Below are 144,179 nucleotides of genomic sequence, written 5' to 3' on the forward strand. Positions count from 1 at the left end.
CTGATTAGACCTCCTTTACTAGAGTGGAGGATGGCCGAGCATGGTGGTGTGGCTACACCCCATTTTGAATATCTGGAAGCTCTGAATAGGTTGTGTGTTTGCCCAGGGGGTGTGGCCTTGTGGATTATGCCTCCCTTGCTTAACCTTGTACCCGCTTCCCTCATTTTACAATGTCCATGTGGGCAATTGCAGAGCCACCTGTCCTGACGTTATTTTCTGCAAAATATGAGCAAATTAGCTCTGTGTTATAGAACTTCAGGATTGCACAATTCGTATTCTGGGTATTGATTTCAAGTGTTGAATGGATAAATACAGCAAGTTGAATCCAAGGCCAATCCAGTATTTAAAGTCAGTGCAGTTGGACATAGTAATACAATATTATTGATCAGTCTTTTGAGGTCTATTTACATTACTATCTGGTGGACAAAGCACTGGGCAACACACCATTAAAGGTTGTACAACTGCTTGCTGGCACATACCTATGCAGATTAGATTGGCTAATAGAGCAGTCCACATCCAAACTGTCTTGCAGTGCACTCTATTTACACCTCTGGATCACTCTAAATAATCAGAATCTGATTCAACTGGATTTGATCTGGTCGAATGGAATTTTTGAGTATGCCTTTATTCCATTAGCTACTGACTGAATGCTCTTTATAAAGGAAATATGAGACTTTAAATTAATGATTTTTTAAGGCTACTCCAGTAATAATATGGACCATATTCAATCAGATGCGATAAAGCGAAAAGTTTACGTCAGTGAACTTTCAGCACAGTTTGGGGCTTTTGGTGCAATATTTTTGCATTTTTTGTCTATGCGCCCTCCTGTTTATTGCAATATCTTAATACAAAAGACGCAATGCGGCATTCACCCAAAAACAACCAGCAGTGTAACCTGCGAAAAGTACAGCAGATTTTGGGGAAATCTGTCTGTATCCTATAAAAAATACCAAGAAACCAGCGCTAATGATGATGGACGGTGATCTTAAGTAACACAATAAATATTTATTATATAAACACATGCATTAAAAAACAAATTAAATGAAAAATGCCACACATAGTATGAGTAATTGGACAAGTGACCAGCACTGTCAAAACATGATGCCCATGTGGGATATTTCTAATGGATATCTGATCAAATGTTCCAGCACTCTCAGTCCAAAGTTTCAATAAAGGAAAAGATAGCAGCAATGTCAGTTATAACTCTGTTCCTGTATATACTGTTGGACAGATAATAAAGGACCTAGGACTCCTTCCACTTTATCCAGGATATGGAGATATCAAGCAGCCATACACTATTCAAGTGCAATAGTTTTCAACACAGTCTCTAGCACAACAGTGCAATTAGAATAAGCAACAGTGCAATTAGAATCCATCTTAAGTACATCCTGATATGACCTTTCCTGATTATCTGGATATCCACGCTTTTTAAAGGTGTCAATCATGTCGAAAGCCTGTCTAGAGAATGTCTCCACATTATCACAGTTACGGTGTAGGCGCATAAACTGGCCTTTCGGTATGTTGTATTTCCAAAGTGCACAATGTGCACTCTAGAAATGAAGATATGCATTCGTATTTACTGGTTTTGTAAAATTAGATGTTGTAATTATATCATCCACTGTTTCGAGGGTTATATCTATAAAATCTATCTGGCTCCTATGGTAGGTGTAAGTGAAGTGAAGATTATAAGAATTAGTGTTTAAGAAAGAAACAAAAGAAATAGCTGACGATAGATCCCCATCCCAAATAAAAAATAGATCATCTATATAATGGCCATAGAAAACCAGGTTCGCCGCCCAGTCACCTCTCCATATATGGGTCTCCTCAAGGTCTCCCATATAGAGGTTAGCATAACTGGGCGCAAACCTGGTTCCCATGGCCGTTCCCATCACCTGGAGATAATAAGTGTCAAGAAAAAGAAAATAATTGTGAGAAAGTATAAAAAGAAATAAGTGTTTTAGTTTTAACTTTAATTCTAGTTCTATTTAGTTTTTTATAAATATGTATGATGGACAGTGTTTTCTTTATGTTTTGGCCACTACATGTGTTTTTAATCAACTAATTACCTATGGGTATTTAACCACCCTCAAAATATGAATCAGCACACATACTCCTGAGGAAGCTAGGTGCCTCTTGCCTAGTGAAACGTGTTGAGGTGGTTACTCTGAGAATCCTGATGACATTGGACCCTACTTTGGAACCCCACAATCCTTTGACTGAGTGCAGCGCCAAAACCCAATAAGGTGGATTAATAACAGCTTATTCTAATTGCACTGTTGTGCTAGAGACTGTGTTGAAACCTATTGCACTTGAATAGTGTATGGCTGCTTGATATCTCCATATCCTGGATAAAGTGGAAGGAGTCTTAGGTCCTTTATTATCTGTCCAACAGTATATACAGGGACAGCATTATAACTGACATTGCTGCTATCTTTTCCTTTATTGAAACTTAGGACTGAGAGTGCTGGAACATTTGATCAGATATCCATTAGAAATATCCCACATGGGAATCATGTTTTGACAGTGCTGGTCACTTGTCCAATTACTCATACTATGTGTGGCATTTTTCATTTAATTGTTTTTTTTATGCATGTGTTTATGTAATAAATGTTTATTGTGTTACTTAAGATCACCGTCCATCTTCATTAGCGCTGGTTTCTTTGTATTGTTTATTGTGTATTTTAGGGTGTGACTACCCCTTTACCAGCATCTCTTGTGTCAGCGCATCCCTAATTATCTATTCTTGTACCCTATAAAAAGGCTAACTAACATAGGAAATCACTTTAGATGTGTATTAGTGGACATAATAAAAGTATTTTGGGTTCTTAAATTGTGTCAAATGACTGTTATATGCATTTTTGTGTAACAGTGGAAACATGATGGCCAAAATAAATGCTGCAGTTAAAATAGGGGTATATTAATATTAAGGTGCAAGTATATTTTTGTGGTAATAAAGAGCACTTTAAAAAAATGCTAAAAATACACCTTGTACAGCAACCATGCAATGTTTAAAACACATGTCCCATCCATAGAGCCCCCCCAAAGAAAAAAAATACTAGACCCACAACTTTAAACCCATTTTCCAGCACTTTTAAATTATTCACCCCAAAAATGACATGTCATATTTGCCCAAATTAAGCTATTTAAAAAAATTATTTTTTACTAATTTGTCATTAGGGGGGATGTCCATAGGGTTCTGAACCAAGGCCCCACATTTTTAGTTCAAAATAGGGGTTTTGCAGAACTTTTCACCTGCTCTGAGATGGTGAAATTTTTTTACCAGTTTTTGTCAATGGAGATTTTGCACATGTGAAAAGTTTGGCAATAGGATTGCATGATACACATTTTGTGCAAAAACTTCGCATTGGCGTGAGCATCTGGGGTAAGAAGGGCATGGTCACGTGATGTATGACGCATCCATTTGGGAGCTTTGAATTGTAGTATAAGATAGGAAGAAAACACACTATCCTAGGTCATGTGATCTTAGTTTACATCACATGACCAGGAAGGAAGCCATATCATGATGATATTCTAAGGTAATTCATTTGTCATAAATAATAAAAATCCTATACGGATTATTTAATAGTTGAGAGATAAGATGTCTGCCTTCTATTTATGATCCTATAAAAATATTTTTTATGTTATTTCTTGATGGAATGGATTGAGTCACGCAGGTGCTTGATTAGTAGCCATATTGGTTAGGGTTTAAAAAACATTTTAGGGATAGACACCATTTACCTTTGACAAAGCTGTGGGACACACAGCGAAATGCATCAGAGCCTGCTATACACTGTTTTCCATTGCACTGGGGTTTTAGAACTTTTATTACCTGGGCCAAGCCCTGGAACTTTCCTTTGGATTATATGTGGGGGTTGCTTCCTAATATACTTCTACCATCACAGATAAACACAAGTCCACCAAGGGATCCAATCGTTCTACATGACCTTACTCTGCTGATAAGGAACCCCCCAGCTTTTGAACTGCACGGTAGTAATTATATGGCTGAAATGATTTGTGTCTTTCAGTAGAACTTGGGACATTCCATCAATTATTGGTCAGCTCCAGGAGGCTATAATAGGATCAGGTAATATTTTTGCACTAGTGCACTTTTTTGGACAATTAAGTGCTAATTCCCAGTTGCTGAAAAGTGACCCAATTTGTTTTTATATTAATTGTCTATATTGAGAACTTTGGCTACATATTGGTGTATATTGATTTTATATGTTTTATTTATTTTGGTCTATTAAATATTATCTATAATACATTCCATCATTTTTTTTATAGTTTTCATTAAGATTGAGCGCTGTTATTCTCTGCACATGCAAATGGACGTCTGCTGCCCGGCCTCCCATCTGGAAAAGAAAGAAGAGCAGAAGACTGGCAAGTATTGCAGGAAGAAATAGGGGCACTCTTGCAAGTAATCACCAGCAGAAGGCAACCATGGACTGCTGTAGGACAATGTTCTGTCATACAGGTAAGTATACTGTATCTAGTTATCTATTAATATACATTACACCAGACTTCTCACTACTTTTACACTATATTATACACTGAAGGTAGGTAGCCTGTCACTTTTCAGGAGGTGTGGAACTATAATTCAGCAGGTCATACTGGGACTTCTAGTACCATAATGACTGAATCCAAGTTGATCATGTAAGTACTAAGTAGCAACCTGGCAAGTGACACATGAGTGCTTTAGTGTCTGAGTATGCCAAACCATGTCAATGCAGTACTTACATAAACTGTATGAAATTAGTGAAATTTGAATATGCTGTGTGCAGTGGGCCTGATTCAGAGCCACTCACAAAAAGCAAGAGCTCGCTCTAAATCAGGGCGTGTGTGTTTTTTTTGTTGTGGCCTCTTGGCCTCTCGCATAGCTGTGGGTTACCACCCACAACTTATGCGAGCGGCCATGATGATGGTCGCGATGGTCAAGACCATCGCGACCATCGGGCTTGCGACGAGACCCTTGTGGTAGGGTCTCATGGCCGCAAGCCCCAGAGAGATTTCAGCTCTAACAGAGCCGGAATCTCTCTACTGATATCACTCGTGATGTCAGTGGGACTGCCCCCAAATGGCAGGCGTTCTCACGGGAACGCCTCTGTTTGGGCAGCCACCCCCCCCGGCCCGCCCACCAAAGGGGGCGAGCTGTCACTCAACATCGACAGCTCACCCCCTTTGGTGCGAGACCCGGAGTGACGGATTGCCCGTCGCTAGCCGGGTCTCGCGCATGCGCACGACGGAGCCGGCTCCGTCGTGCGCATGTGCTGTGGGCCACTATCGACCCGGTTGCGAGCGCTCAGTGCTTGCGACCGGGTCTGAATCAGGCCCAGAATCCATAAAGCTTATCAGAACTCATATTCCAGAAACTGTGCTTATACAGTTGCTGGTGGGTACGTATCATGTTCCAGGGGCCTACAATAGGTGCATTCCTAAGTAACTGTATGTTAGAGCTTGTAGTGACAGAACCCCAATGTGTGAGAGGGGAATTACATGCAGGCCCATCACACATATGTCAATTTGTATCTGAGTGGCTATTCTATCTGTGAGGGACTTAAAATGCTGAATAATACTCCAATCAACTGTCACGCTCTGGCAATTAAAAACCACTTTCTTACCTCTCCAGTGGCTGTCCATGCTAGCGCTGAGGTCCGCTCGTGCTGTGCATCACTCTCTGCTGGTGCTGAGGTCTGTCTGTGCTTCTCCTGCCCCATCAGTGTCCTGTCACTGAGCATGGAGATGGCTCTACGCAGCCCCTTGCTCACAGCATGTCTTCCAAGCATGATGGCACACAAACTGCATGCCAGAGTTCCCTCCTAAACCACAGTATGGGCGCAGCCATGTTGGACTCTGTCACCTGACGCTTTTCCTCCAATCAGAGCACTGTTTCCAGACCAGCTGATCGCAGCATCCAATCCCTGGGGATCCTCCCCTACAAAATCCATTTTCTGACTGGCCTCTGTTGACAGTACAATGTCGCTTCTTGCTGAAGTAACAGCTCTGTGCTGAGCTCCCAGTCCATTATATCCAGTTCCCAGCATGCACATGCAGCTTGTGGGCCATCATGCTTGGAATACACGCTATGAGCAAGGGGCAGCAGAGAGCAATCTCCAGGCCCAAATCTGATAAACAAGTCTCTTATACCATCTTGCACTCCAGTCTGGTTTTACCACTGAGACTTATTCTTACGGCCGTCATTGGGTCCAGCTGATACCTCCAATCATTGGTCCCATCTGATACCTCTGATAAATCCAGAACAGGATCCTCAACAGTCTAGCATTGGGTAATGATCATGTTATGTGTGTCAGACCTCCTGATCGAGATATCTCTTTAAGGTGTATCAGCTGATAGACAGAGAAATAACACACAGACCAAACTCTGTCAGTGTTAAAGCATCTTTGTTGTATTATTCAAAAGGTGCATAAATCTTATAGCATTTCTTACAAGGAGGTATGCATAGTATCAGTAAGTACAAACATCTATTGTTCTCCAAGGTTAGTAAGGGGAGTCTTTAGGATGGGAGTTATGGGAGACAGGCATAACAGTTTAGAATACATATTCTATTCATAAGCTTATCTTTTTAGACACCATCTGCTGAACTCAAGGTTTTCTGGAACTCAGAGGCTAGCAAAAATCATTCTCTACTGTTCGGCTATTAAAGTTGTAAATATCTTAAAGTTTCACTCCATCCGATACCTCCAATCATCGGTCCCATATGATGCCTACAATCATCGGTCTCATCTAATATCTCCAATCATCGACTCCATCTGTCATCTCCAAACATCAATCCCAAACCTATCATGTGCATCCATTCATCAACATCGTACCCATATCAATTAAGTTCTTCAATTCATCAACATCGGCCCCAAACCGATCAAGTTCATCAATTCATCAACATCAGACTCATATCAATTAACTTTTTCTATTCATCTACATTGGTCCCAAACCGTTCAAGTTCATTAATTCATCAACATCGGTCCCAAACCGATCAAGGTCTTCAGTTCATCAACATCGGTCTCAAACCGTTCCAGCTCTGAATTCAGCATCATTGGTCCCAATTCCTGCCCATTCCTTCAGTATTGATCCAGTCCCATTCCAACCTGCTGTTCAATAAAGACATTCTATTTCTGTTCTCGCATTCGGGCTCATCATCCACTGCTGTATCTCTACCTCCTCACATCAATAAATGAGGAAGTCCTGGCTCAAGCCACCTAAGTTCATTCATGCCTCTCAAATCTCCTCTTCAGTCTCCCACACCTGTTCCAACCCAAATCAATCCTCAGGCATGACATCAACAAATTCTGACCTCGGAACTCCTTTGATCGTAAACTTACGAAGATGTAGAGTCCTACTTTGATTGAGACTGCAGCTTCCATTAAACTATATAATATTATACCATACATATGAAAAACACTACACACTACACTAATTTATCCACTACAATAGATACTTGTCCCATGGCAATGTAAAGGCCGGCATACACTGTGTGAAGGGGCATAGATTGGTATTACATACCTCCCAACATGACCCATTCCAGGAGGGACAAAATGATCTGTTCCTGGACATCCCTTTTAATTTATGATCACCATCACCTATGTTGAACTATTTAATTGATGAGAAAGGTGTTTCAAAACAGGTGATGGCAATCATATATTAAGAGGGAAGTCCAGGAACAGAGGATTTTGTCCACACTGGAATTGATCATGTTGGGAGGTATGGTATAAGAAAGGGTTACAGTGTTTTTTTTTAATGAGTGGATGTATATCATTTTGCAGTAATTATATGCTGGTCATTGGTATTGTACGATGCTTGCTGTCAACATGCTATTTTACCTGACTAACTGAATAAACATATTTGCTGGCTAAACACATTTACTCCTACAATATCACATAAGTTTTCGATTAATCTGCAGTATACCATGCACTACCACCTATACTACATTATACACTCTATGCAACACCAGAAATAGGCAACCTGTAGCTGTTCCATTATTGCCCATAGCTTGTAACCAGCCCGTCATACACTATACATTTGTCTCTTCTCTCTATATTGTTCAGATCCTGTACCGGGTATTGGTGAGAAAAGACCCCGTCAGCTCAAATGTGAGGTGTTAATGTGGTAAACAGCATTCCTACTCAATGATATGACCTCAGGACTTATAAAACTGTTATTTAACACATACATTTTTAGTCCTAGTTATGGCTAATAAGTGTCTTATTGAAGACTAGCTGGGAAACCCAAGTTGCCTGGGTTGAAGAATTGACCTTGAAGTACATCTGCAGCCTTCAATTTTTACATTGCAGACCAACATTGGATACCATGACATATGTGCTTGGAGGAAATTAGTAACTGTCAGTGCAGGTGTAGTATGACAGTTGATCCTCAGACTCACTGCCTTTCAGTTGGAGCTCTGCCTGCCCTCCCTCCCCCCTTCCCACTGGTACATATCAGCCTGTGGCTTCAGATCAGTGCAGTTTTAAGCACTGGAAGACATCCTAAGTGAACTTGCTTAAACAAAAATGTCATATCAGAGACTCCATGACCTATTTGGTGGGCACCATGTAGACCTCATGGCCCTGACAAACTGCAAACATAGCCAAAAACCTGATCTTGGTCAAACTACACCACCATGCCAAATTTGGTGGAGCTAGATACAAAACTCTGGCCGTGCATAAAGGACAAACAGACAGAGACACACTCTCCCGCTTATTATATAGAAAATTGCAGGACAATTTAGGTCATGTATTATACAGATCACAGAAATCTGGTATAAATTTCAATCTGTGTATTCTTTACATATATGGTACCCTATGATATAAAATTTAGGTTTATGAGAGGACTCTGGGCCTAATTCAGACCCGCTCGCGAGCGCTGAGTGCACGCAAGCGGGCCGATGCTGGCCCAGTGCGCATGCGCACGATGGAAGCGGCTCCGTCGTGCGCATGCGCAAGACCCGGATAGCGGGTCTCGCCACAAGGGGGCGTGCTGTCGATGGTGAGTGACAGCACACCCCCTTTGGTGGGTGTGCTGGGGGCGTGGCTGCCCAGACGGAGGCGTTCCCATGGGAACACCAACCATCTTTGGCCGGCCCCACTGACATCACAAGTGATGTCAGTGGGAGTGCTCTCAGCTCTGATAGAGCTGAAAGCACTCCAGGGCTTGCGGCAACGAGACCCTACCACAAGGGTCTCATTGCAAGCCCAATGGTCACGATGGTCTTGACCATCGCGACCATCTTCCTGGCCGCTCGCTATAGCTGTGGGTGGTCACCCACAGCTATATACGAGTGGCCAGAAGGCCGCTCTAAAAAGGAAGAAGGACGGCCCTGATTCAGAGCGAGCGCTCTGTCAGAGCATCCGGCTCTGAATCAGGGCCTCTGTACAAAGTTATGTCTCATATATTTATTTTTCACAGTAGTAGGTGCATTATATTTTGTAATACACCATTTTAGTTTGAAAAACAATAATATGCATTTACACCAGAACATTTAAACATACATTGCTATACTGTAGACTCACATTGACATCCACACTGCATTTAGGGGCAACCTTTCCTGTGAACCACAGCAACTAATAAGCAATGGGTTTTCATCTGTCCAGTGTTATCTGTCCAAAGATAGACAGTGAAAGCAAGCATCTGATTGGATGCTATGGATTTGTGTTAATTTTCAACTGAATGCAGAATTAATTAGCAATACTGGCTGTAATGTAGTGAGGGTATAGAGGGGTTAGTGAAGAAATGTAGGGTATAGAAGCTTCTGTAATGTAGTGGCTGGTGTAGAGGGGTCAGTATTGTAGTGTAGGGCAGAGGTTCCCAAACTTTGACATTACAGTCCAGGTTTTAAGGCTATCCAAGCTTGAATCCAGATGGTCAAATCAAATTGACTGAAATACTAATTAAGTCACTTGTGCACGACCATGGATATCCTTAAAACATGGACTGTAATGTCGGAGTATGGGAACCTCTGGTGTAGGGTATAGAAGGGTCAGTAATGTAATGTAGGATATAGAGGAGTCAGTGTAAATACAAATCCCAAGTACTTAGTATACTACTATAGAATTAAGATGCAAAGGCAAAGGTCAGAGGTCTGATACAAGTGACCTGCGCCATGCCTTGTACCACGTTATGCTTAAACTTAGACATGGTAATTTTTCATATGGTGGGAGGGCGCCAAAGGAAATGTTCGCCCCGGGCTCTGCTTGTTCTAGAACTGGCCCTGTATATCTGTCAGTCTGGATCAGGTTATACTAAACACCAAACATTCATCTAATTGCTCGTTTAACATAAATGGTTTGTTAGTGCAACGTTTTGCTTACTTAGATTATGTTCACTATATACCTTTATCAAGTTCACCACAGCATGTTTTTTATATTTACAGCTTTCTTTTTACTTACTAAAATAACCTATTTTTACTACTCACCTGAAATTAGCAACAGCATCCATTTCACTCCCTCTCTCCGCTCGTCTCCCCTGTTCTGCTCCTGTGATCTGTTTACATTTATAAACAGCCTCACACCAACATCTCACATCACAAATCATATAAACCACACCACCATCTGCTTTCTCTCTTCCTTCTAATGCTTTTAGCAGCAGGGGACATTTCCCTTAAATCTGATCCTCTCTTTATCTCATATGTTCCTCATCTATTTTCTGCCAGACCAAGAAACCCCAATAACCTTATTAACATCTCCTGTCAGCCTTCATTGCTGCCCCTTTTAAGTGTGCACTCTGGAGCTTACAGTCAGTGTTAAACACTGTAAACTTAACTAGAGCCATGATCTGTTATTTTCCAAATCTTTAAACCTGTTGGCTCTCACTGAAACCTGATTCACTGACACTGACAGAGCCTTCAGTCATATTCTCAAGTCTGGGAACAAGAAGAGTGGTTGGCATACTTCCTTGCACTTTTCATTTTATCCTACCAGTCCCATTTTACCTTTCCATCCTTTGAAGTATACACCCTTTAAAGACAAGGCATATCAATGAATGGTTTATTATATGATTTTAAACCACCTTTAGTAACATACAGTATGGTTTTTAAACATACCTCATTATTTATCAATCTGCAGCAATTGACATGCGGTTAAGAACAAATCGTATGTAGTTTATGGAAAACTGAACATCATGAAAAAAACTTTCGCTCCTGATTTTAGCCTCTGTGTTGGTGGCGATAATTAATGGTTACCCAGTGTTGCAATTCAATTGTTCTTGGCACCCATTATCGCCGTCTTCACATTCTTTAATAGACCAGGTATAGCCAAGTAAATCGGCTAAACCCGTCTAAAGTCCTGGTTAGAGAGTCCTAACTGTGGTTAGGGCACCCTAACAACGGGTTTATCGCACATTTTTTGCTTGCACCCTCTTGAAGATGTGAGCAGAAATTCCGGCGGCTATTGTGCCCAAATAGATTTACAATTGAATTGCTCTGTCGGGTGCCCTAAGAAAAAGGCCGCCCTCTAAACAATTGAATCGCACCCCCTGAGTCACTTTGTTTCACATGGAGTGCCACAATTTGTGGTATTGAATTTCCTCCCACTACACAATGGGAGCTTTGAAGAGAACCAGACCATTTATTTGTTAAGGAGAGTGCCACTGATGCTTCATTTTACATATATACAGCATATATATATATATATATATATATATACACAGTATATATTGTGATAGAAGCACTGGAGAAGTATGGAATGGCTTCTATGTGTGTCCCAGGTTCCTGTCCTATGTGTTTTAGCCCCCAGGAGAAGTCTATTTTACAAACAGGTTTGAGTGTCGGCTTTTGGTAAAAGCTGGAGAATGGGTCCTGGGGGTGTGGATGTGAGATAGAAGGGAGGGCTCCATCCACAGGGCCGTTTCAGGTATTAGGCCTTTCAGCCTGAGAGAAGGCTAATGAGTGATTACACCTGGAAGTGGCTCATAAGAGCTGTGTAATGTCTTGGTGCAGTGTCTCACACCTGGGAGAGCAGGCTGCATGTTAGCTTGTTCTGAGACACTGTTTGATACAAACCTGAAGATACTGTGGACGTGAACTTGTTTTGTGTTCTGTTAGTAAGGGAACCTACTGTCTAGTTAGAGCCCAGACGGGCTAGGGTTTATGTTTTGTTTTATTTGATTATAGGTGTTGCACAATAAAAACTGGTGCCAACCAGCTTGCACAAAAACCCACAACTGGAGTGCTGTTTCCTGGCTGCTGTGTGTAAGGAGGTGTCCATCTACCCCAGGAGAGGGACCCTTACCCCGATCATATCACAATATATATATATTTTTATCAATTAGCAAAATATAAAGTGAATGAACAGAAGAGAAATCTAAATCAAATCAATATTTGGTGTGAACACCCTTTGCAAACTTTTTAGTTTAAGGACACTGCATAAAATCAAAGAGAATAACAAAAAATAAAAGTCACAAAAGAAGGACGATTCATAAGAATCAATCAAATCCACAATGCGAACTTAAGGCGCACATCCACTAGCAGATATTAATGGACGACTGAATGATAACAACATTGTTATCATTCAGTCGTCCATTAATCATGCATGAATCGGGCACTAAATTGTCGGAAACGACCAGCGATGCGTGCTCCCGCTGGTCATTTCCGACATCCATCATCACCTGAACATGCCGGTCAATCTGCCGATAACGACAGATTGACCATGTGCAGGGATGACAGAGGGTGCCTACACTGAACGACTAATCATTCAGTGTACGCACTGCAGGGGATGGGGAACGATGTCGTAATCGTACTGTCTTCCCTGGGTCGCGTAGTGGATATGCACCTTTAGTAACAAAGGGCCTGATTCAGACCCACTCGCGAGCGGCTGTCCGCTCGCAAGTGGGTCGATGTTATGGACTGAGCATGTGCACGACGGAGGGAGCTCCGTCGTGCGCATGCGCCAGACGCGACGAGCGAAGGAAAGTCCTTCGCTCGTTGTGTCCGATCAAAGGGGGCGTGCTGTCAATGTTGATTGACAGCACGCCCCCTTTGGTGGGCGTGCCGGGGGCGTGCCTCCCTGACGGGGGCGTTCCCACGGGAACGCCTCCCGTCAGAAGCCGGCCCACTGACATCACTAGTGATGTCAGTGGGAGTGATTTTGGCTCTGATAGAGCCAAAATCACTCCGGAGCTTGCCGTTGAAAACCTCAACCGCAGGCTCCGGCTCGCAAATTCGATGGTCGCGATGGTCTCGACCATCGCGACCATCACAATGCACGCTCGTATAGCCTGTGGGTGGTGACCCACAGCTATACGAGCGTCCAGGAGGACGCTCCATGAAAATGGAGCCCGGCCCTCATTCAGAGCGTGCGCTCTGCTCAGAGCGTACGGCTCTGAATGAGGGCCAAAGTACACTGATTTTAACAGTATTCTTACAATACTACAAACAGGAAAAATCTTTGTAACAAAAGTGAAAGTAATAATAATGCATCAATAAATATTAGAGAAGTGCGCCGACCCTCGTGTTTTGGTTTTTGGTTTTGGATCTGGATCTGCCCTAGTTTTGGATCTGGATTGGTTTTGCCAAAACCTCACCTCCATGTTTTGTTTTCGTGTTTTGGTTTTGGATCTGGATTTTTTCTTAAACACATAAATCATAAACACAGCTAAAATCACATAAAATGGACCTGTTTTTGTTCCTACAGTATAATTAACCTCAATAACATTTATTTCCAGTAATTTCCAATCAATTTTTACTACCTCACAATATTATTTGCTTCATCTAGTTAAGGCCAAAAGGTTGCATCCAGCTAGCTGGCTAACTAAGCTAGGTGACACAGTGGGCGGCACTAACATGTGGCAGTTCAGTTTCTAATTTCCAACACAGATACAGTTTGTTATACAGTGTGGGTTGGATATACCAATAGTGCACTTACTGTGACAGCAGTGTCGGCAGAGCGGGGTTGCTGACTGTGTCCTCAGTACATGGAATGGCAGTGCTGCAGTGCTGGCAGTGTCCTCAGTGAAGGGTACCGGTGATGTCGGCAGTGCGGGGGTGCCAGCGGTGTCTTTAGTGCAGGTTTGCTGGCTGTGTCGGCAGTGCGGGGGTGCCAGCGGTGTCTTTAGTGCATGTTTGCTGGCTGGGTTGACAGTGCGGGGGTGCCAGTGGTGTCTTAGTGCAGGTTTTCTGGCTATGTCGGCAGTGCGGGGGTGCCAGCGGTGTCTTTAGTGCAGGTTTTCTGGCTGTGTCGGCAGTGCAGGGGTGCCAACGGTGTCTTTAGTGCAAGTTTGCTGGCTGGGTTGACAGTGCGGGAGTGTCAGTGGTGTCTTTAGTGCATGTTTGCTTGCTGTTTCGACAGTGCGGGGGTGCCAACAGTGTCTTAGTGCAGGTTTGCTGGCTGTGTCGGCAGTGCGGGGGTGCCAGCGGTGTCCTCATTGCAGGTTTGCTGACTGTGTTGGCAGTGTGGGGGTTGCTGGCGGTGTCCTCAGTACATGGAATGGCAGTGTTCTCAGTGAAGTGTACCGGCGGTGTCGGCAGAGCGGGGGTGCCAGCAGTGTCCTCATTGCAGGTTTGCTGACTGTGTCGGCAGTGCAGGGGTGTTCTCAAAGCAAGGTGCCGGCGGTGTCGGCAGAGCGGGGGTGCCAGCGGTGTCCTCGGTGCAGGTTTGCTGACTGTGTCGGCAGTGCAGGGGTGCTGGTGGTGTTCTCACTGTGGGAGTATCGGCAGTGTCGGCTATGTGGGGGTCGCTGACGGTGTCCTCAGTATGTTGGGCAGCAGTACAGGAGTGTCGGCAGTGGGGATGCTGCCAGTGGGGGTGCCGGCGGTGTCGACAGCGGAGGGTGCTGGTAGTGTCAGGAGGTGGGGGATGGCGGGCTCCATCTGTTTTTACTCCTTTCTAGTGTTTTGAATGGACTTAACACTGATTGGCTGAGAGCCGTGACAGACGGCTCTCTCAGCCAATCAGCGTTAAGCCCGCTGAAAACAAAACCTTGCGACTCGACAGAGGGGTCGCGAGGTTTTGCCTCGGGTCAGGGATCCAGGGCAGGCAGGGAGATCCGATCTGCGCTCGGATCGCCCCGGATCCCCGAAATTCGGGTGGGTTCGCTCATCTCTAATAAATATACATAAACATACCTAGAAGAATTGAGGTTGTTTTGAAAGCAAATGGTGGTCACACCAAATATTGATTTGATTTTAATTTCTCTTTATTCCATTTGCATTTCATTAAATGATAAAAATAAACTATTAACACTTCTATTTTTGAAAGCAATCTTATACCCATTTTCCACCAAAAACCCGGGTCCGACATGGGTTTTCGGACATGGTTCCAACCAAGGTCAGACCCAGTTTACACTGCACCTTCGATCTGGGTTATTCCCAGGTCAACCCTGTTCACACTGAACTCGGGTCTGCCCTGATACACTTGTGAGGTCATAAAAAGTGGAAGGTGACTGCTCCACAACCACCAATCAGCTCATTACACTAACAGATATAATGGCTGATCAATTTATCAGCCAATATATCTGCTGCCCCTCGGCCAGTGTGTACCCGCGATATGTCTGTGAATGACGACGTTCACAGACATATTGCATTGGCTGTGCTGCACGACCAATGGACAGATATGTCAGCAGACATATCTGTCCATCGGCAAGTGTGTACGGGCGGTCTGCAGACCGCCCGTACACATGCAGTGGCAGCCGCAGGGAGGGTGGTGGACATGCCCCTGACCCGTGGGACCTGCCCCCTCCTGCACACTGAACACAGATGATGGTTGTTCAGTGTGTATGAACAACCATCATCTGCAGATCACTTGGTCTGCAGATATATCTGTTCAGTGTGTACCCAGCATTAGATTCCTCTGTCACTTGACCCAGTTTATTTTTCTGAGACCCTTTTCCACTAAGCCTCGACCCGGGTAGACCTAGCAATAACCCGGGTTACTGCAGCAGTGGAATACATATATATATATATATATATATATATATATTATATATATATATATATATATATAAAAGAACACAGCATCCGGCTCTCCCAGTAAGGAAAAAACTTGGCCAGGTGCCCGCATATTATAATGACATATTCATCCACCAGACGCGGCGCTTGTGGTACTTGATATCAATGTGAATCCATAAGTGATACACAGCAACGTTTCAGTGCCTCTAAACCGGCACCCCTGAGGACAATGCCGGTTTAGAGGCACTGAAACGTTGCTGTGTATCACTTATGGATTCAAATTGATATCAAGTACCACGAGTGCCGCGTCTGGTGGATGAGTGTGTGTATATATAATATATATATATATATATATATATATATATATATACTATTTTTTATTCTCCTTGAGGGAAAGACATGTGAGAAATGAGGAAACCTATTTAGTAATGAAATAGGACCCATGATCACAAATCTCCCTAAAATAAGTGTAATGCAAATCTTTAACCCATTAGATAAGCTGGCTGGGAATGCAAAAGCTCTTTGTACTCTTTTGTTTACATGAGCTTTTAGTACAGCACAGAACCTTGGTAATGTCACAAGTTATTGTGATGATAGGACGACAGAAACGAGGCAATCAGTAAATACACGGCATTTGCTCTTTATATATATTACTAATAAGGGCAGCAAAGTGGCCTTGTTTTTAATTTATTATTGCACATAATGATTTCAGGTTCATGTGAGCAATTATTAATGCTCAAACTGTAGGCGCTGAAGGCCCGAAGACTAACAGAAGGTCTATAAGCCAGCAGAAGCATTAATCACTATATTATCCCTAGTTCTGGAGGATTATTACAATTCTAAGCTAAATATGTTTTAATTAGTCTTTAAGTTTTTAGTGTTATGTTTTTGCTCAAGTTGGATTTCCCAAGTAATTAATGCTCTCATTTAAACCAGGCAAAGAGCTCCGTATCCATATTCAAAAACACTTAGGTTTGTAATTGATGGTAAGAACCTCATTGCCGTCCTATATATGCTGATATAAAAACCCCCAAGAGCTAATCATGTTACGCTTATTATAAATAAGTTCGCTCTGCTCAAAGAGCTTCCTATAAATTAAAAGCACATAAACTATATTTCATGTGAGGTTGTGGTAAGTATAATAGTTAGATATATATGTTTCCTTCAGAGAGCTACATCACTATTTGGCACAGCATTTAAAGAGTGTGCATGCAATTACAAGAATGGACTTTACAAAGGATTGTGAGCTATTGTACATGCACACTGATGGGTAATTGATTTCATTTTTAAAATGTGAGAGCACACATATAGGGCTGTATTGTTATTGTGTATAGGTATTATACACAATAACAGCAATTGCACATCAATACACAAAGCCAATCAATCCATAGAAATTACACTGGTGGGGGAGGAATGGGGAAACTGTATGTAGACGTCTCTCTTTTCATCTATTTATAAGCAGCTAGTAGCATGGATGCCAGCCGCACAGCTACTCCCATAGACACATGAGCATATATTTTAGCATTATAGACCCTCACGCTGCCTGACGCTCGCGGCCCCACGTTACTTTGAGTGACAGCAGCCTCCCTTCCTCCCCTCCCTGCTACCATAGGGCCACTCCCCTCCCGCCTCCTCATTGGCTGGCTGCAGCTCCGAGCAGCCCGGGTGGAAGGCTTCCCCGAGAACGACAAGGGGAGGGTGGCGATTGGTTCCTGACTTTAGCGACGTCATGACACCACGTTGGGACAGCGGCGCGGCGATTGGTTGCAACGCGCATGGTCGGGGCGGGTGCTGGGCTCTGGTTAGCTGGAGGAGTGTGAAACCGCGTGTAACCAGTTGTGGAGAGAGACGAGGGCGGCCCGAGACGTCTGTGTCCCGCGAGCGGAGGATCCCGTACAGCCGCTTCTAGGTGACAGTCACCAAAGTCAAACTTTGCTGGGAACATCAGACCTTGCAGAGAGGAGCGGATCCCCGGGGAGCGATCGGGAGCGCCCGGGGTGCTGTCTCCTTGTTCTCTGCAGACAAAGGACGCCCAAGAGAAAGGAGGCGGCGGCGGCGGCGGCAGGATGCTGGGCGGCTCTGCATAGTGTCTCCGTCTTCCAGTGCCCCCGTCCGTAGGGGCCCTTCTGTGCATATTGGGGCCCTTACGCTCTCACTCTCATTTGGAGTTTATAAAAGTCGTCGAGAATTGAGCTGCAAAGGGGCAAAACGGCGGCCGGGAGAGCCATGTTTCCCCAGAGCAGACACCCGGTGAGTTGTGACTGGTGGAGTCATCTTATCATGTTACCTTATTATGCAACCTTGTCATGTGTCAACTGTCCCGGGGCCGCCGGCTGGCAGTGCCCGCACCGTGTGGCACAAATGATCCCATGGGCACTTGCTATGGGTACATCGCTCTCTGCCTATGATAATGTCTAGTCTTGGATTCTATTGTGCATATCAGGCCTGTAGTTGGTGTGAACCATTTTCTCTTCCAGCCAGTGGGTTAACATAAATCTCATGCCCACATGTCTGCCATCTGTTCTGTCCTCCCAAGATGTTGGGAGGAGGGGGTTGGGGGGGGGAGGTGGGGACTACTAATGTATGCCACATACTACTAATGTATGCCACATACCACCCACCAATTTTCATTCTTGTTCTTCATATGTTTAGAATTCTCTTGGTTTTGAACTTTTATACCATTTGTTTAATTCGGTGGTTGTTGTGTTGCTGTTTTGTGGTTGCCAATTAGCCCTGAATTCCTGTTTAGCACAAATGCCCAGGGGTTTTGTTCTCTCAGAAGATGAGGAATAAATGAATAGGCCCTGTCCCCACGTGGGGAGAGCACAGCCCCATGTCTGTCTGCTGCCCCCTAGGTAGTTTGTTTAGATGTGTTTATGGCTTCATTCATCGCAGTCATTCTTGACCATTTTTAAATGAGAATTCCATAATTCAAAACGCAGACTGTTCTACAGTAATGTTACAATATTAATGTGTGAAATAGGTTGAAATGTATTGCTGCTGCAGTTGGATTTTTTTCCCCCCTGCAAAGTGCTTTAATGTGTGGGTTTTTCAATCAATGTCTGAGGAAGTTATAATGGTGGTGAAATTTTCTTAATAGTACTTTTTTCCTTTTCTTGTACAGAGGTATTTGATTTCGCTATTGAATGTATTGTTTGCTAATGTGTTTGATGTGCTTTAACATATATATTATGTATTAATGTGACGGGTTTTGTATGACAAGTTTGTAAGATGTTCATAATGACATGGAGGCTTTATATTATTATAGAGGCTTGGCAAGTTCCATTTAAAACCATGCATTGACATATTTCTTTTGCAGTTTTAACCCTCTTTTGCAAACAGTCCTTTAGATAGAAAGTAGTGAAGGTTTACGTTGTCGATAATCAAGATCAGGCCTTAAAATACGTTTTTTGTTATACATTCCCAAGGGGTACATAGGTTGTACAACTTGTCATATACACATATTTACTCTTTGCTCAGTAGCCTGTTCCAGAAGTCAAACTTGTCACACAACATTAATATAATAGTCAGTTTTCTAAGAGTCATTAGGGGGTGTGTATGCACCTATTTATATCATGCAGGTAAGGCCTGCTGTCTGTACTGGTACTTGGTTATGCAGTTTAGTTTTTTCTTTAAAGAATTTATCTGCATCTGTGAGGTCTGCAGTGGAATTTGAAACAATGTGTGTCACACCTATTCCTCCTCTATTCATGAAGAGAACAATATTGGCTGTGTATGCTAGTAATTTATTCTTTTTGGTGCTGGATGAGTTAATAGGCATTACTGCTTTGCTTGGCAAGCCAAATGGAAACATTTCTTGGTGGCTTCTATAAGACTGTTGTGGGAATAAGACTGCAGGGTATTATGTCTGCTTTGCCTTGAGTATCTTTCAAGTGGAAGCTGTATTGAAGTTTTTGTTTTTAATATTTAATTTCAATGCTGTCTTTTGGTCCTCCAGACGCCGCATCAGGCCGCAGGCCAGCCATTTAAATTCACCATCCCAGAATCTTTGGACCGGATTAAGGAAGAATTTCAGTTTCTCCAAGCTCAGTATCACAGGTGAGCGTTTCCCAAAAGATAGCTGGTTCCCCCTCCCCCACTGTGGTGTAGGTAGTATGTACTGTTTTGAGGCCAATCCAATGTGATGGTCTATCAAAGCTAGGCTAACAAAAACAATTACCACCATGTGTAAGGGTGGGTACACACCTGAACGATATCGGCCCGATTTGGCTAAATCTGAACGACAAATCGGGCATATTGTGCAGTGTGTATGCCCGATTTGCGCGCTCCTGCGGTCGCATGCAATATCGTGTGATTGGCCGTACTGCACAGTCAATCTCACAATATCGCATATGAGGCTGTACATATTAATGATGCACGGAACAGTGATTGTTCTGTCGTTCAGTAAATCTTTTAAGTGTGTACCGGCAATCATGCAATGTCCAGGGTGAAGCCAAAATCGCCCTAAATATCTGCACGATTGCTGGATGTTTAGGTGCGTACCCATCCTTGGTTGCATTGAAAAAGTTTGAAATTTATATGTACATATTTTGGAAAACTTCTAAAGAGAAATTTTAGGACTCGTCAGCAATACTGTGTTTAGCATGGTCCTGACATTGAATGTAACAAATTCCAATATCATTTGTTTGCTAAGTATTGCTTGTGTGGGTAACTAGTCTTTTATTATTATTCTACTTTAAGCAAATGTTTGTCAGTAGTATGATGCAACACAAGCTCCTCCTGTTATGATGTCATTTAGGCACACTGTGCATATTTACATTCATAGCAGTTTTGAATTCTGTGCCATGTATTTTGTCATTGAATAGGTTCTACATCACTTCTCATAGGGTATATTTTTTGTTACATATGCCTAATAATGTATTTGACAAATACAATCGGTTTGAGACAATTATCTTTCACTTGTTCAGTAGATGTAAATTTGTACTGCATTTTTGTGCATTTCCAGTAGGTGGTGTTGCTTATCACTTTTCTTCTATACAATTGTTTCCAGAATGGTTTGTCCCATTCAAATAAACTCCCCCCTGTCCCCCCTTCTGTATGTGTTTTCTACCTGCCTGAGAACTGCCAATATTTGCTCTTCATTTTGTAACGAAATCTTGAGTTGAAAACACCAGATGAGTCAATGCTGTTTGCCTACTTTGTTTAAATAGTAAATTAGTTACTGTCTGTAAAACTGTCAGTTACACACTCAAACTAAAAAGATGAAAGCTGTAGTATATGGTGGCTTCGTATAGAATATGCTTAAGCTGGGTACACACTAGACGATATGTCGCCTGATCCCGCGGATCGGAGCAACATTTCGGATGCATCATCTAGTGTTTACCCATGATATGTACGCTCCCGCAGGTTGATAGCAACACCCCCCGTCGGCCCTACTGCAGGGCTGCCGGGGGATGTCACTAACCATGCCGTGCTGCAGAATGCACTTGCTGGGTCCCGTCGTCCGCGACGTAGGGCAGGGCTGATGTGTACCCAGCCTCAGCAGTGGTGATCTACCCTTCTTATTCATTCATGTTTTTAGCATCCATTCTTCTCTTCTATCTGTGGAGTTAGTAGAAGAAAAAATATGTAATTGAACTTTTATTATGGTTCAAGTACAACAAAAGGTGAAAACCTTGTTGTTTTGAAAAATGTTTTTCACTTTAAGGGGTTGATTAAGTTAGTCCTGTAAGTAAGTGCGCTTATATGTGGCACTAAAGGTAGCCCCGGACTCTGTTTTTTGTTTGCTGCCCTGCATACAAAAATACGCAGGTCTGGGGTGAGTAGATGGGCCGTGTCGGCATTTCCACACTATTGCAAAAGCACATCGCTCTGCTTACACCTAACTGAATTGATCCCTAAATGTAAAACTTACTAAATTTCCATCTTTTCCGGTAATAGTACATTGTTTGGGGTCCCTCCCCTGCGACCCCAAGCATTCACTGAGTTTAGCATGGTCCTGACATTTAAAGCTGGGATCTCTTCTGATCACATTCAAGGAGATACTAAGGAGCATCACTCAGGTTTTCAGTTGGATATACTGCTTCTGTTATGAACGGGTTGGGTACGCAATCACTGCAGTCAGAATCCTGGCACTGGAATCGCGAATGTTGGACATCCCGACACAAGTAGGTAAGTAATCTAATTCTTTCCCTAACCCTCCCTCTAATGCCTAACCCTATTACTTTCGTCTGAATCGCAGCAGCGGTATTGTGTGCGACGGGATGCCAACTGCATCCCCTATTAACTGTCCATCAACACCATTTGTGATTGTCAGCGGTTATTATTTATTACCATCTTTTAATTTTAAGGGATCAACTGTGATTTACAATGAAACTTGACACAAGTACAGTCAATAATAAATGGATCATGACCCTGCTGGTGGAAGTATCCCATCAGCGTAAAGTTATTGAGAAGGGAGAGAATTAAGTCAAATATAAATGCTCCTTTGTTGAATAGTTCTTTATACGATGTCGCTGCAGTAAAAGGTGTGATAAACAGAACTAACCAAGACTGCTGCCCTCGTGTCTAATTCACAGCAATGTTGCACTAAATCTGTTTTCATTAAAAATAAGAAAAATATCTGCCCCCACCTAGATATTTCACATGACATTTTTTCCCTAATTCTAAATATGCAGAATTGGCAGTAGGCCCATTATTACACAATAATTCAAGGTCAACAGTGGTACTTTCAAACCACTTCTGTCAACTAAAACAGTTCTGTTTGTCTTGTTCATGTTACCGTAACTGTATCCTGTCAGTTGTGATCATTATGGAACACTGCATGTCACAGACTGCACCTTAACAAGGACTACTTCACTAGCCTCTCCAACAACCCTCCCCCATGTTAACATTGAGATTGTGTACTTACTCTGTCTTTCTAGTTTGGTCTCTTGTGTATCTTACCAGTAGTAATGGGCACATGAGAAATAATTTAAGAGCCCTTGTTTGCTTTGTCTACATCTTTTAGATTTCGGGAACATTCAGAAAGAAACAATTTGTTTCCCTTCCCAACTGTGTGGCTAAGGGCCATAAAACAAGCAATATTCGTACTAATTACAAATCTCGTGTTTTTCAGCCTTAAGTTGGAATGTGAAAAATTGGCAAGTGAGAAAACAGAGATGCAGAGGCATTACGTTATGGTACGTAGGACTCCTATTGGGTTTAGCTACCCTTTATGCAGAAATGCTGTGTTTGTTTTATGAACAATCCTTTGTTTTACTTGCAGTATTATGAGATGTCTTACGGACTGAACATTGAAATGCACAAACAGGTAGGTTGTACATTTTTTATTTTTTTATTTAAAGAATTTAAGAAATGTGGTTGTGGAACAAAATGACAATTGTGTATAACTCATGGCTGTTTGGAGGGACATGGTTTAGGTTTCAGTACAAATTACTTCTAATATGCTGATAAAAATAAAAACATTAGATACTATGTTTTATAAAGTACATATGCTGGCTATCCTATCTATCCCTCATTCTGCTACAGACAAACTCCAAATCTGTGGGGGCGATTTAATTGTTTTTTGCACCCGAACGCCCGTCTAAAGCAAAAGAAAATCGGGAGGTGATACTCAATTATTTTGGGTGCACATGCCTTTTTGTGCATGTCGCGTCCAAATAGACCAGATTTAGTTACATAAAACGGCTAAACCCATCTAAAGTCTTGGTTAGCATGCCCAAACAGCATTATGGGTGCCCAAAACCAAAACTTTTAGCAAGTTTGTGCTCACCACTTCAAGAGGGTGCAAGCAAGAATGTGTCCACCCCCGGCATTCGCACCCGAATGGAGCAACAATTGAATTGCTCCGTCGGGTGCCCATTAGTGTCTGGTGATAACAATTCAGTCACCCCCTATTTGTCACCTGACTGTCAATCATTTTGCCACACAAGTGTGTTAGTTGCTAGAACAAGGAGATTAATCTGACTGGGGTATAGCATGAGGCGACCCAGGACAACTCAAACAGTTTTTGACAAAATAGTTGCTCTGCCTGACTTAAAACAACGACTTTCAGTTTATTCTTGATGCAGATGTGATCCTGTGGATGCCAGTATAGCGCAGCATTGGACTGAGTGCTGGCTTTTGCATGTTTATCACTCACTTGGTTAGTGATCAGAAGCTGACTATCTTCTGATAACTTGTGGAAATCTTTGCACTTAAATATTAGACTTGTGACCTGTCGTGGCTTCACATGGGAGCAATTTTGAATTTGTCTAAAGACTTTTTAACTGAGGTCTTATCTTACCTTGTAGACAACCTTAGTCATTTTTCCACCTGACTTAAACACGAAAAGATTTAGTTTTGACGAGACGCTCAAAAGGTGCCACGTAAAGTCTCCACTTAGGTCACCCCCAGCCACGTTAAGTGTCTGTCCCTGTGCTTTATTTATGGTCATGCCAAAGCAGACTCTTACCGGGAATTGGACTCGCTTCAAATTCTAGAATAGTTTTTCACGTAAATTAAATAGGAACGGTAAAAAAAGAGAAACTGAAATTTTGTGTCCGTAATCAGGGCTTGCATAAATTTTTCTGGAGAAAACGGCTAATACGTATCAATCTGTACATAGTATAAAATAAAGTCCATCGTTGTAATATATCTTTAACGTTTAGGCAGCGTAAGCCATGAAATCGCTCGGTCGTCCCTTTTTTGCATTGACTTGCTTCATTAAAATAGTCACTGCTCAGCTCCCTTTTGTCATACATTAATGTTTTATACCTAAACCTTTCTCCACAAATGCTCTATAGAATAGTGAAAACTGCATCAAAATCCGTCCAGTGGTTCTCGAGATTAGCCAGAACAAACAGACAGACTCCTACCAGGGACTTTATTTTATACTCTGTATAAATAAGTCATTTGTATTGAATATTTAAAGTTTGAGCATTGGTCTGTGTGTTCCCATATAATTCTCACTTATGACCATGTTAATGGTGAATAAGAAGTAGTGAACTGGAACAAGGCACAAAGGGCCTCATAAAAACTAAACAGATAAACTAAATGATTGCTCAACCCAGAGGACCCTCAATTGAGCTTATATTGTCTGCCAAAGAAAGCATTAATGGCAGGGTGTGAATATTCAGCAAAAATGCTGACGCTCTTTTTCATCGAGATGATGGCACAATAAGTCTTTAAGAAATCGATTGCCTCTTAAAAAAGATTATCATTAGATGAAGTTGCACAGTTGGACACATTTCAAAGTGTAACAATACACTTCTTGCTTGATGTATATGTGCTATTCCGTCTAAAATTCTTGTTTCATTAAATTAAAGAGCATGGCTGACCGATCAGGGCGCAGCAGAGAAATTGATTAGTTCAGGCTTCAGGTCTCGAATATATTCAAAGACCTTTAGCAAGCAATTGTTAGGAGCTGAAATTCAGCGGGGAATTTCTTAGCCCATGTGTGGCAGTAGAATAGACATTAGCATTCACATGCGTGCTGGAAGTGTTTCCAAGAAAGGGCTTGTGTGTTGTCGGAGATCACGTGGGTCATTGAGAAATAATTGGCGGTCCTGTGCAGTTTGCTTTCCTCCTGTACACTTTGTGTAACACTTGTTTGTGCGTACTTCATATAGTAATTTAAATATCCAATTTATTTGTATGCAGTGCAGCATGTTTGCATATAGATTCCATACACTGCATCCTTTTAAATATCTATTTGCATGCTGACTTGCTAGTAATGGCAGTTTTTACCTCTGCCCTTCAAAAAATAAAAAAAAACACAAATGGAATGTTTTCTTGGGTCTTAGCCATTAATAATTCTAAGGAGACATTTGGTAGCTAGTAATCATAATTCTTATTAAAAACTGGTGACATGTAGACCCCAGGGTGCAGGCAGGCTCAAATTGATGCTTTTTGCTGACGGATCACCAGCATGGCCTAAGTGCTCATTATGTTGTAGAGAGGGCCTTTGGAGCGCTCATTACGTTTGACAGGAATTCTCTCTAGGGGGAAACTGGGCATTAGCTAGACTCCTGACAGGCTGAAATTATTCCTGCTTTATGGCTTATAACCAAATGGTAGCAAGGAATCATCTAGGGACACAAAAATGTCATTTCTGACAACATCTTTGTTACTGGGAGTTAGGAAGAGTGGGTGGGTGGAATTCCATAGAGGCAGCTTTAACGTTCTTAGGGCCTGTCTGATGTGTGGATGCCACACATACACTTTGCGGCAGTGTCTGGCTACTGTTGCCTAATTCACAGCTAATGATATGTAGTATAAATGTGTGCCATGTGTTTTTTTTTTTTTTTTTTTTTTTTTTGTATAAAGTATTTGAATATACTGTGTAATGCAGGTGCATGGTGTAGTGTGAAATGTAGATTTCTCAGTTTGCAAGTTTATTTTGCATATTGTACTTTATTTCTGTGTATATTTTTCCTGCAGCACTATAGAGTGATTGTTTCTCGTCAGTAACTTCCCCATCTGTAATATCTTGAAAGACCAGCTTTATTGTAAAAGGGCATATTCCCCCCTCCCCAGTGGCAAATAGCCTCAGGGAGATTAATCATTGCTGACCCTATTGAGAAGACCATAAAATTGTCCATAGTAACAGTACTTCCTATTGTTGAAGTGACAGTTTGGGTGTTTCTTTCTATGGGTGAATTGAAATAATCTTTATGACCTGGCCTGCAGTGAAAGTCTTGCAATGTTAACCCTTTAGCCACCTGTTGGTATTTTGTGTTTTTAGCTGCATGTGTAGACTAGACTAGTGACAAGTAACCGAATACACTTCATATATGTGGGATTTTAAGTTCAAAGGGCCACACTTTGCCCTCAGGGTGCAGGTTTTTAGAAGTGGAGAACTACACATCCCAGAATGCCCTGCCACAGTTTTGCTATTTGGCCATGCTAAAAATGTTGCAATGCATGCTGGGATTTGTAGTTCAATAAATAGCTGGTGGGCCGATTATTGCCCACCCCTGCTCTAGAGGTACTAGTTAAATGATAAGTAGAATCTGGTTGCTATGGGCAGCATCTCCACTTCTAAAAACCTGCACTTTAGTAAATATACCGCTTAGTAAATTGAATACTATACATTTAATCACAGAATAAGATACCGATCTGTAATAGCCTAGCATCACACATTATAATGTAATACAAGCTATAGCAAATATGATTTAATCATGTATTTGCTGCATGCACCATTTTTGCGTTCTGTTGTAGTCCACGTTCTTGTACATCTATGAGCCAAAAGCCACATAGAGGTACAAAGTGTCACATTTCTAAACTAAGCATTAAATGGTCTGGCTGCATATGAAGTATAGCTGTAGTTTTGGTTTGTAACTAAACAGTTGTTAGGAGGTAGGGACCCCAACAAAGTACTCTTGTTGGTAAGGGAAGAGTATTTATAACTGGATCAGTTTAAAATACAAACCCATGAATGTCCTGTGAGTTACCAGCTTCTCATTCATAGGGACTACACATTTGGGAGGATTTTTATTGATATACACTAGTTCAGAAGTTAAAATGATGATCAAAGGGGTTATTGATAAATACAGGCACAATATGGAAGGAATGCATTAGAAGGTAGGCCATTGGGATTTTCAGTTAATGGATTAAAGAAAACAAGCCTGTTGCCAATACTGCTTGTTTTGCAGTTTGCAAGGTCAGTGCTAATATGGATTTTTAAATTAGAAAGAATGACCCCTTCATTATATTTGCTGGATCATTTACTTGATGGATATACAGAAGTTAAAGAACTGTTTGTTTGTTTTTTTTCTTGGTCTGCTGCATTATAGAGCTCAGTATTTCCAGGAGATTCAGATTTTCTGATTATTAGCAATGAAAGAATTTTTCACCTGTAATTACGGAGTCTTTTTAATGACAGGCATTATAGCACCTACTGTGACATTTTGTGAAGCGTATTTGTGTGTGTACTTGTGGCAGCTCCCTCCCATCTGGTTATACATACTTTCCCTGTTCTCTTCTCTCCCGATGCGGTGTGCACGGTGCGTGCAATGGGGCGCACGCCATGCACGTTATGGTTTCTCATGCACGCACCACAGCAGCAACCCTGATCTAAATTAGTCATCACAAATTAAATATTGTGCATAATTTTCCAGAGAATATATTTTATTCATATCCCTGTCCCATTAAAGCATGGGTCGGCAATAAGTGACTCTCCAGCTGCTGTTGAACTACACATCCCAGCATGCACTGCAACAATTGTAGCATGGCCAAATAGCAAAACTGTGGCAGGGCATGCAGGGGTGTGTAGTTCTACAACAGCTGGGGGGCTGCTTATTGCCCATCCCTGCATTAGAGCTTACAGTCTAAATTCCCTACCAGGAAAGCCTATACACTAGGATTCATTTTTACCAGAAGCCAAATAACCTACCAGTAGGTTTTTGGTTTGTGGAAGGAAGCTTTAGTACACATAAGGAGAACATATATATTCCACACACATACTGCACTGGCATTAAACTAGTGACCCAGGTGTGGCTTTGTACTGAGGAACAAAAACCGGAAATAGGAGGAGATTATGCAATGCCACCCAGATAAGGTCCTGTTTGGATTTGGTCCCAATGCTGTGAAGCAGAAGTGCTAAACACACTGTAACCATGTTGCTTCATGGTCCATTTTAGAACAGTTTTTTGTTTATTTGTTTTTCTTTGATTTTTGCATATATTGAAGATTGATGGTTCACTGTATCTTTATACAAGTATTGGACTGCTCACTTATTGAGAAGTATAGACTGGTTATTTAAGTGAAACTTTCCTTACCTGGTTCAAATTTATTGAGGCCAGGCCTGGACAAACAATAGCTCTCCCAGTCCCAGCATACTCAAGCTATTAGCTGTATGGCAATGGTTGCTGTGGAAGAACAGGTTGTCCAGGTCTATTTAATGGGAACCAATACATACATGCATTATCATCTGGTTATTTGGCACCATGCCACTAATTCTGCAGGCTGCCTGTTGATCTGATAGTGTAGTAATATGAATCTAACCTGTCTCCTTCTCTGGCTGTATATGATTTCTCTAACGGAAGTCAAGCTGATGCTGCCAGGATGCCTTAGTGGTATCATAACTGTTGCCTTATCTTTAGTTAGGTGTGGTGGTGGTTTTCTTCCTCTAGCTGCGGATGGTTGAAACCAATATGCTTCTGTATATGCCTTGTGCAATGTTATAAAAGGTCACACGTGAATACATTAAAGTATTAAGAGGATTATTTCTAGGCACAGTAATTCCATAGATGTAATAGATACTGAACAAAGTTTTAATTGATAACTTTAATGTCTGCTTGGAGCTGGTCCAACGCAAATTAGTATTCAGTGCAATGTTCTGGTTGAAGGTTCATTTATTGCTTATTTCAGTTGAAAAAGGGGGTCAGTAATGGTTGTGTTTTATTTTCTCCACCAAATCACCTGTGGAAGTCTCTTTGGTCAGCAATTTATTGGTATTTGCTCTGCTTAAGTCATGCTAGTGTCACAGAGCTAATTGTAAGCTATAATGTATTTGTGTTTTGGCTGATTTACCTGATCCAAAGGTTCACACTGTGGTTTCTCTGGCTCAGTTAGTAAAAGTATATAAAGAACTGGTAGGAAACCTAAATTAACTTTAAAAAAAAAAAAATGTCTACATAAAAATTTATTCCAACGTCAGAGCGAATATTTCTTCTCCCTCTGTGGAAACGGTGAAATACCTCAGACTTGTTAGACACTCGAGTTATCCTGTTTCAAACTATGGCTGAAAGTTCTGACATGCTGAAGATGTAAAAGAGGGAAGCACTTGAGATCTTGACAAGGGTCTTATACTGCCAATTGGCTTTATGTCAGCATCATTTGCAGCTGCAAGTGAGCTGGACAGCTATTATGTCTGCTCAAGAAATTCTATGAGTTTATTTTTTAAATATAGATATTTATAAAAAAAATATTTTTTTTTATATGGCACCGCAAGGGATCCGCAGGGCGTTATAGTACATAAACAGTATGAACAAAACCAGAATAAAATTACATAAATTACAGAAGGGCATGAACAAAGTTTATAAACTTTGCTGCAACAGCAGTCATAGTACCCAAATGAGCAACAGGGTGGCCAAACACAAAGCTTTGGTGGTGGTGTTGGCAGTGAGAAGTAGATGAAGGTATAAGTGAGGGAAGTATAATCACTTGAGGGAGCCCAGGAGAGAGAAGCACGTTGTGACTCCTGGGGTGTTGCCTTTATATGTGAGAGTGACACACGTTACATAGTTTCAGTACTTAGGACTTGTGCATGTGAACGAATTGTGATGCACCTATGTAACGTGGTTTACTTACTATTATTACTTATATTTATTATACAGGCCCAGCACATTACACAGTGCTCCACATACAGAAGGGGACAAAAAGCTTGAGAAATGTCCCTATGAGGGCACCCTGACACCATCTCAGTCATCATGTCCCCCGGTGCCATGACTGTAGGATGAAATTGCTTTCGGGGTGGGTGCGATCATTGCCCTCCACGTACCTGGTGAGCCCAGATGGGAGCAACCTCCCTCCGCAGATATCAGCTCTGCTTGTAATGTGATTCACCCCCACCCCCTTCCTCCCTCCCTTTCTCTCCACATGCCAGGTGAGCCAAAATAGATGGAATCTCCTAGTCATTGAATAAAAGTAATAATAACTCACCATCATCGTATGCAATCAATTCTAATCGCTCGGCATTGACTGTTGTGTGTGTGTGTGTGTGTATATATGTATATGTATATGTGTGTATATATGTATATGTGTGTGTATATATATATATATATATATATATATATATATATATATATATATGTATGTATGTATATATATATATATATATATATATATATATATATATATATAAATAAAAAATTTTTTTCCAAGGCATGAAGTGAGCCCAAATATTTTTGATGCTAGAAGTCAAGTGGGGGAGTTAGTGTGTGTTTCGTACCTTCATTGTTGTCTTTAGTCTGACTGTGACTTCACTGTATCAGCACATAAAATGAAGGACACAAATATATGTATAGAGGGCTCAATTTGAGAAGATAATGGTTCTCAATACCAAATGCTCTTTGAAAACCATCCCCTGCAGTTTATCATATCCCAGTTAAAATGGCAGTAAAGAGGAGATGAATGTGGCTACTTTCCTAAGCCTTTTACTCAGGAGACCTGTAAATTTGATTGGCTGCTACAATTCTTGCAGAATCATTCGATTTGAGAGCAATAGAGAGATAAGATATCCAATTACCCAAATGATTTGCAGGGTTAGCCAATGTTGTCATGGAGACATGAGTTGGAACAAATTAAATTTAGAGCAATAAAATAATTTTAAAGCTCATTTGGGATCAGAGAAATTTGGCAGTGGCATATACCTGAATTGATTCTTAGCTTGACATGCTTTTTGACATTGATATACTATAGGGACTCTGGCTTCCAAATCAATCAGATTTTATTCTTTAATGCATTGTTCCTGACAAATTTATTATTGCATATTTTATTTCATGGACTTTCATCTGCTGTTTTTTTTTTTTTTTTTTTCTGGCTTTCTTTTTGGGTTTGTCAAATAAAACACAGTTTAGTTGTGATCTTTGATATGTAAGAAGTACTATGTGTTCCTCCCCCTTAAAGACTCTTAAAATGCTGCATTATATTTAGTCATGCATTGTATTAACTGATTTAGAATGGGTGAGAGTCTGCATTGCTGTGTTTTGTGTGGTTTCTTCTTAACCAATCAATGAATGGATTCCTGGTTTACATAATGAGTGGCAAGCATTTAAGAGCGGCATGGATTTAAAATAAGGAGAAATGCTCATCACTGAGAGCATATCCCCCTTTCCATATGTCTGCTGTTAGACAGATGGAGATGAAAATTGCTCTGAGGTCAATAAGCCATTTGCAGCGTTCTCACTGCCTTCGATTTTTCTCTCATCCGCCACACAGATTATCTCAAATGATTCAGTAATGACAAAAAGTGCAACATTGACCTTTATTCCTTTGTGGTTTACAATGTTGCATGGTATAAGTGGCAGGAAGTCCATTTTTCTGTCTAGAAGGACTTTTGAGTTATTGAGCCAGGCCTTTTAACCCCATTCCAGTAACAGACGGCCTGTTGTGACTTAAGATTTTTTGAGAAAAGACTAATAATGGTGTAAAATTAAATTTTTAGTTTAAAAATAAAAATCAGGATGCACATGGCAATATTCTTACATTGATATGGCTTGGGGGTTATGTAGTGGTTAGCAACTTATGCATGTTTGATTAATAATTTGATGCACTATAAAAATGCCATGTAACATAATTCATTTTAGATGGTTTTAAAAGTTGTAGGGATTTGAGGTTGGTTCTACAATACTAGTTATTGTGTTTTTTTTTTTTTTTTACTTGGGTACTTAACTCCCCCACAAATATTTTTATGTATTCCAAAGTCACATGGAGAGTTTCTTTATACTCTACCCTCGTTTTTTGTGAGATTTGTTTGTTATAGCTTGGAACACTTGTTTAAAGTACCAGCTGTTATACTCTTACCCACAGGTTTCTTTTGTCAATTATATGTTTTGTTTTAATGTGGTGTTGAGATTAATGATATGCTGCACTTTTGTAGCCCCTGGAATGCAAAATTGCCTTTGTTCTATATCCATGTCACTCTGCGTGACTATTGGATATACTATTAACCTGATATATTAAGTGTTAAAATAGCTGGTAGATGAAGTGCATTTCCTGAGTAAACCATAGTTGGGGAAATAAAATATGTGCTTAGTACAAGTCATATCTGCTATCATACAGAGAAATGTCTTGTCTTTGCTTCTATTTGGATCCTGGCACCAATATTTGTAGATAAACCAGCTCTTATTATATAGTCAGGATTAAACATGGCTACGGTGTTTGAATTACTATACACTGTATTTATGGCATCAAATAAGCACTTTCTGGCTTTTATTAGGTAGCTCAGGATTAAATGTTAAATGTGAATCTTTTAAATTGCGTAGCTTGGTTCCTAAAATACATTTTCATTCAGCAAATAAGAATGAAGTTGGGAAGTACTCTGCCCCATGCAAATAAATGTGGAATGGTTTATCTCCCTGCACAGGTAATAAAACAGTTTAATGATCTCCTAAGCCAAATGAATGACAGAAGTTGAACAACCTTTATCATATGTATCTATAAATGGCAGAAATAGGCCATTGCATTGCTTTTGTCAGTGTACTAAATATGCCTCATTGATATAGATATCAAATTAAAATTTGAGCATATAAACTAAGCAACAGGTAGAACATTTCACCCATTGTTTTCCAAGAACACTTGCCAAAAATACCAAATGGGCTTGCCTCAATCGCTGCTTCGTTTTACAGAATACAGCTTAGGTTCATCCTGTTTGATTTGAATGATCCTTAAGATAGGGCAGCTCTTGAATGGAGGGCACAGCTAAAAGCTTGTCTTTTGCAAGTAAAACCAAACCCTCATTCAGTTAGCAAGAACCAATGACCGAAGTTGTGTTGCTGCTCTTTGATAGGCTGTACACTTGAGCCTGCTATTAAAAATGAACACACTCAAGAGACTCAGCATTAAGAACATAAACAATTAAGAGCTCTTGAGATGTTCTGAGAGCTGCCATACAGATACAAGAGCTTTGCCTGACATTGTAGGCTGTGGTTTATGGTGCCAAAGAAGTTGGACAACTCTTACAATTCTGTCTGCCAGAGCTGCTTTAAGCGAGAAGCATTTGGTTTATTTCTGCTTATCTTGATTTGCAGGGCTGTACATGCATATTTGTTTTGTACTATGACCACAAATCACTCTGAATGCAACAAGGAAATACATAATAATTGATGTCCTTGAACTACTTGGGACATTTTATGAAATTGATCACTTAAGGAAATATTGCAAATACAAATATTTCCTACAATCTTTCATATTTAATTTTCCACTCTGTCATAACTACTGTATACACTTTGTATTAATTGCTTGAACATGGCCAGTCTGTCCGAACCGGGTGTCTTTTTGCATTGACCACATCTCTTTGGCCTAGCATAAAAAGCTCTCATATGCTACTACCCTACATGTATTAACAATGTTTCTAGGTCTTCTATAAATCTTGAATGCTAAAGTGGACACATTTGCCCATAGAAACCAAATGAGATTCTAGGCATAATTTATTTAGTCTAGTCTAGAAACTGGTTGCTTTGGGGAACACCTGCTTTTTCCTCTGCTTGTAAATTTTAGTACAGGCCTGGCCAACCTGTGGCTCTCCAGCTGTTGGGATACTACAAGTCCCAGCATGCCCTGTCACAGTTTTGCTATTAGGGAATGCTAAAACTGTGTGGCAAAACATGCTGGGATGTGTAGTTTCACAACAGCTGAAGAACCACAGGTTGGCCAGGCCTGTTTTAGTACATCTACCCACTAAATGGCTATCTGCATTATGTTTGATTAGCATGTTTTGAAAGTTCTGCCAGTGAAGTACAGTAATGTATGTTTTTTGAGAGTGGTAGGTGAACTACTGTTTTATGTAACAATATTGCTTACATGCCTTGTTTTTTCTTTTCTCCCACTGCAGACAGAAATTGCCAAGAGACTAAACACTATTTGTGCACAAGTCATCCCATTTCTTTCTCAGGAAGTAAGTCAAATGCCGGCTTGTATAGTGAAATTATGCTACTTCTGTTTGCAAATTAGTTGGCTTTTACAATGTTAATTTTATTGCTTTGCCTAAGTGTGAAGAGCATCTGTTCTAGTTAACATGAAGCCCCCTGCTATTTAGTTAATAAATTGCAGGGCAATCTCCAAGAATGGCAGTTGCTTGTTTAATATGCAAGCTCTAAAATACTATTTATTAAATAAAGAATGAGCTATTTAAAAAAAAAAATGTACTTAATTTCTAAAAATGATCAGTGTACCTATTCCAAACTTCTTAAAGGATGGTAAATCTAAACTACAACTAGAGTTGATATGAAAGGACCAGTTGTGATATTCACAAACTCATGTAAGATTTTGACATTTTGCCTAACTTTCCTGCCTCACTTCTGTTATCGACTAATATAGACTTAGGGTGGGGTACACACCTGAATGACTTGTAATTTGGACCGATTTTACATCCAATTCCCCTTGAGGCTAGAATATACGATATTGAGCATACACACTGTCCAATATCGCATACGACCAAATGCTATATAGTTTACGATTTATCGCTGCTCCCGTGCACACTACAACGATCAGTGGCAAAATGTGACGTCATAAATGCCCAAATCAAACCGATATCATCTGGTCGTTCGGTTGGCCGTACACACCAGACGATTGGCACCTAATCGCATGCGATATCTTCAGGTTGGCCGTGCAGCACGGTCGACCAGAAAACATCGCATTCGACCCGTGGGAGCGCACAATAGTGCGTACACACTAGTCGATATACATGATTTGTCGCGCAGATACAGCAAATCATGCCGATATCAGCCAAGTGTGTAGCCGGCCTAATTGTCTGACTGTAATACCTTTCAGAAATCTTACTGACAGGGAGTCGGGTATGCACAAGAGGAAATGCCTCGCTATAATAAAACCCTCATTTTAAATGTTCACTGGTTATTAAATCTGAAGAATTTATTAATTGTACATGTGTAACGTGAATGCTTTTACTATATTTTATTTGATGTTAGTCTTCTTTTAAAAAAAAACAAAAAAAAAAAAAAAACCTGTGAACCTAAAATACAAATTGTACCACATAAAAGCTAATAAAAGTTATAAATTTGAATGATATTTTGTGACTTAATCAGAACTGATGATTTTTTATTTTTGCTTTTAATATCACACCTCCACCTAGCATTACTGTGCTATTGGTGCCATAGAAGCTTTTCTTTAATATATTGCATTGATCAGATCTAGCAAGATCTAGACAGACATCTACAGGTGTCTGTGCTATTAAACTAATGATACATTGGATGAATGGTCATTAGTACTATTTTACACATCTCTGCATACTGCTCCTTAAGTTTATCTAATTTCCTTTGTGTTTGAGAAACCTGTTACTCTAGCTGTTAGCATGGGAATATATCCATTTGGTGCACTTTGTATTTTTATATGTGCTTCTAACATTATACTAATTTCACACTGTTTATTGTTGGCTATGTTTAATTCAAAACTGCTACAGATATGTCCTCTTGCATCTTCGCTGATCGTACTGCAAACATGCGCATGCATCGTCCCATGGAGTTAACCACGGCTGCGTGCGCTGTGTTCACACCATGCAGCTCTATGAAGTCACAGGTTCGAACGCAGGACTCGTACCCGTTCGAGGGTGTACGGACCGCGCCATGAGTGGCGCGATTTGCCGCACAAGTGGCTAAGATGCAAGAGTACATATGTATACTAGCTTTTTCTGCTTTCCTGCGTCACTTTTAATGTCTGTGACAAAAGGCAGCCCCTTGAAATTACGAGAAAGTGATATTTTGTAAACTAGTCTGAAAGCCTAAAAGGGTGTCCATTTTTGGACAACCCATCTCATTAAAACATGCCCGGCCCCCATATGCCAGGATGCCTTGTTGATGCTGGGTGTAGTCTATTACAGTGGCTCTCTTCGCCAGATAAGAGGAGGGAAATTTGTGCCATAATCAGTAGCACCCTTGTATTAATATTTTAACCTCTCCAATGTTTTGGCCCCTAAATTGGAATGCCCTGATAAAATCAGGATATTTGGAAGGTATGTTTACAGGGATTTTTTTGTTTTGTTTTTGTTTTAATTCACATTTGTCCCTTGAATGGGAAAAGTGTGGTCTGCTCCGAGGCTTAAAATAGCCCAAAGTTACATTAATTTAAAAATAATTTTTTGCTATTGTTTCTATATTTGTGACAGTAGTTAGTAATATATTTAAAGTTGTGGATGCTGTGCAGTACACAGCATGCTTTACACCAGGGCAATAGTAGGGTAGTGTCTAGATGCCCTTCACGGAGAGGACCCTGATGTCCAACAGCATTCCTGACCATCTATGTGGATATAGAGCGTGTATATAATCTATTGGCGAACGAAGCGAGCCCGTGAGAGGACAAGTTTCATCTTTAGGTGGATTTTATGGGCATGGAATCGCACTTCCGCCCTCACTCACATCACTTCCAGGTCCTTAGCATGAAGGGGAAATGAGCTCTACCGTAATAGTAGGCAGGTTGGGAGGATGGGATGGCATGTTTTATTGAGAGGGTTTGTTCAATGGTGAACAGCTCCCTTTGTAAGATTGCTAAACCTAAAATACAAAGTGCTGCCTTTTAAAAATGTTAGTGTTGACATTCACAAATATACATGAAAGGAATTTGGAAGATATGGAATTGAGCTTATAAAACTTCTATATATATTTCTGAATGTAATTAGCTGCTCTTATTTCTATAAGGCAACTTGTATTTTACGCTTTTTTTTTTTTTTTAATTAAAAACCCCTCCAAAATATTTAAATATTTCTTTTCACCTACAGCATCAACAACAGGTAGCTCAAGCCGTAGAGCGAGCCAAACAAGTGACAATGGCAGAGCTGAATGCCATCATCGGGGTACGTGGCCTTCCAGGTCTACCTCCTACCGTGTGTATATCCAGCTTTATTTACTTGTCTTTTAAATCATATGCATAAGCGTTTTGTGTTGCTGCAAATATACAGCCGACAAAATGTGCTCTTTCATAACTTTGTTGGGTTAGTGGAATAGCCTGGTAGGGACATGCTTGTGTTCATAAAAATAATATACATTAAATCTATAATTTTCTGTGGAAGGAAACGGCCACAAGGCTAGTTTATGCAGTTTCCATAGTGGAGTATGGAAGTCAAATTTACCATCTGTTTGAAGTATGTAAAGATTATTATTCTGAAGCACGAGGTGTCAATTATGGCTTTTTTGTTTGTCATGTTACTGCCAGTCTATTCCACTGTAAAATGTGAGTTTCATGTACAGTATTGAAGACTTTATATTACCTGACATTCTTGATTTGGGTTCCAACTATTACCTTGTTCTAAACCCCTAACACTTAAGAACTCCTAAGGGATTTTAGGTCTATGCGGCTTTACCTGATGTCGACAGTGTATTTGCTTATATTTTTTGGCTTGTGGTCCGTTTATAAGGTATTGTGTGCAGTGGACATTTTAATATGTTTTTATTTATGGCTTGTAATGTTGCTATCTTGTCCCATGTTTGATACTGGCCCAGTATGTAAACTGAAGTATGCACCATTGCAGGAACTCAGCGCGCTGGTTACTGTGTACTCATAATTTTGGTTTTGGCTGAATAATACAAATGAAAAAAACAATACAAGAATAAATAATTGCTGCTCCGTACTTCTGACATCATTTATAAATAAAAATTATTTATAGATAAAAATCCAAAGCTAGTCTTATAAGTATTTTTGGTTTATAGTATATTTTATAAGCATATTCTATTTTTGGCGAATGTAGTGTATGTAAGTTGTGTTTGTAGGCCTATAATGGAAGTGGAGGACCCACTGGATAGAAGTATATTTGCTTAGAGCCATCCAGAAGTTTGGTTAAACATTAGCATATGTTCTGATACTATGTGAAGTGTTGAAGAGGCTAGGAGGAGATGTCCCTAACCTTCTAAAGAGAACGGGTCAGATTCTACCTATCGATTGGGTAACTTCTCCACTTTTCTTTGGAAAATTTGATGCATCGCCCATCATCGTCTTTACAATTTTGTTGTGTTTCTTCAATTGTGGCATTTTGCTGATATTATGTATGGTCAATGGGACTTTTGGGGATGATGTACTAAGCCTTGGAGAGAGAGAAAGTACCAACCAATTAGCACCTAAATGTCACTTTTCAGGCTGTGTTTAAAGAATGACAGGCAGGAGCTGATTGGTTGGTACTTTATCTCCATCCAAGGCTTAGTACATAGACCCCTGATCCTGTGACATTGGTAACGCTGCAATAAATACTCTTCTGGGAAGGGGTTTTATCTTTCTAAACTAGTGATGATATTTTTTTTATTTCATTAACACGATCATTTAGGAATCCGTGAAATATACTACAGCATCCATCTGAAATATTTATATTGAAACTCCCCTTTACAAATGGGTGGCACAGTCCACAGTGTTTGTATAAACCCCCTCTCTCACTAAAATGGTATAGTTCCTTCTCAGTGGTGATGGACATTGATGAATTGGTCCCTTAGGGCTTGCTCAACCATTTCTATTTCTCAAATTCAGTATTGGATTGATGTTCTCTGAGAGCAGCTTGTCAGTGCTTTCAACAACGTATTTAATTGCCTGACATAATGTGTTGCAGGTTTTAGTAGATTTCTTACTTTTTTTTTTTTTTCTCTTCCTTAATCTGTTTATGGGTTAATGCTACCTCCCTATGACTGTCAATCACAGGTTTTGTTGCGCAATAATGAATTCAGTGAACCATGCATTCCTCACTCTGTGTGAATTCAATTATTCCCGCCACATCAAGTCTAGAGTGTTTCTACTAGTTTTTTGGCCTCCCAGAGCAAGCAGAAAGTAGCCGAAACAAGAAGCTGTCGCTTCTGATTTTATTCATGCGAGCGGCTTGAGCTGATTCAAATTACTCATTTATCAATTTATGTTAATTGCTTGTGAGAAGATGCCCTGCTGGTCTTTATGGTTACTTCAGACACTTTGTAATGATAATTAGACATGCTGCTGTATGGATTAACAGTGCCATAGTCCAGTGACGTCTGCAGACAATGGGACCAGTTAATCCATCTGTGCTTAAAATTACATCCCAACTGGAGATGGAGGGAAAAAAAAAAAGACATAAAAACGCGGGAGGATTACTGCTGATAAAAGAATGAGTCTCAGCTTGAAAACTCTCCTTTCATCAGTTTCTCAATTGCAGATCTGCAGTTGGTTTGTCTGTGGTAAGCCATTGGCAGTCAATTAGGTGAAATAAACTGGGAGGGTGACCTTCATTTCCTTTTAATAGCTTTTTCCTCCCTGAAATGGGAAGCTTCAGTGGATTTTCAGCTTACGTTTTATTCAAGCCGCTTTATTATACTTGACAGCTTAGCCTTGCATAAACATTCCCTCCCCTAACCTCCTTCACTCTACCTCCCTCCCCTTAAATGCTGCTTCATTTACATCCCCCCCCCCCCCTCCATCCAAATGGCACAGTTGTTTCACATGAACTGCTATTGAACCAGATTTAAATCAATATGTGTAATCCAATCAATATTTTATAAAGATTTCCCCGGTTTAATCCTTTTCATAAACACTTCTATGTTTTACTGTATACATGTTTCACACAGGCTGGTGTATTTTTCAATTGTTCTTTAGTTTGCTTTGTATGGTGATTGCATATGTAAAATTTTTTGTCTTGTGTGATCAATAATTAACTGGAGCAACGCAATAAGTCTGCTTTTCTGACTTGCTTGAAAGACTCCTGCAAAATCAATGGAGCATAACATTCAGTTGACAATCTAAGGACCTTTGCTCCCCTTCATTGAAAATGCAGTGTGTCAACCTGTCTACCCGAACGTGGGAGGAGGCATGAGGAGCTTCTGTCTGTTGCTGCAAGCAGCAGCTGCACTGAAAGTATGCACTGCCCAAGTTGATAGCAGCTGTCAGTATTGTTGAGCAGGCCGACTTAGTAGGCAGAACAATAGGGAGTAGGGGGGCATGTTCCAAGGGAGCAGCGTCTTTCACACCAAGTAAAGAAATAGTAATTTAACGGTTTAGACACCTATTATGAGTATGAGAGATCACAAGCTTTATCATGCAAATAAGCCAGACATCATTTTCCCTCCTGCGTTATTCGTTTTCACAGCAGTAACTAATTTGTGAGAAAAAAATAAATAAAATTATATATTATATTAGTGTATATTTTTCCTGAATCTGTATATAGATATTTTTAATATCTTGTGCAAGCCTAAAATGTGACACACGTGTGTGTATATGTATATATAAATGTGTGTGTAATATATATATTTGACAGTTTGAGTTGGTTGATGGGGTGTGTGTGTGTGTGTGTGTGTGTGTGTGTGTGTGTGTGTGTGTGTGTATATATATATATGTGTGCTCTTGTGGCTTGTCCTATTAAATGGCACAGTGCATAGTAAATGGTTTGTATAGGTTTTCTGGCAGCGTTTGCTACATATGCTGTGATCTTTTATTACATAATGTTTTATGATGGTTGAGCATTCTGTCAAGAGTCGAACTGCGTGCTCTGAGCCAGCACTGTCGGATTGAGTTGTCTGCCTCCTAACAGGCTCACTTTGCATGAGGTGATTGGCTAAAGGATTAGCAAGATGCTGGTTTATTTCTCTCCTTGGCTGTGGTTGCTAGTCATATCTAGGATTGTAGTGTGTGAAGCTTAAGAGGATAAGGTTAACCTCTTGAGGGCTTACTTGTGTGAGTATCTACTTAATCCTTGTAAAGCCTATAAATAACTAGGTTGCATATATTGTCATACAGAAACTTACATACAACACATGCAGTATTATATGAAAGGTATATCATGCTTTTATTGACTAGTGTTTTTTTTTGTCTTGGTTTCTCTTTCGATCAAGCTGTCAATTAGTGTTGTGACTCTTTAAACTCAGCTGTCATTTCTGGAATTAATCCTAGGCCTATTTTGTGTTCTAGAGTTTGTAATCTTATGGCTGTAGGCTCCAAATCCCAGATTTAGTATCAAATATCCATTGCTGACTGCAGTGACTCTGCCACAAATTGATACAAAATAATTGTACAGTTTCTATAACCTATATTTACTGCATCTTCCAGATATCCTGCCGTGCACTGATGCTTTTATCTGCTCTGTGAATACTGTAATTTCCATCTGATCATTCCCCCTCCCTCCTAGCAGACCCTAAGTGTGTTCTGTGATTGTGGCCTGAAATAGACTGCTTTGTGCAGCTGTGTAGTCAGGGTTGTTTCCTAAGTTTTCCAGCAGCTGCTGATCTGTGTTGCAGTGGGAGGTATGTTGCAAGAGACCTACAGATGTGTCCTCATACATCTTCCTTGCGTGTTAAACAGCCCTTCTAGTTGCGCCATGCCGTGAGGTTACTCTGTAGCGATGAGCATCTTTTCGTGCGACCTTTTTACCTTCAAATGCGTCTTATTCGCAAAGTGATGCTGATTAAAATAATGTGCTGCATTCCTATATTCTGTGTGTGTCTTTGGGAGTATCTGCATGCAAATGCTTCTTTACAGTGTCACAACTGTTGGCACTGTAACATAGTATTTTGCATGCAGATCCAGATGTGTCCACATACATCTATGCGCTACACAATGCAGGAGCTCCGTGTGACACTGTAGAGCAGAGCATCTTTTTGTGTGTCTTATTTGCAAAGTGATGCAAATAGTTAGCACAAGCCGATTCTGCTGATTAAAATTATATGCAGCATGCCTATGTTCTGTGTGTGACTGCGGGTGTATTTGGATGTGAAATGCTGTGTCACAGCTGCTGGCACTGTAACGTAGCATTTCACATGCACATAAACCCAAAGTTGCTTACAGAATATAGACATGCTGGCTATAATTTTAATCAGCAGAAGCTGCTTGTGCTACTATTCACATCGCTGTGCGTATAAGACTAATTTCAAGGTAAAAAGTCGCACGAAAAGACTCTAGGTGCTACAGAATCACGCCACCCTGGCGCAACCATAAGGGCTGTTTAACGCGCAGGGAGGCTAGATGTATGAGGACACAGATGTACACCCGCGCGACTTGTAGTGCACGGAGGTAAGATGTATTTGGACTAGGGGTGAGCGGGTTCGGTTCTACTCGGTTCCGTTCAGATTTAAAAAACGAATCTTATTTGCTATCAGCTGTCACAAGTTTTGGATAGCCAATAAGATTCGGTTTTTAGAACCGAACCCGCTCACCCCTAATTTGGACACATCTGTATTCGTGCTAAGGTTGTATTTATTTGCAGCCATAGGTGAATGTTTGCTTGTATAAACTTTTGGTTTGCCTTAATCTTGGAACACCAAGTTAAGCATATAAATGTTAGTTTTTTTTTTTTTTTTTTTCCCTTGACAGAACTTTTGTTTGATTAGTAAGTGCTGTTCGTTACATTGTGTATAAAGCAGTACAATGTTTTGGTGAATAAATTGAGTATTTTCAGGGTAATAGCATATGTTGACGTATAGTGCAATACGGAAGTGCTGTGTTGCAGTGATGCGTAATGGTTAGATTTCCATAATGGTAATTGAAATATGATAGTTTAGCAAAGTATATGGAGTTATTTATCATTCAGTAGTTTTCTGAAGACTGACTGTTTAATAGGTCAAAGCAGAGCGGAGTACAGCCTTATCTGCAGGGCCCCAGACTTTTTTTTTTTTTTTTCCCCCCCCTGATGTTTTGAGCTCTGTATTTACATACACGCTTATTCAATTTGCACATAGTCTTATTGGTTACATTAAACTGGTATGTGGGTGATTGCCAATAAGGCGCTGAAACCAATCCACAGCCATTCAAATGTTCTCTGGTTACTTTGGTTTACTCCACACTGTTAGCTCTGTAAAGGGGCCCATACATCTATAGACTTATTATGCTATTCTGCATTCGGATCGGAAGCTGCAAACCACGGGTCCAAAACGCAGGCCGGCAGCCATTGATCTTCCGCAGTCCATCATAGTTCGTGTTTGGTAAATCTTTGAAATCCAACATGTTGGATTTCACCGATACTTCAACCCGGCATCTCTGGATGATCGCAGGATTGCGACGATCAGTGACTGGTGACTGGTGTATGGGGGCCATTACAAAATAGAATATTTATGACAAATTATCTCATTTGATGCATGTGTACATTTTTTTTTTTTCTTCCCCTTTATCTAATTCAAATGTGTTTTTTTGTTTTTTTACACTTGGATTACCATCTCTACCACACTTCTACTACAACTACTACAGCAGCAGCAGTTACAAGCTCAACATTTGTCCCACAGTCATGGACCACCAGTGCCTCTAACTCCACATCCATCAGGGCTCCAGCCATCTGGTATTCCACCCCTGGGAAGCAGCGCAGGTCTTCTTGCCCTTTCAAATGCTCTTGGTGGGCAGTCTCACCTCACCTTAAAAGATGACAAGAAACATCATGACACAGACCACCACAGAGGTGAGAGGCATGGCAAGCCGATCTAGGATGTCAGAATTTTTTTTTTTTTCCCCAAAAAATATCCCAACTTTTTGTGGTGTATGCTAAGCTGTCATGAACACTTAAGTATCCTGTGCTCCCAGGCATATCCTAAAATGCAGTGGCCTGTTTTGGGGCACATTTAAGTACTTTGTCACAAAACTCCCAAATTGAATACGTATGTCTCCAATGTGTAAAGGTAGTTTACTGATTATGGCATCACTTTACTCTCCTGGGGTTGTACATGGTAATGCTATGGATGATACAATACTAAAATGTTGCATGCTTCTTGCCAGTGAAAAGAACAGTAACACAGCCTTCTAAAAACCACCTTTAAATTGAGTGAATTGGTTCCATAGTACATACTTTTTAATATTTTATTGTATAGAAAAATCTGTCTTTCACAATAAAATCTGAAGCACTGTGCGTGCAAATTTTGACAAGTATTTGCTGTAAACTCAAATCTATACTATATATCTATACTATAGTGTTATAGTTTTACAAATTCAGCAGTGAAAAAAAATTAAATGTGTCCCATAATGTACTGGCTGAAAATGCACTAAAACTTAATTTCTATTTAAACCATCTATTATTACTAGATTAATATATATCAAAGTCCAGTAATAAAAGGAAAAAGTCTACCTGCAGGGTCATCTGTAGCCAGTAGTCCCAAAAGGACAGATCTACTTAATGCTGGCTGTGAAATTATGTTAACTCGTTGTTAAAGGTAATGCAAAGAATTATGCTCAAACTAGGTTGCAGCAAAACTACCACGCTATTTGTATGCAATGAAACAAATGAGCACATTTGCACTTCTTTAACTTATTTTGGATGGGGCTTTATGCAAATTGTATCTTTTTGTTTTGTTTTTAAATGTTGCTGTAACTTGATAATTATTTGTATTAAAAATGTGCAATTTTTTATTATGAATGAAAAATAAAATACATTTTAAACCTTTTGAGACTTGTCTTCTAATTTGTACTCCCTTTTTTATTTTATTTTTTTCCTTTGTTCTTGCTTATGTGTCTGAACGGACATGTCTGCATTTCTGGATTTCTTCGTGAGCAGAAAGAGAGCCAGGAACAGTAAGTAACTTACTTCATGCTAACCTAACAATATGTCCATTTAGCCGTAATTTCTTAAATCCTTAACCATGTTTGAATAGGTGATTGTATGCTGTGTGAAAATGGTCTCAAAACCCAATTTCCTTATTCTTTTAATCCTGTTTTGAAGGTACAAGTTGGTCAAAACTACTAAATTTTTCCATCCCCCCCCCCCCCCATCTCATTATTCTCTTAAACACGCAAACATGTGCTAACATGCAACATGTGCTAACTTGCAAAAAACACGCAGGCACACAGTCAATCAGGTAACCAGGTCTGTATGTTTATGGAGTGTGGGGAGAACATTTAAACTCCACACAGTATCACCCTTGTCACAATCAAACCTACGATCCCAGTGCTGTGAGACAACAATGCTAACCATTGTGCGACCATGCATCCCTATAATTAAAATGACAAGGCAGTTTTGTTTCGAGATTTAATCTATTCACTTTCTATGCTTTTTTTATTTTTTTTTTTATTTTTTTTTATTCTCTAAGTTAAAAAAAACCCCCAGTATTTAAGGCAACAGGGTCTTAGAACAGAGACTGACAAAATTTATATAAAGGTGCGGTAACTGAAATACCATAACCTTTTAACAAAAAGGAAATCTTTGGGCATCCTGGAAAACGTTCTTTATCCAGTTCTAGGAAAGTTTTGTTCCAAGTAATACCAGCCTTTTATTGAAGTGCAGGGGACTGCAACAACATCTGCCCAACACCATTTAGGTATCATATATCATTTTCAACTACCTCTCCCTCTGCACACTATCATTGTAATTTAATAGTATAGAGATGCACTAGGTTTTTTTTTATTACACTGGAAGTAATTTTAGGATCAATACCCTGATATCCTAGCTGGTCAAACCACTCAGTGCTGCTGCTTCCAGGTGTGTTTGACTCACATTTTAGTCTTGCTGCATATGTGTTTTATTAATAAACTGCTTGTGCAGAAAGGTATATATATCCTTCTGTTGCTTTCTTAAGCAACCTTTAGAATATATTCTAAGTATATTCAAGTGTGGTTTTCTATCTCACTTTGTGTAATATTAAATAGTGTTTAAAGATGCATCATGTTTGTCTTTCGTTTATTCTGCATATCATTTTTATTTTTTGAAATGTAAATTAATGGGATCAGGTATCTTTTATCTATGTTGCAAATGTCAGCGTTGATAGAAAACATCTCCTTCAACAGCAATATAACCAGTGACAAACTGCAAAAGTTTACAAAAGTGGGAGTGAGGGCTTCAAAGTTTGTTCTGATTACAAAGAATAGATGCAAAGATTGCTTCTCTCTCCTTGAATTGAGAGAAGATAAGATGCAATCAGTGGTGCAGCATAAGAGTCTCATTCCTGCTGCAATGTTAACCAGTTGAATAGTTTGCCACATCAAGGTTGACTAGTACTGCATTGTAAGTAGTAAGAACATTGTCTGGACCCTTCTCCGCTCAATTTATTCAACTTGCTAAGTGTATTGCTGCTATCTTTAAATGTTTGCTCTTTTGCATGTTGCAAACATTGGTTCCATGCTCTCAATCACAGACACAGTATGCAATCAAGGGGTAGGTTCTGAGTTATTTGGTTTCTTACCCCACCAATTTGCCAGCATATGCTGTTCAGTCCAAAGATAGTGTAGTACATGCAGTGGCACCTTTGTTAATACAATGGCTAGGAACGCCTTGCTTTTTGTTGGCCCCAGTAACCTTAGAGGGGAAACCACATTTAATTTCTCTTGGCAGTAAAACTATTAGACACATGGATTTAATAGCACAAACAAATTGGCTGTTTTAGGTTCAGCTAATACTAGGGGAGTGCTGCCGGTGTCCTTTCGTTGCACTCGTGGCAAAAAAAAACCTCGGCGCGCTAAGTCCCGCGAGACTGCTAGCGCCAGGTGTCTTGTGTTTTTTTTTTTTTAATTCCTTTTTTCTGAAAAGGGGTCTAGGATGCATCTGCATTAGGTGTTGATTAATTTGATATGCAACACTTGTATATCTGTATGCGACTACGTTTCTGAATCTGCATACAAAGTGCTATAATGTAGTGGACGCAGCTTTTTTTCATTCCATATTCCGTTGTGCTTCATATACAGACTCGGGAGCACACAGATATATACAAGTGTTGCATATAAAACTAATCAGCACAGCTTGCTGGTGCGTCCTAGTCGCATTGCATTGTGTCTTGGATGCATTTTTGGCAAAAAAAGACGCTCGATGCTGGCAGAGTTGCACAGGACCTGGCGGCTCACTAACGACAGGCAAGGCGTGCTGTATTGAGGCTAGACGTATGAGGACACATCTGTATAGAGTCTACCCAAAGTTTACAGATCAGAATATTTAGAAGCAATAGATTAACATTTGTTTTCAAATACTATAATATATATAAATAAAATACAAAATCTACATATACAAAAGTGTTTATTTCTTCTTTATGTGGTCCAAAAACAAATGGACACTTGAGTCTCCAAACATTAACATGTTGGCTTCCAACAATATTCTTCCTAGTCTTGGCTTTGGCCCCTATTTGTCCCATTTCTTATAAGCTTAGCTAAAATGCTCATGGGTGTGTGTGAATGTAGCCTATCAGGAGAAAAAGGAAACTCTTACCAGCTATCTATATATGTAATACCCCTTTTACACCAGAGCAAAAACCTGGGTTTTTGCTGGGTCTACCCGGTCGCAGCTCAGTGTAAAAGGGTCCCTGAAAAATAACCTGGGTCAAGTGACCCAGCAATCCTACCCAGGTAGCTACCAGGGTTGGACCCAGGATGGACCCAGGTAATGGTGCAGTGTAAACAGTGCAACCCGGGTTATCTGATCTGGGTCATGGCTAAAATGAGCAGTTTGGTGGTTGTGGAGCAGTCACCTCCCACTTTTTATGACCTCACAGGTTTAGCAGGGCAGACCTGAGTTCAGTGTGAACAGGGCTGACCTGGGAGTAACCCAGATCAAAGGTGCAGTGTAAATGGCTCTGACCTGGGTCTGACCAGGGTTGGAACCATGTCCAAAAACCCAGGTCAGACCTGGGTTTTTGGTGGAAAAGAGGTATAATATGGACCTAACAGTATCAGAAGGTATTACTGTTTGCTATTGCTGTTTTCAGGAGAACTAGTGATTTAAGTTCCTCTGTAACTGCTGGAGATGGCTGTAATTATGGAAGGAGAACCCTGCCTTGTCATGAGGGGGGAAAAAAGACATTATATATATATATATATATAATGTATATGTATGTATGTGTGTGTTTAAAAATGTTTCCGGGTGAAACTGCTAGATCACCAAATTGTATAGAGGGATTGGTCTTAAACACACACCTGCTGTAAGGAGAGGAGGTGATGTCATTAACCTGTACTCAGAGGAGGTGGACATACTCTAGCTCAGGCAAGGCTGTGAGTCAAGAAAATTACCCACATCAGTCAGATTTCTGATGGGTTTTATTTTGCTTCCCCAAACCACACTTACAGCTGTGTCCTCATACATCTAACCTCAATACGCCACACAGTGCGACTTGCCTGGCATTAGTAAGGCGCCAAGTCCTGTGCTACTCTGCTAGCATCAGGCATCTTTTTTGCCACAAATGCATCTAAGTCGCAATGTGATGCGACTATGAAGCACCAGCAGACTGTGCTGATTAATTTGACATGCGACTCTTGTATATCTGTGTGCACCTGAGGCTGTATATGAAGCACAATGGTGGAACATTGAACGAAAAAGGCTGCAACCACTACATTATAGCACTTCGTATACAGATTTAGAGACTCAGTTGCACACAGATATACAAGTGTCACATATCAAATGAATCGGCACAGTCTGTTGGTGCGTCCTAGTTGCATCGCATTGCGACTAAGATGCATTTTTGCCAATAAAAGACCCAGAGTTACACAGGACCTTGCGCTCTGGGAGGGGCTTTTTACTGTGAGTGCAGCAAAGATGTATAAGGACACGACACATCTGTACTAGCTTAATGTTACCATGATCTATAAAGACTGTGACAGCACCTTTTTATACTAACAAGGTTGATGACCTTGATGGTCTCTCCTTTTGCACAATAGGAGCAGATATGAAATTTTAAGCTACAATTCTGTTAATATGCACATTATGCCTTGAACCTGAAACTGTCTATAACACAAAAAAAGGAAGCCACATAAATATACTTATTTGCTTTTGATCGTTTAGGCCTAACACATTAAATGGCAGGCGTTTTCACTTTTAATAAAAAAAAAAAAAAAAAACTCCTATAAACGCATGTCATTTAATGCCATTGAGTGTTAGGCCTAAAGCAGGGGTGGGGAACTTTTTTTTTTTCTGCTGAGGACCATTTTGATATATATAACATAATTTGCTGGCCCGGTGAGGCCATGCTCCTCCGTATGATGTCACACAGGGGCAGGGCCACAATCGCCAGTGATTACAGCAATGCCCAGAGCATTCTGATGATGCTCCGGGGAGCTATAAGGGCAGCAGTGTGACCGTCTGAAGCGTCCTAAGAACGCTCCAGGTGGCACTGCTGCATAGATTCTGGCTGCAGGGTGCCATTCTACGCACCCTGCTAGCCAGATGAGGCTAGCAGAAAAACGCTCAGAGTGCCAGACCTAATGATTCCAGGGGCCTTATACGGCCCCCGGGCCTGAGGTTCCCCATCCCTGGCCTAAAGGATCAAATGCAGATTAACAACTCTTCTATTGTTGCTTCCTGTTTTATTTATCAATAGGCAACATGTATAGAATACACTTTCTCTCATCGCTAGGCATGAGACAGCTCGGTGTCAAACTCCAAAATTGTTTGCAGTTTGAATATAGATATTGCTAGTTATATATAAACTATAACTAGAGTGTAAAATTTTGTGCCTAGGTAGTGCTGAGTAAGCAGAACATGTTTTCATCCAAACCTCCTTGACCATGAGTGTTCTTCATTTCAAATCTCCCCTGCACCATTTTCAAAGCTTTTCTCCAACCCCCAAGTACCAAACCATTTCTATAGAGATAAACCTGGCAACATATTTAATCAGAAAGACAGACATAATTTTTAGGATCATTATATTGTCTGACCATAATTTTTATCTACTCTTCTTGGAATTGCTGATTTATTTTTGAAGTGGTATTTATAGAATTTTAAAACTGATTGAAATGTGAATATTCGAGCATGTGTACACCAAAGGCTATGTTTGGATAACTCAAATAACACCGCAACCCATAAAGCATATGAGTATTTTAAATATCTGAGGAACTTATTGGTATATATCTGCTCAGATTAGTGGTACTTATTTATTGGTAAAGGAGTACTTTGTATAAAAACAATTTATGGGTAATTATAAATTAAAAAAAAAAAAGTTGAAAAATCCTGGAATACAAAAAAGAATTTATAGGTGTATTACATGTTAACATGTCACCACTCACTCCTTTAAGCTCCTGGTGGAGTGCAGAGGACCTATTTGACAGAGCTAGATATATATATAGATAGATAGATAGATAGATAGATAGATAGATAGATATATATTTTTTTTTTAATGAGTGGTTTTTTTTGTGTTTTTCACAGAGTAATTCACTGTTGGTTTCTGACAGTCTGCGAGCAACAGATAAACGAAGGAATGGACCAGAATATTGTAATGATCTCAAAAAGAGGAAAGTGGATGATAAAGATTCAAGTCACTATGTAAGATCAATGTGGTGTGTGTTTTTTGTTTTTAAGGGACTAGGAGCCAGCATTAAGCTTCAGGAAATGGGCACATTTAAACACTTTACTTGTCTGTTTATAGCTGACCATACATATTGCCCTCATCCTCATTGCACACTGCTCAAGACTCTTACCGACATTGCAACCCCTCAACCCCTTCCTTTGTTTCCAGGTCAACTCTCCATCTACCCCCCCCCCCCCCCCAAGTATTTTCTTTTCACTCCTCGTCACTCAAACTCATCCCCACGATTCAGAATAATTATTACTTATACTCATTTTACACCAGAGCTAAAACCCAGGCTATTGCAGGGTTAAACCGGGTAGCTCCTTGGTGTAAAAGGGGACAGGGTTGGATTCCACTGGAATGACCCGTGAAACCTTGCAGTGTAAACGGTACGATCCGGGTCACGACGACCTGGACCGCGCCGCATGCCGGCCGATTGGCCGGCTTCAGTGGCGCTTGGAGATTGCGTAATCTCCAAGCGTCCACTTCCACCCTGGAAGAGCCAGGTCACTGCAGACCTGACTCAGGAATATCCTGGGTTGGTGCCGGCTAAAATCCGGGTCTGATCTGGTTTGGAACCCTGTTCCAACGTCCGGGTCAGACCCGGAATTTTGGTATAAAAGCGGTATTAATCACCTTTGTCCATCCTATTTTCCTCTTGTACTCTATCAATATATCACAATGATCAATTTTGTAATTTTGCTTGCATCATCTAGTTGTGCATCATCATTATTATTCCCCTCAATCCCTTGTCATCAATCATTAAACGCTTAATTTCTTATTATTAATCCTTCCTACGTGATCTGCTATCCTATTTACACCCCTCTGAGTGCCAACATGAGCAAGGCTGAGTCTGCCTGATCGCTGTGGAACTGATCATTTTATCAGTTCCTGTCTGAGGAAGTTTTATATTTGACACCCCAGAATGCAGGGCAATCAGTGCTGTTATTGGGCATTGCGTAGATGCCCATGTCTGTCTTCATTGCAGAGGTCTCATTACAGGGCGCTCTATCGTTGCATGCACAACCATTTCCTTTGAGAGCGGTGTTACACATCGGTAATTGGAGGAGGACAAATAATCCTGATTCATGCCCATTTTTAAGGCATCCTCCGGCTAATCACAAATCTATCTAGCTAATATAATTTGTCTACCACTACAGTTGTGATGAGCTGCTTCTGAAAATGATGTTGTAAGTTGTAATTAAAGTTTAGTATGTGTATGTATATATGTATGTACATATATAATGTTTAGTATATGTGTGTGTGTATATAATAAAGTTTAGTGTGTGTGTATGTATATATATATATATATATATATATCTATCTCAAATTTATATTTATATTTGTTTATTTTTTACTTTATATGCAGTTCAACAAACTTGTCCAGAAATATTTGGCAGTACACATAAGAGCTGTGTTCTAGCCCTTTGATAACCCTGTCTCTCAAAGCTTGGTTATTTCCTGTTTGTCTTTCAAAAAGCCAGACAGTTAACAGTCTTGGTTTTCCGGTTTGAAAAGCATTTCCAGTAGTTTCAAAAAGTATTATGCAAACGACAATAAATACAGTAACAGCAGGGGTCAGATTTCTAGAACCTTTAAAATATCTTCAGGATTCACCATTGTCTTATCTGATTCCTGGGGTCTACAAAGTTTGTGGTGTCAAATTTTTCTCTTCTGCAATATACATTTTTTTTTTTCTTCAGATGAAACTATGGGTCAGTTATAATATTCGCAGTTATGTGGTTAAATAATGTAATTGAAGCATAAGAAAAAAAAAAAAAAAGATTAAGTTGTAAACATTTGTCCCCATCTTATTCCTTTTTGAGCAGCTGCTAGCACCCCCTGTCCTTATCACACAAAAACTTGCCAACTTTCTTTATTTTTTCAATTCATGCAAAATATCTTCCTTGGTACTTTTATATTTGATTACACTGTAAGTTGTTATATTCATACGTATCGAACTACTGGATCTTATTAATTATGTTGATTGTCATTACAGGATAGTGATGGGGACAAAAGCGATGACAACTTGGTTGTAGATGTTTCCAATGAGGTGAGACTTTTTTTTTTTTTCACCCCAATCTTTGTTGTTTTTTTTTTTTCCTTCATAAGAGTATAGATCCATAGACCCTTTTTCTGGCACGCACTAGGAACGATGTATATGTTTCAGGACACTTTTCTTTTCTTTTTTTTTTAAGGCTTCTTTAAAGTTTCAACTGACCATATTATCATTTTATTATCACTAATGTCGCATAACTGTTTAAAATTCCTGAACTTCATGTGTTATAACATAATCAAGGCTATAATCTGTGTGTATATCTGAAGGATCCATCATCACCAAGAGCCAGTCCAGCTCACTCACCACGTGAAAACGGTATTGATAAAAGCCGGTTAATGAAGAAGGATGCTTCTAGCAGTCCAGCTTCTACAGCGTCTTCAGGGAGTTCAACATCATTGAAATCTAAAGAAATGAGTTTGGTAAGAAAATAGAATCTGATGATTTTTATAATTATGAAAATTTTACATACTCTGAAAGTGGTGAATATTATATAACATTCCGTAAGTACTATATTTTTTTTTCATTCTGCTTGTGTTTCCAAGTCTAATTTTCTAGTAGAAGTTAATAGGAGGAAGATGACCATATCTTTTTAATTTTATTTATTTTATTTTTTAAAGCAAAATGGCACACACCATATCAAAGTGTTTTTGCTTTTTAAATATTTGATTCAAACTGCTTTTAAGTCTTGCTTTAAATTTAGCATAAAATGATCGAGTTTGCATCAACTGGCTCAAAGTGGTCATAGTGGGTTGTATAGGCAGATACTTCAATGTTACCAAATACATTTCCATGGAATTTGTATGGTACAAAATATTATTTTGTTAGGATACTTTTTTTATTGTATTTTTCTACTCGTAAAATTTCTACGTTACATTTTGCTTTCAGAGTGGTAATGAGCCGACTCAGTGTTTTGTTTGTTTATGTAATTTGTATGCATGTGAGATCTGCTTGTGACCTGAATGCATTTCACTGGAAAAACGACCCACACCGAACAGTTTGGCTCCGATCCTCGAATTAAGCGATGGCAAATTCATGAGACCTTCATTTTCCACCGAATTTAGTCAGCCAATTGTTAGTGTATTGGATGCGGGGAGAGAGTTTTCTTCTTTTTTTTTTTTTTTTGCCAGTTAGATCTTAATTTGTCGAGCTCTGTGAAAAGATCACACTGAGGAAATTATCTGTGGTCTTAGAAATTAGTTTGAAACCATTTTTTCTATGCTGCTGTAGCTAGAAAAAATGTGTAAGTCTTTCTACAGATCTGAGTTTTCATTTTGGCAGAAGAATTAAAGGTCAACATTTCTTTCTCACAAGTTAATGCTGTCAACATTGTGTGGATTTATGAAAATTGGCTGAAGCAGTTGGTAGTAGATGCCCAGTATCCCAGCTGCTGTTGTGATAAATTGTGTAATATGGCCTGGATTAAAAATAATACTCATTTAATTTGTTTAATGATACTAGCATGAAAAAGCCAGCACGCCTGTTCTGAAATCAAGCACGCCAACTCCTCGTAGTGATGTACCGACTCCCGGCACAAGTGCTACGTCAAGTCTGCGCACAGGACTTGGCAAGCCTCCCTCCATGGACCCTCTGATTAACCAAGCTGGTAAGAATTCTCCTTTTCTTCACTGCTCTGTTTACATGGCATATGTTACGTATGTTATACCCAATGAATTTTAAATGTGTCATCCTCCCATCGAAAGGGCCTAATGAATAACAGATGTTTGCACTCAATTTCTGCAGCTGCACCACTTTCAGTCACTGTTTACACTTGGCTTTATTTTAATTCCAAATACTCCAGTTTTCAGAAAGGCAGACAGAAGATATTCATCTACTTATTCTCAACGTAATGCTGTTCTCAAACCCATAATTCCCAGTTCCAGTTGGTTAATATTTGCTATATGCATACAGCAAATGAACGCAGTGATATTTACTTTCACAGGCAAGTCCTTTCATGTAAATCCGGGAAGAAATCTATTTTCTTTTTGTGAAGGGACTATTAAATTCTGCAGTCTGGCCTAGAATTAGATTAATTCCAAATCTCTCAACCTTTATTGTCTTTTTGTATGTTTTTTTGGCACGTACAAATAAACTGTTAACAAAGATCAGACCATGTAACCAGAGTAGAAGAGGAGTGTAGTTTCAATACAGTGAGAAATACCATTCTGTAGAAATCTAGGGTGGCTAGCAACAGAAGTTATGCACGCTGCCACAGTAAATTCCTCCTATAACACTGTTTAAGACCTAGTTAATAAAACCCAGATTCATACATTTTATTTTGCACCAGGAAGGATTTGGTTCAATAATATAATTGCTTATCCTAAAGCATTTGTTACCTGTTTGGTATGCAGAGAAATGTCATTGAAGTCCAGTGTACACTTTAATAAGAGTGGACGTTCGTGTTTTTGAGTTTTCTCTTATGTATGCAATAAGCATTTAGAGAAGTTATGTAGTGCTTTTCCTTATCCTATCTGGGTGACACTGCTAGCTGATGCTGGGTTAAGTGGGTTGGACCACAGGAGTAGGCACTAGAAGATATTCCTGATTGAGTTGTGATTCAGCTGTAACCATAGCTCACAACCATCCTAATTTCAGCGGGAGGTTTCTGCGCATGTGAAGTACGGGTCAGCGATCACGCACGCAGTCCGGCAGCAGACTGTTGGTGCCTGAGGGGGTAATGACAGCCTCAGTTTCCCAAAACTGAGACGTGTCGCCTCCGTTGGGGGGGAACTGGAGAGGCCAAGATCTCAGTCAGCTAACAGAGATTTCCTTGCCTCTTACTCATCTGCTGTCACTCAGCCGGCCAAGGGGATCGCAGTTTTTCAGATGCTACCTCCTTGGATGTTGTTTGGATCAGTAATGCATGCTGGAGGCATTTCCATATTACATCTACCGCAGCTGCTAACATGTTAGCAGCTGTGATAGCATATCCGTCCGCAGCTGAATCACCCCCTCTGTTCTGTAGTGATTTCTGAAACTGAAGTAATTTTGAAAGCTATACTGATTTCTGTTCTGTAAGTCAGTCTGCTGTTGATATACCACAGGAGTAGGCACTAGAAGATATGCTTGACGAATAGTTGCTGTCACCTATCTGGCAGTAGAAGTCTTGGAGGCCGGTCAACCACGCTTCCTGGAACCAGTCTGACTGCCTGAGCTCTGTAAACAGAAGCTGAGGCTGGTGACAAAAATACAAATCAAAAAAAGAAACTGCTAACTTTAAAGAGCAGAGAAACATAGTGCCAATCTCCACAGGCACTAGAAAACTGAGGCTTCAGGGAAGGAGGGGTAATGTAAGGGGGTTGAGCCAATCCAACAGATTAGTCTTCTAGTGCCTACTCCTGTGGTCCAACCCACTTAACCCAGCGCCAGCTAGCAGTGTCCCCCAGATGGATGACAAGGAAAGGATTTTACGGTGAGTACGTAAAAAAAAAAAAAAAAATCTAATTTTTATCGCCCTGTATAGGCCAGATATGCAGGTTATGGACAAAAAAAATGGAATTGGGGATATGTTTATATACATTATCCTTCACCATGTTCTCAACTAGCATAAGTGTGCAGACCACCTAATGAGCCCTGTGAAGATTTCTATCATGTTGTTAAGAGCATTTTATATTCAAAATTAATCGCTGATAAATTCTACTTAAGTAACCAATTTGTCCCATGTTACAGCTTTTCTTTCTTGATGAGAGAAGTGCAGTCAGTATTTTACACCATCACTCAGGCATTGCTAGACTCACAGCACATACAGGCCATGAGTCATGGTCCATTTCCCTGTTAAGTTACTATATTGATGTTTTATTTCATCCATTACAGTAAAGCTGCTCAATACTATTCTTCAAATTTTCTTAAATATACAGTATTTTTTGTCCCATTTCTCTTCCTTCCCCATAAATAGCTGCTGCTGGGTTGCGGACACCGCTAGCAGTTCCTGGTCCCTATGCTACTCCCTTTGGAATGGTACCTCATGCTGGTATGAATGGTGAACTAACCAGTCCAGGAGCTGCATATGCAAGTTTACATAATATGTCTCCACAGATGAGTGCTGCTGCAGCAGCAGCTGCTGTTGTGGCGTATGGACGATCCCCGATGGTAAGAGCAAAGCTAGAAATGACTGAGTACATTTTATAGTTCATGATTGTAATGCTGATCTATGTATCTTATATGAAACTTATAGTTTGAAATGGCTTACTACAAATGTGTCCACATACACCTAGTCTTATTGTGCGTTAAACAGACTTTTAGTTGCACCTGGGCGTGGTGTGACTCTAGTGCCGAGCATCTTTTCGTGCAAAGCGATGCGAATAGGACGCACAAGCAGCTTCTGCTAATATGCAGTATGCCTATATTCTGTTACAACCGCGGATGTATCTGTATGCAAAATGCTACGTTACAGTATCACAGCCGTTGACACTGTAACGTAGCATTTCACATGCAGATATAGCCACAGTTGCACATAGAATATAGGCATGACGCATATCATTTTAATCAGCAGAAGCTGCTATAAAGAATAAGACTCATTTTAAGGGAAAGCCACACAAAAAGACGCTCGGCACTACAGAATCACGCGCCGCTCACATGTTATTTGTAACAGGATAGATGTATGTGGACACATTTGTATGTAATGATTATGTAACCTCTTTCAAGCATGTCTATATTTTGAGAGGTAATGGTCCTTAAGGGAATTATGTTCAGTTTCCTTTCATTTTCTTCAGGTTGGGTTTGATCCTCCACCTCATATGAGAGTGCCTGGACTCCCTCCAAACCTAGCTGGAATCCCTGGCGGAAAGCCGTAAGTACCACTTAATCACATCGAGTAGGCTTAAGTTGATTATTATTCATACAGTATATGTAGTTATGTAATGTTCATTAGTTTGATCTAGTTGAATGATCATTTGTTTTTGCCAAATACAAAATTATGAAAAAATTATATTTTATTTTAGGAAAGACAAAACACCAAGTTGTGGTAGCTCACAACCATCCCTATTTCAGCTGGAAATTTCCACGCATGTGCAGTATTGGTCAGTGATCTCGCACGCAGTCTATTGTCTAATTGCGTAGCTAGTGGGCGGCGACCACCTCAGTTTCCCAAAACGGAGGCGTGTCGTCTCTATTGGAGGGGAACTGGAGAGGCCAGGATCTCCGTCGGCTAACAGAGATTTCCTTGCCTCTTTTACTCATCTGCTGTCACTCAGCTGGTCACAGCCAGCCAAAGGGATCGCAGATGATACGATGCTGCCTCTTTGGATGTAGTTTGGATCAGTAATGAATGCTGCCGCATTACCATATTGCAGCTGCGATAGCATATCCGCCCGCAGCTAAATCAGCAACACTGTTCTGCAGTGATTTTCAAAGCTGTACTGATTTCTCTTCTGTATGTCAGTCTGCTGCTTATATACCTCATTCAAAACAGTGTAGATATATGCCTAATTTGCATAGTTATCCAGGTTATCGGCGAAGGCCGTATAAAAAATATGAAGGCTGCAGGTGTACTTCAGGGTCCAGTCTTCAACCCAGGCAACACAGAATCTCCCAGCTAGTATACTAATAATTGTTTGTATGTAATAAATCTGCCAGGGAACGGTGGACCTTTTAAATTACTTTACTAAAGAAGTCTATTCAAAATTTTAAATCTAGGATTGTTACGTTAACTACATTAAGTGGAAGTCTGGGGCTGCCTAACCCACTGGGTCCTTTAAGCCTCAAATTGCCCCAATGCTACTTTCCTGTGCAGGGGAATGTTGGAGGCTTCAGGAGCCTGACCAATTGAGCCAACTATGCTTTGCAAGTAAGGCAATGAAGTAAATTTCATCTTTAGTTTAGCCTAGTATTACATGTTTTTACATTTAAGTCCAGCTATGCTACTTGACTTCAGCCTTCCCATGTGATTGGCCCTTGAACTTCCATTGTAAGAGAGAAAGTGCTGCTGTGATTACTGAATAAATGTAGATGTAGAAGTCTCTTAATAGAAAGATACTATTTGTGTTGTGTAACATGTTTTGATGCTCACAAATGAAATGTAAAATTAATTATTCCATAAGTCGCACAAGCTTGACATACTGTTTTAACATTGATAATTCATTGAAGTACAATTAGTATAAACACTTACCCTGTATAGAGGGGGCATCCTCTGAATACCCTGCTGTAAGTAAAGTGCTTGTTTCCACTTACTACTTACAATAAGTGGAAGAGCAGATGTTCTGACTTAGATTGTTTAGCCGTTAGAGGTGATGTATGTCAGGAAAGGAACTACTCCTATATTTATAGGTTTCTAATTGTTCGCCACGTGTTGGGCCAAATCGGAAATGAAACTTAATAAGTGTTGCGTGTCTTTGCATAGTAAGAATTATTCTCGTTTCTTTAAACAATAGCATATTTAATTCTTGGGCTACTTCTGCTACAATTTAGGTGTTAGATGCATAACTATTTATTTCTCTTTTGTGTCTTCCAGAGCTTATTCTTTTCATGTTACTGCAGACGGCCAGATGCAGCCTGTCCCTTTCCCTCCTGACGCTCTGATTGGCCCAGGAATCCCTCGGCACGCACGGCAGATAAACACACTGAATCATGGAGAAGTAGTGTGTGCAGTTACCATCAGCAACCCCACAAGACATGTGTACACTGGTGGGAAGGGTTGTGTCAAAGTCTGGGATATCAGCCAACCTGGCAACAAAAGTCCTGTCTCCCAGCTGGACTGCCTGGTAAGCGAACAGGAGCTTGTGTTCTAGGGTCATTTTTCCTTGGAGATTGTACAAGGGAATACCTTACTATTCCTCAGCTTGTGTTGTAAAAACCTGGATACTGGAGTCTTGAGTTTAACATTTTTTTCCTTTCATACTTGTTTGATAAGTGTTTTTTTTTCTGTTCGTTTCCTTAAATCTTCAGTAGCATAGCCTTATGGGTGATATTGCTGATGTATTTCTTTAAGTGTTGTGTGCTTAGTCCATTCATCAGTTTTCAGACCAGCATGGGTATTGTATGCAGGCAGCTTATGGTCATTAGCTTTGTGTGAAGCTGCACCTGAGTACTGCTTTATAGTGTTCCTGTGTAGTAAAAATGATTCTCTTTCAGTGTAGCCAGAGTCCTGGCGATCTCCAGTGTGTTTGTGTTTACTCTGCTTGTTTGCCAAGTAGGTGGTTAAAAATTGTTAGATGACGGTTATGAAAAATAATCTTAGGACTTGGCGTTGCTGTGATGTTTGTTTACCAGGCTTCTACAGTCATACACATAAAGACTGCTTTTGTCATTCATTTGATGGAATGTGCCTGAGCAAATACGCTTAGATTTTTAATAACAGCGCAATATATTTTTTTAAGTTTTAATTTAAATCCAAAGAAGACTGAAGCCCATAAATGTACTTTTGCTTTCTGCAACAGTTGCAAATGCATCTGGTTTATTTGTTCATAAGTTTTTTTATTTTTCTTGTCTGAGTACGTCACTTACCCAAATTGGAAGCATCCATTTTGTGAGCTGCAATAAAATCCAGCCAATCAGTTTAAGGACTAGTGATGACATTGCAGCAGTGCCTGACAATTTTTCATTAGGTACTAGTTCATTAGATGACAGGTCAACTTTTAAGTACCCATCCACCTCTTGTGTGTGTTTTTGTGTTTCTTTTTATTTTTAGAATTTCAACAATGCATTGCTCAAACACCTCTAAAAATAAGTATACACAAGAAATGCTGGCTTGACGGACCTGTAGGTTCTTTATTTTGCCAATAAAATTTCTAACAAACTGATAATTAGAAAACAAAACTTCATTATTATTTATCAATGTACATTCATTGGTATTTAAGAAACCGACCCGCTATATAGTGACTGCTTCCTCTACCACATCAATGAATTTCTTTTTTACAAATACTAGGGAAACAAAGCGATTTTGTTGCTTGCATATTTTTGACAGAAGAACAAATTAATGTGCAAATATTGAAATGCTGAACACAGAACTGGCTACTTTTTTTTGTTTAATCAGAAAGCAATTTGTCTCCCTTTTTTACTCCTGAGAACTGTCTGATCACATACATTTATAACCTGGCACAATTTATATAGCACCCATTCTTACATTACAAGCCAACTCTATTGGTGGTGGTGTGTTGTGGGTCAAGGGGTTTATAATGTCATGAGGTGGATACAACTTTGTAGCTATATGTTTAAACTTTTTCATTTTGTTGTACCTCTTAAAAAATTAGAACTTGATAACATTGTATAGCTTTGAATTTTTACAGAAGGAATAAATTGCTTGTGTATATACGGTTTTGCATCAATTCTTTCTCTGCTCTCCTCCTTTTATAGAACAGAGATAACTACATCCGATCATGCAAATTACTCCCTGATGGCTGCACCTTGATTGTCGGAGGGGAAGCCAGTACGTTATCCATATGGGACCTGGCAGCTCCTACCCCACGTATAAAAGCCGAGCTGACATCATCTGCTCCTGCCTGCTATGCTCTGGCTATAAGCCCTGATTCCAAGGTCTGCTTCTCCTGCTGTAGTGATGGCAACATTGCAGTGTGGGACTTACACAATCAGACTCTTGTAAGGTAAACCCCCCAAAATGTTTGATCTCATATTGTAACTAACTTATTTGAGATGCTTTGTGTTATGGAAAATGAAACAATTACTTAACAACAGAAAGCCACTTACTCTGAAGTACAAGCTAGTCCAATGTGATAGGGCATATTGTAGTTCCTTCAGAGTTTCCATGAAAATATTTGAACTTTGTGTAATTGTTGCACATCTCACGCTGTTCTTTCCTCTAGTAGACTAGTGTGCACAGGAAAACCCTCAAGTATTTCATTTTAAAGTTATTTGCTGTTTGTATGCTATTATATTTTTCATATTTCTTTCATATGACATCACACATTTTAGCTTTAGTGATCCAAAAAAGTGCCAATGGTGACTCAAAACTTGCCACCGTTCATATTTTCTCCCACCACATTGATATGCTTTAGCCATGAATTGTAAACCTTGGTGCCAAGGAGAGACATATATCCTTCTTTAAACAAACTACTTTTTAAAAAGGCATTTAAATATATTGTGCCAAACTTCAGGGCTTGTTGGGGTAATAGTACTGCAGCATTTCTCTTTGGAGAGTGGTTGGCCTTTGGCTAGATCAGCAGTAACAGTGATGACAACTGTTCGGTGTCCTACATGATCCAACAAGGTTTAGAGTTTTTTTTTTTTTTTCTCCGCAGTTCTGTACAAACAGTTTCCCTGTCTGAGTGAATAATTTAGTATCCATACCTTTAACACAGGAGACAGATTTATCTCAAATAATGACGTATATCTCTGGATTTGATTGAGGGCAATATTCTATAGCAGAGGAATGCTGACACGCAGTTCTTGGGAGCTGACCTTTTGTATTTTATGTTCCATGATCCTGGCAGTTGGAATATCTTAATACCAACAGTGAATGCCAAAAGGGTTAAACAAGGCTTAGCATGGATTTTTATTTAATTGCTCTTAGAGCTAGCTTGTATGTAGCTCACATTTTTTTTTTTTTTTGAATCCTATTAGGTTGGCAACCCTGCTTGTATAGAAGGCCAGCAAACTATTCTGTCTGGAATAAATCCATGAGGCTTTACAGGCTGTTTGGCAGGCACATGACAGATTTGGGACTCTGATAATTTTCCTCTCAACCTTCAGATGTAATTTTAAATAAGCACAGTCAGTGTCCTCTTGGCATAACCTCCTCTGATTGTTTTATTCCTTCAAAGTGCTATGAATCTGCTAACTGCATTTCCCATCTTAGTGTTTTTTTTTATATTATTTATTTTACTATAAAAAAAAAAAAAACACTTAGCTGAATGAAAACATTTACCCACGGTTTAGTGTATTTTTACGTGACAGTGATTGTATGTTTAGCATATTTCTTTTGGTATGCTGGAAATTACCTCTTGGAAGCTAATTTTTGTTCATGTTTACTTCATCTAATGCTTTCTTATAAGTTTGGCTGTACCTTTTACTTTCAATGGAAATTTGGTTTTGGATCAATCATTTTTTGGCTAACTGGGATACTTATTTGTTTGCTTCCTGTGTTATTGTATATTTCACACTGGGTGTTCCCAGATATTTAGATCAAATCTAATATTGGGTAAACCTGAATAATTTCATTTTCTTAATTAAATAAATGAAGAAAAATTAACAATCTTATCCTGTCATGCTGATTTCTATATTACACTTAACTGGTTTCCCCACCTTTAGTGACTGCAACTATAAACACCTTCTATATTCCAGTATCTGTCTTTCCTATTATTATGATTATTATTAATAATGATGATACTAATTTATATGGCACCGCAAGTGTTCCGCCTTACAAAGTACATAAACTAATAAATAAGTAACCAGCGACTTACAATACAATACAGGATAGGGACATGGATAGTAAACTTAGCTATATATTAGCGACCTTTACACCCACATAAGCAGCCAAGTATTAATTGCCCCAGTGGGGATTAAGAGAGAAATGAAAATACAGTAGGGAGAAGCACCAGAGGGTAGAGGGCCCTGCTCGAAAGCTTACATTCTAAAAGGGAGGGGCAGGCAAACAGGAGTGACACAGATGTGGTAGGTGGGGTGGAAGGAAGATGTAGCAGCAAGTTAGGATGAGAGCTGGAAGGCTTTAATGAAGTAGTGGGTCTTAAGAGCTTGTTTGAATGATTGTAGAGAGGTGCAGAGTCTGATGGGGAGAGGGAGGGAGTTCCAAAGGTGGGGAGCAGCACGGGCAAAATCTTGGAGGAGGGAGGAAGTAATCAATTGGCATGAAAGGCGGTGTGCATTAAGTGAATGAAGAGGGCGGACAGAAGAGTGAAGGTAGATGAGATCAGAGACTAAAATGGGAGAGGAATGGGTGAGGGCTTTGTAAGTGAGTGTGAGAACCTTGAAGAGAGAGTGTTGAGAGGAAACAGAGTAAGAACGGTCAGAGAGGTAGGAGGACAGCCAGGAGAGAGCAGTGTCACGTAGACCAAGGGAGTGAAGGATATGCAGCAGGAGAGGGTGGTCCACAGTGTCAAAAGCAGCAGAGCGGTCAAGGAGAATGAGCAGGTAGCAGTGGCCCTTGGATTTGGCAGCAAGGGCAGTTTCAGTGGAGTGGAGAGAAAGAAAGGCAGACTGAAAAAGGTCAAGGAGGGAATGGGAGAAAATAAATGTGAGGCGGTTGTAAACAATACGCTTAAGGAGTTTGGAGGCAAAAGGGAGGAGAGAGATGGGTCAGTAGTTCTAGAGAATGTTAGGATCAGGGGAGGTTTTTTAAGAATGCGGAGGCAGGGGCATGCTTGAATGCAGAAGGGACGGTGCCAGAAGAGAGGGAGAGATTAAGGAGGTGGGCAAGATAGAAGTAGGCAGAAGGAGAGAGGTAGTGGAGGAGGTGGGAGGGGATGGCTCAAGGGGGGGGGGGGAGGACTGGATGAGGGCAATTACTTCCTCTCCAGATACAGGGGAGAAGGATGTCAAAGTCTGTAAAGTGGATGGGGAGGGGTGATCCAGGAAAGGAGGAGTTGGAGATCTGGGAGACTGGTTAGATATGATGTCCTGACGTATGGAATGTAGAATAGTTAGCAAAGTCAATGGCAGAGAGCAAGGAGGGAGTTGAAGGTGGAAAAGAGACGCTGGGGATTTGAGGACTGGGGGAAGATGAGATTCTTGAAATATGACTGTTTAGAGAGGGAAAGGGCAGCACTGTAGGATGACAGCAGAAATTTTAAATGGAGAAAATCAGCCTGAGTGTGTGATCTTCTCCACTGTTGCTTGGCGGTTCGTGAACATTTTTGAAGGTATCTGGTGCATTTGGAATGCCAGGGTTGAGGTGTGGATTTGCGTGGGTGAGTAATGACTGCTGGAGCAACAGAGTTAAGAGCAGAATTAAGGGAGGCATTGTATAGGGAAGCAGCTTGTTCAGGGCAGGAGAAAGAGGCTAGGGGAGAGAAGTGAGTCAAGTAGGGAAGAAAAGAAAGCAGTCGATAGCTTCAATGTTACGCTTAGTGATGGTGGCTTTCTGAGGTAGTGGAGGGGAAGGAGAGAGGGATAGGTTAAAAGAGAGAAGGTGATGGTCAGAGAGGGGGAATTAGAGTAGGCAGAAATATCACAACAGTGAATGAAAGCCAGATCAAGCAAATGCCCACTCGCATGGGAGGGTGAGGAGGTCCATTGGGAGAGGTCAAATCAAGTGATGGCGATGATGAGGAGTTTGGAGGCAGAGGATTCTGGGGGGATATCAATTGTAATATTGAAGTCACCTAGGATAATAGAGGGAAGGTCTGAGGAGAGAAATTGAGTGAGCCAGGAAGCAAAGTTGTCAAGGAACTTGGAGGGAGGGCCAGGGGGATGGTAAATGTTAACTACTTGGAGGTGTACTGGTTGGAAGAGGCGTATAGCATGAACTTCAAATGTAGAGAATGTAAGGCATGGTTCTGAGGGTATGAGTTGGTATGAGTAACCAGGGGATAGAAGGACCCCAACACCACCCCAAACGGTGACCCCCAGGCAGGGGGTGTGGGAGAAGGTGAGTCCCCTATAGGAGACAGCTGCAAGAGAAGTGGTGTCAGAGGGTAAAATCCAGGTTTCAGTAATGGCAAAGAGATTCAGGGAATTGGAGATGAAAAGGTCATGGGTGGAGTCCAGTTTGTTACAGACTAGGAGAAATGTGAATGAGATGATCAGGGTTGCTATAGCGTGGAGATGAGTTTACTTTGGGAGACCGAGGTGAATAGAGTAGACATCATGAGGGCTTCTGAGTTAGGAGAGGAACTAGTAGGTGGTGGGCAGGGAGGTAGATTAAGGAGATGTGGATGGAGGTGGAGAGAAGTGAGGGAGGATGCACAGAGGATCCACAAATAGTAACAGGTGAGGCACAAAGTTTTTGTAGCAACCAGACAGTCCAGTGATGAAAGTCCTGGTTATGCAGTCAGCGTTATGCAGTCAGCAGGATCTTGTAGCAGTGAGAATGTGGAATCGCCTTTGTTGATGTAATTTAGTCCAAATCTAGATTAGATTGTTGAAAGTGTAGATGGGTCGTTTACCTTCCGTTTCACTTCGGTTAAATTCCAGTATAACGCCAGTATTAATATTAAACTGTAAGTGCACTTTAGATTTACACAATTATGATATTGGGCACTTCCAGCCTACTAATTACCCTTGCATAGGAGACCTGGCATATGAAAGTACTGATTGCTAACAACCCCAGCACACTCCCACTAATATGGCTAGCAATAAATGAGTTAAACAAACAGCACATACCACTAGGATAATATCAGGGCCTATGTGCTAACTAACAAAAAAACAAAAACAAAAAAAACCATCAGACTAGTATACTATGCAGTGATATGCTATTTAACATTGCTTATAAGTTAAATGCTGAGACTTGTAGTCCGTTACCTAAAGTTATTAGGCTGGGCAATATAAATTCAGTGCAGCAAAATGCTGAGACTTGTAGTCCGTTACTTAAAGTTATTATTAGGTACAACATCTTTGTTTTTGGATCTTTGGCTTGTTGTATGACACATGGAAAGATAATTGGACATTATCCTTATGAATTTTTGGAAACAGAGTATGGCAAGTTGTCAAGGTCCTGAGGCATTAAAGCATCACCACACTATCACACTACAGCCACCACGTATGAGTGTTGATATGATGATCTTACTATGGAATTCTTTTTTGTTACACCCAATACAATGGGATGTGTCTCATCCTAAAAGCTGTGCGTTTTGTTGTTTCCATGCATGGAACATTCTCCTGTAAGGCTCGTAGATAATCCAAGTGTTTCTTGGCAAATGAGAGAGATTTGTGTTCTTGGGTAACATTGGTTTCTGCCGTGCTACTCTCCAATTTTTGCCCAGTCTATTATTGACTGTGAAGTACTGAACACAGGCATTGGCTGAAGCATGAGAACCCTGCAGTGCTTTGGATGTTTTTTTTTTTTTGTAATTCGAATACTTTGAGACTTCATAAATGATTGTACTCTGTACCCTTGGAAATTCTGGCAGCCATCCCACTCTTTGGGAGATTTGTTTTTGTTTCAAGTCTTCTCATTACAGTACAGTATAATTCAGTTAATTCCCATAGCCTTTTAAGTGGCTTTGTTTTGCACCTCATTTTGTACTTTTTCCGTAGTAAAACTGATGTCCAGTCAGAACTTTTGGGGTTTATGTTAGTACCATGCAGGGGAGGAAACCTTTGTAATAATCTCAGAAGTAGATGCCGTTCATCTGTTCAATGAGTCTGATTTTGATCATTGAGTTCACTCCCCTGTACACCATAGTTTTTTAGGGGAAAAATGTGAGACAATTTGTCAAGCAGTGGACCGTAATTGGTTTATGCAACAGGACCATGATCCTAAGCATATCAGCAAATCTACGACCCGAGTGGCTGATGAAAGAACCAGGGTTTTTTCAAAATAAACGCAGCAATCCAGTGGACATGTTGTTGTGGGACCTCCAGAGAGCTGTGCATAAGGAAATGGCATCAAACATTAGTGAATTAAAATAGTGATGTAACTGGGCAAAAAATCCTTATATATGTTGTAAAAGCCTAAAACTTAAACAGAAAATGATTACTTTATTTCTGGTAAGGGTGGCTCTACAGACTACTAAAACATCAGGTGTACTTTTTCACGCATGGCTTGATGTTGGCTTTTTTTTGTTTTTGCTGAATAAATAATGACTAAGTAAAATCTGTAAATCTGTTTGCTACATTTACAAGGGACATCACATGTAGGGAAAAGTCCAAAGCTAACAGCGATGTTTACCTAACTTAGTGGCAGGAAATCATTATTCAATTTTGTTTGTCTTATCAGGCAATTCCAGGGCCACACAGATGGAGCCAGCTGTATTGATATTTCCAATGATGGTACCAAGCTCTGGACAGGAGGTTTGGACAACACAGTGCGATCTTGGGACCTGCGTGAAGGGCGGCAGCTCCAACAGCATGACTTCACATCACAGGTAACTGTTTTCTTGCCTCTTGCACTAGTTTTGTTTTAATCACTTATCACATTTTATTTCAGTGATCTCATTTTTGCTTTCTCTACCTAAATAAGCTACGATTGTACTCTAATGTTATGTAGTTACAAGCTCAGTTTGCAATTGTAGAATCATGTATTTGTTTTTTTTATCTATGATTTTGATTTCTTGATTCATATTTTATATCCTTCACCTTCACACAACATCTCCACCAAGGCATGAAATTCTCAAATACATTTTCACAATTTTATTTGTTTTTACAGTCCATTATGGGTTTTGTGAAGGGCCATTCATCCCTCACTAATGTTTGGTGCATTCCTTCACATTGACTCTACATCATAGTCTAAGTATATTGTTTAGTGTTTATTTAAGTTGAGAGTGATGGTACTAATAGTGTATCTTAAGTGATTTAGTTTTAGTAAGGTCTACTTTACACTAACTATTTTGACTTGCAAATTTTGCCCAGTCACAGGTCAAAAATCACACACTATTTGTGTGTAACGTTTCATAGCTGGCTCATGGAACTGATTGCATGTCTTAATCTCTTGCAACATACAGCATCTCCTCTTGTCTGCTTGTGGAGTGTTTGGCAAATAGTCATATTAATAGTGTTCAACCATTCCAAAAGTACAATAGCTCAGGCACATTTTTACAGTACTCTGCAGTCTCACATGTGACTGATTGCAAAGCATTATTGGTACTGTTGCCTTAAGCTGGGTACACACTACCAGTTACATTGGCCGATCAATTGATCGGCCAATGTATCTGCTGCCAGTCTGCCAGTGTGTACCTGCGAAATGTTGGTGAACGTCGCCGTTCAACGACATATCGCATTGGCTGTGCTGCACAGCTGATGGACAGATATGTCTGTCCATCGGCAGGTGTGTATGGGCGGTCTGCAGACCACCTGTATACACACAGCGGCAGCTGTGAGGAGGGGGTTGGGACACTCTCCCGACCCGCCCACCGGCCAACGGGACCCGAGGGCAGAAGCAGATGATGGCCATTCAGTGTGTATGAACGACCATCACCTGCAGATATCTGTCAGGTGTGTAGCCACCTTTAGACTAAAACTTGTTTTCAGATAGTAATTTTTAAGATCTGTACTTTGGTGGGTTTTGAACATATGATTTTGTATTTTTATGATCTTAGATCTTCTCTCTTGGATACTGCCCAACTGGTGAATGGCTTGCAGTAGGAATGGAGAGCAGTAATGTGGAAGTTCTACATGTAAATAAACCAGATAAATATCAGCTACATCTGCATGAGAGCTGTGTGCTGTCACTGAAGTTTGCTTATTGTGGTGAGTAAGAAGACTCATTTTCTATATTGTTCTGCATTTGTTACTGTAATTACAGGAAGGTTACATTTGTAAATATCAACATCTGTGTTCAGTCATCTGGTTCATTTTACAGACCAAATAACCATGTAAGTTGTCTTAATTTTGCCACCTGTTACCTCAAACCGCCTGGGGGTTATGTGTGTGATTTAAACCTGTGTGGAGTTTGTATGTTCTCCCAGTGCTTCCATCTGTTCCCTCCAGATACTCTGCTTTTCTTCCTCAGTTTGAAAATCTAATTGTTGCTTCTTCGGCTTCTGGATGTTAGAATGTACATGTGTGGGGTAAAGAAGTTAGATGTATACTACAATTGAGTAGGGGCTGCTGTGAATATTTACATATTGTCTGTATAGTGCTGCATATGGTTGGTGCAATACAAATAATGACCTCTTGCTTACTAGCTTGTCATATCATTTGTTTGTTCATAGCAGTAGATGAGTGTACTGATTCTGTGAGAAGCTGTAACCTGTCCACTTGGGTTATTAAGAATATAGAGGTGGGTACACATTAGACAATATTTCGCCCGATCCAACAGATCAGGCTGACAAATAATCAAAATCGGCTAATGTGTACCCACTATGTCGGGCCATGCGCACTCCTGTTTGGTCGTCCGTAGCATCGTCAGGTCGGCCCTGACAACCTCATGCAGCGGAGATGCGGCTGGTTCCGACATATTGGGCATCGGACACTGGATCGTCTAATTTGTACCGGCCCCCCAATATGTCGGCCCGACGCTCGTGCAGTCCATCTATCCCATCTCTGGGTACACACTTCTTTTAGTGTGTACCCAGCTGTAGGCTGAATTAACGGTCAGGACCCCAGGCAAACAAGAAGCCATATTGAGGGTTGTTACGGTTTCAGATGGGTTATGTGAATACTAGCACTATTTTAGCTTGAAACTCATTGAATGAAAGTTGTACATTCCTGTCAGTGTCTCATCACAATCACATGGGAGTAAGATTTGAGGCTGCAACATGCAATGTTTTATTAGTGTAATTGCTCCCTTGTGTCTTGAGATGAGTATTCCCCATTCACCTTAGTTTGTCGGCACAAAACATTTTCAGCACTATCAACACTAGTGCTTTTTGTATTCTGACAGCAGCCTTAAATTGGGTACACACTTGTCCGATTCTCAGGAGATCAGACTCCAGATCAGATTGTTGATACAATCCTACTGCAGACCTGGTGACAGATTCTACAACCAATCAATGCGTGCACACTTGTCTAATTTTTCAACAGACCTCCAATCTGCGCAGAGCTATCTTGCACAGTACGATTACTGCAGGCTAAAGAAAAGGTTAATTTCTCCTTCGGGTTTCACAGAGACCACAGGGAGGGGAGCAGTGGCTAAGCCGATGGACGAAATCCCGACCGCCGGCTTCCCGACTGTCTAAACCCGGCAAGGTACTGATGACAGGCATTGAAAACCTGACGCCTTTCTTTAGACCTACGCTGGGAGCCCGACACCAGCATACCGATCGAAGGGAAGCCGGGCGTGGACAGCCGCTGGGGGGGAGGGGTAGGTTAGGACCCCCCCCCCTGGAGACTTGGGGTTAGGCTGCGGGGAAGAGGGGAGTTAGGTTTAGGCACTTAGAGGGGGGTTAGGCACCCATAAGGGAGGGTTGGGGGGGGGAAATTAGGTTAGCGATACTTACCAAAAAGAACGATCGGGATTTTTACCTCTGCCATGCTGCCGCTGTCGGGATACCATGGGGTATATAGTTGGAGTAATCCATTGCACCAACCAGCTACAGCTTTCAAGCTCCCAGTATGCACAGGACCTCCTCCCTATATACCCCAGCCACAGGCATTCAATTTTTTTGTTTGGTGTTCGGCAAGTAACCAGACGCACCTATTATAACAGCGGGACTGCTTAGGCCAGGGGTCTTAAACCTTGGCCCTCCAGCTGCTGTGGAACTACACATCCCAGCATGCACTGCCACCTTTTTGATAGAACAGCATGCTAAAACTATGGCAGTGCATGCTGGGATGTGTAGTTCCACAGCAGCTGGAGGGCCAAGGTTAAAGACCCCTTGCTTAGGCAGTCCCAGGCTTGTTTTTTTTTTTTTTTTTTTGTTGTTTACTGGATTAAGCAGTACTAAGCATTAGGGGGATGGTGACGACTCCTACCTCCGCTGATGCCGAAATGCCAGTAACACTATATCCCTAGGGATTTTGGCAGGTCACAGCAAAGCTTAGCTAGCAGCGATGCTGGGCCCGGACTGCAATCTGATCCAAGGAGATGAAAAGCAAAGGCGATTTCGCGATTTCAGGGAATCGTTTGCTGCAGTCCTGGCAGTGTCGGAGACTGCTGCTAGTCAAGGCCAGCGAGCCGCGTCCTCACTAAGACTGCCAGGGCCTTATCGTCTCATGCCGCGGGCGGGTAGTAGACACACTAGCAACGTCTACTACTGTGAGGCCAGCGTGCCCTTAAGCAGCTTAGGGGAGATAGGCACTCCCCCGGCAGCTCGTCCCCCAACCCAGACGCAGCTTCCTGTGTGGAATGGGTCATCTGTCTCCAAGCAATAATATGCTCTGCCCCCTGGTGGGTGTGGGTTCATAGTGTAAAAAATAGATCAGATTATTCTTTACAGGTGGCATACAGGTCCCAGCCTACCCAGGCATGCCGGCACTTGTGGAACTACCTGAACATTAATGGCCCAGTGGCACCTGTAGTCCATCTGTAAAGAAAATAATTAAATACAGGACACCAATTTGTTGTACTAATTTATTGATCAGCACTTTCACATTGAGGGCAACTGTCTTTAAGCTCTCTTGCATGGCAATCGCCCCCCAGGACTTCCAGAGTCTTCAGGTGCTCTTAAATGCTCCTTCCCCGCCCTCGGACTGCCATTTGCTGTAATATTAGCCAGCCCTAGGGGGCATGGTGATGATGCGGTGAGCTGCAACCGGCTCACCTCGGCCATCTGGAACTTTAAAAACGGCGATTCGAAGAAGCCAGTCACTGCTCACTATGCCATTTTTTAAATGGAAACCCACCACCGCCACCCTACGCTTGTTGCCGAACTCTGCAGTAATGGCTGAGGAGGACTGAATTCTGCAGGATCTATGCCCGCAGCATCAACCAGGTTGTGTCAGATCAGTAGACTGTGCGGGGATCCCTCCGGAACCGGCCACACCCGACTGTAGCAACTATTAACATGCCGCTGATGCTAGCATGTGTCCAGCTGACAGGAGTTGCAGATGGTGTGCTGAGCTGCCAGGACCCAGAGATAGGATGCAAGCTCCGTTCTCAGCAGCCTACACACTGCGACATTGGTCTCTAGGCTTTTAAGTATGTCTAGAAACCATTTGACCCAGCCAGGATCGGGTGAAAGGATCAGTTGGGGGAGGGTACACACTTGTCCAATGTCAGTCTGGGGTTGGAGCGCCTAAGGATTGAACAAGTGTGTACCCAGCTTTAGAGTTGGAATGTGAAGGAACTCCCATCACAACAGTAGTGAGGTGAGGCTTCATTCGCACTGATATAGGAATATTATTGTTCATTAGTCTGTTTATTAAAACAAAGGTCATGGGCGAAATGTAATAGGAAGTTTAGAAAATGTGAGTTTAGCAGTACTCTCTCACATTGGTCGAGTTTGATCTTCAAAATGGGAAAACATCTGGATGACCAGTTTTAAATCATGAGGTTTTGTTTAGTCTAAAAAACATGCAAGTTTGCATGTTCTCAGACTCTTACATTGGGCGAGTTTAAAAAGTGAGATATTTTACTGGTAAACTCTCATATTTTGTAAACTCTCACCCTATTACTTTTGGCCCCATATATCCAATTTAATTTGAGCAGTAGCTATAATAAGAAAACCTATTTTAGAAGATCTAAACCTTTTAGTGTGTGTTATATACCTCTGTAATGAAAAGAACTATATAAACTAATCTATTAGCCAAGTACATTCTTCCATAATTTCAGTATATAATCTGAAGCAATGCATATGTGATGGCTGTATGAACTGAAATGCCTTTAAGAATCACTGAAATTCTTAGTTTTGTAGCTAGTAGACTTGTTTCTGCCTAATTCCGTAGCTTAGTGAGGTATACCTGTATAGACATATTTTAATAGCTGCTATTCACAGAAATTATTTAATATAAATATATATTTAAATATCACATTGCAATGTCAATATTGTATATTTCAATGAGTAACATCTGACTAAACTATTTTTGTTATAATAGGTAAATGGTTTGTAAGTACAGGGAAAGATAATCTTCTTAATGCGTGGAGAACTCCATATGGAGCCAGTATATTCCAGGTAAGTGTATAGATTGGTGTTACTAACTAGAACACACACACACACACACACACACACACACACACACACACACACACACACACACACACACACACACACACACACACACACACACACACACACACACACACACACACACACACACTTACACACTTACACACTTTAGTATTTTAGAGTTCTAAATTAACCTGTTTTCTTCTTTCCCACAGTCCAAAGAATCCTCATCAGTGCTGAGCTGTGACATCTCCGTGGATGATAAATACATTGTTACTGGATCAGGGGACAAGAAGGCTACAGTCTATGAAGTTATTTACTGAAAATGACTGGGATATTATTACCTTTTGTGAAGATCATCTGGGCCAAAATCTGCTTGCTTGTGTAGGATTAGGAAGACTGTTCTAAAATGAAAGGATTTTTTATTTTATTTTAAATCACGGATATTAAACTTTTTACCTGTGTATAAAGAGTGCAAAAGGACTTTCTGAACCTCCTATACATATGGTACATGTGGATATAACTGCCTGGAACAAACTGAAGTTGAGAATGGACATCTAATGTCTTAATATGTCTTCTGAAGTATGTGTTTTTGTTTTTTATTTTATCTATTGTTTTTTGTCTTATTTTTAATGTCTCATAAAGAGATGACAAATGTCCTGGACATGGGTAATTTACCAGATTCTTGAAATACAAACTCCTGTACTTCGTAGAGAAATGTTATCAATTTTTTATTTTTGTTGAAGGTCAAGTATTTGTATAAAATGTAAATATATTTGGTTTCCTACAGTAAAGGCTTTAGTACCAACAACATTTTTATTTGTAATTGTGTCAATATGTAAATTGATACTCATGGTGTGTGTATATATAGGATTTGTAATTACCTAGTTTCTAAGACTATAGAAATCTCAGCTACTTTTACTACACTGTAATAGGTAAAGTCTAATTGTGTATGTTTTTAAATAGACTTTTCATTGATTTTAATATCTACTTGGTAGGCTGCATATTGACATATGTCCCGTCTCTTAAGCAGTGTTCTGCTGTCTCCATCTGTACTTATAACTTTATCAACTTTACTTGCAGTATGGTCTTCCTTGTTGAATCTGATATTTTCAGGAAACTTTCTTGCTGAAACCTGAGAATTTTTGCCGATCTTTAACTTGAACAATATCTCCTTGTGTATATAAAATTAAATGTGTTTAGATTATTACATATGTACCTATTGATATTTTCATATTTAATGTCCATCCAGATGGGTGTCTTCATTTAGTGGCACCTTAATTTAATCCCGGTTATGTTGTACAGGCTGTGGAATCCTGTTGTGTTTGGATTTGGATTCAGTCCTGAATATAAAGGTGCCTACACACTAGGCGATTTTTTGTTACACCATCTGCCCAGTTCTGACGCATCGGAACAACAGATTGTGCAAAATATGTCCCAATCGTGAGTGTCCACTCACGATCAAGATGCCGATGTGCGTACCCCGCTGGTCGTACATCGCATCTTTAGATTTTGCCTGCTGCAGGCAAGATCTGAAAATGTCAGTCACGATGCACTGGAATAGTTAGGATGCACGATAGATCCATGGGCCAAATTTGAATAGCTTTTAACACCAAATCGTGCCCACGACTGCGGGGGGAGAAATCGGACACTATATCGGATCGTGACCAGATCGCCTAGTGTGTAGGCACTTTAAGTCTTTCTATGGAGTTTTATGTACATAAAGCTGTATGCAGCACAACTATTCTGTTACTCTAGTTTAATGTTTATATCGAGCTTCTGCTCCATTTAGATGCATGTATAAACGTCCACATACAAATCTTGGTGCTGCAGCCTTTTTTTCCCATTTTTTTTTTTTTTTTGTTTCGACTAGTTTTGTCATTCTGCATTTTACTAGGGTACAATCACATAACTGATTTGATTTATTTATTGAATGTAAGACCTTTAGTAAGAGGTTACTCATTAGCAATTATGTGAGATTCTTCCAATAAGTTGGGGCACATTGGCCATTATCCATGGCTTTTAAAGCAAAAAAAACCCCCTGTTTTTATCTGTTAATGAAGTACTAACTTCATTACCGCATCCAAATAAAATTTTATACAGTATTTTAATTTTCAACTATTTTTCACTTTTTTATTAAGAAGTTAAACTACCCCTCAGTTCGCTGTTTAATTCTAATATGCTCGTGATTTATAGTGAACTTTACATTGTATAGACGATTGAGATTTACCATTAAACTCACCTCCTTGGTTAAAACAGAAGTCTGCTACTCGAAGTCCTTTTTGAGCCAAAGGGCAGGCACCTTGTTCCGAGGTCTTGCACATAGATGAAGGCAACCTAGGGTGAGCTGGAAGGAGCCAAGAAAATATGAGGTACCTAGTTGTCAGGATAAGACTGCGTGATAAGAAGGACATATATAGCCAGAGGTGTCTGTGGTGGGTGCAAGTCTTCTGTCATTCAGGGTTTACAGTGGCGGGAAGGGCCTCTTCAGACAAATGGGTGATGGTATAATAGAGGTTACATTCTCAGTCTTTTAGGTCCTCCACTTTTTACCTGCACCCAATTATTCTCTTCCCTTCTCCTCCTCCCCCCCCCTACAAGTGACAACAGCCTGGTGCTTGTGTAGCTGTTTTGCAGGGCTCTAAGGAAAGGTTGGTGCCTGCAGCCTTCCAGGTTTGTTGGCCACTGGGAAGAAGGTGGGTGCAGGGGATTACCGAGCCGTGCGGGGCCGTCCATTCAGTGTGCTCAAGGAGTTTGAATCCACTGCTGGGACAGGTGCTGAGAATGACCAGCTGGTCAGTTGTGGTGCGGCGGCACTAGTCCTGGTCGGAATGGGTATGAAATACCGGTGGGAAAAGAGCAGCCCGTCAAGGACAGAATCCTGACTAGCTGGTAAGTATACTAACCCTCCTTTTGTGGTACCTAACCTCTCTGGGGGGGTGCCTAACCCCCCCCCCCCCTCTGGTGGTGCCTAACCCTAACCTCCCCTCTAATGGTGCCACACCATAACCCCCCTTCCTACAGCCTAACCCTAAGTTCCCCCCAGGGGTTCCTAAGCCCCCTTTCCCCCGTGGCTAATCCCTGCATCCGGTGTCTTAAGATCATGATGCGGCTGTCGGGATTCCGATGCCAGTATCCTGATGTGTAGGGGATACTGGCATCTGTATTTTGCCCAGCATCGGTATATCGACTGTCGGCATCTCGTCCACCAGGATGCAAACTACATCCAGTCATGGTCAGATGCAGATACGTGCCCGGAGTCACTTCTGGTACAGTTGCTACAGCATGTGCCTAGTTAGCGGTCCTCCAGTGGCAGAGGCCACGTTCAGGAGCGGAGACCTGCTTGGAGCTACTTCATGGACAGATGCAGATAGCAGCAGCATGTGACAGGCTCTATATTCTCATGCGTCCGCCGGCCAATACAGATGACATCGGCCGGCAGCAACAGTGAGTTCGGATCAGGCCATCCTGTCTAGTGAAAGGAGTCATGGAATGCGGATTCTGAGAGAGACATTTTAGGAAGGCTTACTTTTTGAAGGATAGCTTTTGTTTGGAACAGAACTAGAATAAAACATTTCTTTTGCAGCATGGCTGGAGGAACACTGGACCATGGGGAGGGGATTGTAGGTTGGGGCTGTGGCTGGAGCTGGCACGTAATGAAACTGTAGCTTTAAATCCTAATCTTACCCCCCCCCTGCAATTCCATTGTTCGTTAAGTGTCTGAGGAGTAGGGGATGTTTTGGATGGGCTGCCATGCAGCCCTTGTAGGTAACTATTTCTTTTGTTTTATTTGTAAACTTTTTTCATTAATTTCTAGCTTAGGTACTGTGCACTGCTTGTGCGGACGGCAGCAGGAGCTGTAGCACAGCTTACCGATATGCAGCTGCGATGGGGGGGGTGTGTGCCGGGTGGACCCTCACAGAGCACTCTGGTCTCTCAGAGAGACCGTCTGGACCCGGGGACAGTGCACGCTCGCACCCTTTAAGAGGGTGTTGGGAGGCAGTGCTGTTCCCGCCATCTTGCCGGGTTTGATGAGACCGGCTCCATTATGGGAGCGTGCCCCACACAGGCAGTTCAGTCGGAGCATACCAAGTGCTATCCCCAGGAAGGGGAGTAGCACTTGAGGGAGAGCGGGAGTACAGCCATGGAATAGGAGCCTGTAGCTGCCTAGCTTCCCTGCATGTTACAGAAGCAATGGTACAGTCCTGGCTGTTGCTACGATCTGTTCAGCTCCTGAGTTCTTTGGACCCTGCAGGCTGAGATCATCGACTGCTGCAGTCCTCTTCTTAGCTCCACTCCTCTGCAGCGTTTGGCCTATCAGGAAGGCTAAGTATATTTCCTATTTTCTTCACGGTCCATAGGGATCCACAGGAATACCATGGTTGGAGACCAGGCACCAAACAGTTAAAGCTCCAGCTCCCAGGATGCCTTGGGTGGTCCTCCATATATACCCCACCACTAGCACTTCACTTTGGTGGTCGACAGGATTCAGACGCTCCTTTTGTATTGCGACTTTTTGGGGTGACAGTACTAAGCGTCTGAATTAAGACTCGTATACAGTGACTCCATCTGCCTTTGCTGGGCCGCAACACCAGTAACTGGGCTGGTGATTTCGGCGGGTCGCACCTAAGCTTGCTAGCCCCTATGCTGTAACCTGGACTGCAACCAGCTGTACGGAGACGTCAGGTAAGGCGATTCCCTGCTTACGGGGAATCGTGTGTGGCAATCCTTGCTTCTGGTTCCAGATGCACAAGAAGCCACTGTTGTTAGGGCCCAGGATTGTCCGCGTCTTAACTACACCACCGGGGCCTTATCGTCTAACGCTGGGGATCAGAAGCAGGTGCTTCTGTTGCCATGAGGCCAGCTGGTTAATGCTGCCTAAGGGAGGTAGGAGCTCCCAAGGCAGCTCCTCCCCTGACCCAGATGCAGTCCCCTACAAAGGGTTTTGTGCATCTGGGTTGCTCCACATGTATATGAGACGCTCGCGGCCCACGGTCTACGTTCAGTGCGCCCTGTAGCTATTGGTCTCAGGAGGGTTTAGGTCAGTCTCCCTGTATACCTGTCCCTTGGTTAAGATTTATAGTGCTCTATATCCTACCATTCCTTTTTGTCTGTGTAGTTGATTTAGAGTCGATTTTGTAATTTTATTACATATGAATTGTATGTGACTGTTTGCTAGCTGCTGTATTGACACTGTCTTATATTTCTCTCTCTCAATTATAACTATCACTGTTATTCTCTCCATTATTTGGGGTGGAGGTCGTTTTCTGAGTACTTCACATTCATTAAGATTTTGTTAAGGCTGTCACATAAAACTGTGATTTATTGCCTTTATATTGAACATGTCAAAAGATAAAGGTATACAGGAGGAGGAGCCCACTATGCTGGTTTCATGTAAATCCTGTACGGCTTATTTGTCTCCTCAGGACATTAAAGATGGTTTGTGTGTTGTCTGTCGTAAAAAAAAAATACCTGTCCAGTTTACCTGTGCCTGGCCAAGAGCCTTCTTGGGTATGGTATCCTTTTTGTTCCAGGTAATGAAGCAGTTTGTGGATCATATGGCTGCTCCCACTATGCCTCCTTGGATGGGGTGTCCACAGCCTGCTATGTTTGCACCACCTATGCATCCTTTCTGGAAGGTAGTTTATGCCCATTCTAGTCAGAGTAAGGCGTCATCTAAAGTTGATAGCAGACTGGTAGTTACTAAGGTGCCTAAGCGCAAATTAGCTTTCTTCAGGGTCCACAGAATCTCCCTTGGGGTATGTAGTGGAAACGATTCATCGCACCAAACAGCTCTAGCTTTGCTACTCCCAGCATGCATTGGTCCTCCTCCCTATATACCCTGCCCCAGAGGCATTCAGTTTTTTTTTTTGTTTGGTGCGTGACAAGTATCCAGATGCACTTGTTATACCAGCGGGACTGCCTAGGCAGTCCCAGGCTTTTTTTCTTTTATGATTTACTTAGTTTCAATGACTACTGAGTTTAGCAGTTCCAGGCGCCATTAAAGACATAGGTACTGCGACTCCTACCTCCGCTAGGGCCGAAAAACACCAGTATCACTATATGCCCTGAGGTTCTCGGCGGGCCTCAGCGTGGCTTAGTTAGCGCCTGTGCTGAGGTCCGGACTGCAGGTCTGGCATGGAGATGACAGGTAAGTGCGTGGCAGTCCTAGCATCTGGTGCAGGTGAAAGTCTCGTGTGACGTGTCCTCACTAAGGTGGCCGAGTCCTTATCTGTCGCCGGGGACAGGTAGTAGACAAACTAGAGCGCACAGGTAAGAGTCTACTACTATGAGGCTAGCATACCCGTGCCATCAAAATCGCAGCTATGGGGAGATAAGGCGCTCCCCCGGCCGTTCCTTCCCCGAACCAGATGCAACTTCCGGGGCGGAGTTCAGCATCTGGTTTGCTATATTTGACCACCTCGTGGTGAGATGCTCACAGATGGCATTTGTGTGTGTACTGTTGTAGATGCTGGTCTCAGGGGTTGGTCGGTCTCCCTTGGGCCTGGTATATAGCACTCTATATCCTACCATTAGTCCTCCAGGGCTGGCTAGTTGATCCAGAGTACCAATTGCAATTGTGCGTATTTATGCATTGTATGTGACTTTAATGCTAGCTGCTGTATTGTACTGCCTTTTTGTTCCAAACTGTCAGTTGTACTTATAACTGTTTCTCCTCATCCCTTTGAAAGGTGGGGGGGGGTTCATTGATAGGGAGTCTCATTGTATTTACGCTGTACTCCTTATACCACTTACGCATTTGTCATGTCTAAAGGTGTAGGTGAGAAGGAGGATATGCCAGTACTCAGATCATGTGTGCCTCGTTTGGCAGGCCTATCTGAGCAGGATGTTAATCTGGATGGGTTGTGTAGCCTCTGTTGTAAACAGCTATCTGTTCAAGCCAGTACATCTAGAGCTTCAGCGCTAGAACCACCCGGGTGGTATCAGGTTTTGTCGCACTTGGTGGACAAGGTCGCAGAAGCGCTGGCTGCTGTATTTCCCTATGCTATGGGGTATTCACAGTGGTTGCATCCTTCCATGTATATGCCCCCCATGAATTCCTGTTGGGTTAATTCTACTGCTCACTCTAGTCGAGAATATGCCATCATCTATAGCTCCTCAGCAGCCAGATAGACAGGTGGCGGCAAAGCATAGAAACATAGAATTTGATGGCAGCTAAGAACCACTTGGCCCATCTAGTCTACCCCATTTTTAAACATTATTACCTCAACCCTTATTGATCCTTACTTCTTCTGAAGGGTATCCTTATGTCTATCCCATGCATGTTTAAATTGCTCTACTGTCTTAGCCTCTACCACCTCTGATGGGAGGCTATTCCACTTGTCCACTACCCTTTCTGTGAAGTAATTTTTCCTCAAATTTCCCCTGAACCTACCACCCTCCAGTTTTAGAACATGTCCTCTTGTTCTAATACTACTTTCTTTGAAGAATGTCTCCTTCCTTTACCTTGTTAAAACCCTTTATATATTTGAACGTTTCTGTCATGTCCCCCCTATCCCTTCTCTGCTCCAAACTATACATATTAAGATCTTTTAGGCTTTCCTGGTACGTTTTGTGGCATAGACCTTGCACCATTTTAGTTGCCCTTCTTTGTACAGTCTCTAATGTATTATTATCCTTCTGGAGATATGGCCTCCAGAATTGAACACAGGATTCGAGATGAGGACGTACCAATGACCTATACAGTGGTATTATCACTTCTTTATTTCTGCTACTGATTTCTCTCCCTATGCAACCAAGCATCTGACTTGCCTTCCTCATTGCTTTGTTACAATGTTTGCTTGCCTTTAAGTCACCTGAAATAGTGACTCCTAGATCCCTTTCCTCTTCAGTACTTTCCAGTATAGTGCCATTAATACTATAATTAGCCTTTGGATTTTTTGAGACCCAAGTGCATGATCTTGCATTTTTTGGCATTAAACTGTAGTTGCCACATTCTTGACCATTCCTCTAGTCTACCTAGATCATCAATCATTTGTTTTACCCCTCCTGGTGTGTCTACCCTGTTGCATACCTTTGTGTCATCTGCAAAGAGGCATAGTTTTCCTTCAATACCATTTGCAATGTCACAAATAAAGATATTAAAAAGCACTGGTCCAAGTACAGATCCCTGAGGTACTCCACTGGTAACATTTCCCTCTTGAGATTGCACTCCATTTACTACAACTCTGTTTCCTATCCTGCAGCCATACTCTTAACCATTCAACTATCTTCGTATCCAATCCCATGCTTTCCAGTTTATTTAACAGTCTGAGAGGTGGAACAGTGTCAAAAGCCTTACTAAAGTCTAGATAAGCTTTATCTATGGCCCCCCTTTATCTATTTCCTTAGTCACCCAGTCAAGTCAATAAGATTTGTTTGACATGATCTCCTAATAAATAATAAATCTCCCCCCAGTAAATCCATGCTGTTGGGATCCTGCAAATTGTTGGATTTGAGATAATCTACGACTCTCTTTTAAGAGTGTTTCCATCAATTTCCCTACTACTGATGTAAGGCTCACTGGTCGGTAATTGCTTAGCTCTTCCTTGCTTCCACTTTTGTGCAGTGGGACAACATTTGCTCTTTTCCAGTCCTCTGGAATTACTCCAGTAGATAGTGACTGGTTGAATAATTATGTTAATGGTGTTGCCAGCACCCCTTTAAGCTCTTTTAGTATCCTTGGATGTATCCCATCTGGCCCCATTGATTTATCCACTTTCAGTTTTGAGAGTTCTGATAGGATCTTCTCCTCTGTAAATGAGTTTGTTCCTACCTCATTTTTCTGATTATACCTGCAACTTAACTGTGGCCCCTTTCCCCCTCTCAGTAGTGAATACTGAACTAAAATAATTAAGATGATCAGCTATTACATTCTCTCTTTCTGTCTTTAGTCTTTTTATTACACCTTTTTGTTTTTCTCCTTTCGCTTATATACTTAAAAAGTTTTGCCCCCTTTTACCCACTGACACTGCCATTTTCTCCTCCGCTTTTGCCTTTGCACATCTGATTACTTTCTTAGCCTCCTTCTGTTTTACAAGATACTCCTCTTTGTCTTCTTTATTTTGCGTCTGCTTGTATTTCCTAAAGGCCATCTTTTTTGCTTTCACAATACTTGCTACCTCTTTCCCAAACCACACTGGCTTCCTTTTCCTTGTGGTTTTCCTAACCCTTTTGATACAAAGGTCTGTTGCCTTTAATGTGGCACTTTTTACATTTTCCCACCTCTCCTGCACTCCTTTCAAGTTCCTCCACTCTGCCAAAGATTTGTTTAAACAACATCTTTCCCTACAAAATCAGCCTTCCTAAAATCTAACACCTTTTTGTTTTTGTATGTGGTGAGTCTGTATCTGTCTTTATTCTAAACCATACTGCTTGATGATCACTGGATCCCAGGTTTTCACCCACTTTTACATCAGATATTCTGTCTCCATTTGTAAGTATTAAGTCTAGTATTGCGTCTTTCCGTGTGGGCTCCCTCACCAATTGCTGGAGGGAGGCGCCCTGCAATGAATTCAGGATGTCCCCACTTCTAGTGGAACTTGCCACAGACACCTCCCCGTTTATATAGGGTAGATTAAAATCTCACATGATTTCTAACCTCTCCTTTTTAATGCCATTTTAGTGATGTCTTGCAGTAGTTTATTGTCCAGTTCCTCTTCCTGACCTGGTGGGCTGTAGATCACCCCAATATGAAGAATCACTTTCTCCCCTGTTTCTATAGTCACCCAAAGGGATTTGTTTTTTTCTTCAATACTATGTATTAACGTAGTATTTATGCTTTCCTTGACATACATTACCTACCACTCCTCCGCTTATTCTTCCCATTCGATCCTTCCTAAATAAAGTATATCCTGGTATAGCTATGTCCCAGTCATGATTTTCATTGCACCATGATGCTACAATAACCACAATATCCAGATCATCCCTTGTCATTATTGCAATTAGTTCAGGGATTATATTTCCTAAATGCCTAGCATTTGCACACATTGCTCAGGGGCCTAAGAGAGGTTCCTATCAATTGCCTCATGATGAACCTGGACTCCTTGTCAGATTCTGACTCTGAGTTCTGGGTCTTACTCAGAAGAAGAAGACCATCAGTATCTGGTGGCTGACCCCTCTCTGGTGAGAGCGGTTAGATCTGTCCTCAGTATAGAGGAAGAGGAGGCCCCGCTGCAAGTCAATTGGTCTTTAGGTGTCAAAAGGTGGCTAAGGACTATTTTCCTCAGTCTGAACAACTGACGAATCTGGGAAACATTTCCATGCTACAAGGAATATAACCTCTCCGTACCCATTTGCACTGGGTGAGTGTAACAAATGGGAAGTTCTCTCAATGATAGACACTCATGTCACAAGGCTGGTTAGAAGCACTACATTACCCATTCCTGCAGCATCCTCTTTAAAAGAGGTTAAGGATAAAATAAAGCTTTTCATTAGCTGGAGCCATTACACTGCACAACAATGAAAATGTTTCCAATGTGAAAATAGTTACTTCTAATTGATTTCTGCATGCAAAGAATGAATATGACATTTAAAACTCTCAGTTAGCTCTGAGTTCCGAGATATAGCCCATTTATGATGATGTAGGGGTATTCCTAGTGAAGTGGGCAGAATGGAGAGAATCTTAACAGCAATCTGCGTTCTGCGCAGAGGGGGTGGGACCTAATCTCCCAATTAAATGAATCGGTTATTTGTCTCTCCTATTCAAATATATACGTTTCATGGGATTACCCACACAAGATAACTGGCACACTGACTCACAAGCATAGTGAGCGATTCCACCAAGACATTTCCGCAATGGAACAAAGATATCAGGGTAGGTGAATCACTACTGTTGGACAGTGACAAGAGATGCCCGAGAAGAGGAGTACAAGTGACAAGCAAAGACAAAGCATCCCCATGAATAGGCCACTATATTCGATAGTATTTCCGTATGCTGTATTTTTGTTTTTGTGTTCTTATTTGTGATTGATTGAGTTAAAACAACTGTTATTTATTTTCTATCAAGAAAATATAAGATTATTTTAAAATAGCTTTTCACTATGACTATATTACTAATGTACATACAGTATAGTGCAAGTAGTGTAGCTCAAAAAATAGATCTAGTAAAAACATTCTGAAATCATTTTAGTTTTTCTTGACCTCAAATTAGTAATGTATGACTATTTTTAGAAAGGAAACAAATTAAAAGTATTAATTTGTTGTACAGTGTTACCAGACCAGCTATGGCTGTAGCCTGGGTAGCAAAAGCTATAGAAAAATGGCTGACAGCTCTGGAAGGTACTATATCTGATGCTACCAGAGAGCCGGAGTCTTTTCTCTACCAGATGAGGAAAGCAGCTGTGTACTGTATATGGGGGAAACAGTCATTGATGCAGGTATTTTGGCTTCTAGGGTCTTGGCGACTTCGCTTGCAGCCTGAAGATCCCTTTGGCTAAAAACCTGGAAGGCAGATGCAAGATCCAAGAAGGCTCTTGAATCTTTGCCTGTTGTGGGGGAAGGTACTGTTTGACCCAGAGCTTAATGACCTAATGACTTCTCTGGCAAACCTGAAGTCAGCTGAATTGTGGTCCATGACTATGCCTAAATTTTGTCAGTCTGTAGTTCGGTCCTTTCGCCCACGGTAGGGCGACGGGTCAGTCTTCCTCTAGACAGAGTCAGCCCCGCAGGACATGTCAGCCGAAGAAATCTTGGTCAGGCAAATGTCCTGCCTCCAAGCCAGATAGTAAATCTACTATCTGATGGGGGAGGCCTCCCCCTGGAGGGGTCTCAGGGTTGGAGGTCGACTCCTACAGTTCTCCGAGGCCTGGTAGCAGACAACTACGGATGCCTGGGTTCGAGAGCTGGTTTCTCAGGGTTATGACATCATGTTCCTGAGGCATCCATATCAGAGGTTTGTGGATTTAGACCCGGGCCGGGCTTTGGCCTAGCGGGAGTCTATTCGGGCCCTTCTGAGGTCAGGAGTCATAGTCCCCGTACCTGTAACGCAACAGAAAAAGTGTTATTTTAATTTATTTTTTATTCAAAATCCAAATGGGTCATATCGCCCTATCCTGAAGTTGAAGTCTCTCAACAGGTTCATCCATGTGCCAAAATTCCGTATGGAAACCCTACGGTCAATTAGGCTGGCTATGGAGCCTGGTGATTTCATGGTATCCTTGGACATACAGGATACATGTCTGCATGTTCCGATTGCACAATCCCACCAAAGATGTCTAAGATTGGCAGTAGATCAGCAACATTATCAATTTCAGGCTCTACCATTCGGGTTGGCCACAGCTCCTTGAGTATTTACCAAAATAATGACAGTCATGATGGCTCATCTCAGGAGACAAGGAGTCAGGATACTGCCATATTTGGATGATCTAATATTAGCATAATCTCAGGAGATGTTACAATATTATCTCCAGATGACCATTGTCTGTCTACAAGAGCACGTCTGGGTAATAAATTGGAAGAAGTCCTCTCTTTCTCCAACTCAGCAGATGGTGCACTTGGGGATGCTGCTGGTTTCTCTGGGACAGGATTCTTCTACCAGAGGACAAGATTGTGGCACTACAATCTCGGGTGGCCTATGCCAATTCCACTCTAGGTCCCTACAACAATGGATCCTGGCTCATTGTGATGGTCTGTATCATCAGATAAAGTCCCAGATGATCTGCATCTCACCAGAGGATCGGTTCTCCCTCACCTGGTGGCTGGAGATGACTCATTTAAACAAGGGTCATCCGTTACGGGTACCAGATTGGGTACTTCTCACCACAGATGCAAGTCTGTGAGGATGGGGAGTGGTGACAGGTCACCACACATTCCAGGGAAGGTGGTCGGTGCAAGAAAGTCACCTATCAATAGATATATTGGAGCTTTGTGCAGTGCACAGAGTGCTCATACTGGCACAAGACCTCCTACAGGGCAGGCCTGTTCAGGTTCAGTCTGACAATGAGACAGCAGTGGCCTACATCAGTCATCAAGGAGGCACACGAAGTCTGGATGCCATGAGGGAAGTGGCAGAAATTCTGCAGTGGGCAGAATGCCATCTTCCAGCAATATCCATCCCAGGAGTGCTCAACTGGGAAGCGGACTTCCTAAGTTGCCAGGACATACATGCTGGAGAATGGGCTCTTCATCCGGATCTCTTTCAACTCCTTGTGGACAAGTGGGGACTACAGGACATGGACCACATGGCATCACGTCACAACCACAAGGTTCCCAGGAATGGGTCCAGAAAAAGGGACCCCTCAGCCGCCTTCATGGACACTCTGGCAGTGAGGTGGGACTTCTGGTTAGCATACCTGTTTCCTTCAATTTCCCTCCTCCCAAGAGTCATCAGAAAGTTCAAGCAGGAAGGTGGCAGGATAATACTGATAGCCCCTGCCTGGTCCAGGAGGCATTGGTTCTCTGACATGTCTATCCATAGAAGGTCCACTTCCACTGCCTCTACGACCGGATCTGCTAGTGCAGGGTCCCTGCCTATATCAGGATTTACCTCAACTGGCTTTGATGGCATGGCTGTTGAGTCTGCCATCCTCAAGGCCAAGGGTTTTTGGCGTCTGTGATTGACGATGCTGAGGGCAAGGAAGCCTGCTTCCGCCCGCATCTTTCACAGAATTTGGCATTAATTTTTTCTTTGGTGTGCTCACAGAAAATTTGACCCTAAGATTTTCAAGAATTCTTGCTTTTCTTCAGACGGGATTAGAGTTGGTTCTTTGGCTGGCTACCTTGAGAGTTCAAGTTTCTGCACTGTCAGTTTTGTTCCAATATAGGATTGCCCCTCTGCCAGATGTTAGAACATTCTTGCAGGTGTTTCTCCGGCTGCAACCTCCATTTGTCCCTCTGGTGGCACAGTGGGATTTCACTTTGGTTCTCCGGGCATTACAGGTTTCTCCCTTTGAACCTTTGGATACAATGGAGGTAAGATGGTTGACAGTGAAGACACTTTTCTCCTCGCTATCACCTCAGCTCATAGAGTTTTGGACTTGGCAGCGCTGTCATGTCACTCTCCATATTTGATTTTCCATCAAAATACAGCTGTCCTCCGTACTAAGGTGGGTTACCTTTCAAAGGTGGTTTCCTGTTTCCATATAAATGAGTAGATTGTAGTTCCAACCTTTCAGTCTTCAGACCTGTCTATAGGTGAAGCTTCCCTGGATGTGGTTCAAGCTCTTATTATTTACGTGGTTAGTACCAGCTCCATCAGGAAATCAAACTCGCTGTTTGTGTTATATGGGATTCACAAATGAGGCTGGCCAGCAAACAAATAGACGTTGGCTCACTGACTGCGTATGACCATTCTCAGGTCTATACACAGTCTGGTCTCCCTGTTCCTAACAAGGTGACTGCACATTCTACTCAGTCTATTGGACCGTCATGGGTGGTTAGACATGGCGCCTCAGCTGAACAGTTGTGCAAGGCAGTCACTTTGTCTTCCGTCAATATGTTTATCAAATTGTATGCATTTGATACATTTGCCTCCCAGGATGCTTCCTTTGGGCAGCGGATTCTCCTCTGCGCAGGAGCGTCCCCACCCTTAAGGGAACTGCTTCAGGACATTCCCAAGGTAGATTATATCAACCCTATGGACCCTGAAGAAGAAAATCAGAGTAATGGTGTAACATACCTTAGAGAACTTTTTGTTCGAGGTCCACAGAGCACCCTCCCTGATGCACCTGGCCCCAGTTGGGATCTGTTCTTTTGTTTTTTCCATATCACTGATTCCCTCTTCGTATGTTGAGTGTTTCTTGTGTGCGATGTACTTTCTTCTCCACTATCCTTCTCTTGCCATTAGACTTGTTTACAAACTGAATGCCTGTGGATGGGGCGGGGTATATAGGGAAGAGGACTAATGCATGCTGGGAGCTGCAAAGCTAGAGCTGTTAGTTGCAATGTATAGTTTCCACTACATACCCCAAGGTAGATTTTGTGGACCCTATGGACACCAAAGAAAAAGCGTTATCTAAGGTATGTTATAACATAAATCTGATTTTTTTTTATCAGTCTGCTCAACATATGGACTCAGACACATCATCAGAGGATTCAGATAATGCGCAAGGTTTCTCACCAGGGTCTAGCTCGGTGGAGAACAACCATCCATCCACAGTTCCTACTTTGGTGAGGGCGGTTAAATCAATCCTAGACGTTCAGGATGATGAACCAGCTCATATTAAGAAGGCTACAGTGTTTAAACACCATCGGTAGGTGGTCAAAACAGAACTCCCTGAATCTGAACAGTTCACTGAGCTTATGGATGAGGCATTGGGTAACCATGACAAACATTTTTATGTGAATAAGAGAATTACATCATTGTATCCTTTCCTGGCTTCTGTATGTGCTAAGCGGAAGGTACCTCCTACTGTGGATGCTCATGTAACGCATTTGTTAAAAAATGCTACATTGCCTATTCGTCTGCATCTTCCCTAAAGGATTCCATGGATAAAAAGATTGAGGCGTATCTTTAAATTATTTTTTCATCATTTGGAGCTGTAACTCATCCAGCTATGGCTGGAGCCTGGGTAGCCAAAGTGGTTGAAGAATGGATACCAGAGAACAGATGATGTTTATCTCTCATATACGGGAAGCGGCTTCCTATCTGCCAGAAGCTGCTGTAGATGCTGGAATTTTAGCTTCTAAAGCAGCAGTTTCAATTGTGGCATGCAGGTTCCTTTGGTTAAGATCCTGGAAAGATGTTACAGGATCAAAGAGGGCTTTCTATGGAAAAGTACTTATTGGATTTGGATAGAATAATAGCTACTCTGGCGGCTTCAAAGTCAGCAGGTCTGCCATCTACGGCAACTATAAAGTCTAGACAGGTTTCTTTTTGGTCCTTTGGTTCTCATGGATGAGCAAGGGAACAGCCTTCCTCTAAGGCATCTGGTTTTCGCAAAATATCAAGGTGACAAACTAAGAGGTCTGGGCAGGCAAGACGTCCAGCTTCTAAGCCAGATAAAAAAAACCTCTGTCTGATGGGACGGGCCTCCTGGGAGATCCCAGGGTGGGAGGCTGACTTCTTCAGTTTATGGATTATTGGCATCAAACAACAACAGATGCCTGGGTCCGAGAAGTGGTCTCTCAGGGGTATGCCTTCACTTTCAAGAGGCATCCTCCCCAGAAGTTTTTTTTGCACAGATCATCCATCAGATGCAGTCAAGGCCTTTGGCATTTCAGGAAACCATTCCCTCCCTGCTGCAGGCAGGGGTAATAGTCGCGTTTCCTGTGTCACATCAGGGAAGGGCTTATTATTCAAATCTATTTCTGCTTCAGAAACCGAATGGGGCTTTTCACCCTATACTAAATCTGAAAACGCTCAACAGGTTTATCCATGTACCCAAGTTTCGTATGGAAACTCTCCGATCAATTATTTTGACAATGGAGTCAGGGGATTACATGGTTTCCCTGGACATTCAGAATGCATAGCTGCATGTTCCTATTATACCATCCCACCAGCAATTTTTATGGTTTGCTGTCCTTCAGCAGCATTACCAATTTCAGGCTTATCTACGGCTCCCTGGGTTTTACACCAAAATAATGGCAGTCATGATGGCCTATCACCGGTGTCAGGGAGTCAGAATTTTGGCATATCTGGATGACCTTCTGATAATGGCACAGACTCTGGTTGTTTTACAAAACCATCTTCAACTGACCATAACCTGCTTACAAAAGCACAGCTGGGTCATCAATGGGAAGAAATCATTACTTTCTCCAACACAGCAGATGGTACATCTGGGAGCTCTTCTGGATTCTCAGGCACAGACTTTTCTGCCAGAGGATAAGATTGTGGCCTTATCACTGTGAAAACCAAGCTGCTTTGAAAGCAAAGGGTATCCATTATGCTAGCAATGCAGGTCCTGGGATTAATGGTATCCACCTTCGACATGGTGGGGTATGCTCAGTTCCATTCCAGGGCTTTGCAAAGATTGATTCTCTGCAAGTGGAATGGACAGTATCATCAAATGAAGTTCCAGAGGATCTGTCTTACTCCAGAGGTTCGTCACTCCCTCCTGCGGTGGCTGAGAAAGGATCATCTGAACAAAGGGCGCCCATTCTGGATTCCAAATTGGGTACTGCTCACCACAGATGCCAGTCTTCACAGATGGGGAGCAGTGACAGGTCATCATACCTTTCAGGGAAGATGGACAAGTCAGGAAAGTCATCTGCCAATAAACATTCTAGAACTGCGCGCAGTATACAAAGCACTTATCAGGGCACAGGACCTGCTTCAGGGCAAGCTGGTCCAGATCCAGTGCGACAACAGTGGCCTACCTCAATCCTCAGGTAGGCATAAGAAGTTACGCAGCCATGAAAGAGGTGACGAGGGTTCTGATTGGGCAGAACATAATCTTCCAGCCATCTAGGCAATATGCATACCGGGAGTACTCAATTGGGAAGCAGATTTCCTAATTCACCAGGACATACACGCCGGAAAGTCGTCTCTCCATGTGCGAGTGTTTCAGCTTCTGGTAAACAAATTAGGTCTGCCAGAAATAGATCTCATGGCATCACGTCACAACCACAAAGTTCGCAGATATGGGTCCAGGTCCAGAAACAATTCAGCAGCCTTTGTGGACACACTGGCAGTAAGATGGGACTTCAAGCTGGTGTATCTCTTTCCTCCGATTTCTCTCCTCCCAAGAGTTCTCAGGAAATTCAAGCCGGAAGGCGGAACAGTAATACTTGTGGCTGCAGCCTGGTCGAGACGTCATTTGTTCACCAACATACAGAATCTGTCAATAGACAGTCCGTATACTCTTCCTCTATGGCAGGTTCTGCTAATGCAGATTCCTTGCCGGCATCCGGATTTACCTAGTCTGGCTTTGACGGTGTGGCTCTTGAATCTTCCATTATAAGAGCAAAAGGTTTTTCCAGTTCTGTAATTGACAATGCTTAGGGCACAAAAGCCTGTCTCTGCCTTCATCTATTACAGGATCTGGCATTCTTTTGGTCAGTGGTGTGCCCACAGAAAGTATGATCCTAAGGTTTTCAGGATTTCCAGGATACTGGCTGTACGCCAGGGTTGAGACAGTGGTCTCCACCTGGCCACTTTGAAAGTGCAGGTTTCTGCACTGTCAATCTGGTTCCAGAGGAAGATTGCCTCATTACCAGATATTAGAATTTTTTTTAAGGGAGTTCTGCAAGTTCAGCCTCCTTTTGTTCCATCGGCAGCACCGTGGGATTTGTTTTTGGTTCTTAAGGGGCTACAAGCTCCCCCATTTATACCCTTAGACTCTGTAGATTTGAAATGGTTGACAGCAAAGACACTTTTTCTCCTTGCTATCTCTTCTGCATGCAGAGTTTCTGATTTGGCAGCGCTTTCTTGTCGCTCCCCATTTTTTATTTTTCACCAGGATAAAGAGAGGGTTACCTTACTAAGGTAGTGTCTCGTTTTCATGTGAATGAAGAAATTGTTGTTCCAGATTTTCAGGCTCCAGATCTTTCTGTAGGTGAAGTCTCTCTGGATGTGGTTCATGCTCTCCGTATCTATGTGGAGCGTACAAACTCTGTTAGAAAATCAGATGCTCTTTTTGTATTATATGGTTTTCACAAACGAGGATGGCCAGCTAATAACACTGTACAACAAATTAATACTTTTAATTTGTTTCCTTTCTAAAAATAGTCATACATTACTAATTTGAGGTCAAGAAAAACTAAAATGATTTCAGAATGTTTTTACTAGATCTATTTTTTGAGCTACACTACTTGCACTATACTGTATGTACATTAGTAATATAGTCATAGTGAAAAGCTATTTTAAAATAATCTGATATTTTCTTGATAGAAAATAAATAATAGTTGTTTTAATTCAATCAATCACAAATAAGAACACAAAATGAAACAAACATACAGCATACGAAACAAACAAACAGCATACGAAAGTACTATCTAATAAAGTGGCCTATTCATGCGGGTGCTTTCTCTTTGCTTGTCGCTTGTACTCCTCTTCTGGGGCATCTCTTGTCACTGTCCAACAGTAGTGATTCACCTACCCTGATATCTTTGTTCCATTGCTGAAATGTCTTGGTGGAATCGTTCACTATGCTTGTCACTCACTGCACCACAGTTATCTTGTGTGGGTAATCCCGTGAATCGCATATATTTGAATAGGGGAGGGGACAAATAACTGGTTCATTTAATTGGGTCATTAGGTCCCGCCCCCTCTTCGTGGAACGCAGATTGCTGGTAAGATTCTCTCCATTCTGCCCACTTCACTAGGAATACCCCTACATCGTCATAAATGGGCTATATCTCGGAACTCAGAGCTAACTGAGAGTTTTAAATGTCATATTCATTCTTTGCATGATGAAATCATATAGAAGTAACTCTTTTCACATTGGAAACATTTTCATTGTTGTGCAGTGTAATCAGACTCTGATGATATGGCTACGCATGACTATCTCTCAGGTTTACACACAGGCTGATTTCCCTGTCCTAAGCACGGTGACAGCACATTCTACTTGGTCTTTAGGGTCATCGTGGGCATTTAGCCATGGTACCTCTGCTGAATAATTGTGCAAGACAGCCAGGTAGTCTTCTGTTTACACTTTTCTTGCCTTTGATACTTTTGCCTCTCAGGATGCTTCCTTTGGGTGACGAGTTCTCCTTTCTGCTCAGTAGCATCCCCCACCCTAGGGGACTTTGCTTTAGGACATCCCCATTGTATCCCTGTGGATCCATATGGACCCTGAAAAAGAAAATAAATGTTATGGTAGACTTACCTAGATAACTCCTTTTCTTCAAGGTCCATAGGGTAAAAAGGGCACCCACCCAGATGCACCTGACTGCATGTGTAAATTTTTGCTTTCGAGCACTGGTTCCCTCATTTTGTGTAAAAGTGTTTCTGATGTACAATTGCTCTTCCTTCTCCTCTTTACCTCTCCTGTCTTGAGGCTTGTTAACTAAACTGAAGTCCTATGGCTATGGGCAGGGTATATATGGAGGAGGACCCAAGGCATCCTGGGAGCTGAAGCTTTAACTGTTTGGTGCCTTGTCTCCAACCATAATATCCCCATGGTATCCCTGTGGACCTAGAGGAAAAGGAGTTATCTAGGTAAGTCTACCATAACTCTTATTTTCTAATGCATTTATTATCCCTGCTGTGGTTCCTGGGTTATTATTTGCAAGGGTCGAGACTTTGGTTCTGCCTCCTAAAGTAAATCATGTGGCTTAATGAGATAATACAGATTTAGCATGTGACAGTCACAGGTTTTTTTTAATCCTATGTTGGATTTGTTATTGCTCTATTGACATGTCAGTGGGGACTATGCCAAACCTGTTCAACCTCAGGGGAAGTAGGGGGTGGCTCAGACGACACATATGGTGTAATGGTTAGTACTATTACCTCACCACACTTTGGTCATGGGTTCAATGCCTGCTACAGCTCTAACTGTGGAGTTTGTATGCAGGGATTTTGTTATATTCTGGGCAATGTTTCTTCCATGCACAGGGTAACGTGCAGTTGCGCTCGGGGGCTTGTTTGTATAGGACCCGGTGATGCTCAAGCATCTGGGGTGCTGCATCAGCCAGGGTGGGACCTGTGGGGGCCGAGGGCTCTTGTTTGCCACAGAGGGTTAAGTTCCTAGCCTAGAAATGTCCCGCTCTGGCTCTGTGCCTTGCAGCATGCAGCATCATGATTTTCGTCAGGTTCCTGACACGTTTATTTCAGGAATCCTCTGCTGTGTGCACAAATAAAGGGTGGTCTTGGAGGCGACCGCCTCCTTCCTGGGCCCTATTAGACATTTTGCATGTGTTGGAACTTACAGGGCTTTGCGCTGTCCTTTTCAATTCATTGCTGCTATGCGCCACTCTCTAAGAGGTTTGGATATGGATTCCCAAGCAGTGGCTGTGGGTTTGTCCGAGCGGTGGTAACAGAAAGTCACTTCTTTTGCTTCAGCTTATTTTTCCAGTCTCCTCAGGGAGGCTTAAAAGATGCCAGACTCAGAGGGCTCCGTTCCTCACAAATTTGCTTCCAGCAGATTAAATATCCAAATGGATGCACCTCCCACTGTAGTTGCTGCGGATGTCTCTGGTCTGTTTTGATAGTCTAGGGTCATTATCCAGCCTTGTGAGGCTAGGCTTGGGTGGCATGTGCTACTGTGGTCACCTCACATAGTGGACATATTCGTCGAGAGGCTTCCCTGCTGTATTGGCAGGACATTAGCGGCAGGATTGTGTGGGATGCCAGGTGAGACATGGCACAGGTAGCTTCCGGGTTTCAGCTCTGGCTTGTTGGCTGCGTTGGCTCTGTGCTTTGCATATGCATTCATTGCCAGAGTTTTCTGTTTGGTAAGGCTGTTTTCTTTTGGCCAGAACTGAATACTCCCAACCAGTTGAGAAAGTTTTTTCTGGCCAAGGGCCACCCTATTGGCGGGTCCGCATTGCCAGGTTTTTGCTTCTTCCTCGAGGTTGTGCATTTTGGCAGATCAGTAGGACTCGGTCCCCTGTCTATTCTGAGCCCTACCATTTGGTGGAGCTCGGCTCTGTGTGTTTTCAACATGATCCGATCATTGCTGTCCTGCATAGTTCACACAGAACATATCACACTTCAACCCTCTTCGGAGGTTCTGCTTGTGAAGGATACCTCGGCTCCGCAGTTACAGACCTTCCTAGGTCGCTTGTTTCAGGTTCTTTTGGGTTAGTGCTGTATCGTGATTTTTGCAGGGTATCCCTTGTTTCCATGTCTGTGCCTTTAGTTCCGGGGGTGGCCTCCAACACCTCTCTCCAGCAATGTTTTTCTGGTGGCAGGCATTCAACGATTCCTTCCAATCTTGGTCAAGAGTTTAGTCGGTGCCTTGTCTGTCGACCTTGTTGTTGGGCAGGTTAGTCTCCACTTAGGGACCATTAAGTGGCCAGGTTCTACTCATGGGAGTCCCAGGGGTAATTCTCCAAACTTGAAAGGGAAACTCGGTATTGCTCTCATATGAGTTCCCATCCTGTTCGACAGCAACTGTCACTCTCCATTGGTGGAGGGTTTCCGTTCTCCTCTTCCATGTCCACTCCTTGTTCCTTCGGGATTGGTTTATAGGGACCATGGCCCTCATTCAGAGCCGCTCGTAAGCGGCAGTACGCTCGTTCCGAGCGATGTTCGCACATCTGTGCATGCGTACTGTTTTTAGTACGCATGCGCGAACCAGTCAGTGCGGCCGAAAATCGTTTGTTCGCTATATAGCGAGGGCCTGCAAATTTGAGTGACAGAATGAGGCGTATGTGGGTGGTAACAGGGGAAGGTGCTTGAAAACGGGGAGTGGAGATCAGAACGCAGGCGCGCTTAAAGGTCAAAGCGGGCGTTTTATGGGTGTGCATAATTAAAACAGCAGCGTCATTGACCACGTCACTGGGTTGATTTATAGTCAGAACTGCTCGCAAAACTGTGGTAGGAAAAACCAGCCACAAGAATAGCGAGCAGTTCATACGCTGTTCGATGTACTCGATTAATCTAATAAATAGCGGACATGACGTATGATGCGAGCGGCCAGGGGGCGTTTTTATCAAAATTTCGACCTCAAGTTTTGCTCGCTCATTCAGACTTATAGGCGTGAACAGACCGCAAAGAGCGAACGGTTCATTTGAATAGCCACCCCTTTTTATTAAACGAACGACCGCAAATAGTGAGCGGCTCTGAATGAGGGCCCATGTCCGCAAGTCTTCTGGGCTGAGGTGCTGGCAAATTGCTTTTTGTGGCCTTGTGTTACCATCCATAACAGCTTAGCTGTTTGATGGGCTTGAACTCCAAGCCATCATTCTGGCTCTCTTGGGGTTCCTGTCCATCTTCACCTGCCAGTTAGTTGCAGTCGGTCAGACAACGACCTGGCTATGGCATATGTACATCTTCAGGTAGGCAGAAAAGCGCGACGGTGATGCTGGTGTCTTTCCTGTGCAGAGGCTATTGTTCCTTATCTCTCAGCGGTGGTCATACTTGTAAGGGAAATTGGACAGCGGACTTCTCAGCAGAACCATGTTTCGCCCAGGGCAATGGTTTCTCCCTCCAGTGGTTTTCCAACTGTTTGGGCAGGAGGCCTTCCTAGTGGAGATCTCAGGGCCTCTCAGCATGATTGCAAGGCTCCACAGTTTGGTATGTACAGCCATGGTCAAAAGTTTTGAGAATGACACAAGTATTGGTTTTCACAAAGTCTGTTGCTAAAGTTTCTATGATGGCAATTTGCATATACTCCAGAATGTCATGAAGAGTGATCAGATGAATTGCAATTTATTGCAAAGTCCCTCTTTGCCATTACAATGAATTTAATCCCAAAAACAACATTTCCACAGCATTTCAGCCCTGTCACAAAATGACACAGATGAGTGCGTTGATGAGGAGAAGGCTGGAGATCACTCTGTCATGGTGATTGAGTTAAAATAACAGTCTGGAAGCTTTAAAAGGAGGGTGGAGCTTGAAATCATTGTTCTTCATCTGTTAACCATGGTTACCTGCAAGGAAACACGTGCAGTCATCATTACTTTGCACAAAAAGGGCTTCACAGGCAAGGATATTGCTGCTAGTAAGATTGCACCTAAATCAACCATTTATTGGATCATCAAGAACTTCAAGAAGAGATGTTGAATAGTTGTAAAGAAGGCTTCAGGGTGCCAAAGAACGTCCAGCAAGTACCAGGACCATCTCCTAAAGTTGATTCAGATGCGGGATCAGGGCTCCACCAGTGCAGAGCTTGCTCAGGAATGGCAGCAGGCAGGTGTGAGTGCATCTTGATGCCCAGCGAGGTGAACACTTTTGGAGGATGGCCTGTTGTCAAGAAGGGCAGCAAAGAAGCCATTTCTATCCAGGAAAAACATCATGGACAGACTAATATTCTGCAAAAGTTACAGGGATTGGACTGCTGAGGACTGGGGTAAAGTTATTTTCTCTGATGAATCCCCTTTCAGATTGTTAGGGGCATCTGTAAAAACACTTGTCTGGAGAAGGAAAGGTGAGCGCTACCATCAGTCCTGTGTCATGCCAACAGTAATGCATCCTGAGACCATTCATGTGTGGGTTTGATTCTCAGCCAAGGGAGTGGGAATCCTCACAATTTTGCCTAAGAACACAGCCATGGATAAAGAATGTTACAAAAACATCCTCCCCAAAGCGACTTCTCCCATCCATCCAAGAACAGTTTGGTGATGAACAATGCCTTTTCCAGCATGACGGAGCACCTTGCCATAAGGCAGAAGTGATAACTAAGTGGCTCGGGAAGAAAACATAAAAATTTTGGGTCCATGACCAGGAAACTCCCCAGACCTTAATCCCATTGAAACTTTGTGGTCAATCCTCAAGAGGCAGGTGGACAAACAAAAACACACAAATTCTGACAAACTCCAAGCATTGATTAGGCAAGAATTGGTGGCCATCAGTCAGTATGTGACCCAAAAGTTGATTGACAGCATGCCAGGGTGAATTGCAGGAGTCTTGAAAAAGAAGGGTCAACACTGCAAATATTGACTCTGTGCATAAACTTAATGTAATTGTCACTTATGAAATGCTTGTAATTTTACTTCAATATACCATAGTAACATCTGACAAAAAGGTCTAAAAACACTGAAGCAGCAAACATTGTGAAAACCAATACTTGTGTCATTCTCAAAACTTTTGGCCATGGCTGTAAGCTGGGTATCTGCAGGCTTCTGCAAGGGGCTGCCTTGACTGTTCCATGGAAGTTTTTCATCCAGAGCATCTGTTTATGCTGTCTGCTGTTCCCTCACGTCTCCAGGGGCATTGAAGTTTCCCGAGTGAGAGTAATCCAAGTGGCTCCAGGCTGGCTATGCTGGTCACTGTATGCAGACTTTCTCCCAGGATTGGTAGGATTGGGGTGGCGTCTTCCACTTCATCCAGACCTGCTGCAACTAGGTCCATTTCTACACAGTCACTTTCCTTATTTGGCTTTTGCAACCGGACTTCTGTGCCTGAGAGTGAGAAAGCTACAGGGTTTTTCTCTCTCGTGGTCCTCACAGGCTCCAGTGAGTCATTGTGTTCCATGATCTTAAGTTAATTGTTTGGTAAGCTGGTCTTCCTTAGGTCCTTTGCCTTCCCTCAGCATAGTTCCGTGTTTACGTTTAGCAAGCCCAATTTTCTGTTCTTCCATGAAGATTGTGCAGTTCTCTGTACGGGTTTTACGTTCCAGCCAACACCTGTTTCTGCCTTGTGCTTATGCCAGGATCTTGTCCTTCCGATTCTTTCTACTTCAGCGAATTCCCGGGTCTGGGATGATCTGGCTCTGCTAGTTGTGCTGAGCTCTGCAGATTGCCTTGGACACATCTTCCTTGGCATGCTGCACTGTTCTCTGTGGGTTATTTACGGCGAGTACGAACATGGTTGGCTGGCTCCTCAGCATACCCATGCAAGTTGGTTTTGCTCGGTCATCAATCAGGTCTGTTCTGTTGCGGAGCATCCGTTAGCAGACCAGGTGTCACCACTTTCCGCTATTGCGGTGGCGATCTGCGCAGTGCAATGTTGGACTTCAGTGGCACCAGTTCATAGTGCAGCTATCCAGTCCCCTGTCCGCACTTTTGCTCATTTTCACGTTTCAGGTTTTGCTTCCGGTGGCACCCACTTTGGGTGTACAGTTCTCCTGTCAGGCAGCCTGAGCATTCCCTCCCCTGGGGGCAGCTTTCGAATGTCCCATGATCCAGTGTTCCCCTGCCTTGCTGCAAGAGAAAATAGGATTTTTGGTAATTTACCATTCAATCCATTTCTTTTAAGCAGACTGGGGAACACTGCAATTCGTCCCTCATGCTCTATCATGCGAGGGTTTGGGTTCCTGACCGTCCTATTCTCTACTGATTTGTTTGGTTGTTCTAAACGATTTCATGGGGTTCCTGCTACTCCTCTTTAGACTTTTTTAAAGAAATATTGGAATTGTGGAATTGCAGGGGGGAGGAGCTTAGTATATAAAGCTACAGTTTCATTAAGTGCCAGCCCCAACCTCTAATCCCCCCCCCCCCAGATTGTCCAGTGTTCCCTCTCCTGCTTAAATAAAAAGGATTCAGTGGTATGTTGATCAAAAATCCTACTTTCAGAGGCCATGGGAGGTAAAAGTTTTGTTTTTACCTGTAGGCAATTCCTTAAAGTCTGAGATTCAATGCATTCGTCCACCCTTTAGACAGGGGCAATGATCTACATCCTTTAGGGCAAAAGGACAGGCACCTTTTTCTGAGGTTTTGCACAAAGAGGAAGGAAACTTAGGGTTACACAGTCGGGATAGGGGTCCCCCTCCTGGGGTAGACGGATTCCCTCTTTACACACACCTCAGCCGGAGAAATGGGACACAATTCTGGGGTTATTGTACAAGCTGGTCTGAGCCAGTCTTTATTGTACCAGGTACAAAAATAAAGCAAAATCCTAACACGTCTGGGCTCTAACTAGACAGTAGGTTCCCTCACTATCAGAACACTATAAACAAGTTCACATCCACAGTACTTACAGGTCTGTATCAAAACAATGTCTCAGAGCAAGCTAGCCTGCAGGCCTGCTCTTCCAGGTGTGATACACTCAGCCAGAACTAAATCCAGCTTATAACAGCCATTTCCAGGTGCAAGCCCTAATGAGCCTGCTACCAGGTTGAAAGGCCCAACACCCGGAGTGGCCTGTGGATGGAGCCCTCCTTCTCCTCACATCCACACCCCCAGGACCCATTCCGGCTTTTCACCAAAGACAACATTCCAATCTGTTCAGCAGAACAGACTTTTCCTGGGGGTTTAAAAGACATACTGTATTTGAGAAATCTGGGACAGACATAGAAGCCATCCACAACTTTTCCAGTGCTTCTATCACATATCCCCCCCTTTGTTTCGACCTGTGGTGTGGAACAACTGCAGCCCCCAAGCAATAAATGCATGACAAAGCATCTGCATTGGCCTGCTGGCTTTCTGGCCTGTGTTCTACCAAAAGTTTAAAGTTTTGTAGTACCAAGCACAACCTAGTTATTCTCCCATTGGTCTCTTTGTTCTCTGACATCCACTTCAACTGGGCATGGTCAGTGATCAGCCTGAATTTCCTTCCCACCAAGTAGTACCTGAGAGTTTCCAATGCCCATTTTATGGCCAACGTTTCCTTCTTAACTTTAGCATAGTTTCTCTCATGTACATTTAATTTCCTGCTTAGGTAAAATATAGGGTGTTCCTCACCTTCCTTGCTCTGGGACAGGACCGCTCCTATACCTACTTCTGATGCATCAGTTTGCACAAGAAACTCCCTGTCAAAATCAGTAGTCATCAGAACTGGTTGGGAACACAACACTATTTTCAACTCCTGAAAAACCTTCCCTGCTTCAGGACTCCATTCCACCATGACTTTCTGTTCGCCTTTGGAAAGGTCAGTCAGTGGGACTGCAATGGTGGCAAAATTGGGTATAAACCTCCTATAATACCCAGTAATCCCTAAGAAGGCTCGCACCTGCTTCTTAGTCAGGGCTCATGGCCAGTTTTGTATTGCCTCAATCTTATTAAGCTGTGGCTTTATCAAACCTCTGCCAATGGTGCATCCAAGATACTTTACTTCTTCCTTCCCTAGACAACACTTTTTTGGGTTGGCTGTCAAACCTGCCTTATAGATGGAGTCCAACACTGCTTGTACTCTAGGCAAGTGAGACTGCTAATCAGGACTATGAATGACCACATCATCCAGATTAGCAGCAGCATACTGTCTATGGAGCCTTAGAATCCTGTCCATCATTCTTTGAAAGGTAGCAGGTGCCCCATGTAGCCCAAAGGACAACATCTTGTATTGAAACAACCCCTCCGGTGCAGAAAAAGCTGTCTTTTCTTTAGCATTCTCAGTTAACGGCACTTGCCAATACCCTTTGGTTAAGTCAAGAGTGGTTAAATATCTGGCTGTCCCTAGCCTTTCAATCAGTTCATCCACCCTAGGCATTGGGTAAGCATCGAACTTTGACACACTGTTCAATTTCTTGAAGTCATTGCAGAAATGCACACTCAAGTCGGGCTTTGGAATAAGTACAATGGGACTTGACCACTCACTATGCGATTCTTCAATTACATCCAACTCTAAATTTTTTTAAATTTCTTTTGATACTGATTTTCTTTGGACTTCTGATAACCTATAGGGCTGTAGGTTAACCTTAACCCCTGGGTCAGTGATTATGTCATGTTTAATGACCATAGATTTTCCTGGTATGTCAGAAAACAGCACCCTATTTCTGATCAGAAATTCCTTAACTTCCTGCTGTTGAACTGCTGACAGGGTTTTTGCCACAGTCACTTCAGGAACCAAGGGCCATGGGTTTACTGGAGGGGCTCGGACAGCTGCCAGAGCTTCCAGGCTTTTATAAGATTTACATGATATATTTGTTCTGGCTTTCTTTTCCCCGGATGGTAGACTTTGTAGTTAACCTGTGCCAATTTTTCTAAAATTTCAAAGGGTCCATTCCACTTAGCCAAAAGTTCACTTTCTACTGTGGGAGCCAACACCAACACTCTGGCCCTGATTCAGAGCCGGACGCTCTGACAGAGCACTCACTCTGAATCAGGGCCGTCCTTCTTAATTTTTAGAGCGGCCTCCTGGCCGCTCGTATAGCTGTGGGTGGCCACCCACAGCTATAGCGAGCGACCAGGATGATGGTCATGATGGTCAAGACCATCATGACCATCGGGCTTGCGATGAGACCCTTGTGGTAGGGTCTCATTTCCACAAGCCCTAGAGTGCTTTCTGCTCTATCAGAGCCAAAAGCACGCCCACTGACATCACAAGTGATGTCAGTGGGGCCGGCCCCAGACAGTAGGCATTCCCATGGGAACGCCTCCATCTGGGCAGCCACGCCCCCGGCATGCCCACCAAAGGGGGCGTGCTGTCACTCACCATCAGCAGCATGCCCCCTTTGGTACAAGACCCATAGCGACTGCTTGCCTGTCGTGCACATGCGCACTGGGCCATCATCGACCCGCTTGTGAGCGCTCAGAGCTCGCGAGCGGGTCTGAATCAGGCCCTCTGTCCCCAGGAGCAAAGATGTGTAACCGAGCATTGTGGTTGTATACCCTCTGCTATGCCTGTTGGGCCCATTCCAAGTGCTCTCTCACTAGCAGCACCACAGCAGCAATTATTTCTTGCATTTGGAAAACATGCTCAATAACGGTTTTATAAGGACTGGACTGCCCCACCCACATCTCTTTGGCAATGTCTAGTAACCCCCTTGGGTGTCTCCCATATAACAAATCGAAAGGTGAAACCCGGTGGAGGATTGAGGAACCTCTCTTATGGCCAACAACTAATAAGGCAACAAGTAATCTACCATATTTGTTGACTACTTTTCTGAGCATATGTTTTAACATCTTGTTAAGCCTCTCGACTGACCCAATCTGTTCGATTTTGAACAGGCGGTACAACTCTTTCATGACTTTTGACATAAATGGGGTACCTTGGTCAGTCAGTATATCCTTGGGTATTCCCAACCTGCTAAAGACATGGACTAACTCTCTAGCAATGGTCTTGGTTGACGTATTGTGCAACAGTATCGCTTCTGGGTACCTGGTAGCATAATCCATTATCACCAGAATATATTGATGGCCCCGGGCAGACTTCATTAAGGGTCCAACCAAATCCATAGCTATTCTTTCAAATGGCACCTCAATGATGGGTAATGGGACTAGTGGACTTTTAAAATGTGGTCTTGGAGCATGATACTGACATTCATGGCAGGATGCACAATAGTTAGATACCTCTTTATGGACCCTGGGTCAGAAAAACCTCTGAAAGATTTGCTCAGTGGTTTTCTCTACCCCTAGGTGACCTGCCGTTAAATGACCATGAGCCAGATCTAACACTGTTCTTCTGTATGCTTTGGGAACTATGAATTGTTCCACAATATCTTCCCCTTTCTTAGTCACCTGAAAAAATTCCGACATACTGCCATGTGAGGATATGACACAGGACTATCAGGGTCTAGGGGTTTACCATCAATCACTTTAACATTCTCCCTGGCTTTTACCAGAGTAGGGTCATTTAACTGCTCCATGGCAAAGACCTCTCTTCTAACCTCTAAATCTGGCAGATGATCAACTGGCTCAACAACACTTCCCACCTCAGTGGGAGGCACATCAGTTGGCGAGCCACCATCACGCTCCGCATTCTCTAGTTCGCCAATCATACTAGAAAAAGGGAACATATCTGACTCTGAAGAAACTTCCTCTGCTACTACACCAGTAACCTTCTCAAATGGGTCAGGGTGATTTACCTCTGTGCCAAATCGGCTTTCCCACAACTTCTAGAAGTGAGCAAAGTCTCTCCCCAATATTGCATCATACATTAAGCCATGTACCAAACCTCAGAGGATATCGCAGAACCACATGGTGTCTCGATGTTCACTTCTGCAGTTACATAATATCTTGTATCCCCATGTATGCAGGTCACACCAACAGTTTTCCCCTTATGCTTCAAGGGGTTCACCAGTTCAGCTTTCATAAGTGTAACTATGCTACCAGAATCTAACAGAGCCTCTACTCGGTTGCCTTTTACAGTGAGTACACACACGTGCTTATCTGTCTCAGCCTGCCGGTCAGCAGTACAGGCTGGCTGTGCAAAGAAAGACATCCTGCACATTGCATAGGTTCAGAGGTAAGTGAACAATTAGCCGCAATATGGCCGAAACCACCACATCGGAAACACTCACATTATAACCTAGTCTTTTACGGGGTAGGAACCTTCCTGGCCTGGCTGGTCTGTCTCCAGGTTCCACAAAACCCTCAGTCTTAAGTACATTCCATCTCCCAGCACCCTTCTTCCCTGGAACAGTCTTACCAGTGTCGATGGGAGTTCGCCGATGCGCCATTGGGGCTCGGTAGGGCAGACTCAACAGCTCCTCAGCCACCATGTACCTCTCCACCAGTTCGACTAACTGGTCGGCAGACTTAGGCTCACCCACTTGCGCAGAGGTGCAGGTAGTGAACGCAGATACTGGTCATCATGACTCTTTCCATGATTTGTGGTCCTGTCAGCGTCTCGGGCTGTAGCCATTTTGTGGTTAGATGGTTGAGGTCATGCATCTGTGAGCATGGAGGCTTTTACATTTGGAACTCCCAGCAGTGGACTTGTTGGGCCCGAACAAATGAGGTGACTCCCAAGCGAGTTAGGATCTCCCGTTTTAGCTTTTCATAGTCTTTTGCATCAGCCAGGCACAAATCATAATAGGCCTTTTGTGGTTTTCCAGACAGGAAGGGTGCCACAAGACTTGCCCACTGTTCCTTGGGCCAACTCTCCCTTTCTTGAGATACGCCTCCACATCATCACTTGGAGTCATCTTTTGTAAAAAATGACTGGCGCATATGGAGCGAGTGTGGGTTGGAGGGTCAGTGAATGCATCTCCAGACCTGGCTACCAAGTGTTGTACTACCTCTTTTAAGGCCTGGCAGGTTTCATCGATGGTGACTTTTTGTTGCCTCTGAGCTGTCTCCAAGGCCAAGAGTTGCACATTGGTGGATTCCTGCAGAGCTCTGGTAGCTTCCTACTGAAGTTTGTTCGTTTCCTGCTGAGCTGCTGTAGCTTGGAGCAAGGCCATAACAATGTCCTCCATGTTGTCTTTAGGTGCAGGTTTGAAGCTGAATCTGGCTTCTCTAAGCATCTGCTGACGCCACCTTCATGGATTCCACAATTTCGTGCCTGTCCCTTTAAATTTTAAAGGAAAATTTTTCCTTGCTGCAAATTCAGTGTGTGCCTGACCATATTCTCCATCACTTGTGACACAGTTGGGATAGGGGTCCTCCTCCTGGGGTAGACGGACTCCCTTTTTACACACACCGCAGCCGGAGAAACAGGACACAATTCAGGGGTTCTCAAACATAAACAAATTCCTAACTCATCTGGGCTCTAACTAGACAGTAGGTTCCCTCACTATCAGAACACTATAAACAAGTTCACATCCACAGTACTTACAGGACTGTATCAAAACAATGTCTCAGAGCAAGCTAGCCTGCGGGCCTGCTCTCCCAGGTGTGATACACTCAGCCAGAACTAAATCCAGCTTAAAACAGCCATTTCCAGATACAAGCTCTAATGAACCTGCTACAAGGCTGAAAGGCCCAACACCCGGAGTGGCCTGTGGATGGAGCCCTCCCTCTCCTCACATCCACACCCCCAGGACCCATTCCGGCTTTTCACCAAAGCCGACATTCCAATCTGTTCAGACTTTTCCTGGGGGTTTAAAAGACATATGTGAGAAATCTGGGACAGATATAGAAGCCATCCACAACTTTTCCAGTGCTTCTATCACAATATATATAGATATTTGATAGTCCCATCCCTCCCCTGTATTTTGGGGGGTGTCCGGTATTGTAGTGTGTAAGACCATTTTTAGTATGTATGTTCCTCCCTGGGGGATTGCCCTTCGGTTGCAGAGTGCATCGCTAGCCCATAGTACAGATAAAGCCCAAGAAATATATCGGAAACAACCTACTGGAATGCATACCGCTCCTGCTGGAAATGGGACTCCACTACCGATCAGCTGCTTCTGGATCTCTGATTGACTTCTATGCGTTACATGCATTCCATCTCGAATGCACTTATGCTCTTATATTCAGATGCCTTCTATATTGTGTTCCTTCTCTGGAATACGCCGATCCACAGAGATTTCCTTTCCTCTAATATATTGCACATATACATAATAATAGATAAAACTAATAAGAGAGCTTTCTTCTCTGGAAAATAATAAACTTAAAACATCATGATGTATATAAATATATCAGAAAGAATACATGATAAATATTAAATGAAAATTAATTATATACATTAAAACACAAAAAAGTTAAAAATATATATATTTTTTACATATACATATATATATATATAATTTATCAATAAAGTATATATATATATATATATATATATATATATGATTTCTATAAATCATCATAAATAAAGAAAAGACACATAGACAACCTTCATTAAGGTGAAATTAAGTCCGCCCTATCTAATACTCATGTGGGTCTAAAAACACCCGCGAGACTGCAAATGGTGAGAAAATACTCACATGGGCAGGTATTCAAAAATTTAGATATTACACAACAACAGTTCATAATACATAGACTTTTCTTTTAAGTAATTTTCTTTTGTCTCTATACCCAGAGGTGTCTGTGGTGGGTGCCAGTCTTCTGTCATTCAAGAATCACAGTGGAGAGAAGGACCTCTTCAAACGTATGGGTGACAGGTATAATAGAAAGATTACATTCTCAATCTTTTAGGTCCTTCACTTTTTAACCAAGCAACACAGAAAAGTGTCTGACATTAGATCAAGCATTTACTGCCCTTCTGAACTAAGGATTGGTTGTCTCAGTACCAGAAAATAAAAAATCAATGGAATTTTATTCCAAGCTATTCTTATTCTGAGTCTCAGAACTATCTTAAATTTAAATGATGTAAATATGAGACTGCAGGTAGCCAGACTTAGGATGGAATCTACAAGTCATAAATGCAATGGAGGTAAATTAGTTTTTGGATTGTATAGACATCATAGATGCCTTGCTCTGTTTGCATTTGGGAAGGGCATCAGTGTTGAAGCAAGACATTTCCAATTCAGGGCTCTTCCTTCCAGTTTAGCCATAGCCCCTTGCATTTTTGCAAAAGTCATGGCAGACCTGTTAGTCTAAATAGGGGAACAATCTGTATTCCCATTTATCCTATTTGCTTTTCAAAGCAAATTAAAAAATTGGTCTTCAAGTAGATCTGTTAATGGCAGTGGAAGTGCTAGAGTGTCATGTTTGGGTTGTCAATTGGCAAAAGTCATAGATGATACCCAGTTAATGCATTCATTTTTTTAGTACACAATTTGCCAGGGTCTTTTTGCTCATATAAGGGATCAAAAATATTCAAAATCTCGTTCAGATGATTTTGAAGGTCAGAAGTCCATCCGTTCTAAAGTGTATGAAGTTTCTTGGAAAGATGATGTGCTCATTGTAAGAGCTCCAGTGAGCAAAACTGCATTCCCAAATGTTAGTTAAACATTCTAAGAAATAGTTTGCATTCCAACCAATGATTATCGGCACAGTTCTTCAATCATCAAGTCGAAAGTCTTTCCGTTGGTAGACCATGTCAGAGAATGTGAATAAGGAGTTTCCCAGTCTCCAGGGATGAGAGGTTTCCAATTAGCTTAATTATTACTTACCTTCTGGTAGCGCTGTCCTTCTCCTCCACTTCCCTAACACACTCCACTTCCCAGCGTCTGTTGTGAGCAGTGCTGTTGGTTTCTGTGTAGGGTGCTGTGTAAGAGATGCCATCAGTCTGTGTGTGTCCCAGTCAGTCGGCAGTGCGAAGCATGCTGTAGCTGGGCACAAGAGCTACTGGAATACATCGTAGAGTACCAGATGTTCCGTGGCTGCATTTTTTTTCTCCCCTGTGGGATTTTGCCCGGCTACATTTTTGCAACCATTTTTTTTAAACTGGATCCCAAGGCTGCCCTAATATTTTTGTTGGCAAACATCCCGCTCCCATTTGAATATGCCCCTTACAGTCACTTTCAACTTTCCAGAGCAGAGGTTCCCAAACTCGGTCCTCAAGGCACCGTAACAGTCCTGGTTTGAAGGATATCCATGCTTGACAACAGGTGACTTAGCATGTCAGTCAATTTGATTTCACCACCTGTGCTCAACCATGGATATCTCTAAAACCTGAACTGTTGGGCTGCCTTGAGGACTGCATTTGGGAAGCTCTGCTATAGAGGTTACAATTGGCCGATAGATTTCCTTCATTTCCTCTTATGTCTTACCTTTTTAAGGAGAATAAAAAAAAAGAATGTAGAAGTCATAACTTCTCTTCCATTTTGCTTATGATTCCCAGTTGCATAAAAGATGCTTTAGTAGGAACCATTGTCTCTTTCTCCTTCCCAGACCTGATGCTTCAGAGTCCAGTCTTTCACCTAAATCTGCAACAACTAAATTTGAAAACATGGAGATTATGTGGAAATTGCACAGAAAGAAAGGAATATCCAACTCTGTTATCAATACATTTTTACAAGCACTTAAGATAAACTTTTCTACAATAATGTTTCCCACCTCCAGACCTCAGGAACCACTAACAATGCATGTTTTACAGATCACCTCAGTATCACAAGTGAAATAATTACCATCTTCTGTGGATCATCCAAAATGTCAGCCAGTAATGAATACACCTGTGCTCCAAATAGGACATCTAGAAAACATGCATTGTTAGAGGTCCCTGAGGACTGAAGTTGGAAACCACTGTTCTACAGACTATTACATATATAGTGGGTAAAATAAGTCAACATTTTACTTAGTAAATATGTTTGTAATGGGGCTACTGTAATGAATTTTTCACCAAATGTCAGCAACAACCCATGCAATCCACACATGCAAAGGAATCAAACCATAGATGTCAATAAATTAAGTTATGTGTAATAATGTGAAATGACACAGGGAAAAAGTATTGAACACGTTTACTGAAATGTATTTAATACTTCGTACAAAAGTCTTTTTTGGTGATGAAAGCTTCAAGACGCCTCCTGTATGGAGAAACTAGTTGCATGTGTGAAGCCCCAATACAGACTGTCTGGCCCTAATGGAAGGTCTTGTTTATGTGAAAGAACACTGGCATTGAGGGGTTTAAACATTCCCCTCACATTATGACATCAGTGGGTAGCAGGAGGGCTTTAGGACCCAGGGGACTCAAACAGAGTGAGGGAGGAGCAGGAAGAGTCCTGAGAGAAAAGAGCAGCCTGACCTGTGAACTGAGGAGGCGGAGCTTGTTAGGAGGGAACAGGGAGCTGTGAGGAGAGCTGGGCTGACAGGAGCAGGCACAGAGCTTGTCAGGATCCAGTGTGAGCTTCAAGTATCAGCGAAGAGCAGAGGCTGCAGGGGCTGAGGGCCTGATTCAGAGATGCTCGTAAGCGGCCGCTCGTTTGCTCCGAGCGATGTTCGCACATCTGCGCATGTGTATGAGTCGTAATGCGCATGCGCCAACCAGTCATTGCGGTCGGAAATCATGTGTTCGCAAAATAGAGAGTGCCTGCTAATTTGAGTGACAGGATGAGGCGTTTGTGGGTGGTAACAGGGGAGGGTGCTTGAAAACGGGGAGTGGAGATCCGAACGCAGGCATGCCAAACGCTCAAAACAGGCGTTTTAAGGGTGTGCACAATTAACAAAGCAGCGTCATCTGCCACGTCACTTGGTTGTCTCTTAGCCTGAAGTGTTCGCATGATTGCGATAGGAAAATCCAACCACAAGCACTGCGAGCAGTTCAGACGCCTTTCGATGTACTCGATTAATCTAATAAATAGCGGAGATGATGTATGATGCAAATGGCTACAAAATAGCGAGCGCATATTTCGTTCGCTCACTCAGACATAGAGGCGTCAACAGACTGCAAAGAGCGAGCGCTCTATTTAAATATCCGTCCCTTTTTCTGAACGAGCGAGCGCAAATAGCGTCCGGCTCTGAATCAGGCCCTGACTGGGAGCCATGCTGCAGGTGTCAGTCACTCAGCTAAGGGGAGCGGGCAGCGAACGAACATACGATGGGCAGGAGCTGCGCCTGTGATACTGCCACGGGTCTGGGACTGACGGCAGGGGCCAGGACACCGGTTTTAACCAGGATCTGCAGACATCCGAGACAGCTGATCCACAGGGTAAGCCACAGGTGAGACCAGCTGAAGGGGGTGGCCAGATAAAACAGAGATAGCACAAATGGACAGGTCAAGAGCCCTCAGTGTTCATCCCCAATTGTCAGCACACTAGTTTGTTCCTCACTGAGGAGTGATCCAGCCAACCCTGCACCCAAGGGAAATGACTTTCAGTAACTAGGTAGCCAGTATAAGCTAGCTGCACTATTCAGCCCTACCCACTGTAAGGAAGTGAACACTGAACTCATACTCACTACTCTAATGCTTCAAGGATATCTGTATAACCTGCTGCACTAATTCTACAGGGTGATTGCCATAACTGCTATCCTAATTCTACAATACAAGGAGATTTGCATAACTTGCTATTCTAATGCTACAGGGAAAACAGCAATAATTGCTACCACATACTTTGAGAACTGTATTGTTTGCTACCAATACTAGCAGGGAGGACTGCTATATATGTTTCACAGTTAGCTAAGAGTACTGTCTTGAAGGGCTATCTGAATATGTAATGCATGTAATGTGATCCTGAGATTGTAGTAGCATTTGTGAATTCTGTTTTACTCTGAAATGCAGTTATAGCCAACAGTAATTCCAATACTGTATGTTGATTTGCATAATTGACCTTTTATTCACCAAAGTACTGTGACACAGTGTTCCAGTTAAATAAAATTCATAGTCACTGTCCAAACGAGTAGTGACTTTGCTGGGGGGTTCTCTGGGGGGTCCTTGTCTCTCTGCACACCGACTAAGGGATTCCAGGAGTGGAGCGTGGTCCAAAAGCTGACGGAAAAGGTTGGGACCAATTACAAGTACAGAAGGAAGTAGGTACGACACACACACCGCTCATCAATGCTCACCCCTTAGGCTGCTATTACAGATGCATTACTCAGGTGGGATTTTGGCCCATTCTTTCACACAAACAGTCTTCAAATCTTGAAGGTTCCATGGGCCTCTATTATGAACTTTGACCTTTAGTTCCTTTCCTTAGATTTTCAATTGGATTGAAGTCAGGTGATTGGCTGGGCTATTCAAGCAGCTTTATTTTCTTTCTCTGAAACCAATTGAGTGTGTCCTTGGCTGTGTGTTTGGAATCATTGCCTTGCTGAAATGTCCACCCTTGTTTCATCTTCAGCATCCTGGTAGATGGCAGCAGATTTTCATCAAGAATGTCTCAGTAAATTTTTCCATTCATCCTTCCTTCAATTATATGAAGTATGCCAGTACCGTATGCTGAAAAACAGCCGCACACCATGATGTTCTCACCTCCAAACTTCACTGTTGGTATGGTGTTTTTGGGTTAATGTGCAGTGCCAATTCTCCTCATAACATGGTGTGTAATATGGCATCCAAAAGATTAAATTTTGGTCTCATCTGACCAGACTATATTCTCCCAGTATTTCACAGGCTTGTCCAAATGTTGTGCAGCAGACTTTAAATGAGCTTCAGTATGCTTTTTCTTCAGCAATGGAGTCTTGCATGGTGAGCATGCAAACAGGCCATGCCAGTTGAGTGCATTACTTATTGTTTATCTTTTTTAAACAATTGTACCTGCTAATTCCAGGTCTTTCTGAAGCTCTTCACAAGTGGTCCTTGGCTCTTGAACAACTCTTCTGATAACTCTGTTCTCTCCTCTGTCAGAAATCTTGCAAGGAGCACCTGGTTGTGGCCTGTTTATGGTGAAATTATATTCTTTCCACTTCCGGATTATGGCCCCAACAGTGCTCACTGGAACATTCAGAAGTTTAGAAATCCTTCTGTAACCAATGCCATCAGTATGGTTACAATAAGGTTGCAAAGGTCTTGAGAGAGCTCTTTGCTTTTACCCATCATGAGATGTTTCTTGTGTGACACCTTGGTAATGAGACACCTTTTTATAGACCGTCAGTTGGGACTGAACCAGCTTATATTAATTTGCACTGACAACGGGCAGGATTGCTTTCAAATTACTGATAGATTTCAGCTAGTGTCTTGGCTTTCCATGCCTTTTTGCACCTCCCTTTCTTTGTGTGTTCAATACTTTTTCCCTGTTTCATTTAACATTATTACACATAACTTAATTTATGGACATATATGGTTTGATTCTTTGCATGTGTGGATTGCATTGGTTGTTGCTGACATTTGTTGAAAATTTCATTACAATAGCCCCATTACAAATATATTTACTGAGAAAAATGTTGATGTGTTAAATACTTATTTACCCTCTGTATTTATTGCATGGTGTCCAGCAAAAATAAATCAAACAAACTATCAATCTCCTTATACACAGTATCAGCATTTTTTTTACATAAGCTAAATTGGCTGCAGAGAAATTTATCATTTTTTTCCAGGCACTGAAGAGAATTAGCTGCTCTATTAGGTCCTTTTATGGCTTCATGACACCGCAAACCTTTGCTGGTGTTGTAATGGATACTCCATTCAAACCAATTATGGAAGTTCCCTTGAGATGAATAACACTGAGGGGTAAGTGTAATTTAAAAACGTGCAAGTTTTCAGCCAAAGAAATGCGAGTTTGTTTTTGCTGAATGTAATAGACTGCGAGAAGGTACATAGTCACATGAAACTTGCATCAAGCCTTCTCGTCTCATCTAAAGTCGCAAAACATACAACTCACACAATGTAATAGGATGCGAGTTTAAAAGCAATAATAAACCTGTATCAGGCTAGCGAGTTTAGCCTTAGCAGTAGCTTGTAAAGCAAAAGCCTGCACAGATCAGTGAGACCTGTGTAGGCTTCTGTGTGCTGAAAGTGTAAAAAAATAATGTGAGGTTTCCCCCTCAAAAGCACAAATAGCACAGGGCTGTGTGAGCTGGTACTTGTTGCGAAACTACAGGGAGAAAAATATGTAGGCATCCCCTGTATTTTCATCAACCAGCACCAGACTCTGTGACCCAGTCCTGGTTGGTAAAAATGGTGGACAAAATTAGTAGAGTAGGGGTCCCCTGTATTATCCACAGCCAGCACTGGGCTCTTTCTAGCTAGAGTGTAATGTAGCCGGGGACACACTTCATGGGGTCCCCGGGCCAAAGCATTCACCACCCCACACTAGTCAGCCCAGACTGGGGAGGTGAGGACCCCCCCAATAAAGGGGTCCCACCTCTCCAGGGTACCCCATGCCGGGGCTGAAGCCCAAAGCTATCCCTAACATCCATGGTTGGTGTATGCGGGGTTAATAGTGTTAAATAACAGATATAAACTAATAATGTCTTTTACAGGGAGACTAGAGGTCCCAGCAAGCTTTGCCTGCATGCTGGTACTTGAAGATCCACAAGTACCAGCATACAGAGGATTAAGGGCCCACTGGTACTTCTAGTCCTCCTACAAAATACATATGAAAATAATGACATGGCATACACCGTAGGTCAAGGGGTAAGAAGGTGTAAGAAAGGGCACTCCAAATCTAAACAATGTTTGACAATCTTTAAGAAAACATTACCTCTAAATATAAAGGGAAAAGTTAACGTTGAAAAATGAAATATGGACAACATGCGATACACCACATACAGTGACAAAGAAAGGCTCAGACCATGGCCTTTATTTGTGAGTTGAGGTCCTGGTACTGCTCTTACATTTCATGTACTAGAATGCCTATTTCAAAAGCCAGCCATCTTCTGTAACCTTGCATGCATCCCCTTCTCACTCTGAGTTTAGATATGTCACCTCTAAAACAGATAAATCAGTGCACAAAAAAACACTGAGGCTGAAGAACAAATTGTGTGTTCACAAACTTCACAGATTCCAGAGTAGAGTCTAATGGTGTCCATGAGTGCTATGTGTGAGTCTAACATTTCTGATTCTGAGACTGTAACCTTAGGGAAACTTCCTACCACCATTTCTGAATCATCTGCAAATGTGAGGATTATTGGTAGTAAAAGTAATGATGATGATGGTTTAGATATATTTGAGGATGCAACTGTGGAAGTTGTAAATATGCAGCAGAATGAGGGGGATAATTATGTATCTGACACTGATGAGGATGTTGATGAATGTGTTGATAAAATTCAGGAGGATGATTTTGTTTTGTTGAAGTCAGTCAGCCACCAGTGGCAACCACTTTAAGCCAGTGATAAGAAATGCATTGACATTTCTGGGCAAAAGACCAAAAAAAGCCTCCTCTTCCATGTGGAAATATTTTTACCCAAATCCTGAAATTTGTCAAGGCATCTGTGGAATTTGTAGTACTAAAGTATGTAGAGGTAGGGATATTAACCATCTAGGCACCTATTCCCTATTACAGCAAATTTCTCAAAAAATTACAGGTTCATGCAGGAGATACTGGCTGTGGCCCATACAATTTCTGGGCATTTTCAGCATTCAGCAACTGCATGTAGAATATTGCAGCAGCTGCATGAAAAGTTAAATTTGCCATGCCACCAACTGAAGCAAGCGGTAGTAACCAGGTTGCTTCAGCAACTGAAGGATGAGCAAAAAGCCATCAAGATGTATATGTCAAGATATGAGATAAGAAGAGGGGGACATATTACCTTACTCAAGAATACTCTCAGTTTTATGCAAGCTATTGAAACAATTTGACATTGTAACCACTGAAGTGAGCTTGGATATTTCCAGCCTGTGTCAGGCCATATCCTTAATTAAACTACTGAAAAAGCAGCTAGAATAGCTGAAGGAGGAAATGAAACTATAACGATTCCCCTAAGTATGTTGGACTTAGATAAAGTTCTTCATTTCATTTGCTTAACCAAGACCAAAGGGTTTGCAACTTCTTGCAATTAGATCACTACATTCTGGCAACCATGCTTGATCCTAGGTTTAAGTTCAATGTTATGTTTTTCTTTTCAACTGACACAGATCTTAAAAGCTGCAAAGATCTTCTTGCAAGCAAGTTGTCAGCTAAAGAGGCACATGATTCATCTCCTGCTTCAGTTTCTCCTGCAAAACCTGGACTGGCTCACAGAGGCAAGTTCTTGTACACAATTTGGCCCCATCGTTTTAGAACCAGGACTGGCTCCTGGAGCCCAGGGCTGGTTATGCTTTTGGGGGGAACCCCACGTCATTTTTTTAAATTAAATGAACCCTTTATACATAACTCTTTATACATAAACACACACAAGCAGCCTGAATGTATCACTGATATGTGCAGGCTGCTTGTTTGGGAGTAAAACAGAAAAGAAATATGCCCGCACTCGGTTTTACCCATATCATACATGGTACCAGCAGCATGGCAATATTAATGCCATAAATGTATATAAACAGAAAAACTTTTGCTATCAGTGTTAACAATAATATACTGCAAATTTATGTGTGTGCAGTAAATAAAACAAAGGGGATTTTATCATGATTTGATCAAAGCATTTAAGCCTGCAGCCCAGCATTAAGGGACCCCATTTTTCTGCAGGTCCCTAACACTAGCATATATGCCCAGCACATTATTACTTTGCAGCTAAATGTACTCACCTCCTAGATACAGCGGGACACATCTATACAGGGACTGGCTGTTAGCCACACCCAAGTAGGCCTTTTATAACCTTAATTGAAAGCTGCCATGATAGCACAAGGCAAAATTTTTAAACAAAACAGAAAGGAAATAATGCTGGGCATATATGCTAGCTGCAGAAAAATGGGATTCATTGATGCTGGACTGCTGGCTTAAATGCTTTGATCAAATCATGACAAAATCCCCTTTGTTTTATTTGCTGCACACACATAAATTTGCAGTATATTATTGTTAACGCCAATAGCAAAAGTTTTTCTGCTTGTTTGGGAGTGTTGGGCTAGCAAAACATGGGTAGGAACAGTCACATACTGTACACAATTGGAAAAAACAATCCCATCAAAGACAGGAGCTTACTAATATTTTGAATTTCTTTTATTAAAAAAAAACCTGTGTATGATCATTCCTAGTTGTGTTTAAACATGGACAAAAATGGCAAGAACACGATTCTTAGATAACTTATCCCCCAGTGCCTAAGGAGGTAAGTTTTTAATATAATTTAAAGGTATTTAGAAACATACATTTTCTATAACTTGTTATTTATCTTCTGTTTCAGTTAAATCGCAAACTGTGCTCATGTAGATAATTGTAAGAAGGAGCACAAGGGGGAGATGCTGAGATCCCAGCTCTGGTGGATAACTGATCCAGCAGTGAAAGTCTAACCTGTTGCAAAACTGACCTCACAAACCTTCCTAGTGCCAATTAGTCCTGGTATAGGGTTTCACAGTGGATCAATTACACCAATCAGGTATTATATCATCACTACATGTGAATGCGCTTTACCATACAGTTACACCCATTCAGTTGCAAATAGTGATGCATCTAAGATACATATGACTTGAAATCACCCATAGATGCATGCAATAAGTGTGTGCAATGCAATAATCACAAGATTCAGCCTGAAAACACATTTGCGCTCAACCATTCAAGAGCCCCTGGATGATGAAATTAATAAACCAGATTTCAATTAATTTTTTTTGCAGGTTTGTGACTAAGGGGCCTATGTGTTAATAATCATGGAACTGCTGCATTGTGACAGACTTTTTCATTTTTAAGAAAATTCCTCTTGTATGTACTAAATATAAACAAATTTCCCTTGTATGTACTAAATATAACACCGTCCTTGCAAATTAAATCTTGCACATATCAGAGAAGACTTTTGGAAAGACTCCTCCTGAGAATCTGATATTGCACATGCACACAGTGTCACTTACTGGAGCTGGATGGAGGCTGCAGGAAAGGGATTATAACATCTATATGAGAATGCCTCCATAGTCATATAGCCGTGTACGCCATCTGAGGATGGTGTAAACTGTAGGGGCCAAAGTATTTCAGAATTTGTTACATAGGGGTCAGACCATAGTCCCCAGTGATAAACATCAGGACTGCGGTCTACAGTGCTAGTTAGCCATTTACAGTTTATTTCTGTGAAATGTCCCGCATTATCCTGTTGCTACATAAAATAACATAAAATCTAAAATTATACAGGAACTACAGTTTCTATACTAATGAGCCAAATGTGATCGGACACTCTCGTGCAAGCAAAATGCATACCATGCATACCATTGCACACGAGTTCCAAATGGCTACTAATGTGACGGTTTCGACAAGAACACTTCGTAGGCAAGCCTATGCTCTTGCAGTTGTATGGAAACAACAAATGTTTTTATCAGAATGACAATGTCACCTGTTGTATTTCAAGGGCGATGCTGGACTGGTATACAGAGAATTGGGTAACCCGGATGGACTGGCCAGCTCAGAGTCCAGATCTTATCCCATTTGAGAACCTCTGGGATGAATTGGAGTGAATGGGGGGGTTATAGGTCAACTTGACCTTCAGTGTCACAGTTTTTACTGTACTTAAGGTGGAATAGCAAAACATACCACCTGCTTTTGAACAGGAACTGTGGGCAGTTCGCCAAGAAGAGTGTCTTCACTAATTACTGCAAGTGGTGGAGCTACAAAGTACTGATCTCAATAAAATCTCATTGATCTATTTGCTGTCAGTGTCGAATCACTTTTGTATACATAGTGTAGATAATTTTATGGAAAAAATACCTTGATAAATAGGCCCCTGCAGTAAGTCACAATCGAATCAAAATTTGAATGAGTTGCTGATCATTTGTCATAAAGTATATTTTCAATCAATTGAGAAAGCTTCTTCAACAAAATGGGTACATTTTACAAACAGGTAACCTCAGCTTGTTCTTTTATTACAGCGGAGTAACAATAAAAACATGCATTATTTGCCACAAGCCTTCAAGAGACTATTATTTTTTAAGTCCCATTTAACACCATATTGCTATGGTGAATATAAACAAGCACCCAAAAAATAAAAACCTGCGTTATTGTCATATAGTTGGTATTATCGAGCTCTTTAGGAGAGTTCAAATCGTCTGTATTTATTAGAGACTAAATCAATGAATAATCCCCAGAATACCTTTATTTTAAAACACGAGTTGCCGCAAGCCATTTTCCCAATCTTTCAGTGTTCTGAATACAAATTACTGGATGTAACAATCCAAGAGTTAAAATATTGCCAGGAAAAGTAGAGATGTCTTTTGGCTGGTGAGAGGCTTCAAATTGGACCCCTGTAAGCTATTAGCACATATGAAGAATGCTATTAGCAAACAGACAGAAGCCACTTAATATACAGAAAAAAACAAATTGAATGTGTGCACCAGAGAATGCATAGATTTAATTATGGTTGAAAGAATTAAAACTTTTTTTTCTTATAAAAATATTAGGAAATAATGAAGCACAAAAATTACTATTTACATTTTTTTTGAAGAACTCTCTGCCTCATTTGACCCTCAAAAAAGTCCCCTCCAGCACTGTCCCCTAGTTCTCAAATACTTCTTGGGTAGTGGGGTGGGTGCAGATGCTGGCGGGACTTCAGCTTGACTTCTTGAAGCAGATGTTGCAAAATGTAGATGCTGTATAATTGATTATTGATAACTTTTTATGTTTGGTAATTTTTTTGAGAGCTAACTTGACCCAACTTTGATATTTCATAAGAGTCTACTTTAGCTGTCTACTTTAGCTTGGAAAAAACGTAAAAAAAATCTATAAAAATGTATCTGAACTAGTGTATACACAAAAGGTACATGTCCTATAGAGAATGCAAAAAGTTAGAAGAGATATCCTTAGTGGTGTTTCTAACCTTCTAATGATACATCCCCTTCTCAGATTATTGCCACTGCTACTGGGGTTGGTAGAAAACATTCTGTTAAATAGAAATTAAAACACTTCAGTTTTTCTATAATGTGTAATGTAAAATATGGAATGAAATTTAGCCTATCCCTATAAGAAGGTTCATAAACTTTCAGCACTCCAGTTGTATAAACTAACTTATATTGACTTACTGGGTAAATATTTAAAGTAGTTGGTCACCTTTGTTCATCATAGATATCCAATTGCATCCTAAAGCTCAGCCTATCCAAAACAGTGATTATCATTCTCTCTAATTCCAGAGTCACCGACCCCTCAAATCTGTCAAAAGTACTCTTCCAAGCTCTTTGCCTTATTATCACCATTGATCATATCCTCTTCTATATTGTTCACATACAGCATTTCTTGCAGTCATCTTGCCTCCACCTTGAAATAATGTTAGAATATGCATGTTACTACCCATGATGTAAACATGTCTCCTATTCACTCTTTCACCTTATCCCACTATATTATTGCAATCATAATCTATCTGGCATTCCCCTCACTCATCTGTCCATGTTTCGCTACATGTTCCTCTCTTGCTCCTCCATACTAGCCAAAATTAAACTGCAAATTCCTACACTAGCTCCCCATGTCCCTCAGAATACAATTCAAATTGTTCACTTAAAAAACCCTCAGCAACACCATCCCTTTCTACATCTCAAACCATTTTCCCTCACATACTCGAATATTTGCCTCTGACCTGTGCAACCACCTCATCTTTGGTAACCACCTTTCCTTCTAGCCTACAAGACTTCTCATGTGTTGCCTCTTTATCAGTCCTGATTTTTTAAAAATGGTCTCTGAATATCAACCTTTACAAAAGCCTACTTCCACCTACACTACTCACACTGGTACCTGCTGCTGTTCCAATCTCCACTCTGATCCATTCTAGCTATTTACTTAGCTCTGCCATTTTCCCACTAGATTGCAAGTTCTAACAAGCAGGTTTTTACTAGCCTTTCTTGGCACATCTGTGCTTTTTTATTGTCTCTGTTGCACTTGTGTGTGCCTGTTTTATTTCGATTTACATACAGTTTTGGAGCAGTGGTGTCCTGCAAATCAATGACAACCATAATAATAATCGGTGTAAATATGGCTTCTTTATCTATAAAACACTGCAGGGGCAAAACCAAATGTCATAATTTCAGTCTTTTCTGTAGGGAATTACACAAATGTAATATCAAAAATCCATAATAATTTTTATTTGTAAATACAAATGTGAAGAAATATAATAAAACTTTGCTCTGCATTTATTTTGTCATCAAAGAGGTTAAGAATTACTATTACGATTCATGCCAAACCAAGGATAGCTTGAGAGATCATTTTAGCAGTCGAAATTCATCAAAAATTAAATCCATCTGCTCATTTCACACTCTTTGTTACACTTCCCTGAAGAAATTCACTGTGGACTGCTCCATTACTTTAGAAACTGGATGTAATTATGATAAGCTAATAACTCATATTTTCTGGTTAACTGCATTGTGCTCTTTTGGAGAACTACCAAGGTGTTTTTTTTTTCTTCTAACATCTCAGTAGCTTCATATTTGAAACTGCTAATCATTCTTTCAAATGATTTTCAAGACAAACATATGCTACAGGGAACATCTCTTTGGAAAAACAAACTTTGTACAGAGAACAGATTAAATAAAAAAAAGCTATTTATTTGCTTTTTTATTTTGCTGTGTCTGGTCGATGGATAATATACATTTAAAGAGTCTTTATTGGTCTAATCAGGGAATTTAGAGTTCAAGAAAATGTACAAAATGTTGCCAAAATACTTAAGTCTGCATTGGCAAGTTTTTTATACTCTTTATTGCCTCTTTAGAAAAGCAGAATTACTTTCTTGCCAATGAATTATGCTCCATGAACCTATTTTTAGTTTTGTGGTCATTTTATGGAAACTGAAATCAAAGTAGTGAGTTATTTTTAATTTGCCGTGAAATACAATGCTTCTTAACAATAGAACAAGATTTTGTCTCTGGAAAAATTTAGAAGACTACTGAAATGTTTATCCCATTAATCTGTAATCCTGTCTAAATTAGCAAATCCATTTCAGCGATGTTCTCAATTGGCATTCTTTTAATAAGATTTATAGTGTATTCTACTTTAGCTCCTGTTTTGAGAACATTGGTGTAGATGTATGAAGCAGTGAAAAGAGTAGAGAAGTGTGCCAGTGGAGAAGTTACCCATTGCAACCAATCAGCTCCTACCTATTAATTTTTTTAGAATGTACTTGATAAATGACACCTCAAAGCTGATTTGTTGCCATGGGCAAATTCTCCACTGGCACACTTCTCCACTCTTTTCACTGCATCATACATCTACCCCTCTGTGTGTATATCTAAAATATTTATGTATTTAAAATTTTCTGTTATAGGAGTTGTTGGCATCAACAGATGTTTTTCAGATGGTCATGATGGGCTGACAACTCATAATTTCTAAAGATGTACCCAAGATAATCAAAGGAAAGGTTTTATAAATAATAATTTGCAAGGGATCCAGTACCTTTAGTGTCACAATTTCACCACTTGACTGGGAGGTAGGGTGTTAGTTACCCCTTGGACTGTAGTCACCTTTACACAGTGTGATGGGTCTGATTGCCCACCTAGGATAAGATGGAAATCCAATGCAGTGATATGTGTTATAATGGACTGACATATGTGTGTGTGAGTTACAAGTTGGCCTGGAAAAGTACTTTTAAAAAAAATTTAATTGAATCAGGTAGTCTTTATTACGTGTTCCAAGTAAAGTACAAAAACTATCCAAGCAAAAAAAAATGTTAAAAAAACAAAAGACACAAATTTTCATCAAGGCATAAGATAGCAGAAAAAAACTGTAACTTTGTAAAGAAAATTAGCAATTAGGGGAGCAACATGGATATTCTGTATTAGATTACTGCAAACAGCAAGCAAAAATAGCAGTTGGAAATGTATGATGTGCACAGTAATATAGGTAGTAAAATCAATTGTGTGTAGGGCATGACACCCCAGGTGGCAGGAAGAAAACAAATATAAGAAGTAGAGTCATTAATAGCCTTCAGTCTCATGATGGAGGCCTTAACTAGACTAAGACCCATGGAATCCCAAATTTTGTGGTATTTGTGGACAGAATTTCTACTAATATAAATATCTTTTTTGGTCAGTAGTATCATTAATTAGTGCATTCCACTGATGCAAACAAGGAGGTACAGGTGCAAGCCAAGTTCTAGCTTTTATAATTTTCAAAAAGTGGACAGACACATCACATATTTGTAAATAATTTTATTAACATTCTCTTCAAGTGTGACACTAAAAAGACAAATATTGGGCTATGTTGGGAGTCAGTGTTTGTAACACATTTCCAGACCCAAATCCAAAACTTGTAAACCCCAGGACATTCGCAAAGCATATGCCAAATAGCGCTATGATTCAAACCACACTTTGGACAGACAGAGCTGGCATGGAGACTTCTGGTAAACAGACATAGGGGAGAAAAATAAACCCTATGTATTATATAGGAATTAATTTCCTGGAAGTGAAGGCAAGAAGAAGTGTCCAAAGTACAACTGATAACCTGCATCCAATCAGAGAAGACACCAAGTTCCCCCTCCCACTTCACGCTCAAGGAAGGAGCCCCAAAGGAAATTATTAAGAGTTGAGGCTAGAGTAGAGGAAAGATATTTGCTTTCTAGAGCCCAAAGTCAGGGTTCAATGGGGAATCACAAATCTGCGGTTGAGTTGTAACAAGCAAAAAAATACACTGTTAGAAAGCTCAAAATCTTCCCAGAGCTGATTGAATGATTTAAGATGACCAGCATGATGCATTTGACCAATAGAAGGCACCATTTAATCATAATGGTGTGTCTGGATCAATACCAATACTACCAAGGAGAGATGAGTAAAGCATCAGAGAATCTAGGCTCACCTGATTATAGGAACAGCATTAGGTGATTTAGTAGCCACTAATAAAACCTGCAGGAAAGTTAGATGAAACCCCATCTGCTCAGTTGAAAAAACTGTCAGAGTGCTGCCCCAAGAGTTCTGCACCTATTCCAACAAATGTGCATGTTTTGAGGTCACATAATACAGCTTAAAGTTAGGAAGAGCTAGACCACCAGAAACATTAGTTCTGCACAGAGTGATGAGTTTAATTCTTTTGTCTCCCTAAATAAAGGAGGAAATAATCCTATTTTTATATTAGAAAACTTTACATGGAATATAATCTGGGAAATGTTGAAATAGGTAGAGGTATTAAGGCAGGATGACAATTTTTATAAGACTTGTCCTACACATTACAGTCAGGGGCTGCTTTTTCCAGTAGTTAACCATATGTTTCAAAATTAAGGTTACTGGGACATTATTCTGATCAACATGGTTAGATTCCTGAGGCTTAATACAAGCCTCAAGGTAATGAAACCATATGGTCCAAACAAAGGTAAGACAAGCCTTTAGGAATAAAGTTGTGCAGAGAAACTTTAGTCCAGTTTATCCTAAGGCCAGAGAAAGAACCAAAAGTATCAACAATCTGCAGAAGCCTGTCCACCAAGCCATCTGCATCAACCAAGATCAGGACTAGGGGGCACATTTACTAAAGTGAGAGTGTTTAGAAGTGGAGATGTTGTACACAGCATCCAATCAGATTCTAGCTATTATCTTCTAGTAGGTGCTAGTTAAATGTTAAGAAGAAACTGACTGGTTGCTATGGGCAACATCTCCACTTCTAAAAACTCTCAGTTTAGTAAATATACCCCTAAGCATTAAGAACTATAGTTTCAACAATTTATAAACCAGAAATGTGGGGTAACATGCCAAAGGTTCTATGGCCAAAACAACCAGAGAGTAGATGTCTTTATATAGTGCCCCTACACAAATCAAACCAGGTTGAAGTATGACCAATGACACAGACTGTGGCAGCAAAGGTGGAATATAACACTTTGACCCATTGAATAAAATAGGCCCCAAAACGAAATCTACAAAGCACCTACAAAAGATAGACCCACTCCACCAAGTCAAAGGTCTTGGCAGCATTTGGGGATGCCAAACCTGCCACCTCTCAGTTTCATGGGATATCTGTACAGTAGATGGTAAACCAACCTGCAGAGATTCTGGGTGGTATATTTACCATGCATGAAGCATGTCTAGTCAGGGTGTACAATTGTGATTTTCAACCTGGTGGCCTTTATCAAGGGTCTTTACCAAGTTTGAGAAGAATGACAATCAAAACCTCAAACATGGAAGAGGGAAGTGCACCAGCTCTGTTCATATCATTAATTGTGTCCAGGAAAGAGGTGGGGGACAAAAAAAAGGCAAATTTTTTAAATAAATCTCTACAGGCATCCATCAATCTCCCCTGGCGCTATTATGGAGTACTCAGTATAGTATGTGATACAAAATTTATTTATTTGAGGTATATTAGGGGAATGGTCACAAAATTAAAAATAAGCAAAGATATATCACAAAATACAAAATAAAAAACATACAATTGGCTCATGCAGGATAAAATGCATTTGCAGATGGACAAAAACATGCATAAATTGGGACAGCAAAACAAAGATGAACATGGATGTATCACTCAATTCAAATGTCACGTTCAATTAGCACATGCGAGGTGGAAAATGAAGTGCAAGTCCAAATGGACATGATATTCATAAATTATGGCAGCATGGGTATATGAAAATAGTCCAGAAACATAAATGTTCATACAATGAGTCATACAAATAAGCACCAAAGAAGTGCAAAATGTGAGGAGAGTTCCTACCCAGAGTGAATGTTGGAGCCACAAGTGGATAAAAATGCAAGGCACCTCCGGAGTACCCTGCATAGGTTCCAAAAGTTTTACTCCAATATAGTAGGTCTCTTCAGGATGGTTCAGATATAGTCCTAATGGGCCAACACGTTTTGAGCTTTGGAAAGCTCTTAGGACTTGTGCAGTGTTTTCTCCTCTTTTTATTTCGATTGTAATCCCGCCCGCATGTACCGGAAGTGCATCATGAATCACTTCCAGTTCATGTGCTTCAGGTGCTCTCTACGGTGTCTGTGGTTGGCATCCATGTACTTCCTGGTTGGCGTCAGATGCCGAACCCGGAAGTGACCTCAGAGTGAGGGCAAAGTGGTGTCTGATGATTGTAAACATGGAGTAGCTAGATAGTTGAGGTTGGGGGAGTATCCCATTTTTTGTGGGAAATACAGGTGGTAGTTCCTTTAGAATCCATAGGATTAAGAATTCTTGGCTTTTACCTCATAGAGATAGAAAGAGGAAATATAATAATTAGGTATGGAGAAATGTGAAAAATATAAGAAAAAAAACTATATAAAATATATATAAAATCATAAAATACAAGTTTATTTAAGTGCTTAAGATATACTAATTAATATTCATAAAATGGTTAAAGATTTAAAGGAACCATTTGAGCTCAAAGTCTTTGTTTAGACCTGATGGTGTTAGTGTTTTTAATTTATAAATCCATTTCATTTCTTGTTGGGCTAATTTGGTATCCTTATCTCTATTTTTCCAGAAGCTTTTGATATGTTCAATGGCAAAAAATTGTTTGATGTTATTGGTGGAGCAGTTATGATGCTTTTTAAAGTGTTCCGATAGTGAAATGGTGTTTAATCCTTTTTTAATGTTTCTTAAGTGTTCTTGTAACCTGATTTTGAGAGCTCTTGATGTTCTCCCAATATAAAAGAGTCCACAGGAACATTCCAATAAATACACAACATAAGGGGTGTGGCAAGTTAAAAAGTCTGTAATATAATACTCTTTTCTTTTAATTAAAAACTTGGTGATTTTAGTATTTGTGCTCTGGACTGTTTTGCACATGGTACATTGACCACACCGATGGAATCCTTTTGTTCTGACTATTATTGGTACATCATTATTCAAAGTACTTCTAACCAGTTTATTTTTAAAATTGTCGGATTTTCTATAGACAAAACTGGATTTAGCAGGTAAAATGGAAGTACTGTGTCTTTATGAAGAATATGCCAATGTTTCTTGAAACATTTCTCTAAAAGATGTTGATGAGATCCATATTTGATGATGAATGCAAAATCCATATTCTGGGATTTGTTCTTGATTTTTGGAATTAAAAGTGATTCTCTTTATAGACTGAGAGTTTCTTGTTTAGTTATTTCCACTTTTTCTTCATCGTATCCTCTGGCAATGAAATTGGATCCCATTATTTGCATTTGTTCTTGGCATATATTTGGTGCCGTACAATTTCATTTTATCCTCATGAATTGGCTTTTTGGAATACCATCAAGCCACCTTCCTAGGTGTTCACTGTTCTTATTGATGTAGCTGTTTGTATCTGTAGGTTTATGATATCATTTGGTGTTCAGTGTCCTTTCTTTGATATAGATGGTGAGATCTAGGAAATTGATCTCTTCTTGACTGATATGAAAGGTGAGATTAATATTCAGATCATTCCTGTTCAACAGTTCACAAAACAGTTAAGCTCTTCTAAGTTGCCTTTCCAGAAGAATAGGATGTTGTCTATATAGTGGTGCCATGACACCAGGTTCTTACCCCAAAACATGCTATAGTTCCAGAAAAAGAGAAAGAAAAAGTAGAGCTATTGTTGCATTGCACTATATTGTCAGTACATACTAATCTATCTTTTATTAAAACATATTAATCTTTATTCAATCAATTAAAATGTTACCATATAGGGGTTATTACCACTGGTGAAATATACTAAAATAAACTTATCGTTCAACAGAATAGAAAATGTGCATGAAAGATTGAAATTAAGTGTGTTTTAAAAGAAATTCATATATGTCGCTGGCTGTGTATAATCAAATTTTATATTAGAATTGATGCTGTTTTCCCATTATCACTGTAAGGATGTAGTTATATATGGATTAGTATAGATTTGCACAGTCTATGTCCTTTATTTTTCAGTCAGTGATATAATCGTGGACAAATAAATGTCGGCAGCAGCTATATTGTATCAAATTTTGTGCAAGTAAATGACAGGTGCAACTGTTGAGAAGTAGCAATCTCAATTAGCTACTAAAGTAACATTTCACATGAATGCTGGCAGTAGTCTTATTCACACAACAGTGTTGCTCTTGTGTCTGGGTTAACTGACTTATATCACAGTAATCTGCTCCGTTCTATTAATCACACAGTCACCTATCTATATAGGAGTATTGCGTACAGAATACTCCTTAGTTCTGCTGCAGGTATAAACATCAAAACATCAACATATAACAGTAAAGTACAGCCAGACGGTATATGAAAAGAAACGCCAATGCGCGTTTCGCCTGGCTGCTTTTTCAAATGTTTCTTGAAACATTTCTCTAAAAGATGTTGATGAGATCCATATTTGATGATGAATGCAAAATCCATATTCTGGGATTTGTTCTTGATTTTTGGAATTAAAAGTGATTCTCTTTATAGACTGAGAGTTTCTTGTTTAGTTATTTCCACTTTTTCTTCATCGTATCCTCTGGCAATGAAATTGGATCCCATTATTTGCATTTGTTCTTGGCATATATTTGGTGCCGTACAATTTCATTTTATCCTCATGAATTGGCTTTTTGGAATACCATCAAGCCACATTCCTAGGTGTTCACTGTTCTTGTTGATGTAGCTGTTTGTATCTGTAGGTTTATGATATCATTTGGTGTTCAGTGTCCTTTCTTTGATATAGATGGTGAGATCTAGGAAATTGATCTCTTCTTGACTGATATGAAAGGTGAGATTAATATTCAGATCATTCCTGTTCAACAGTTCACAAAACAGTTAAGCTCTTCTAAGTTGCCTTTCCAGAAGAATAGGATGTTGTCTATATAGCGGTGCCATGACACCAGGTTCTTACCCCAAAACATGCTATGCCAGATGTTGTCCTCTTCCCATTTTGCCAGGAAGAGGTTGGCATAGCTTCGGGCGAACCTGGTGCCCATTGCTGTACCAATGAATTAAAGGTAATAATCATTGTTGAAGAAAAAAAAGTTGTTTTGAAAAATAAATGTTATGTTTTCCTGGATGAAAGAAATTTTCTTCTCACTAAGATCTGTTTGTTCCAGATACCATTTCATGGCTTCTAATCCTTTTTCATGATTGATTATGGTATATAGCAATGACACATCCGCAGAGACCATATACATATTCTCTTCCCATATTATGGTTTTTAGTTTATCTAATGCAGGGGTCTTCAAACTTGGCCCTCCAGATGCTGTGGAACTACACATCCCAGCATGCACTGCACATAGTTTTAGCATGCTGTTATATCAAAAAGGTGGCAGTGCATGCTGGGATGTGTAGTTCCACAGCAGCTGGAGGGCCAAGTTTGAAGACCCCTGATCTAATGTATCCATAGTGTCTTTTAGATAGGATTTATTCTTGGTTACTATGGGTTGCAGATGATGATCAATAAAGGACAATAGGTTTCTCGTGATATTGTACATGCCAGAGATTATAGTGTGACCTGGTGGGTGTTGTTCATCCATATGAATTTTTGGTAGCTGTTGTCAGACTTTTTATTTCTAGAAAAGAATGTTCATGTTTGTTGATTGTTTTATCTTTTTCTGCTGCGTCTAGGAGTATGATCAGATTTTGTAGTGTTTTGGTCATTGGATCTGCTCTTAATTTTCTGTAGGTTTGAGTTTGTAATTGTTTGGAGATTTCTTGTATGTACCAGGTTGTATCAATGATAACTATACTGCCTCCTTTGTCAGATGGCTTGATAATTATAGTTTTATATTGTTGTAGGTCTTTGATGGTGGTTCTTTCTTTTCTCATTAGATTCCACTTGTGTATGTACTTTTTACTTTCAATTTTCTCGATGTCATCTAAAAAAGCTTTGTAAAACTTTCTAAAAATGGACCTTTAACATGGGATGGATAAATACTTGATTTTTTCTTAAAACCACTGGGTTCAGAATTTGTTATTGAATCTTGTAATGCAAAAAAATTATTCAGAGTCAATTTTCTGATGTATTTCTGTACATCTATGTAGGACTGGAAAGTTAAAAACATTTTTCCACTTATATTTCTTTGCGTCTGTGTAGGGTACCACATATTTAACTCCTGGGCTGCATTATATTTTGCACTAAAACTTTTTTCACTGCGTTATATCTTTGCATCCATCAATCTCCAGTGGCTTCAAGTCTAGGATAAAGGTCAGGGCTAAGTCTACTTCCTGTAATATAATGGATGCATCAAGAAAAATATTAAACTCCTGAGACAGTGTCGGCAAGTCAATATTATCAAGATAACCAGGGACTTGTGTGTGGGTATAGGTTGCCCTAGTAGCATACAGAGATTTATAATATTGTAAGAAAGTGTATGAGCAGAGAAGACACATACTATTTCACTGCAACCAATAGTAAACTGCTGGCTACCCGATCCTGACACACAGCAAACTCTATCACTTTTATCATCAGCATATATCTGTATATCTGAAGACGTGGGTAGTGAATTGTGAAATGCATAATACTTTGGAAACTAAAATTGATATGAGCTTATGAGTTGTTACCTGCTCATAATATCTCCATTGTAGAATAAATAAATATTTTTGGATTATATATATACCTATGTCAAACCATTCACTCTCACTTTTACCACTATTGATTCTAACATAGAGATTTCTGGAACGGAATGTAGTTATATTAGCAGCAGCTGGAATGCCGGCTGTCGGAAGCCTGACCCTGGACTAAAGATAGGCATTGAAATCCTGCCGCCTATCTTTATACTGATGCTGAAATCCCGATAGCTGGCATCCCAAATGAAGGTAAGCGGGAATTGGAAGGTCTTAGCCACTGGGGGGGTTAAGTTTAGGAACCCACAGGGGGAAATTAGGGATAGTCCTCCCCAGTGGAGGGTTAGGTCTATGCTATGGGGGGGCTAGGTTAGGGTTAGGCACCACTGGGGGGGTAGGCTTAGGCACCTCCCTGGAGGGTTAGGTTTAGGGTACAAGAAGGGGGGGTTAGGGTTCGGCACTACTAAGGGAGGGGTAGGGTTAGGGGGGAGAGGGGTGAGGATAGCATACTTTCCACTCCTGTTGGATCTTCATCCATCAGGATGCCTCTGTCAGGATTTGAACTGGCGGCTAGTAAGCTGCTGGTATTTCATAACCACCCTATAAGGAACATTGGTATTCAATGTAAAATTATCTAGGCCAAGAATTCCTTTTTTACATTGGTACCCCAAAAGGGATTCTGGATTCCCCTGACAACTCACAGTGACACTGAAATGGACTAAATTACCTTTGCAGTGACCAGTGAAGTGCCCGGGACTGACACTGATGTGTTAGACCATACTCTTATTGAGGGCTGCCCGTTGACAGATCTCTCAGCTATCTGGTAATTGTGATCCTTTAAGCCACTGTGGGACATCTCTTCCATGGGATGAATGCCAAAGATCTCTTTTTTGTAATCTTGTTATGTTATGTTAAATTGTGCTTCACTATATGCATTTCTTTTGTTTCTTTTGGGTATCTATAACGGTGTCCTATGAGATGAACTACTCCTAAATAATTCAACACACTATGTGTGTCCTATATTGGACATTTGTAGAAATCTAAGGGCAGTTAACCCTTGCAGATACTGTACTAAGCGCAGGTTATGTGATTTCTACCTTTATATTTCACAGATTACCTTTGCAATCGTGCAATCTTTACCTTCTACCAAGTATGTGATACCTATCTCAGCACCAGAAAAGTGTTTAACAGTCTAGGAGTCCAGTATTGCAGAGATAATACTACTGGACTAATCACTTCTAGCCAGAACAGTTAGATAACTGCTCTCAGAATCTGCCTGCGAGTAATGTAAATGTCTGATGAAAAGAAGCCTCAGATTAAATTGATCAAAGAGGTAGTCAGACCAATCTCTCTACAGACGTAACCAATTATCACTATTCAACACATGAGAAGCAAGTTAGTGGGCCTCCAAGTTCTTACATTGCTCCTTAAAGCTCCACATTCTGCAATCTTTTAAATATCTACATTTTGGCTATCCTTTTAATAAAAGTACATCTAAAGAAGGCCCTGAAGTAATCCCAAAGTGCAACTTTATCAGTGCAGCCAGCATTATCAGAGAAAAAACCCTCCCATGAAGAAGTCAGCACACATAAATTTCAAGAAGGGGTTTTATATTCAAAATGTAATTTCCTATCTATAGCGTAATCTACATCCCAGTAAACAGGGAAGTGGCATGATTTATCTGGGGAAAATATTCAACCACAGATACTGGAAGGGCCAGAACAGGGGACACAAGCACAATGCCCTTATGGGACATTAATTTGGAGATGTGGGTAGGGCCAGAGGGGACTTACAGGGTTACCTATATCTGCCTATCAAGGGATACGTCGATATTATTGAAATCACCTAAACAAATCACAGAAGTAGCTAGAGCCAGGGTAACAAAAGAGGCCACCTGTTTGCAAACATCATTGTTAAAGGAAGGGAGTACATAAATCGCTCAGACCTATAAGTGGAAACAAATGAACAAAAGCTCAAAGGAACATATAATGTCCATGTGGATCATTTTTGGAGATGCTCTAATGTAAAGGTAATTTTTTTCTGATTAAAAAAGAAATCCCTCTAGAATTATGGGAATAAGTAGAGTGTTACATTCAGCCCACCCAAGGTTTTTTTATGCTGGCCAAAAAAACAGAACAACTTTGCTGTAATCATCTGACTGACCAACTGTCCAACTTAAATGGTGCACCACACATCTATCCAACTTTTTTATCAGACCCACCAACCAGTCAGCTTTTGCATTAGACCAGCCACCTTCTATCTTCATGTATTTCAATAAAACTGGGGTATTTTTTTCTATTTTATTAACCATGAAAGACAAAAACCCAAACTATGGTGTAAAGGGAGAGTGAGAAAATTAATTAGTAAATAAAGAAGAATATGACAGGTGAATGAGATGGTGACACATGTGGAATCTGTAGATAATAAGAGAGGAACACAGTGAGATGTAAGGTGACAGATGGCTGCAGAGACAGAATCAGAATTTTCTTGCTGAGAGGTTACAGAAACCAGTGTTATTAGGGCATTCATGTAAGGTCTGTAGCCCAGCTCTTAGCAAGGCAGACAGCAGGGGACAACAGAGGTGGAGCAAAGTCACAGAGATGTAAGAGAGAGAGAGTGTGTGTTAGAGACATAGAAAGAGTGTGTATCTGTGTTGTGTGTGACAGAGAGAGAGAGAGAGTCTTGTTAGGGGTATCAGTGTTCCAAATGTTTTATTCTTTTCTTGACCATATCAAATCACTTTTTCATTAATAGATGCATTATGAGTGTCTAGATGCCTTGCATTGAGTGTTTGGAGACCTCATTGCTAATAGCGAATTCCACATTGGGGCAGAAGCAGAATACAGAATGTGCAACCTCAGTGCTAGACTCATGGGGCAATGTCAGTGTGAAGCTCATCCTTCTGCTTTTCGTTTCCTCCTAAAACATAAAATATGTATTTTATTCCCAAGGTATGTGAAGCTGTTGGAGTCATGTTTTTGGATTGTGTTCATGCCCTGCAGTAATAGCAAATGTAATATTGGAATGTAGGGAAAATGAGACCAGTGCAATAGAGTCAGTGGTGTGAAAACAAGACAAAGGTTCTTCTCCACTTGTTAACAGAAGAAAGGAAGGATCTAAACATAACTTTAAAACAATCAATAAAGCACTGGAGTCTCTGATTGCAATACTACACTATGGTAATGTGGCTTTACTCCTGATAAGTGCAGGTTAGACAACTGAGATAAACCCCTTTCTAAAGCTCTGATGTCTTGATCCTCCTCTCACTCTGCCGCCACTGCTACCAGGGTTCCTGAACTGACAGGGGCGGCCTTGTTAGTGGCGGACACAATGATACTGTTGGACATTGTTTGGCTACTTATTGACTTATAGTTCAGTTGGGGGGAAAGTTGGAAACTTTTCTCCTACACTAGAAGATTATTGGGCAACTAATTAGAAAAAATAAAACATGTTTGAGTATTCCAACTATTTGGAATGACCGTTTTTGCCATATGTCAGACTGTGGCAGCAAATGAATGATTATCATTTGCTCCCACACACTGCCCAACTATCTTTCCAGCCAGCCAACTACTTGGCTGCTTTGAACTATATCATTATGATATATGGCCAGTTTTGCACCACAAAAAAATGGGTCTCTACCGACCCTCTTGGACGAGGAGGGCTGCCTCTGCCGAGATTGAGAGGAGGACTGGGGAGACACTCACCTCCCAGCCAGGTCCTGGCACCTGCATAATAGATCTGCGCATATCACCAGCTACTCTGGGCTGCATTGGCTGCAGCCCCTAGTAACCGGGTAGGGCTGGCCAAAATGCAGAAGAAGCTGCTCCCTGCTAATAGCAGCCCGGACTGGCAGTCCCAGTGTGAGGAGACTGCCAGTCACAGTGTAGCCAGTGCAGGCATGGACTGCAACTGGCTCATTGAGGTAGTGGATTTTACTGGGGAGGCTGCAGCCCTGTAGCCCCTAGATAAAATCTGCCACAGGTCTCTGCCATATTATATCATAGTTATAGATCTTTACTTGGGACAGTATTAAAATACGTTTGACTGCCGCAGAAACCCTGCATTCTCCATGCCAACAGACAGAGTCCCGCACTTCCACTCTACCTACTATCATATTCAGAGTACATACATGAAATCAGCATGAGGTAGTATTATCCTGACAATGGGTAGCCAGCCCTGCACACCACAAGACAGCATGGGAAGAATGCATCAAACAGTGCATTTTGGATGCAATGCATCCCACCAATGATCGCATGAATACCGGTGTTTAGTAACTCCGTATGCATGAATATTTAGGCAAAGGAAAGCTCTACAGATAAGAGTTGTTCTTTTTGGTATGGAGTCTTCCAAGTTTATGACCATTAGCCAGTGCATGCATGAGCCGCGGGGGACCATGGGATGGATCCTATCAGATATCTCTAGTACAAAACTCAGAAAATAAGCCCATAGGCTAATTTAAAGTTGCCTTTGCCTATCAGGACTAAGTTCAGGACAGTTTAGCTTTTTGGAGCTTGGTACATATGGTGAAATGTGGTCAAACCACTGAAAACTGCATTTTTGGAGGTTTGACTACATTTTTCAGCATAGTGCCTCCTGCCCTATATGAGAAATAACACACAATTACATACAAACAAGATTAATCTCCTCCCAAATCTAACCTGTATTACCATCTAGGACTATGGAAAAGCTATCCTCTATCACCCCAAAACAGAAAAGAAAAACCCCACAAAAAACTTTAGAAAATCCTCCCCAATACCACAAATAGTACTCTAGCAACCAGTAAATCTGGTAAGTACCAGAACAAAGCTCAGGGACAGCCAGAGAGGATAGCGCTAAACAGTAAAACAATTTCCAGCAAGAGCTGTCCTGCAAGCAGAACATAGCAAGAAATACCCATGTAAAATATAGTGACATGAGTACACAGAGGAATATGCAGTGGTTCTCAACTTCAACGTTCAAGTATCCCCAACATGTCATGTTTGGAGAATTGCTGTCTGTGGAAGCAGGTGGAATACTGAACAAGCAAAATAGATAACTCCTCTTAATTGAGAACCCCTGCCCTAGAGGATTCAATGTGTCGCCCAAGGTCTCCTCTCAGCATCATCCCACAGAGAAGTAAAGTAGTGAATAGTATCATCATCAACAACATAGAGACAAGAAGATAAGAGTATGGAATTTGTAATCTGTAATGCCCACAAATTTTTCTTGATTTGAAGAAATTAGAAATTATGCTTCAGCACTTTCAATGCTTAACTAGGGTAAACAGAGATAGAAAGTTATTTTTTCATATTTAAGAGGCTGCAATCTTGCCAATTTCAGACCAGTGTCCCTGTCTTAAAAATGGAGACTCTTTGCTATGGAAGTGCTGGAGGAGGCCCCTGGCTGATTTGTCTGAGAGAGTAAATGGTGGGCCCTCTCCACAGCATATTGAGGTGAAAAAATGTCTTTACCACACTGGCGTCACAAGGCGGGTGCGGGGGGTGCAGGCCGCACCGGGTGACACCATCCAAGGAGGTGACACCAAAATAGCAGAGCTGCACTGCTATTTTGGTGTCACCCCTTCGGATGGTGTCACCGAGCAGCCAGCCACACTGCAGTGAGAGGCAGGGGCTGTTGGCTGTCCAGTAGTTGTTGCTGCGCTGACCCGGGATTACTCAGCAGAGCAGCACAGCAGCTACTGGGCAGCCTAGTCTCTCCCCTGCCCATTGAATGGTGAGGATGGGGGGACATGATATGTGAGTAGGGCAATCACAATGGCTTGTAGAGAGAGGCACTGACACTCCACTGGGTGCAGGTCACCTGAGCAAACAGGAGGAGAGAGACAAGACAGATGGGGCTCACCAGTTGGGAGCATAAGGACAGACCACAAGAAGACAGACAGGATCTGGATCTGATGTGAAGAGAGAAAGGCGATACTCTGATACATAATTCTTACAGGTAAGCCATGGTAGGGATGGACATTGGAAGGTAATGGTTAGCAACCATCAGTGTTCCTGATTCAATGGAAGTACTTTCCCCATTAAATTGCAGGTATTCAGTGGTTGCCAGCCATCAGACGCAGCTTTCTAATGTCCATGTGATGGCTCACAGCTTCAAAATAGTTGCGGACTTCTGGAAGTGGGGTCCACAGGTCAGCTTATGTGCACACACGCAAAGAACTAAATCTTCTGTGCATGCGCACAGTACAACATCGATAATTATACCATCAGATTGCTTCGATGTGAGTGCGATGTGTTAATGAAAAGTTAAAGACAAATTCAGAATCACTCTAGACGAGAGGCTAAACAAAATTACAACTGACTATTTATACAAAACTACAGTACGCAGTCCTTGGAAGTTAGATAGGTTTGAATAACGCACCAGACATTCTGTTTCTCATGATTTATCTGAATTTTGCCTAAAATTTGTGAAACATTGAAACATTTTTTTGTTTTTCCTTCCTTCAATTCTCCTTGCAAATCATGATTTGTTCAGTAAAATCTGCTTCCGCTCAACAGGCTTACCTTCTAGAAGCCATCAACTTTCTGTGGAAGCAGCAGGTAGCACTTAAAGCCATAATTTGTTTTTAAAGGACTTTGGTTCTCTTTGTATTTAGAGAAGTGTATTAGTTTATAGTTTTTTTATTTTAGTGTTTTGTACAATATTCATTAGTTTCTTTTTGTAATTCTTTAAATATTAGCTTAAATGTCATTTCATTTTTGCAGTGACTGTTGTGCTACCTGCAGCTGTTGTAGGCATTCATTCTCAAAGCAAAGAATAGTTTAGGGCATATCTCATAACGTCTTTGTTGAGGAGATGTGTCCTGCTTTGGAGAGATAAAGTGGAGAAAGATAAATTACTAACATATCAGGCTGTGTTTGAAAAATGACAGTTATGAGCTGATTGGCTGCTACTTTATCTCTCTCCACCTTATGTCTTTCCAAGATTTGCTACATCTCCCAACAGGCACCCAAAAAGGGGGCATGATCTCGTAGGGAGGGGGTGTGATCTCAAAGCAATCCCCCATTTCCATCACTATTTGGGCTTGCCCAGCACTCCTCGAAATGCTGGGCTACCTCCTGGACTCTGCACTATGAACATATGCTGTGTGACTGCGCTCTGCATCTAACTACCCACTGCGCAGTGGTGACAGTGCACCCCCAACTCCCTGCACCACAGGACACTGTGGATGGGGTTGTGGGATAGTCCCTGAAAAGTGATACTGTCCCTCCAAAAGCAGGACAGTTGACAGGTATGACACTGTGCTAAGGGACTGGTTGCCACCAAATATATTATAAAGCTTGTGGAAAACTGCATGATGTGTCTTCCACACGAATCCTCCATAAATCTACAACACATTATATTGGTCTATTTAGTGATGTATCTAAAGAGATCATGGTGCTCTCTGCGTAAATTCTTATCCTCCAAACTGGGTATACCAATCACATCTGTAAAGATGACATTCCTAACCAGAACCAAGACGGGATGTATTGCGCATCACATTTTGGATTCTTTACATCCTCCCACTTTTCGAGAATATATCAGCAATAACAATGCCGGTATGTACCTAGAATTATGGTTAAAATCGCAAAGGACAGCTCTTTCAAAAAGAGCTGCCCTTTGTGATGATTAGACTTCTGGGTTTATGACCCGGGAGTCCTTCTGCTCATGTGTCATATGACATGTGCCATGGAGGATGCTGGGAGGTATCCGATTGGATCTCTCTTGGTGCACAATGTGAAAAGAAGCCCAATAGCAGTGTGTCATTTATTGTGTATACTTGGAACAGCAATTGAGAGTCATTGGTACAGAAATTGTGGTCTTAATATAGAACAATTCATGTATAAGACTGAAAAGTCAACTCTATGTTGTAGCAGTAAATATACTAAATTAGAGGAAAAGCATAAATCCAGTGAGTAACCTCCCCTCGCACATCATACACACACATATGTATATTGTTTTTTGTATGTTTTTTGTACTATAGACCTGACTAAAGTACAGTACATTGCCTGCTTAGCTGAGATGCAGTTTTCATAGAGCTCATGCTACTTGCAAGCCTCATCTCCTGTTACAGCTTATTACCTCACTAAGAAAATTGGTGCCAAATGGCCTGCAGATTGTAGGAAATTGCATCTCCAGGTTTTGAAAATGTGTACAAAAGCATGACACTGACTAACCCAGTGCAGCTATTAATACAATAAGAAAAGCAGAGTCAATAATTTGTCTGCAACATTACAAGCAGTTTAAAGTGAGATTCAAGCATTTTATAGTCATTGTTTAAATACTTTTCATTTTTGGAGAAATTTTTATGTATATTTACATTTTCATTATTTATTCCCACTCTTGTTTTTAATGTTTGTCTCTAGACCAGGGTTTGTTAGAAGAGTCATAACAAGGGGAAGGTCTGTTAGCAATTGATTTTGTCACTTTTACAAGACAATTTTTCAGTGATCTAGGGGTCTATTTACTAAGCTGTGTTAGGAGAGATAAAATGAATGGTGATAATTTACAAGCCAATCAGCTCCTAGCTGCCATTTTTCAAACACAGCCTGTGACATGGCAGTTAGGAGCTGATTGGCTGGTACCTTATTATCGTTCACTTTATCTCCTAACACATATAAGTAAATAGACCCCCTAGTAACTTAAGCCCCAGTTCTCTCTCAATTCAACACCTGGAACCTTACAGTATTCTACAAATCAACTGTCATTAATGATGACATACAGAGAAAAAAAAAGATCCCTTCTGGATTCTCTGAAGACACCCTTCACTGGTCTGTAGGTACAGGTGCATTGATTTAACAATTTTCTGTGATGTATTATAAGAAGGAGGGGATGTAGTTTGGAAGCAGATGGTCTAAATCCCAACCGCCGGCTTCCAGACGTTCAAATCCCTGCGTGGTACTAATGACAGGCATCTAAATCTAGACGTCTGTCATTAACCAGATGCCGGAAGACCGAGGCCCGGCATCCCGATCAAAGAGATGCCAGGCGTGGACAGCCTTTGCTTGGTTTAGGGCTCCTGGGGGGACTTAGGGTTAGGCACCCCCCTGGGAGGGTTAGGGTTAGGCTAGGGGAAGGGGGGGTTAGGGTTAGGCACCCCTGGGGGTAGGTTAGGGTTAGGTGCCCCCCTGGGGGACTTAGATATGGCAGAGGGGAAGGGGGGATTAGGTTTATGCACTTGGGGGGAGGTTAGAGTTAGGGAGTAGAATTAGGTTAGAACATACTTACTTTTTGACAATCAGGATTTTGACCCTTGCCGGGCTGCCGCTGTCGGGATTTTAACCGCCGGACATGCGTCCGGTGGTAATACCTACTACACCCAGAAGGAGAACATAAAATAACCAACAGACTGTAGATGGGCTGAATGGTTATTTTTCAGGTGGCAGTGGTACACGCCATGGATGTCACTAAATTTAAAGAGGCAATCAGTTCCAAGGCTGGTTTTGCATTATAAATGATTGATGCTTTAAATATAAAGCATATATTCCTTAATATTGAAACCTAATACTTAACCCACGAGAAGTTCCTGGGGCTCCAAACCACTGAAATATGGAGAATCATTAACTTCTGCAGAACTGTTTATCCCAACTCCAGGGGAGATACTGTGTCATCATTACCATTATGGGATTGCTCTTATACACTGAAAGCTCTTGCAATACCTTCTTTTATGACTAGAAACCTTGACCTTTATTTTTAGTTTTAGATTGATTCACTCTATGGGATTCAATGATGCATCAGAGATTTGCTCCACCTTGTGGTATGCATGTAAAAAATTTAGTATACATGTAGAAAGTTTAACATTCTTCCCATTATAGAGTGTACGATTATTTAAGAGATAATGTTCCGTTACCAATTAGTATTTTATACATCAGTCATCCTCAAGAACAGACGGTTCAAGAACAATTATGCACCAGCTAGTGCTGATTAGCTTAGTCAATGGTGTTCGGTATTAGCTGTAGATTCTTTTTGTTCCCTAATTTATTAGGTTCAGGATGAGTTTTGAAATTATTTCAAGTTAGTTTAGTAATAGGAATTTAAGGACATTACTGTTCACAATTGTTAAGTGTAATGGAATATGCTGGCACTATATAAGTAACTGTTACTAAAGAAACTTAATACAATGATTCTATGATTATGGATTTCTCATATTGTTTCTGATTAGAGATTAGTAAAATTGCATTGAACTCAAGTGGAAATCGAATTTTTCGACAGACCATTTTGCTAACAGAAGGGAATAAAAAAAAAAGTCAGTGTTTTTGCTTTGGTTAGTTTTGTTAAATCCATCTCTTATTTTAGTTTTATGCTTTAACTAGCTCTTGTTTTACTCTTCTGTACAAGTGTATGGTAAGATATTTAATTTATTTCAATATAGAAACTGAGAAACTGAGGGAGGCATAAAACAACAGATCAGTTATATTCTTTCAAGATTGCCAGACAGACGCTCAATAAACTACTAAGGGAATTAGAGAGAAAACATAAGCACACAAAGTCCCATTCATGCTCATTCACTGGATCAGTGACATTGGTAATCATGCGTGCCATTTCCTCTATTTACACACTTTACTAACACTGTACTGGTAGAATATGACTAACGCTGAAAATCATCAGTTATGCTAAACAAAGCCTTACATGAGCTCACTGTTCTATTTGAGTGTACTTATCTTATTCATGATTTAAAACACTGAGGGGGTTATTTACTAACAAAGTTCAAGACTTAAAATGAGCAGCAGCCCATAGCAAGCAATCAGAAAAATGAAAGCAAATCTATAATTGATTGCTGTGGATTACTGCATGTTGCTAATAAATAGCCCTGACCATGGGAGTCATTTACAGTATGATTTGGTGACACATCGCACATTCCTTTGTGTCATTACTAAACTCTGTAGACTGTATTTTTATAAAACTGCATATGGCATACTTGCCTAGCCTCCTGATTTGGTCAGGAACCTCCTGAAAATTGTGTGACGCTCCCGACCTCCCGGGAAGGCAGGCAATCCTCCCGGCAGCTGCCCACCCCTCCTCTCCCCCCACAATTACCTTTTAAACCCCCGCAGCGGGGTAATATCAGCATTGTATAGCAGGGACGGGGCCAAAATTACGCGATCGCATGGCCCCGACCCCTGTCCCAACCACAGATACTTGTAGTCTGGCTGGCCCCGCCTCCTTGTACTGGTATCCCCCTGTCATGCCGATCCGGCTGCTCCCTCCCAGAAGGGGCAGCCAGAAAGTCGACAAGTCTGGCATATGGATGTCTGAGGGGGTGATTCTGTGCTCTGCAATTTGTCTCCAGAGAGGCAATGAGATCTTCCTCAGCAATGTACATTTGCTCTCTCCCTAGAAGTGCGCAGGAAAGTTAGCGAGTGTACCATACCATAATAAGCAGTAATGTGTGCAGCCAAATATCGTGGTGGCACATCTTGGAAATTTAGGGGGTGATTCATCAGAGGAAACAGTAGCTATCGCAGCTGGTAACATATTATTAGCTGCGATAGCTGTCATATGGTAATGCAGCAAGAGTCGTCACGCCTCCTGCATGCATTACTTACATGAGCTACATCCAAGGACGCAGCATCGGATAATCTGCAATACCATCTGCTGGCTGAGTGACCGATGGGGTCACGCAAGTCTGTCGCCACAGATACAACAAAAAGGCTAGGAAATCTCCATCAGCCGAAGGAAATCCTGGCCTCTTTCCTCCCCCCCCAATGGCATTTTGGGAAATGGAGGCCTTTGCCACCCCCTCCCTGTCTACAAAATGGCAGCAGACTGGAAATCACTGACTATCTGCTGTTGCTCTGTGTGCAATCATGCAGGACCTGTACTGCACATGCACAGTTTGGGTCTGGCGTCTGTGCAGATTCCCAACCATCGGAAATCATACTCACTGCTGAATAAGGCCCTTAGACCCCCAATATCAACAAAAGTAAACACCAGCTGAATTTTTTGTTTAGTATCACTGTGATACAAATGAAAAATCCACTGGTATTTAACAAAACTTACCCCTCTTGCGAGATCCTCCACTGGGCTGCTGTCATCCTAATGCTGCCAGTGATGAGGGTCTTGTGAAATGTGCATGTGCGCCGGTATGTCTGCGCATGTGCATGAGACGGGGACTTGGCAGTGCCTGGAAGTGTTCGCTGAAGCCAGATAGGCAGCGTCGGGTCCCCATTGCTGGCTATGGGGACTGCATCGCTCTTGCCATCTAAAGACAAATTGCTGGGACAAACAGATGTGGATTGAAAGATCTACAGTAAAAAGGTAGATGATGTCTAGATAGACACCAGATGTTAGACAGTCAGTAGGTCGACAGGGACAAAAGATCAACATGCTAAAGGTCAACATGTAAGAAGGTTGACAGGTACAAAAGGTCATCACAAAAATGGTTGACACAAAATGGTCAATACGTGTTTTCTAACCCTAATCTTCACCCTAACTCTCCCCTTATTGCCTAACCCTAACCCTCCCTCCTGGTTTCTAACCCTAACCATCAGGGTAGTTGCCTGACCCTAACTGTCTCTTCTAGTGCCTAACCATAACCCTCCGGTAAGTGCCTAACCCTAACCTTCCCTCCTGGTGCCTAACTGTCGGGGTAAGTGCCTAACCCTAACACTCTGGTAAGTGCCTAACCCTAACCCTAAAAAACAAAAAAAACACGTGTTGACCAATTTTTTTGTGTCAACCATATTCATGTCGACCTTTTGACCCTGTCAGACATTTGTACATGTCGACCTTTAGTATGTGGAGTTTTTGTCCCTGTCGACCAATTGTTTGTCTAACATCTGGTGTCTATCTAGACATTGTCTACCTTTTTACTGCAGATCTTTAGACCAGATCCTGGGACAAACAGCATTAATCTTAGATTACCGCTGTTTGTTAAATCCAGAAAAGGACTCATAACCCCTTTAGCGAGCGCCAAAGGGGTTATGCTTCTTTGATAAATGGAGCCCCTGAATTCCCTTCTAAGACTGAGAATATTCTATGTTCTGACAGGGGCATGCCCACTATGGGGGGAATTTATCAAATCTTCTTAATAGGACAAGTTGAGTTGTTTCCTATGGCAACAAATCAGGTGTAGCTATAATTTATCTAGCACATTCTAGAAAATGATAGTTCGCATCTGATTAGTTGCTATGGGCATTGGGTCCACTGTAGACATGTTTGATAAATCTCCCTCCATTTTCTTGACATGATTTTTGTGACATCAGATTTTGGAAGCCTGCCAGATTATGGAAATGGCTAATGACTGGTTCCTAATGATAATATGAGGTATCAGCCCACACAATGACTCCCACTAACAGCTAATATGCAGTATGCTACTGCAAAATAACCATCGACAGCACGCCCTTTTGGTGCGAGACCCGGAGCAACAGCTTGGCTGTCGCTATCCGGGTCTCGCGCATGCGCACGACGGAGCTCCCTCTGTCCTGCACATGCGCATTTGGGTACCATCGACCCGCTTGCGAGCGTCCTGCGCTCGTGAGCGGGTCTGAATGAGACCCAGAGTACATAAGCTAATCACTTTCTTCCAGTGGTAAACAGATAACAAAAGACAATATATGTTCCTTTTTAAAACGTACTTTTCTCCTACTCATACTGGAACCAGTCATGCTATGAAATGAACATTTGTGTGAACGCAGTCCATCAATTCAGTATGAACCAATGACAGCAGTGAGGCATGAGTCACATTTACATTATCACTTTTGTACTTTTAGAAGATTTGCAAATAAACCAATTAGGGGCCTATTCCATAGGGAAAATAAGCCCGGAGAGGGTGAAAGGATCCAATATATGAAGATGGAGTAGGTCACCACAGGCAAACTCCGAACACTTTCAATTGTTGGAATTTGCAGAATATTAGCCTGCCCTATTGGATCCCTAATAATTACTAAACCATGTGTAAACTAGAAATCCGCACATGTAATAGGCCCAACAATGATAATGAATAGGCCCCTTGGAGCTTTAGAAATGTATGCCATCCTTTATAAATATCAGCGTGGATTTTTTTTGGCTTGTTGATATGGGCACATTGCATATGTATATCCTTCATTTTTTGCAATACTCTGGCATACTAAAAGAGAAACCTCATTGTATAAATAGAGATCATTTTAAACATGGGGATATATTATGTTTGTTTAATGTAGCAACATATTTAAATATAAATATGTATTTTTAGCTACTATAACTACTTCAACACACAAAGAGAATGAGTGATAAATGACGAAAACAGCTATGCAATCACATTTGTAGATTTCAGCTGAACAAACGGCTTCTTGTTCTCCATGGGTCGCTGCAATGTAAGTAGAGAGAAGCAGTATCCTGTAGTGCATTCACAAGAAGTAATAAATTTAACATTTCTGCATCTTTCATTATTCTGCCAAGTCAGGATCTTATCTGTAACTGCGGGACTTCATGCTGAGTAATAATTAATGTCCAACAGTCAGCAGCATTGGTAAAATGCAGGTGGTTCCACTCCTCCACCTAGAAACAAAAGAGCATTAATTAAGAATAATTTACAATAGTATCCTAAATTTATAGATACAATGTTATAGTAATACTGTGCATTAAACACAATTACTATTCCTCATGGTTGGCCCATAGTCACAGGTATCATTACATAATCATTACATCATTACATAATAAGAAGTGGCAAATACAGAACTGGGACCTAGAGATTTAGATGAACTTATAAAAACAATATGTTTACAACCATGGATATAAAGTATTAAATAGCATCATTTATTCGTAAATGACATACATAAAGCACAATATAATAGACTTTAGATATTTTAATTTCCTTCATATCATTTTACCTTAACTTATTTTCTTAGTTTATTTTATGCCTCTAGCGTAAAGGAGCGTGCTAATAAGATTAGTCTGTTCACATTTCCTTGCCGCATCCAAAAGTTGCTCCCTCCATTTAGCATGTATCTGGCCTGACATTTGGCAGGAACCTTCTTGGGTGCAGGAAGAGGTGATGCCTGTGAGAGGTGTGAGGTGGAGTCCGGCTGGTGAAGGGGTGGTGTGGTGCACACTTTGAGATTCACGTGGCAGGTATGCATCGCAATGGCCCCTAGAGAGATCCAGCACTGAAACTCTCCAATAGCTCACCACTGTGGTATACCTCAAAGATGAACTCAAACAGTTGTCCAGCCACCACCAGTTTGCATAAAACACCATAAGTAAAGGATTGGGACATGTAAGGGAGGCACTCATCAGAGCTGGTGTAGTTGCTCCTTGCTG

General features: G+C 41.4%; 1 protein-coding gene across 2 annotated transcripts; it reads left to right on the forward strand.

The window, feature by feature from the left end:
• Positions 1 to 17,625: 17,625 nt before the first annotated feature.
• Positions 17,626 to 74,089, forward strand: TLE1 (TLE family member 1, transcriptional corepressor). Of its 2 annotated transcripts, none has more exons than XM_088470114.1 (20): positions 17,626 to 18,136; positions 19,845 to 19,945; positions 22,965 to 23,028; positions 23,115 to 23,159; positions 34,386 to 34,448; positions 37,281 to 37,385; positions 43,679 to 43,883; positions 44,970 to 44,986; positions 50,529 to 50,645; positions 52,670 to 52,723; positions 52,996 to 53,148; positions 54,188 to 54,332; positions 56,622 to 56,815; positions 57,439 to 57,515; positions 59,175 to 59,424; positions 61,016 to 61,263; positions 67,512 to 67,659; positions 68,830 to 68,980; positions 73,208 to 73,284; positions 73,494 to 74,089. In XM_088470114.1, exons 1-20 carry the CDS (start codon positions 18,113 to 18,115, stop codon positions 73,599 to 73,601), a joined length of 2,346 nt encoding a protein of 781 aa, XP_088326240.1. In that variant the 5' UTR covers positions 17,626 to 18,112; the 3' UTR covers positions 73,602 to 74,089. The 2 variants fall into 2 exon arrangements, with proteins under 2 accessions (XP_088326240.1, XP_088326241.1); XM_088470115.1 differs by having other exon boundaries at positions 17,627 to 18,136; positions 37,281 to 37,355.
• Positions 74,090 to 144,179: the final 70,090 nt, after the last annotated feature.

The sequence above is a fragment of the Taudactylus pleione genome, unplaced genomic scaffold (assembly GCF_031769625.1).
Source record: "Taudactylus pleione unplaced genomic scaffold, aTauple2 ptg000095l, whole genome shotgun sequence".
NCBI classification, from domain to species: domain Eukaryota; kingdom Metazoa; phylum Chordata; class Amphibia; order Anura; family Myobatrachidae; genus Taudactylus; species Taudactylus pleione.

Coding starts and splice junctions, on each gene's coding strand:
- TLE1 (XM_088470114.1), top strand. CDS start 18,113: ATGTTTCCCCAGAGCAGACACCCG. Junction 50,646..52,669: donor ATAAAGATTCAAGTCACTAT/GTAAGATCAATG, acceptor TTGTCATTACAG/GATAGTGATGGGGACAAAAG. Junction 54,333..56,621: donor CCCTCTGATTAACCAAGCTG/GTAAGAATTCTC, acceptor CCCCATAAATAG/CTGCTGCTGGGTTGCGGACA.